The sequence below is a fragment of the Phalacrocorax aristotelis genome, unplaced genomic scaffold, assembly GCF_949628215.1.
Source record: "Phalacrocorax aristotelis unplaced genomic scaffold, bGulAri2.1 scaffold_56, whole genome shotgun sequence".
In the NCBI taxonomy this organism is placed as follows: domain Eukaryota; kingdom Metazoa; phylum Chordata; class Aves; order Suliformes; family Phalacrocoracidae; genus Phalacrocorax; species Phalacrocorax aristotelis.
This window is the reverse complement of record NW_027441356.1, coordinates 193,103-337,281: the sequence shown is the minus strand read 5'-3', so window position 1 is coordinate 337,281 and position 144,179 is coordinate 193,103. Positions and strand designations below refer to the sequence as shown.

The 144,179-nt window shown below is 55.4% G+C and overlaps 1 long non-coding RNA gene across 1 annotated transcript; it reads right to left on the bottom strand.

Moving 5' to 3' along the window:
• Window positions 1–43,230: 43,230 nt before the first annotated feature.
• On the bottom strand, window positions 43,231–104,995 carry LOC142051400 (uncharacterized). The gene is made up of 2 exons (XR_012658460.1): window positions 104,904–104,995; window positions 43,231–43,394 (listed from the first exon to the last, which is right to left on the bottom strand). It is a non-coding gene; the product is annotated as an uncharacterized LOC142051400 (long non-coding RNA).
• Window positions 104,996–144,179: the final 39,184 nt, after the last annotated feature.

Here is a 144,179-nt window from a genome sequence, read left to right as displayed (position 1 = left end):
CCAAAAATACACCGCGCCTACCGTACGCGGCACGGCCGCCCGGCGCTCGAGCGCCGGAAGACCGCGCCTCCCGCCACGCCCCGGCGAACCACGTGACAGGGCCGGCAGCCACTGCGCCAGGACTACACCTCCCGGCAAGCTCTGCGCCACAACACGGCCGCCCGGCAGCCGCGCGCCACAAGGACTACACCTCCCGGCATGCTCTGCGCCACAACACGGCCGCCCGGCAGCCTCGCGCCGCAAGGACTACACCTCCCGGCACGCTCTGCGCCACAACACGGCCGCACGGCCAGCCTCCAGGCGCACCACCACAGCTCCCGGCACGCCGCCAGCCCGCCCTCCCCGCTCTAGGACCCTGCGAGCCACCGTCCCGGCCGCCGATGCACCCGGAACCCCCACCAAGCCCTCACCACAGCCTCGCTCTCCCCACCGCCCGCTCCGACCCGGCGCTGCCCCGCCGCAGCCCTCCTCGGGGCTTGACCCGGGACGCAGCGCTCCACCACCCAGCCCCCGCTCACCTCCTCCCTCGCTACAGTCGCAGCCCGCTGACGCTCGGCCACAGCTCCGCTCCGCTCCGCCCTCGGCTCACACTGGCCCCCCGGAGCCGGGCACCACCCCTTTTCCAGGGAGGAGCCGGCACCGTCAGCCCCACCGCCCGCACCTGGGGCTCCTCCATCCAGACCCCGCCCACAGCTGAGGCGCAGCAGCAACGGGGGGCCCCCTCCCCTCACCCCCACAGTGCACCACCTCCTCCCCTGGGCTCCATCACAGCCCCTTGCCCCACGCAAAGGCAGCGCAAACGCAGCCCTGAGGGCAAACGAGAGGGCAGGTGTTTGTGCAGGCGCGCACGTAACAAGTCCCAGGAGCCATTCGTGGGTCAGGGTCCCCAACGCTCCCCCCCTGCCCCAAGGCCACCTCGGCCGCCGTTGCCACAGCCGCACGGAGCTGGTGTTGGCTGCGATAGTGCTCATTTTCGCCACAGTAGCTAGGAAGGGATACGTTTTGGATTTATGCTCAAAACACCATTAATAATGTAGAGATGTTTTGGTTCTTGCTGAGCACTGCTTCCACAGTCAGGGCCTCTGCTGGTTCTCTCAGTGCCCCACCAGCAGGTAGGCTGGGAGAGGACACAGCTGGGAAAGCTTTCCCAGCTAACTGTCAAATGGTATGGAATATCCCTTTGGTCATCATGCTCAGCACACGCAGCTGGGGGAAGAAGGGGGAGTCCTTGGGGGCTACGGCATTTCTCTCCCTAAGTAACCGTTACACATGACAGAGCCCTGCTTTCCCAGAAACAGGTCAACACCTGCCCGCCGAAAAGGAGGAGCGAATTAATTCCTTGCTTTGCTTCCACGCACAGCTTTTGCTTTACCTATTAAACCGTCTTGATCTCAACCCATGATTTTTCTCACTTTTACCCTTCCAGCTCTCTCCCCCAGCCCACTGAGGGTGGAGCGAGCAAGCAGCTCCCTGGTGCAGAGTTGCCAGCTGGGGCTAAGCCACGGCACGCGCTTGTCCCGGTTTGGCAGGGAACGGACCGTCCGTCGCCTGGCTCCTGGAGCGACGGGCTGCTGGGCAGGGGGGGAGGCCACCAAAGGTGAGGAGCAGGGCACGGGACAGTAGGAAGAGAGAAGAGAAGAGCGGCATCCGGCTGGACGGGGGCGGGGGGGGCGTGTGTGCGTGTAGTGAGAAGGCACGAGGCAGGGAACAGGACGGCCAGAGGAGGACAGGGAGCCTGACGGAGGTGGAGATAAAAGCAGCAGAGAGAGGGGAAGAGAGGCAGCAGAAAGAGGGAAGAGCAGGACACAGACCAACAAAGAAGGAAGAGGAGCAGGCTGGAGACGCACAAAGAACCTGGGGCAGGCAGCACGACAGCGAGGGAGGAAAGAAGAATAGGGGCAGGAAGCTGGACCGAGCGAGATGGAGAAAGACAAGATAAGCGACAAGAACAGGGCAGAAAGGGAAGAATGAAGCCACGGGGACAGGGAGCCGAGACAGCCAACGACGGAGGGAAGGGGCCAGGGAGGGAACACCACAAAACAAACCACGGGGCTACGTGGTACAGAGCACGAGAAGGCAGAGAATTAAGAATTAGGGACAGGGAGCCAGAAAAACAACAACAAAACAACACCCAAAACAAAGGGAGATGGGGAGCAAAAGGAATCGCAATGCGTACAGAAAGAAGAGAGAAACAACTCTAAAACAGGGTCACGGGGAAGCCAGAGACAGCAAGATGGAGAAAGGACAGAAGCTACAGGCTACAGGGCAGAGAGGGAAGAATTAATGAATAGACACAGAGAGCTGGGCAGAAAGAGGTGGAGAAAGGCTGACGATCACACGGCCAACAGGGAAGAGAGAAGAGAGGGAGGAATTTTAAAAACAGGGGCAAGAAGCCAGAGAGAGGGAGAGGGAGGCAACACTAAAATGGGGACAAGCCACAGGGCGGCGAGGAGGGAACCGATGAATAAGAACAGGAGACCAAAGAGAACACAACGTAGAATGGAAAAAAGGAACAGCGGCCTACAGGGAAGGAGGAATTAAAGATCAGGCACCGGGAGGCAGACAGAGACACATGAAGAAACAAGTGGGGGGAAAAAAAAAAAACCCACAACAACAGCAATGGGCTACAAAGACAGACAGAGAGGGAAGAAATAAAACATCGCAGCAAGGAGCTGGACAGAGAGAGATGAGGACAAACAAATAGCACGGGTCTACGTGACAGAGAACGTGGAATTAGAACACAGAGAGAGGGAGCCGGACAGAGAGAGAGGCCGAGAGAAAAACCTAGACGGGCTACAGCGGGCAGAGGCAGGGATTAAAACCTAGGGACAGGGAGCTGGACAGAGAGAGACGGAGATCACAGGGAACAGCGGCGGGTGCAGGAAGAACAGGAATTCATGAACAGGGAAAGGGAGCTGGACAGAGAAGAACTCAGAAAGGCAAGAACAGTAGCAGGGTACAGAGCAGAGCAGACGAATTAAAAAGCGCGGCGGGAGCGTTGAGGCAGACAGAGAGAGATTAAGAAAAAAGTCACGGGCTACGTGGCAAAGCAGGAGGAATTCAGAAATGGGGATGGCAACCAAGGGAGAGTGAGCTGGTGAAGGATCACGGGCATTCCAAGTGAGGGACGGGGAGCTGGGAAAAGCGAGGCAGAGAAAAACAGAATCACAGAGAGAATCAAACAAAGCCAAAAAAGAAAAAACTGAACAACAGGAACAGGTGTAACCAAAGCGATGAAATCAACCAACCAGAGACGGTGTTCCATTACGGGAACATGGAGCGTACGAATCGGTGTGTCTGTCGATCTGCATTTTAGTCACTAGGCGATCGTTAACGTCAACAGAACAACAGACAACGTGCTTCTGTCAGAAAAGGACGACAAAACGCGGTTTCGTGGAGCGGACTGAGAGAACTAGCCAAGACCGCCAAGATTAAGAGCCAAGAAGGCAAAAGGCAATTCTGGCAGGGGGAGATCGCGACCACCGACTCACGGACCACCACCGAGCCTGCGCAGCGATTTACATACGGAACGAGCAAGTTTGTACCGATCAGCAGACAGGACAATAATGAATACGTATGAATACCTAAAATTTTGATCTACAAATTGTACGGGAAAGGTGCGTGAGGTACGCACGCCAGGAGGAGCGATCCCCCGTGCGTCTGGCGCTGTGAATAAAGAATGCCTGCTCTTTAATACTAGATTTGTGTTGAATAGATATTTCTGATTTTACCGCGTTTTTCGGTAACAGTTTTGGCACCCCAGATGGGACCCTGCTTTTGAATCTCGACGGATCCGCGGGACCGTGGGACCTGCAGCCAGCCCCAAGGAATTCTCGGGGAGAGCTTCCGATCCCCAGGCCAGAGAATTCTGAGCAAGATCCCTTGGACTGAAGTAAACAAGGCATTCTTTTAAGAAGAAACTTAGGTAGAATAATACGTGGGGTTAGCTTCCCACATAGGATAGGATAGTGGGTTTGAGTCCCACGGGCCTGCCCGTAAGGCGCGGCAAAAGCCACGCAGGGTTGGGGCCAAGAGGTACCTCGGTTGGTAAGTCTCTGCTAGGCGAAAGCCTGTGGAGCGGGACCCGAGGGTAGGGGGGTCTTCAACAGGGGGTTGAAGTCTCCAGGGAGATCTAGCAGGGCGCTATAGATCCCAGTGGCGGATTTCCAGTGAGACCTCTAACGGGGGTTGGAGTCCCTCTGACTACTATTTGCGATAGCGCACAATCACAACTACTAGTTGACTGGGAGATGGGAGCATTTCTGAGTAAGAAACCTATCCCACAGAGAACACCTTTGGGATGTATTTTGAAGCACTGGAAAGACATCGGGGGTGATGACCTACTAACTCGGAAACCATTAATTGAATATTGCAATCATTGGTGGCCAACGTATCAATTGGAAGGTGGGCACAAATGGCCAGAACATGAGACATTGCAATATCGTACCATCTTGCAATTAATGTTGTTTTGTAAAAAGGGAAGGCAAATGGGAAGAAGTGGCATATGTTGATTTGCTCTTTACACTGTGGAATCATCCAGCGTGGCAGAAACAGCGTGAGATACGTCCACAGGATTCTACGGCAATGTTTTTGGAGAGAGGAAAATGTGGTGAGAACTTGAAGTGTTGCTCTACTTGTGATACTGGATACTTCACTTGATGGAACTGACAAGAAAATAGTATTGAATACAGCCAGAAGGCAGGTGCAGGGAGCACATGCTAACAGGAATTTACAGAGAACAATTAATAAGAATTTTCCATCTACAAATCCCGAGTGGGACCCTAATCAGCCAGGACCCAGGGGAATGTTGACTAGATGTCAGAGAGAGATTTTATTTGGAGTAAGACATGCAATGCCAAAAGCAATAAATGGGTCAAAATTTAGGAAGCGAGACAAGAATTAAAGGAGTCCCCTTCAGCCTTTATGGAAAGACTGAAGGTGACTGCCAGAAAATATACTCATTTGAACGCAGAAAAACCAGAAAAAGCAATTCAGTTGGTCTCTATATTCATAAGACAATCAGCCCCAGATAGTGGGGGGGGGGGGGGGAGAAGAAACCTTCAGAAGCTAGAAGAACCTGAATCCAGAGATCTGGGTAAAATGCTTGAAGTAGCTTGGCATGAAGGAGACCAGGGGAATCAAGCCTAGCTGAACACCTGGTTACACTGAAGCTAGGGAATGAAGAAATAGAATTTTTGGTAGATACGGGAGCCACTTCTTTGGTATTGAATACACGTAAAGAGAAATTTAATCATAAATCCGTAGGTGTTGTTAGTGCGACAGGGCAAAGAAAAATTAGCCCCTCTCAGAGCCATTAAAGTTTAAATTGGAGAAGCAATGGGCAACTCACCAATTTCTGTATATGCCTGAATGTCCACTGCCTCTGTTATGATGAGATCTATTAAGTAAATTAGATGCTCAAGTAACTTTTAAAGATGGAGAGATTAAATTACTAATACCAGAATCAAAAGCCACAGAGGCGAGAGCGTTTATGTTACAGGATTCCTCCAGGGAGGAACAGGTTCCCGAAGAAGTGGAAAACGTAGTAATTATCCTTTGGTTTGAGCGAGCGGAGCTCCGGAGCGATCTAAGTGGGCAGAGCCGGTAAAAGTAACCTTAAAGCCTGGAGCCAAGCCGGTAAGACAAAAACAATACCCTATTAAGCGAGAGGCTCAAGAAGGATTAGAGAAGTTAATTATAAAATTTTTCAGAATATGAGCTTTTAGTGGAATGTGAATCAGAATATAGTACTCCTGTGTCGCCAGTAAAGAAATCTAGAGGCAAAGAGTATTAGCTAGTTCACCATTTAAGGGCTATATATCAGGTGGCCCAAGACATACATCCGGTAGTAGCTAATCCATACACTTTACTGACCTCTTTTAAAGGAGGAGCATAAATGGTTTACTGTGCTAGATTTGAAGGATGCCTTCTTTTGCATACCTCCAGGCATAAAAAGTCAAAGCCTATTTGCTTTGGAATGGGAAAGCCCCACCACAGAATGAAAGACACAGCTAACATGGACCGTACTTACACAAGGATTTAAAATTAGTCCTACGATATTTGGGACTCAGCTGGCAAGAAAAAAATTAGAAATGTAGAAATGTATAGAAAAAACAGAACCCAGGGAGAGGCATATTGGTACAGAATGCAGGTGACATTCTGATAGTGGCAGAAAGTAAAGAATAATGTTTTGAAATTTTTAAATTTTCTGGGCCAAGGAAGATGCAGAGTTTCCAGAAACAAAACCCAAATAGGAGAAGCAGCAGCCATTTATTTAGGATTTGAAATATCTCAAAGACAATTAGAAAGTGAAAAGAAAAACTATTTGTCAAATTCCCAAACCTAGCGGCCCGAAGGAATTGAGAGCTTTTCTGAAAATAGTGAAATGGCGTCAGCTCTGGATTCTGAACTACAGACTCTATGTAAAACCATTATATGAGGCATTGAAAGAATCAAAGGATAAATATTTAACCCGGACGCCCAAATGCCAAGCGGCATTCAAAGAACTGAAAAGAGCCTCGATGATGGCCCCTGCATTAGGCCTACCTGATTTCGCTAAACCTTTTGAGTTGTTTGTCCACGAAAGACAACATTTAGCCCTTGGAGTGCTGACACAGCGACTGGGAACCTGGAAGAGACCTGTGGGCTACTTCTCCAAACAACTCGACCACGTGAGTAAAAGACGGCCTAGGTGTTTACGGGCAGTAGCAACAACAGCGCTGCCGATCCAGGAAGCCCCAAAGTTAACAATGGGACAGAAGATGACAGTATGTGTCCCGCACATAGCGGTGACTGTTTTAGGACAAAAGGGGGGTCGTTGGCTATCCCTTAGCAGAATGTTGAAATATCAAGTTGTTCTGTTAGAACAAGACGATGTGGAATCGAAGACTACTGCTATACTGAATCCTGCTACGTTTTTAACAACAGAAAACCTTACGGACAATTTCGAACACGATCGCTTGCTAACTATTGAACAAGTCTATTCCAGCAGACCAGACCTGAGACACAAACCTCTGGGAAAATCCTGATCTGGAGCTGTTTACAGATGGAAGAAGCTCTGGGCGAGAAGAGAAGCGAATGGCCGGATATGCTGTCGTTATCGCCGCCGAGGGAACGGAGTCAGGGGTGCTGCCTGCAAACACCTCAGCACAGAAAGCAGCATTGGTAGCATTGAAGCGAGCTCTGCGAATGGCAGAAGGACAAAGGATAAATATCTAGACTGATTCCAAACGTGCATTTGGTGTGATCCACGATCATGGAGCTATTGGGGAGGAGAAAGGACTGCCATCAGCCCAAAAATCATCAATACAGCATAAAGAAGACACTCTCCAACTTCCGGAAGATGTGCAGAAACCAAAAGAAGTGGCGGTAAAGCGTTGCAAAGCTCATCGATTCGGCCAGACGGCTGTAAACATAAGCAAACGATTGACAGATAAAGCTGCAAAGAGGACTGCAGAGCAAGGTATCCTTGCGCTAGTACCAGTAAAACAGATCAGAATTCCAAAGTTGAAACCGAGATATAATAAATTGGATGAGCAATTAGCAGAACAATTGGAAACATCACAAAACACAGAGAGGTGGTAGATAACACCAGAAAAACAAGTAATAATAACAACAACCCCACAAGTTATGACAGAACTTGAAAAGAAAAGCATGAGCAAACACATTGGGGTGTAGACGCTACGGTTTTGAGTTTAAAAACATCTGTAGCGTGTGTAGGCACGACAAGAATAGTTAAACCCATAGTAGCTAAGTGTCCAATCTGTCCTAGAAATAATCCCCTGAACCAAAGGAAACCACCTTTAGGAGTAACAAAACAAAAAATTCTCCCGGAAATTATTAGCAAATTAAGTTCTCTGAGTTACCCAGACAAAATAGATATAGCAGTATTTCTTAGTGCTGATTGACAAATTTTCTAGATGGCCAGAAGCTTTCTCGTGCTGCACCAACAAAGCTAGAGTAGTAGTTAAAACGTTGCTGAAAGAAATAATACCAAGATTTAGAGTGCCAACGGGAATGTCCTCTGATAGAGCACCACATTTTTTTGCAGAGGTAGTTCAACAAATTAATAAAATTTTGCGTAGAAAATGGGACCTGCATACACCCTGGAGACCACAATCAAGTGAAAACTTTGAGAAGATGAACCAAACGCCGAACTGACATAGTGGAATATTATTGATCTAGGATGGAAGTATTGAGAAAATTATTATTTCAGAACTTCCATACGGGGGAAATGTAACCAAAGCGATGAAATCAACCAACCAGAGACAGTGTTCCATTACGGGAACATGGAGCATACGAATCAGCGCATCCGTCGATCTGCATTTTAGTCCCTAGGCGATCGTTAATGCGAACAGAACAGACGATGTGCTTCTGTCAGAAAAGGATGACAAAACGCGGTTTCGTGGAGCGGACTGAGAAAACTAGCCAAGAAGGTAAAAAGGTAATTCCTTTACGCAGGGGGAGATCGCGACCACCGACTCACAGACCACCACCGACCCAAGTAATACCACCTACTCAGAAGAGAACAACGGAAGAGGACAACCGAGCCTGCGCAGCGATTTACATACGGAACGAGCAAGTTTGTACTGATCAGTAGACAGGGCAATAATGAATATGTATGAATACGTAAAATTTTGATCTACAAATTGTACGGGAAAGGTGCGTGAGGTACGCACGCCAGGAGGAGCGATCCCCCGTGCATCCGGCGCCGTGAATAAAGAATGCCTGCTCTTTAATACTAAATTGGCGTTGAGGAGTCGTTTCCGATTTTACCGCGTTTTTCGGTAACACAGGGAGTCAGACCGAGAGAGCCAGAGAAAGACAAAATACCGACAGGCTACAGGACAGAGCAGGAGGAATAAAAAAACGGAGCCAGAGCCAGGCAGAGAGAGGCGGAGATAGAAAAAGGAGCCACAGGCTACAGGACAGAGAGAGGGAGGACTGAAAAAGACGGGGAGGCAGGGAGCCACTCAGAGCGAGATGGAGAAAGAAGGTGCGGGGGGGGCCCAAAAGAAAAAATAAAATTTTGCAGCAGGTAAGGAAAGAGAGGGGGCCGGGGGAGAGACAGGGAGGGCCCAGGACGCACAAGAGAGGCAGCGGGGCCCCACTGGCCCAGGACTCACCGCGACTCTCGCTCTCAGCGCTGCTGGCACAATTTAGCCGTTCACATGCTTCTTTCCCCTTCTCTCCTCCCTGCCTCTTCTGCAGTTCCAGACTCTAGGCCGTCCTCCACCTGAAGAGAACACATGGGTGTCTTACAGCTCTTACCAGATGAGGCTTCCTCGGCACGTAGCCTAGCTCGCTCGTGCTGGAGCTGGGAGCAGGCGCACTGGGCAAGGGGGGCCAGGGGAGGCTGAGTGGGAGCTCTGGTGAGCTGGAGAGTCGGCCATCTTCTGCACCCTGGGCAGGGGGAAAAGGTCATCATCCTCCTCCTCCTTTCCCTCTTCCCTTCTATCAGCTCCCGAGTAACTCCTAGGGCTGCCCTCACCCACTCGCCTTTAGCATACCAGAAGCCTGCCTCGGCGGGTCGTTTGAAGCTTCCCATCCCACCAGCCCCAGTAGTGCAGGCACACAAGGAGACACCCCTGCACCCACCAAAGGCGCTCGCTCACCTCGCCGGCAGCCCTAGGCCTCACCCGACACAGGGAATCATGTCCGACACACCACCACGCTGCAGCAGGAGCGGAGGAGGCCTTTCCTTACCAGGAAGCAGCAACGAGCACGGCGGCATCACCTCGCAGGCACCGCAGCATCGCAGGGCTGTTACCTGCGGAGAGAGCAATGGGGATCACAGGGACGCCACCGCGCGTGCGCGGCTCCCGGGCTCAGTACCCAATTCTGGTCGCTGGGCAGCAGCATTATCTGAATTACTCTTCTCGATTAATACCATCCAGAAACCGTAACTTGGCTGCATCCACAGAGCTTCTATTCCTCTGCACCTTTCCCCCTCGCAGCCCCAGCAGCGCCGTTCATTGCCTCTGCACCAAACAGCAAAGCGTCTCGAGCATTTGTCCTTTCCTCTCGACCGCTTAAAAACATCTGGTGCTTGCTACTGTCCATGCCACTGCCCCCCCCATGCCCGAGGGAGGAGAAGCAGCACAGCAAACCTGGGGAACAAGGTTGGGTTCCCCACCCCCGCAGAATAAGCCCCAGGAACTGCTGGTAGGCATGTGGCATCAGGGTTGTGATAGGGTTTTGTTTTGGTTTTCTTTTTTTCCCCCGCCTTCTTTACATAATGTAATAATTGGGGTTGCTTTTCCAAACTACTGAGTTCTGTGGGGACTTTTTGTGCTTTTACCCTACAAAAAATGGTCATTTTCACTTTCGGTTTTGTGCATGAGAATGGTTGGTGGGTGCTTTTAGGTGGTTGTTCCTTCCCCACCACCACCCTTTTTTTCCTTTCCAGCTGCACAAATCCAGCTGGAGTTGGCTTTCCCAGAAGCCCCAAGTTGTTTTCTTTCCACCAGAATTCTTTCTGTTTTTTCACCCCCCATTGCAGACCCAGAGTAAGGGGTTTGAGGTATTTTTGTGCCCAGGCAGCAGCTCCCAGGCTGCATAAGCAGCCCCACAGGGGGAAGTCCCCGTTTGAGGGAATCGGCCCCAAATTGGGATGGGAAAGTGAAGAGAAGGAGAAAAAACCCTGAATAACCTGAAAAAGAACACCTACTCCAGCCCACCAAGCACCGGTCACCTTGCCTGACTCACCTCCAGGGCCCAGATCACGCTCGGCTCATCGCTTAGCACCCTCGGATCACAAAAAAAAAAAAAAGAGTAAAACCCATAATGGAGCCCTATAGCCATCAGTCACATCTTCCCTCCAGTACTACACAGACTCACCTTCTTACAGCGCTCCCCTGGGCCCTCCTCCGTTGCCCTGCACGACTCATCCATCTGCACCTGGAAAAACAGCGTTACTGAACAAGTCACCTGGAGGCACAGCAACAGCTTAACCATTCCACAGCTCCTGCGCCCACGTAGGAATACCGTCTAGAGCCCAACTACAGCCTGCCGTTAAAGGAAATGCATTAAATCAAACGTTAAGCCCTCGCACGTACAAGCCGGAACAGCAAAAACACGGCACGCTCGCGCACCCAGGGCGCAGCCCGACGGAGGTCCACGCGCACCTCGCCGGTTTGATGCAGAGCCACCCAGCATCCCTGCGAGCACAGCTGCAGGCGCAACAGCAGTTTCACCTACACCCATCTCGGCGCGCAGCGCTTCTGAAGCTTTAAGCTGAAAGCCCTACCTTGACGCTTGGCCACACTAGAAGCGAGCCGTAGCTAGAACTCCACAGAAACACAGCAACACAAATTGCGCACCCACAGCGGCGACAGCTTCGCAGCTATTTAGACCTGGAACAACAGAGAAAAGTAAAACAGCTTCATCACCCGCACAGGAAAAGCAGCAGACGGAGACAAAGGGTCAGCATTCATAGCCCTTACAGAACACAGGCGTTCTCTCTCCTTCCATTCCTAAACCCATCCCCACTTAGGTCTAAATATCGCAGCCCTGCTGTGGCAATAGCGAGAGCGGGGAACAAGAGCCCTGCCGCCGGCCGTTTGTGCAGCAGGACACAAAAACAGAGGGACATGTTTTGCCACACACAACCCTGAATCTCCTGAAAAGTTATGTTTACTAAAAATAGCCATTGGGAACATATTCCCAAAAACATTCGGCAATGAAACTTTTATGTGTTTGACACCCGCACATTTTTTGGGAACTTGCTATTTGCTTCCTGGTTTTGCTGGTCTTCCCTCAGAAATTCTACCTGCAGCCAAGTTATTCCCACCCGCCCGACCGGTTCAAGCATTCACCTTCCTGGTATTACCAGCACATTGACACAGGCGAGCAACTTAACTGCTCTTCTAAAACTATCCAAATGACAATTACAGCCCTGAAAGAGGAGTGGAAGAGAAGAAAAGGAGAGATCAGGCAGCAAAAGTGCTCTGCAGGCTGCTGCCGGCCAACACTGCACTCTTTTGTTAAAGCCACCCCGCCCCCCCAAACGCAACCAAAAAAACCCCATGACTGTGGAATGCGTTTTTTTTCTTTTCAGTAGTCCTTTTGGAGCTCATCCCTGTCTCAGCATCTTGTCTTGTCAGAGCATGAAGTGCAGATGATCTGTATCCCGATGACATTTGCATGGGATTAATACATTTTCAGAAATAGACCAGATGCGTGAGACTCCTGTCACCTTTGTGGTTTTAACAATCGTAACTCAATTTTATCGACTGACACACTTGTGAGAACTAATTAACTTTGAAACTTAGCCTCTCCTTGGGGAAAAAAACGTGTTAGACACCAAATGAAACCGATTCAGAGCTCCGAACCACGATGGAGCCGATAGAGCTGTTGTGACTTAGTTTGTATGATTAATTAATTGGTTAATAACTATCCTAAGCAGCACAGAAAGAAGAGCTGGACCCAAAGAGGGTGCGCTGCGCTGGATCCAAAAAGCACCCTTCCTCCAGAGACCCGCCTCAGGTGGCGAGTTCGCTCTGGTGCATGCCGGCCTCCCGAACTTCGGGGTCCGATGTGACCGGACCCCCACCTCCGGGGAGGGTCCTCGTACCCTGCCCAACCCCTGCTTTCCCCTGCAGCCCCCAATGCCCCCACCCCCCAGCCTGCACAAGCAGCCAAACCGGCTGCTGCTTTTGGCCCCCAAACCAGCTCACTTTGGGACCGGTTCTGAGCCAAAAAGCCCAGCTGCTGAGCCTGTTCTCAAGTCCCAAAAATGCAGCACTTGACCTCTGCTCCTCAGCCCAAAACCACACGACTTAGTCCCCTCGCTCAGGCCCTCAAAACGCACGACTCGATCTGTTTCAGGGCCCCGGCGTCAGCCACAGGAGCCTGCTCTCAAGGCCCAGGAACAGAAGAGCTGTGCTCTCCCCGTTCAGGGACCAAACCAGCTGAGCCTGGCTGCGTCCCGGCCCCCTCCGCAGTCCCCACGGGCAACGCTCAGGGGCGCGGAGAGCGCAGCCACCCCACAGCCCTGCACCCCCACGGCCCACGCGGGCACTGTCGGGGAGGCCTTGGGAACTGAACTGCGCGGGCCCGGCCCCGCACCCCGGCGGGGCAGCCCAGCGCCGGCCCGGCAGCGCTTTCTTCCTGCTCTCGCAGGCCGCGTTTCCCCGGCAGCGCCGGGCCCGCACCCCAACCCCACAGGGGGCCGGGCCCAGCCCGCCTCCAGCAAACCGCGGCGGCAGCAGCCAGGGTCCTTGCCTGCCTCGCGGGCAAGGGGGGACCCGCCCGGCACCACAGGAGCCCCCGCCGGGGTCGCCGCCGCCGCCCGACCCCGACGAGGAGCAGCCGAGAGCCGGGTGGGGCTGCCCCTACTTCCCCACGGCCGGGCACGGGCTCGGCCCCAAAACCCAACCACCGACCCACGAAATCGCTCGGCCCGGGGCCACTGCTGCCCGCAACCCCCCCCCGGGGACTCCGCGGACCGGGAGGCCCCACAGCCGAAACCCGCCGACCCACAGCGCGCCCGGCCACGCGGCTCCTCACCTGCCCCCCGGCGCGGCTCCGGCTGCCCCACGGCCCGGCACGGAGCCGAACCCGGCCACCGGACCATCCGCCGCCCCCCCAACGCTCCGGGATGGTTCTCGTCCCTTTTCGCTCTGACGCCTCGAGCCGAGCCGGCCCCGCTCCTCCGAGCTACCGGCGGTGCCCGCTCGGCTGCTCGGGGCCAGGCCCTGTTCTCGCCCAGCCGCGAGAAGCCGCCCCGGGGTCTCCTCGGTGCGTCCAGCCCCGTGCCGTGCCGGAGCGGGGAGAGCCGGGTACGAGCGCGGAGCCCTGGGGCAGGGGTTGCCCCAGTGCCGCCGACTGTGTGGGGGGGTGTCGTCCCCCCCCGCCCCACGCGGGGGGCGCACACACGGTACACCCGCGGGGCAGGGGCATCCCCGGGGAGCCGTGCAGCCGGGCTGCGCCGTAGGAGGGAAGGGTGATGTTGGTTTCCCATTTTCCCCGCAGCCTGATCCTCCCCCGTACTGAGTCGCCCCCCCCCCCGCCCACCCCTTCCCGCGCGTTACAGCCCGCGAAAAAGCTTTTAACCACCCGATCGACAACACTCCCTTTATCCCTCTTCCAGCAGCAGCAGCGAGAGATTAAGCCAACTGCAGCAGAGAGGAAGAAGGCAAGGAGAGCCTTTTCAAGCAAGGGCAGGACAAAAATGCACGGCGTGGACAGGCACAGGAGAGGCTGCATTATCTGGAAAGCACAACACCTCCCCAACGGCAGAAAATAAGGAACGAATCGTTTCCAAGGAGCTGCAGCAGACGAATCACCTTTTTCTTTATTGCTCTCCTGCCCTTTGTTATCCAAAGCGATAGGCTTCACCACCGGGCAGAAAATATCTGCCTAGATTTACACGGACAACCAGAAACAATCAAGCCACCCAGGAAAAAGTTCACAGCAGAGGTATAACACATCAGCAGCTAAAACATTTGTTACGCAGGCACAACTAGGCACTAAACAAAGGCTTTCCAACACTGGAGGTCTAGAACAGGTAGACATTAGCACAGAAGCACAAGGGGCTCTGTCACCCTGCACAAATCTCCCCGTGCCTACACACGCACACGTTCAGAAGTTATTTATCAGAAAACGCCCAACTGAGCCATTTGCCACAGTCACCAGACTCACGACGTGATAACACGACATGACACACGAGGTGGGCTCAGAGTTTTAAGGCAAAAATACCTCCCCCGCCCCCCACCCGAGATCTTTCAGGCTCCGGACCTGCCATCTCCCCGCACCAAACCTACCCGGCCAAAGGGTTTCAGGTGGCCCAAAACACAGTACACAGAAAATAGACGGGGAAAGCCCTACATTGTGCAAAAGCGAACGATGCCCGACCAGGGCTTCTCTGCGGGGCCCGGGCCCGCACGGAGCCGCACCCCCCCACCCCGGCGCGGGCCCGGGCCCGGCACGGAGCCGCCCCCCCCCACCCCGGCGCGGGCCCGGGCCCGGCACGGAGCCGCCCCCCCCCCCACCCCGGCGCGGGCCCGGGCCCGGCACGGAGCCGCCCCCCCCCCCACCCCGGCGCGGGCCCGGGCCCGGCACGGAGCCGCCCCCCCCGACCCCGGCCCGGGCCCGGCACGGAGCCGCCCCCCCCGACCCCGGCGCGGGCCCGGGCCCGGCACGGAGCCGCCCCCCCCCACCCCGGCCCGGGCCCGGGCCCGGCACGGAGCCGCCCCCCCCCACCCCGGCGCGGGCCCGGGCCCGGCACGGAGCCGCCCCCCCCCACCCCGGCGCGGGCCCGGGCCCGGCACGGAGCCGCCCCCCCCCCACCCCGGCGCGGGCCCCGGCCCGGCACGGAGCCGCCCCCCCCCCACCCCGGCGCGGGCCCCGGCCCGGCACGGAGCCGCCCCCCCCCACCCCGGCCCGGGCCCCGGCCCGGAGCCGCACCCCCCCCACCCCGGCCCGGGGTCGGGCCCGGCACGGAGCCGCACCCCCCCACCCCGGCCCGGGCCCCGGCCCGGCACGGAGCCGCCCCCCCCCACCCCGGCCCGGGCCCCGGCCCGGCACGGAGCCGCCCCCCCCCACCCCGGCCCGGGGTCGGGCCCGGCACGGAGCCGCCCCCCCCCCACCCCGGCCCGGGCCCGGGCCCGGCACGGAGCCGCCCCCCCCCCACCCCGGCGCGGGCCCGGGCCCGGCACGGAGCCGCCCCCCCCCCACCCCGGCGCGGGCCCGGGCCCGGCACGGAGCCGCCCCCCCCCCACCCCGGCGCGGGCCCGGGCCCGGCACGGAGCCGCTCCCCCCCCACCCCGGCGCGGGCCCCGGCCCGGCACGGAGCCGCCCCCCCCCACCCCGGCCCGGGCCCCGGCCCGGCACGGAGCCGCCCCCCCCCCACCCCGGCCCGGGCCCCGGCCCGGCACGGAGCCGCACCCCCCCCACCCCGGCCCGGGCCCGGGCCCGGGCCCGGCCCGGCGCCGCACCCCCCCACCCCGGCCCGGGCCCGGGCCCGGGCCCGGCACGGAGCCGCACCCCCCCACCCCGGCCCGGGCCCGGGCCCGGCACGGAGCCGCACCCCCCCACCCCGGCCCGGGCCCGGGCCCGGCACGGAGCCGCACCCCCCCACCCCGGCCCGGGCCCGGGCCCGGGCCCGGCACGGAGCCGCACCCCCCCACCCCGGCCCGGGCCCGGGCCCGGGCCCGGCACGGAGCCGCACCCCCCCACCCCGGCCCGGGCCCGGGCCCGGGCCCGGCACGGAGCCGCACCCCCCCACCCCGGCCCGGGGTCGGGCCCGGCACGGAGCCGCCCCCCCCCACCCCGGCCCGGGGTCGGGCCCGGCACGGAGCCGCCCCCCCCCCACCCCGGCCCGGGGTCGGGCCCGGCACGGAGCCGCCCCCCCCCCACCCCGGCCCGGGGTCGGGCCCGGCACGGAGCCGCCCCCCCCCACCCCGGCCCGGGGTCGGGCCCGGCACGGAGCCGCCCCCCCCCCACCCCGGCCCGGGGTCGGGCCCGGCACGGAGCCGCCCCCCCCCCACCCCGGCCCGGGGTCGGGCCCGGCACGGAGCCGCCCCCCCCCCACCCCGGCCCGGGGTCGGGCCCGGCACGGAGCCGCCCCCCCCCCACCCCGGCCCGGGGTCGGGCCCGGCACGGAGCCTCCACCGCTGCCCGAACTCACTCACCAGCGCTCTCCGGCCCCTGGCCACAGCCGCGCTGCTCTCCCAGGCGGCTGCCGCAGGCGAGGGTCGGGCGCTGCCAGGCCTCCAGGAGTCCTGAGGAGCTGGCGGCCACCGCAGGGGATGGCTGCCTGCGGTCGGACTGCCGCGGCGCTCCCCGCCCAGCTCCGAGCAGTCTCCGCCGGCCACGGGCTTCCCACGCCGGGCCGCAGAGGGGCCCCGGCACCGCAAAGAGACACCTCGCGGCGCAGCCGCCCCACGCACCGCTCCCACCTCCGCTCCGCCGCGCTGCGCCACCGGAAGCCGGAGCCCCGCGGGGCGGCCCTTAGAGGGCGGCCGGAAGGACCGGCCCCCACCGGCCCCTCCCCCGCGCCGCACCGTCCCCGCGCCCAGCCGTTGAGCGCCAGCGCCCCCTGCTGGCCGGGCCGCGCTCAGCTCGCGAGGGCGCCGTGGGCCGGGCGGGGGGGGGACGCGCCGGCTCGGGGCCAGCTCCTTTCGGGGCGAGCGAGCGAGCGGGAAACCCCTGCGGGCCCCGGTCACGGCCGGGCAGAGCCGCGCGCCCTCCGAGAGCTGCTCAACGGGGCTGCCCCTCGTGACACATACCGAGCCGTCCGCGACGGGAGCGGGCAGAGGAGGAAGGGGCCGGCGGCCGCGGGGCCCTGGCCGCAGGCACGGCGGGGGGTGGGGGGCTGGGGCCCGTGGGGCCGCCCTGCTGGGTCACTGCCCTGCGCCGCACCGCGCTGGGGGCTGGGGCCCGACCGGCGCCGGGGGACCGGGGGCAGCCACGAGCAGAGGGCCTGAGCTTAGCCACGGCCAGCAGAACACCCCGAAGCGTGAGACGCTGCAAGGCCAAGGTGGTCCTTGGCAATGGGGGCGCCTGGGCTCGGCCTCCGCCTTACCCGTCCTGGGTCTGCGTGGCGTTCCAGGGGAATGGTGTTTTCCTTGTGCGGAAGGTGGGCTGGCCGGTCGGCCGTGCCCCGGCCGTTACCGATCCTGCCAAAGGCGCTCGCACGCTCTGGCCCATTACTGCTGCGGTGCCGCGCTGTAGCAGAAAGAAGAGGTGTTGTGTTATCTCACAAAAAGCCTCCTATGGTCAGTTGAAGAAATAACCTCTTTCCGTGGCACTGACTCTTTTCGTACAGTCCATAGCCGGCTTTCGGCTTTTGTCTTTACAGCATTCAGTTTGCTTTCTGCCAAGCTTTCTACCTGCTGTGAAACATTTGGATGGTTTTTTCTTGTTGTTTTTTTTTTCCCCTACTTGCTCCACAACTCCCACACCAACCACCCAGCGCGGCTCGCCTTTCAGCCCCCAGACCGAGGAGCCTTGCCCTGGGACGGCCCTTACATGTCAGCAGAGTTGTTCCAGCTCTCACCCTGTCCCTACCCAGCTGAGGACGTCTGTGTCCGTGGGAGGCACCCAGAAACTCCCCCTGCTGCGTGGCAGTCCCCTGCCCCGTCAGAGAAAACTGCGGCAATATCGGCTAAGTTTAAAAGCGTCGGCAGGAGGTGCAGAATACGTAAATAAAGCGGCGGTTGGCTGCCGGGTATGGGTGCAATATAAATACATTTTGTTTATAGGCCTTCGTGCCTATTCAGCGTTGAACGGCACCGCAGCCCACCCAGCCCGGGGCTCGGAGAAGGGTCTCTCCAAGGGCACAACCTAAGGCAGCGCAGGAAGCCCAGCTGCCACGCTCCCAGTCGCTATGGGACGCTCGCTTACAGTTACACTAACGAGGGTACGGATGAGGCTGGAACTAGCAGAAATGCTGACTCTTCTGGCCTTTTATTTGTGGAAGGTACAGCGCGCGAGCCTCGGCGGCTCACAGGAGAAGCGTGCAGTGCTGCCTGACTCTCATTCTCAGCTCACGTACTACTGCCAAAGCTCCTGCCCTGTGCTGTGCCAGATGCCGGCTGGCGTGAGCGCCTGGGCTCCTGAGGGACCCCCTTGTCCTGAGAGCCAGAGGTACTCACTTCCCTTTGCATGAGGCCTGTAGGAGATATACCCTGCAATTTTAAAAATCTGTATCAAATGTGGCAGACTCAAAAGAGGGCATTTTTAAAAAGGCAGGTTTGTTTTCTTTGTTAACTTTACGATCTACAGCCTAGCAAAGAGCTCCCTTTCAGTGTCAGTCGCTTGGCTTTCTCCCCTACTGACGAGGTCCCAGCCTCCCGGTGAGATCTCGCTGGAGATATTCTGAGTTTCCCTCGAGTACGTGGCTGCCCTGGCCCGAGGCCAGCGAAGAAGCTGACTTTGCCCGTGCCTGAATCAGCAACACGTCCAGCAGGCGACTTGCAGAGCCCAGGGAACCCTCGTAAAGAGGTTTGGGGGTGGGGCGCGCCACATCTGCGGCATCGGCCGTGGGAAAGGACCGGCGCAGTAAAACAGGTGGGTGAAACCGCGGTCCGCGCCAATACGTGCTGCTGCCTGGGGCATCGCTTTGCTGCGGGTCAAGTCAGATGCTCTCTGTAAGAGCGAGTCAGGGTAAAGGCAGCAGCAGATTTCTTTTCTGCTCATTTTAACAAAGGCTGGACGGATCCCATAGAGGAAGGCACTACGCGTCTTGCTGGGTTTGTTTCCCCGCCTTCTCGTAAGCTGTCGCGGAAACTTGCACGAGGAAAGCCTGTGCAAGCTGATGATGACAGCCACACACGGTTGAAGAGGGAGCAGATGGTGAGAGCAGAGGTACGCGCTCAGGCTGTGCGCTGGAAGCTAATGCTAATGCTGCAAAATAAAGAGTGGATTTTCTTTTTTGGGTTTAGGTGAGCGCTAAACATGACATGTGCGTATGCGCGTGTGTCTCTCGCAGGTTTTTGTCATACACCCCACCCTCCCACCCCAAAAAAACAACCCACACATGCCACGCGTTAAACAGTGGTTTTCCATTGTACTTAGACGTGCTTACATAGGTGTGTTGGTTTGTTACTTTTTTTAATGCAGAAACAGCAATACGATAGATTTAATACAGCTAGCAGTTAGACGGGTGTAGCTTTAGAGCGTCGGCTGTTTACAAAGCAACTGCACACCTTCTTTAACTCACAGTTTAAACAAATGAACTTGCAGTGCATCACACGTGCTTTGTACAGTCACATTCCACACGGCAGGTCAGATGCTTCACCCTGCCTTGTCCTTGTTCCCCCGACTCCGACGGGACCGCCGAGGCCATCCTGAGGACAGCGCCGCTTTCTAGCAGCTGGGTTGCTTGCCTGGACGCCCCACAGACAAACAATCATTTCCCCACTGAACCTCTTCTCAAATATTTTCCTACCCCTGCAGGCCCCACGTCCTTTGGTTCATATTTCCTTTTTTCCGGGCTTTATGCACAGGACCGATGATTTCCAGAAATAGAAACAGAGGCTGATTCAGTCCAGGCTAAACATTCTCTGACCTAAACCAAACTGCCTTCGAAGAGATAGCTGTACTGTGGGCACCACCTCGGGAACAGAAGTTGCCCTGTCATAAAAAAAAAAAAAAAAAAAAGAAGGAAAACAAGGCATTTCAGGCTGAGGAGGCTGAACGGTGTGCTGGGGGCGGTGGGGAGTTGGAAAGAAACAGTTCAGACGATCAGAGCGAGCTTAGCGTTGCAAAGCGTGCCATTATTTTTAATTTGGCAGTCAGAAGAAAATAGATTCCGACACTGATTTCCTGTGTGCTGCGGGAGTTCTCGCCTCAGCATTCCTGTGCACCATTTTACTTTTGTGTCCCGTCTGCTTTGCTTTTGCGCTGTAGCTCTCCGGTTCTAGCTACGCTTCCCACCACCCCCGTTACTCTTTGACAAGCCCAGCTCTCACTGTGCTTCCCCTCCCGTATGCGCGTGCAGGGAAAAGCCCGCGCGTCTGCCACTACAGGACACGCTCTGGGAGGCAGGAGAGATGACGACGCTCCCTGACAGAGGACACAGCTGAGGGGCGGTCCGCCGGGGCTGGGGAGATGGCAGCACCTTCCCTCAGCTGCCCCATCCGAGCACGGGTGCAGGTGAGCACTGAGGAGAGACAAGCAGGCAGGAGCCGCAGAGCGAGAGAGAAAATAAAATTCACGGGTGGGTGCTACTTACGTCTCATTTTTAGCGCAAGGGATGAATTCTCAGCACATTCTTGGAGCTGCCCCTTTGGGACTCACGGAGAAGAGGGAGGTTGGCCACGCGGTGCAGCCCAGCTCTGCTTCCCCTAAATGGTTTTACTGTTCAGGTGTTGCCCTAATCTGGCCGGTACCCCTGCAAAGAGTTTGGGATTTCTGCTGCCTCTCCGGGCCAGCCGCAGACCCTGACTTCATCGCAGCGAATGACCCTGCACTCCTCAGAGCGGTTGCCGAGTCACATCCCGCTGCCTTCCCTGCAGAACTGGAGACCCTTTTTCAGCCCTTGCCCCCTCTTCTCTCAGCTCGTTGCCCATCCCTTTTTCAGGGCCAGCACCGATCCCGCCTCCAGCTCGCCCTGTCTCCACCTGCGAGCGCCCAACAGGAGCTAAATGTCTCCTCAAGGACGCACGGAAGAGACGCGCAGGCAACCCAGCACAGACCCCCTGCAAACATCTTCTTTCCATTTTCTTTCCTCTCCTGACACGAAGAGATGACTTAGGAAAAGCGTACTGCTCGCATTTCACCTGCACTGCTTCTACTTTCACTTTCGCTCTCCTTGGCAGTAATTAATAGCGGTGGTTGGGGAGGGCTGGGGCATTCCCCCAAAGCGGCTGCAGTTACATCCGGGCGGTTGTGGCACTCCATTAGCTTTGTCATTTTAAATCTAAATCTTCTGGAATTGTTAGTGCTCGTCAGGAATCACCCGCACCTGCAAATTTTCTTAATGCCTACGCTTGAACCCAGCCACTGTTTAACAGCTCACCTTTATTTCTGTTCATTTAAGAATCTAAAGCTTCGTTTACTGCTTGGGTTGGAAGCAGGAGCTGTCGCTGCCTCTGAACTTTCTAACAGCCCTGTTACAATTTCAGTATTACCCACTCCCAATTTAGCTTTCCAGTTCAATTTTCATTGTAGATTCTAAAACTGTCCTTATTTTGTTTCTGATCAGGAGTCATTAATGCCTGCAGTTGATGTAATAACGGCTGTATTTAGATTGAGCTATTAATGACTCGCAACTCTATTTATGGCATAAAAAAGGACTGCCTTTATTTTTTTTTTAATTACAGATTAGGAATAATGACTGCCTGGTTTGCTCAGTAATAGGTGCGATTAAATTTAGTCACGACTCCTCCCTAAATAAAATGTATTTATTTGCACTCTAACAATTTAACCTTCCCTTTACCGGCCAGGGGCACCGACAAGTGCCCGTGCGTACCTCCGCTCCCCCTGCGCCGGCTCCCCAGGGAACAGCCTCTTACCCTGACCAGAGCCTGCAGCGGCCCGTTGTCGTCCCAGCTCCTTGCCCTCGAGAAAGCGGCCGCCTGAAGCGGCAGCAGATCCGCTGCTGCCCAAAGGGGACGGAAATGGCGCGGGGTAAATGATAATATGAAATGATAAATGAATGAAATGATCTCACAAGGGGGAAGAAAACCAGCAAAGCAAAAAACAAACCCCAAACAGAACACCATACCACTAAACCGTCTCACCGCCCCCTCAGCGCCCGAAACAACATCCCGGGAGAAAAAAAGCAAAGCAGGCCACAAGGGACCTTTCTAGTACAGATGCTGCCAAAGAGTGCCAAGCTCTGGAATCCTTACCTCAGGCAACGCCTCCGCTTCTCTAAACGCCAGAGCACGCCTGCCCGGGGGGCTGAGACAGCCCCAAAGCTGCGACCGCCCGAGGGAACACGGGAGCACCGACGGCAGAGAAGCCCAGGGGCAGCAAGAGCTGCCCGAGCCCCGGCTGGGGCTCTTCGACCCCCGGGCCCCGCCCCCGCCCTTCCCACAGCGCCCCGCAAAAGGGGCGGGCCGAGCCCCCCCGAGGGATGAAGGCTCGCAGGGTGGCAGCAGAGAGCAAAGTGCACCGCACAGCACCAAAGTGGGTGGGTGGGGCCAGGTGGGTCGGACATCAGACGGCCCGCCTGCCCATCGCCGGGGGCAGGGCCCGTTGCTAAGAGCGTGGCGAGGGGTATCAGGACCGCCCTCAACGGGCTATCGCAAGGGGTCAACACCTGTCGCTAGGGGCTGTGCCTACACGGTTCCGGCCCCCACGGTGACGTCACCACGTAGCGTGCGGGGGGTCACTAAGTGGCGTGGAGAAGTGAGCGCGGCAAAATGTCGCTACAGCCCGTGCACGGCTGCTGGCTGCAGTACCGCAGTTTGGTCGCACGGTGGCAGCAGAGAGCTAAAAGGTCGCCACTGCGCATGCGCGGCTGCCCACCTGCGGTACGAGGGTTTGGGCGCTCGGTGGAAGTAGGGGGCAGAAAATAAAGCGCCACCGCGCATACGGAACTGCCTGGCTGCAGTACCGGCATCTGCTTGCACGGTGGCAGCAGCGACCAGAGGAAAACTTCAGCCTGGGGAACGGGCAGCTTCCCGTCTGCAGTACCCGGTTTTGATCGACCGGTGACTGCCGCGATCGGGTAAGGGGCGGGTGGAAATCTCTACCAGGGTAGCGCAGCTCCCGCCTGCAGTCCCGGGGTTCGGTCGCTTGGTGGAAGCAGCGAGCAGAATACAAAGGGTGTCCACTGCGCATGCGCGGCTGCCCACCTGCAGTACCGCGGTCTGGTCGCACGGTGGCAGCAGAGAGCAAAAGGGCGCCACTGCGCATGCGCAGCCGCCCACCTGCAGTACCGCGGTTTGGTCGCACGGTGGCACCAGAGAGCAAAAAGGCCCACTGCGCATGCGCGGCCCCCCACGCGCAGTACCCGGGTTTGATCGCACGGTGGCAGCAGAGAGCAAAAAGGCGCCACTGCGCATGCGCGGCTGCCCAACTGCAGTACCGCGGTCTGATCGCACGGTGGCAGCAGAGAGCAGAAAGAGGCGCCACAGCGCATGCGCGGCTGCCCACCTGCAGTACCCGGGTTTGATCGCACGGTGGCAGCAGAGAGCAGAAAGAGGCGCCACTGCGCATGCGCGGCTGCCCACCTGCAGTACCGCGGTTTGGTCGCACGGTGGCAGCAGAGAGCAGAAAGAGGCGCCACTGCGCATGCGCGGCTGCCCACCTGCAGTACCGCGGTTTGGTCGCACGGTGGCAGCAGAGAGCAAAAAGGCCCACCGCGCATGCGCGGCTGCCCACCTGCACTGCGAGCGTTTGGGCGGTCGGTGGAAGCAGGGGCAGAAAGTAAAGCGCCACTGTGCATACGGAACTGCCTGGCTGCAGTACCGGAATCTGCTTGCACGGTGGCAGCAGCGACCAGAGGAAAACTTCACCGTCGGGAACGGGCGGCTGCCCGTCTGCAGTGCCCGGTTTTGAGCGCTCGGTGACTGCCGCGAGCAGGGTAGCGCAGCTCCCCCCGTGCTGTTCCGCGGTTCGGTCGCTCGGTGGCAGCAGCGAGCACAAAAAGGCGCCAGTGCGCATGCGCGGCCGCCCACCTGCAGTACCGCGGTTTGGTCGCACGGTGGCAGCGGAGAGCACAAAAAGGCGCCACTGCGCATGCGCGGCCGCCCACCTGCACTGCGAGCGTTTGGGCGGTCGGTGGAAGCAGGGGCAGAAAGTAAAGCGCCACTGTGCATACGGAACTGCCTGGCTGCAGTACCGGAATCTGCTTGCACGGTGGCAGCAGCGACCAGCGAAAAAACTTCACCCTCGGGAACGGGCGGCTGCCCGTCTGCAGTACCCGGTTTTGAGCGCTCGGTGACTGCCGCGAGCAGGGTAGCGCAGCTGGCCCCCGCTGTTCCGCGGTTCGGTCGCTCGGTGGCAGCAGCGAGCAGTGACACATCGTCGCCACTGCGCATGCGTCTGTTCCGGGTGCGGTACTGCACTTTGGCCGCACGGTGTCAGCAGGGTCCACCATCGCCACTCCGCATGCGCGATTCCCGGCTGCCGTAGCACAGCACGGCGGCAGCGGCACGACGTCCGTGACTCTTCTCTGGGGCAAGACCCGCGCCGGCTCTGGGTCACGTTCGCCGGGATAACGGAACTGTTGCTGCGTGCGCAGAGCTCATGTTTCTCTGCACCTTCCCCACTCCCGCAGCCCCAGCAGTGTCAGTCGTTGCCTCCGCACCGCCCACCACCAAAGTGCCTCGAGCATTTTAGTCCTTCCGTCTCGACTGCTTTAAAAATCAGGTGGCCGTTACCGTCCTCCCTCCTGCCCCACTCACCCCCACCCCACGCCCTAGGGAGGAGAAGCAGCACAAACGACCTGGGGAGAAAGGTCCCCTTTCCCACCCCCCACCCCCCCGGAGTGAGCCCCATCAGTTGCTGTAGGCCTGCGGCATCAGGGCTGTGACAGGGAGAGCAGCAAGTCAACAGGTCCTAGAGGGTTAAAGAAGAAAATCAATCAGGGGAACACAGCTGCCCTTCCGAAGGCAGGCTGCCTGGGGTGAGGGGGGCAGCTGTGCGTCAGGGCACGGGGCAGCCAGGCAGACCAGGTGCCAGTGGCTGACCTGCAAAGGACTTGTGCGCTGCTGAGCCTTGGGCTTCGTTGGCTTGGCAGCGCCTCGCCTCGCCTCTGCACTGCCAGCACCCTGCTCTGCTCATCCTGCGTAAGCATAAGGCTTCAGCGAGCACAGAACAGGAGGCCAGGGAGAGGGAGGACGTCACCGGGGAAAAAAAGAGTCATGCGGGGGGGCCATGTCAGGGGAAAGCGTTTGGGAGGGCACAGACACACGCAGAGGGAGGGCGGGGGAGGAGGCGGACACCGCTGGACAGGGGCATGTCTGGGCAGACACGCCACGGGGAACATGCATGGGGATGACTGACACCAGGGGGTCCCCCCAGGATAATCCACAACGGGCAACTCACCTGGGCTAACCTGCAGCAGATGATCCGCTCCAGATAACTGACCCGCTCCGGCGAATCCATTCCAGATAAGCCCCAGCAATGCCCCTCAAACTGCCGGTGTTTCACCCCAAATTTTCCCCAGTTTAGGGTTTTCGGTGGGTTTATTTAGTTTTGGTGATTTCCGGTTGGATGGTTTGGCTTTTTTTGTTGTTGTTCGGGTTACTTTGGTTTTGTCCGTTTGGGGTTTTTTTTTTTTTGCTTTTCCATAAGGTAAAAGTTGGGATTGCTTTTCCAAACGGTTCACTTCCGGGTTTTTTTCACCCTTTCCACAACATTGAAATTGGCGATTTTTTGCTTTTGTGCATGAGAATGGTTAGCAGGGTTCCGCCCCCCCACCCCCGCTTTTTTTACCCCCCTCCTTTCCAACTGCACAAACCCAGCAGGAGTGGGCTTTCCCAAGAGCCCCGAATTGTTTTCTTTCCCCCAAACCTGTTTGGGGTTTTTCACCCCCCATTGCAGACCCAGACTCAGGGGCTTTGGAGTGTGTGTCTGCCCTGGCAGCAGCTCCCAGGCTGCCTACGCAGCCCCAGAGGGGAAAGTCCCCATTTGGGGGAATCGGCCCCAAATCGGGATGGGAGAAGGAGAACGGGGAAGGGGCAGCATTTGAAAGCGCTTTTGTGCCTTCAGTTGATTGGGGGGTGGGCTGTGTGTCTAATTTTTAAATCTTCTCTATAAACATCTCTATCAACGTGGTTTCTTTGCATTTTAAAACCTTACATAGCATAGACATTTGCACTATGTGTCTACTTACACATCCTTACGGAGTACATCTATATTTTATATATACTATCTGTTTTACATTTACATACAACATCTGTTTAGACTTAGCTATTATATTTACACTTACACCTATTTAGGCTATTTACACTTACACAGAATATCTCTTTACACATACCTGTTTAGACTTCCATATTAACACGTACATAAAACAGCTATTTAGGCTAGCTATCTGCTTACTTACCCTTTGACACTTCAATCTTTTTCGACTTCTCTATTTAGACATCTACTTACAGTTATACCTCGGCTTATTTCACTCTATATAACCTCTATTTAGATTACACATCTACTTAGACTATGTAACACACACTAAGCGTAGATGCTCGCTCTAGTCAGACTTTCTTCTGCTTTGAATTCCTTCATCTATCCTTTTCACTTTAAACTCCTTTATTTTTTGATCTAGATATATAGACGGTCGAGTTACTTTTGTGTTTTAAAACCCTGCATCTCGATGCAGAATTTTTGTATCCCGAAATCCGTTATATAATATAGGAGAGATAAGTTCTTATCTCAAAATCCCTTTATGCATCTATAAATTAATATTACACATGTCAATATATATAAGAGGTTTTTGTAATAGCCCCCCTGAATTTTCAGGCATTTTGGGGCTGTAACCCCCCTTTTTGGGGGGGAACCCCTACATGACGCCCCCACTCACCTGTTCCTCTGACGCATTATCAGCTCCCCCAGTGACACCGGGGCACCCCACATGACATCATCACACCCCCCCCAGGACTCCCCCAATTTTATTCACCCCCAAGAAGGGCACTAAACAAGGGAACCTGCTCCAACCTGCAGCTCATTACTTTAATAGTGCCATTTACAAAGGTACACGCACACCCCTCCCACACCCCCCAGAAAAGGGGGAGCTCTGCTAAAATCTAAAAGGTGGGGCAGCCCCCCAAACAGCTGCAGCCCCCCCAGCCCCTGTCCGCAGGCTGGCGGCTGCCCCACGGCAGAGCAGGAGCGTGCCAGAGGACGGTGTCACATCTCTCTCGGGCTCCGCTCGGACATGTTCCCGCACTGGGACGGGCTCCCCGGGGTGACAAACAGCCCCGGTCCCTGGGGGCCCCGACTCTCCCCACCGGGCAGCCCTCGCGGCCGCACCTGCGGGGCACCCGCTGGAGACAGAGCCAGGAGCCTCCAGGCCGAGGGATGGCCCCTTACCTTCACCACGCTTAACAACCGGCAGGCATCTCTTGAGCATCACGAGACACTTAGACGACATCTGAAAAACAGAAATCCCAAACTATATTTCAGCACGTTAATAAAATAGCACAGAAGAAAATGGAGGAGCTCAGTCAGCATAAGGGGTAGGAAGGAAATTGAGCCGCAGCAAGATTCCAGGCAAACGGGTCACGTCAAAACACAACACATCCTTTAAAAGCTAGAGTGATTGGAACGCTTGAAAACGGTATTAAGACTAACCGATACCATTTTGAACAGATCCTTCGCGTAACACTGAACGCTCTGGCTGGTGCTGGAAAACGTCTCATCCCTTCCTTACGGCACCGCTGCGGGGAGATAACCCCGTGAGGCTGCGGGGCAAAGTTGTACCGGAACCGGAACCTCCGCTTACAGACCCACCGCAGCAGCTACAGCCCTCGCCCTGCCGCCGCACGTCTTGCTGCCTGGCTCCACGAAGCCTGAAGTGAAGCGTGTCAAACTTGAAAGAGTAACGTAAAAAATTAAGAATAAACCTCAGTAATTCACTTTGTGCTGAGAAGGCGGGCGCGTGTTTACGCACATCCAATATGAGCGTCTAGGCTCTAAAAGCTTTCCATTTTCCTTCTGCGTTCATTCAACTCGCACAGCCGTTCACGCCCGCCATAAGATTATCTATCTCCAAAATACACAGCAGCAACGTGACTGGGGGGTTTTGGCGTGTTACGGAGTCGGGAGGGACGTCCGCCCGGCTGCCCCGCCCAAGAGATGCTGCTGAACTGCCAGGGAAACGCGCGTCGAAAGCGAGACTGAAATAAAGTACTTAAGAGCGCTCCCTCAAAATACCGGCAGGAAACACCCCCCCACAACATTCAGTCGCCCCTCATTAAATATTTACAACAAATACCTACCTGCTTAAGTACACCTAACAAATCGTACCCTACATCTGCTTGGCAGTTACAGCTGAAAGAGCGCAAGTCACGTCGTAAATCAGACGATGTTAGCTTTTTTTTAAACTTTCATTTATGACAGAAGAATCGGTGAGTGAAGAGATCCCCGATACAGTTTTACTTTTTTGGGGGGGGGGAAAAAAATAATACCACAACAAAAAACCACACAAATCAAATCCCCAGTGTTGCAATACACGGGGCTACCAAGAAGGACCGGCAGACCTGCTAATGCGTTCGGCTGTACCGAAGCATGCAGGCGAACCGCATTTTATGGTATCTCGACTGTTACAACTGAGAACCCAAGCACTACCAATGCCATCAACCTTTGGAGTATGTGCTGTGCTTGGATCTCCGCAAGGACCGTAGATTTTTTTGTCTTTAAAAAAAAGCAATACTTTGCAAGTCTTGTGCTGATGAGTTCTGCTGACAAAGACACTGTCTCTAAGATGCACTCTGATGGCAAGTTCATAGAATGCAACCTCACTGAATAAGAAATATCTCAATTTTTCAAAATCTCTTCCTAACAAAAGTCACACTGTGGGGCTTTCAGATGGGTCAGATTATGCATCCTTTCACAACAAGAAACACACCAGCTAACCAGGATATTCTTGCAGTGGCCAGGTGCCTCTTCATCATGTAAAAAAGGAAAAAACCCAGAGCCAGCAATAAGTATCACACAGGTCAACACAGATCTCTTCCAGAGCACCCCCCTCATCAAAACGAACATGCCCATCGGCTCACCTGCTCTGCACAGATTCCAGCATCACACCCCGCTTCCGTCATCGCTTGTGGCACCAAACGTATCAACACACAGTAAACTACCGTTACGCTCGTGAGAAATCACCGCCCCGTGACTTCCTCATTACTACCCAGCTCACTTCTAATGCTCATACGCCGTTCCAAAGACGGCCCACGTGTTACCTACAAAACTGAAGAGCTCGACGACGGACCACAGCATTCTCTGGTCTTAGATGCTGGCCGCTGCCCCACCTTCTCAGACCTCTCATAGGCGTGCGGCAGCAGCACTCCGAGCCTGCCAGCGGCACCTGCAAAAAGCCAAGCGAAAAGGCACCTCCTGAGATGCTGCCCGATGCCACAGCCTGCCCGCACCGATCCCCGTCTCGCACCCCTTTCCCTCGACAGCCTCCCACCCGGCCTACGTCACTTGCAGCTGAACACGGCACCTCGCCCGCCGTCCGTAACACCCAAACGACACGCGTTGCTTATAACTTCACCAGCAACACAACACCTCAGAAAAGAGCTGCTACTTCAGCCCACCAATCACCACTCGCCTTGCTCGACTTGCCTCCTTTGCTCATTGCTACGCTACTTCAAAACCAAAACAAAAGACAAACGCAAGGAGCAATGGAGTCATAGAGGCATCGGTCACATCTTCCCTCTATATACACCACGCACCGACTCACCCGCTTACATCGGTCCCCTCAGTTCCCCTCCGTCGCCCTGCACGACTCGTCCCTCGGCATCTCCAAAACCAATACGAAACAAGTCGCCTGGTTGCACAGCAGTACCTTAACTGTTCCTGAACACCGACTATAACCTGCCATTAAAAACAAACATATGACATCAAACATGAAGCCCTACGCACGTACAAGCTTGAACACCCTGCAGAGGTAATCTGCTCAGCTGAACTCTAGCTGCCTCTCCCAGATAGCCACGGTCACGGCCTCCGAGCCCACAAAACGTCACGGTGATTACGGTCCTTGCCTGCTGAGGAGGGCCACTCCATCCGAGATGACGGTACCACCTTTCCCCCAACAGCCTTAGCACAGCAACAGATGAACCCTAAGCTCTCATTGCTGTGCCACCTACCCGACTCTACACGGCCAGCAAGGCGGCTCCGAGCCAAACTCACAAAACGCACACACCAACGCTATGAGAAACACTACAAACTGCGCGCCTCCAAGACGAGAGAACGCTCTCGGCAAACACAGAGACAACTGGACGGAAGAGCTCGTCCAGCAACAAGACCTGCAGAACCCTGACAGGGATGCAAGGAGGCCCTAACGAGATCCAAAATGATTAGAAGAGCGTCAGGGCCCGTGACAAGAAGTTCCTCTCAAAACTGAGAGGGAGGAGGCACAAGAAGCCCAGCTACAAGACCTAAGAACGTAAGGATGCAGGGAAGAAATCACGCTCCCTGAAAACAGACAGCGACAGAGCAGAGCTGTTCACGCATCTGGGAACGACGCCGCAGACGACAACTGCCCAGAAACTCCTCAAACATCAGAGCGATCCATGCTTTAAACTGTAACGCAAAAAGAAGCACCCGATGGGCGCCGGCCCCACAATTAGAACCTTGCCAGCCCCTAGGGATAGCGCTGTGCTCCTGAGAGCAAAGAGAACAAAGTCACCAGCCCCATGCGCCCCCTCACTGCGACCCAGCTCGCCTGAAATGCTCCTCAAATAGCCTTCGGTCGCATCCTCCCTTTAATCCCGCACACGGACCCGCTGCCTTAGTGTGCTCTACTCAGCTCTGCTCCATCACCCTGCACAGCTCCATCTTCATCCTCTGCAAGAACAGCATGATAGAACAAGTCACCTGGACGCACAGCAACAGCTTAACCATTCCACAGGTCTTGCTTCCACGTAGGAATACCATCTAGAGCCCAACTACTGCATGCCATTAAAGGAAATACCTTCAATCAAATGTTAAGCCCCACGCACGTACAAGCTTGAACAGCTGAGAGGTGCCCTCTGCTCAGCTAGCACTCTAGCTGCCTCTCCCAGGCAGCTACGGTCATCCCCTCGGCACCCACAAAACACCCCGGAAATTACCATCCTCGCCCGCTGCCAACGGCCACTCGCTCCGACGAGGGTTGTACGGGCGTTGCCAAAACAGTCTATGCATATTAACATTAACCATATACTCTTATTGCTATTCTTTCCTCCGCTCTACCATTGCTACACCCCCAGGCGGAGCAGCTCTGACACAGGCATCGACGTGCACGGACCGACATCGCTCACAAATACTACAAGCGACGCGATCGAGGCACCTAAGAAAACTCTCACCGAGACGACGGACTTCCGGCCCAGAGATGCCACCGGGCGAGAAGATCTATACGGCAGCGAGGAAGAAGCTATAGCATCCGCAGAGAAGTCACGTACCATCATCACCTGCAATAAAACCATATACCCACAACTAGGACGACGTACGAGCGACAAGCCACTCTTAAAGACCTCAGAACGTTCAGGTGCAGGGAACAAGTCCCAGAAAAGGGCTCTGCGTATTCAGACTGCTCCTCAGCAGCAGTATCGAGGCCGCCTTAATCACTGCTGCAAAAAGATGACCTTCTATAAAGGTCTAATATTTCAGACACAAGACAAATCTATGCAGTAGACTTAAAATGCGAGAAAGGAAGCTCTCGGTTACCATTATGCCGATGAGCCAGGGCTTGCAAAACCCTCAATATTGCTACCTAGGTGCCTGCTCAGCACGGAGAACAACAGACACATCGAGACCCGAGTACAGTAAGGAACAAAGACAGACTACAAAATCCACACAACAGCACAAGCACAGGCAGGAACTCCCCTGCCTGGCAGATGCTTCTGTTTTGCAGAAAGGACACCACAACCTCTCTCGGCCCAAACGTGTCCGGTCTCTGAACGGTACCCTCCGCTGATTTTACAACCCCTGCCTGCCCCACCTGCGCTTCCCCCAACCGACCAGCCACCCGCACAAAGACCGCATCGGCCCCTCAGCTTCCCTTCCAAATCTGGGGGCTCAAAAGCCATCCTTTAAAAAGGCCACACAGGCTACGTAGGATGGGGCTGCGGTCACACGGATACTCTTCATCTCCAAACGTGCGGTGCCATCACTCAGCATCGCACCACTCAACGCCGGCCACTTCCGCAACAACAGCCTCCTCGGAAGCGCCGTGAACTTCCGCTCCCCCACGCTCTAATGAGGCTGGATGTCGTGGCCGCCGCCACCTACGGTGCCTAGAGAACCAGAGAGACAAGGCGACCCCTGCGCCTGGAAGCGGCCGCCCGCTCACAAACAATTCCACACCTCAAAAATAACAGCTGCTACGGCTCCCTGTTCATCGCTCACCTTGCCCAACGAGCTCGGGGCAGACATCCCGCTTTGCATATAGTTTTGTGAGTCCCTTCATTAACTAGTCACATAGGTGCTCACACTGCACGACCCCTCCGTTGTCACGTGCTGACCTACCTTCTCACGATGCTCTGTTCGCCCCCTCCCTTCCGTGTCCGGCTCCCTACCGCGCATCTGCACCAACAGCCACATTCCAGACTCATCCTTTCCCCTACCGTGCCAACACGGCTCCGCTCACCTCCCAATCCGTGCCTCCCGGGTCAGTGGCCACGTCAGGTGCCTGCTCGCATTCTCGGTCCGTCCCCGATGGCTGGGGAACCGTCACCTTCAATGCCGGGCCCACTTCTGGGGAAATACGGAGAGGCACACAGATGTTGGACACTGCTTTCCAAAAGCAAGAGCTCACCACGCAAAACAAACTAACAAATCCTTTTGACCGACTTGTTCGGCAACACAGAGACCCCAAAGGCAGAAATCCCAGACGAGTGACCTCACAGCCCGCCCCGTCACAGCACACGACGCCATCTGCTCGCCTTTGCCGTCACGCCTCGCTCGACTGTCCTGCTTAACCCTCGACCTGTTACTTAAACTGCAAGAAAAAGTCAAACCACGCAACACACAAAAATCACAGTTCGTGTCAGATGACTCAAGCACAGGCGGACACCGATAGGGCAAATGCCAAAAGCAATACGGGAAGCAAACAGGCGTGGCTGGTGTAGCGACACACTCTCCTTTTGTAGGTAACTCACTCCTGAGCGACTCCATGAACAGCCGCGTGGAGAACCTCTCGGCAGACAGCACGCTCGAGTGGCCATGCTGACACATACGGGGAAGGAGACTGGGCTACCGGAGGCTGCTTGCACACAGAACACGACCATTAGCTAACACTTAAACACCCCTTTCCCAACCATTCCCCGGTACCAAGACTTCAAAAACCCCTCCTCTCCTCCTGAACTGTCAGGGAAGGAACCTCACTCCTTCCCGACAGCTCCTGCCCTGTATTTGCACCCCTAAAGCCCCTCTGTCAGCCGCTCCTCGGGAGCCGCCCTTCCCACCTCTGCCCCGCGTTCTGCGAGCACCTCCCACCTTCCGGCTTCCCGCAGACTCCGTGCTCTCTACAGGCCCACAAAATAACAGAAGCCCTGATGCTTATAATCTACAAGGGACCTGCCGCAAGCTGCAAAGGTTCTCGGGACAACGTGGTACTCTGCGGGCGATCGGGAAAGGCGACGAGCAGTCCCGTACACCGACACACACTATGCGTTACGTCCCTGCTGCTTTCTGAAGGAAGGCTAGAGCTCCATATACAGATGTGTACAACACACTCACCCTAACCCCTACCGCAGCATCTCACCATCAGTCCTATTGAGAGATAACGTCAACAACTTGCACAACACAGGCAAAACTGGTGGAAAAAATATAAGGTTCTACCTTCAGTCAAGTCAAAATTCCTGGAAAACAAGACAAAACAAACAAAAAACCTACCACACACAAAAAAACCCAACAAACCACAAACAAAAAAACCCAGACAAAACCATAACACCCCCACAAAACCAAATAATCCAAAACACACTATTAGACCATCTTGCTACCCCTGAACACCCAACACAAACTTACTGACCCAAGGGAAAACAAAAGCTCGTACAAGTGTACTTCCTAATATATATCTGCTGCTCAACTTTGACTGCTCCTTAATCTCTTACCTCAACCAGAAACCTCCCCATCTCTGAATGTCAAAACACACCTACCCAAAGAGCTTAGACAGCTCAAAACCTGCAACCAACTCAAGGAACAGTACCAGAGAAGCCCAGGAGCAGAATGAGCCTCCCGAAAAAAGGCTGGGGCTCATCTACCCCAGCGGAATGGCAAAGCAGAACGAAATCTTTTAAGAACCCCTTCTCAAAAAATATCTCTGGTTATAAAGTAAATCATTTATTGTAAAGCCATCAACCATTCGGAGTCACCTCAACGCTCTCTCTCGCTCAGTCCCTTAACAGAACTAGATCAGTCTCAAAGGACAAAAAACACGAAAAGAAACGTGGAAATACACAAGCGTATCGGGAACCGTATGAAGCAGCTAAATTAACACCTCAGTAGCTGGGGCAAAACTAAATTGTAAAGGACAACAAAAAAACACCCCAGGAGACACATGGATTAAAACAGATGAAGGCTCTCTCTTCTCGCAGAAGCTCAAGAAGAGACCTGAGCCAACGGTACACAGCTCTGGGGTATCGGATACCGAAAAGAAACATACTCGAGACAGAAAACAGACTGCTGCGGAGCACAAAGGTGGCTTTGGCAAAGGTTCTGCCGGGACAAGAGTCACAGTTACAGGGAACGGACAGCGGCCGGCAGGGGAAACGCCGTCGGCGTGGAGGGGCCAGCGGGGTAAATGCCGCCCTCAGCTAACGCTGCGCTATCAAGCCTTAAGCGAAAACTGCAGAGTAGTTACAGGAGACGGGCATAAGATGGATGCTGAATATCACTTGATGGTCACAAAATCTCATGGGGATGGGCACCACGTAGCCTCACGGACACCCCTTAGACCCAAACGCTTAACGAAAGACGCTTCTTGCCAAAACACAAGCTCGACGAGGAAAAGCCAAAGCTGATGCGGGGGCAACTACTAAAATCTCAGTACGTGAGCAGGCATTACTTAAGATGGTGCGGTGGTTCTGCTGGGTCCGTCCAACCTGAGCAACGGGTTCTAACGCCTGTCCAGCAGCGTCCATGATCTCTCTCACGGCCTCCCACATCAGAAACCTCCCCTGCCCAGGACCGCGTTTTGCATGTTCCACCCCTCCCCATCCCCGCAATGAAAATCAAACACAACAAATAAGCAGTCTACTTCATCTTCTTGGCCTCCAAAAGAAGCTTCCTTCCTCTGCTGAGCGTCGACACCAACATCCTCGTGCCGTTCCTCAAAAGCAAGCTGGTCCTCGGGTGCCCGTACTGCCAAAAGAAGACAAAACGATTATGCTCTTATAACGAGCTCCATCATCCTCTCCTCCTTCAGGAAATCGAGTCCCGATTGCTACATACCAGAAGTTTGTGCAGTAGATGGCCGAGGCCAGCCCCGTAAATGAAGCACTCTGTGACCCTGCTTTCTCTTTTGGCCACAGCACCCGCCACTGGGGAGCCCCAAACCCCTTCGTGACTCCCTACAAAAACCAGATACAACTAGTTCAAAACATCTGGCAGGTGAGAGATGACCGACAAACACGTACAGCCCACCTTACCCTCAAACCAGCCAGAGAGCTGACTTCCTCCCCCACTGAACTCTCATCTTCGACAAATTCACCAAACAGAACAATGTTTACACTGAACAGAACAAAACCCTTACCCTCTGACACTCTGAAACGGGTTTGTGCACCCACAAAATATATATATTCATGCTACCGACCCACGTACCACACTTCCTCAGGGTCAGCCCCACAAAGACAGGAGAACGCCCAATGCTCTCTCCATGGATACCCCGATGCTCCGCTCCCTTCTTTGCTGCTCCTGTCACGGGAAAACGCTGGGAATAAAAAAAGGTTCAGAGAAGCAAAACAATAAACAATAGGGAGAGGGACCAGCGCAAAGGAATAGAGAGAGGAAGAGACGAACAGGAAGGACAGACAACCCCATCCTGAGCACAGCCTCTGGGAGAGGGAAAGAGGAAACAGCAACCGTTATTACCGCAGATCAACCCTGACCAAAGCCTCCTTCCACAGGGGCTTCTGGACACACCGCTCCTTCCCCGCGCTACTGCTACGGGCCCCTGCGCCGAGGGGGAATCCAGTGCAGGCAGAGAGAGGCAGAGAAAAGTAGCCACAGGCTACAGGACAGAGAGAGGGAGGACTGAAAAGACAGGGAGGCAGGGAGCAACTCAGAGCGAGATGGAGAAAGAAGGTGCGGGGGGGCGCAAAAAAAAAAAAAAACCAAACAAAAAAAAATTTTGCAGCAGGTAAGGAAAGAGACGGGGCCGGGGGAGAGACAGGGAGGGCCCAGGACGCACAAGAGAGGCAACGGGGCCCCACTGGCCCAGGACTCACCGTGACTCTCGCTCTCAGCGCTGCTGGCACAATTTAGCCGTTCACATGCTTCTTTCCCCTCCTCTCCTCCCTGCCTCTTCTGCAGCTCCAGACTCTAGGCCGACCTCCACCTAAAGAGGATACGTGGGTGTCTTACAGCTCTTACCAGATGAGGCTTCCTCGGCACGTAGCCTAGCTCGCTCGTGCCCTACACGCCCGTACCCAACTCCGGGTTACGCGTACGGACCCTGCGGTGCACGTTGGTGGCCTGGCCCGCGGCGGACTATGAAGGGGGATCCTTCCTCCCTCACCTGCATGGACAGGCTCTCTCTTGCCTGCAGCAGGAAGGCAGCTGGCAGCCAGAGCGCCTTCAGTTTCTTCTGCTTTACCTTTCGTTGGCGTCTCCAGCTTCAGCCGAGGCAGCTCCTGTCCACAGCCGGGAAGGGCTCTGTGTGTCCCTTTTCGCCCCGGCGCCGCGAGGATGGCAAAGCCGGGCAGAGAGAAGCCACGCAAGCCTGAGACGGCCGCAGTCGACGGCGTCCCCGGGGGAAGGACAGACAACCACGTCCTCAGCACGGTCTCTGGGAGAGGGAAAGAAGAAACAGCGACCGTCATTACCGTCCATCGACCCTGACCAAAGCCTCTCCTTGCGCAGGGGCTTCCGGACACACCGCCCCTTCCCCGCGCTACTGCTAAGGGCCCCTGCGCCGAGGGGGAATCCAGTGCGCTTGAGGGCCGGCTCGCTGCCTTCACGACAGGGCCTGGGGGCGGCCAAGGGCTACGTGGCACGCTTCAGGGGAGGTGCCGGGGCTGGGGGCAGGCGCACGGGGCAAGGGGAGGCTGAGCGGGAGGCTGAGCGGGAGCTCCGGCGAGCCGGGGAGGCGGCCATCATCTGCGCCCTGGGCACGGGGAAAAGGTCCTCCTCCTTTCCCTCTTCCCTTCTGTCAGCTCCCGGGGAACTCACCGCTTCTCGGGGAGCGGCCGCACCTGCAAGCCCCCAGAAATCAACACGAATCCAACCCCAAAAATACACCGCGCCTACCGTACGCGGCACGGCCGCCCGGCACCCGAGCGCCGGAAGACCGCGCCTCCTGCCACGCCCCGGCGAACCACGTGACAGGGCCGGCAGCCACTGCGCCAGGACTACACCTCCCGGCATGCTCTGCGGCACAACACGGCCGCCCGGCAGCCGCGCGCCGCAAGGACTACACCTCCCGGCATGCTCTGCGCCACAACACGGCCGCCCGGCAGCCGCGCGCCGCAAGGACTACACCTCCCGGCATGCTCTGCGCCACAACACGGCCGCACGGCCAGCCTCCAGGCGCACCACCACAGCTCCCGGCACGCCGCCAGCCCGCCCTCCCCGCTCTCGGACCCTGCGGGCCACCGTCCCGGCCGCCGATGCACCCGGAAGCCCCACCGAGCCCTCAGCACAGCCTCGCTCTCCCCACCGCCCGCTCCGACCCGGCGCTGCCCCGCCGCAGCCCTCCTCGGGGCTTGACCCGGGACGCAGCGCTCCACCACCCAGCCCCCGCTCACCTCCTCCCTCGCTACAGTCGCAGCCCGCTGACGCTCGGCCACAGCTCCGCTCCGCCCTCGGCTCACACTGGCCCCCCGGAGCCGGGCACCACCCCTTTTCCAGGGAGGAGCCGGCACCGTCAGCCCCACCGCCCGCACCTGGGGCTCCTCCATCCAGACCCCACCATCAGCTGAGGCGCAGCAGCAACGGGGGGCCCCCTCCCCTCACCCCCACAGTGCACCACCTCCTCCCCTGGGCTCCATCACAGCCCCTTGCCCCACGCAAAGGCAGTGCAAACGCAGCCCTGAGGGCAAAGGAGAGGGCAGGTGTTTGTGCAGGCGCGCACGTAACAAGTCCCAGGAGCCATTCGTGGGTCAGGGTCCCCAACGCTCCCCCCCTGCCCCAAGGCCACCTCGGCCGCCGTTGCCGCAGCCGCACGGAGCTGGTGTTGGCTGCGATAGTGCTCATTTTCTCCACAGTAGCTAGGAAGGGATACGTTTTGGATTTATGCTCAAAACACCGTTAATAATGTAGAGATGTTTTGGTTCTTGCTGAGCACTGCTTCCACAGTCAGGGCCTCTTCTGGTTCTCTCAGTGCCCCACCAGCAGGTAGGCTGGGAGAGGACACAGCTGGGAAAGCTTTCCCAGCTAACTGACCAAAGGGATATTCCATACCATTTGACATCATGCTCAGCACACGCAGCTGGGGGAAGAAGGGGGAGTCCTTGGGGGGCGGGGGAAAGGGAGGGCGGGGGCTACGGCATTTCTCTCCCTAAGTAACCGTTACACATGACAGAGCCCTGCTTTCCCAGAGGTGGCTCAACACCTGCCCGCCGAAAAGGAGGAGCGAATTAATTCCTTGCTTTGCTTCCACGCACAGCTTTTGCTTTACCTATTAAACAGCCTTGATCTCAACCCATGATTTTTCTCACTCTTACCCTTCCAGCTCTCTCCCCCAGCCCACTGAGGGTGGAGTGAGCAAGCAGCTCCCTGGTGCAGAATAGCCAGCTGGGGCTAAGCCACGGCACGCGCTTGTCCCGGTTTGGCAGGGAACGGACCGTCCGTCGCCTGGCTCCTGGGGCGACGGGCTGCTGGGCAGAGGGGGAGGCCACCAAAGGTGAGGAGCAGGGCACGGGACAGTAGGAAGAGAGAAGAGAAGAGCGGCATCCGGCTGGACGGGGCGGGGGGGACGTGTGTGCGTGTAGTGAGAAGGCACGAGGCAGGGAACAGGACGGCCAGAGAAGGACAGGGAGCCTGACGGAGGTGGAGATAAAAGCAGCAGAGAGAGGGGAAGAGAGGCAGCAGAAAGAGGGAAGAGCAGGACACAGACCAACAAAGAAGGAAGAGGAGCAGGCTGGAGACGCACAAAGAACCTGGGGCAGGCAGCACGACAGCGAGGGAGGAAAGAAGAATAGGGGCAGGAAGCTGGACCGAGCGCGATGGAGAAAGACAAGATAAGCGACAAGAACAGGGCAGAAAGGGAAGAATGAAGCCACGGGGACAGGGAGCCGAGACAGCCAACGACGGAGGGAAGGGGCCGGGGAGGGAACACCACAAAACAAACCACGGGGCTACGTGGTACAGAGCACGAGAAGGCAGAGAATTAAGAATTAGGGACAGGGAGCCAGAAAAACAACAACAAAACAACACCCAAAACAAAGGGAGATGGGGAGCAAAAGGAATCGCAATGCGTACAGAAAGAAGAGAGAAACAATTCTAAAAGAGGGTCACGGGGAAGCCAGAGACAGCAAGATGGAGAAAGGACAAAAGCTACAGGCTACAGGGCAGAGAGGGAAGAATTAATGGATAGACACAGAGAGCTGGGCAGAAAGAGGTGGAGAAAGGCTGACGATCACACGGCCAACAGGGAAGAGAGAAGAGAGGGAGGAATTTTAAAAACAGGGGCAAGAAGCCAGAGAGAGGGAGAGAGAGGCAACACTAAAATGGGGACAAGCCACAGGGCGGCGAGGAGGGAACCGATGAATAAGAACACGAGACCAAAGAGAACACAACGTAGAATGGAAAAAAGGAACAGCGGCCCAACAGGGAAGGAGGAATTAAAGATCAGGCACTGGGAGGCAGACAGAGACAAACGAAGAAACAAGTGGGAAAAAAAAAACAAAAACCAAAAACACAACAACAGCAATGGGCTACAAAGACAGAGAGAGAGGGAAGAAAGAAAACATAGCAGCAAGGAGCTGGACAGAGAGAGATGAGGACAAACAAATAGCACGGGTCTACGTGACAGAGAACGTGGAATTAGAACACAGAGAGAGGGAGCCGGACAGAGAGAGAGGCCGAGAGAAACATCTAGACGGGCTACAGCGGGCAGAGGCAGGAATTAAAACCTAGGGACAGGGAGCTGGACAGAGAGAGACGGAGATCACAGGGAACAGCGGCGGGTGCAGGAAGAACACGAATTCATGAACAGGGAAAGGGAGCTGGACAGAGAAGAACTCAGAAAGGCAAGAACAGTAGCAGGGTACAGAGCAGACGAATTAAAAAGCGCGGCGGGAGCGTTGAGGCAGACAGAGAGATTAAGAAAAAAGCCACGGGCTACGTGGCAAAGCAGGAGGAATTCAGAAACGGGGATGGCAACCAAGGGAGAGTGAGCTGCTGAAGGATAACGGGCATTCAAAGTGAGGGACGGGGAGCTGGGAAAAGCGAGGCAGAGAAAAACAGAATCACAGAGAGAATCAAACAAAGCCAAAAAAGAAGAAACTGAACAACAGGAACAGGTGTAACCAAAGCGATGAAATCAACCAACCAGAGACGGTGTTCCATTACGGGAACATGGAGCGTACGAATCGGCGTATCCGTCGATCTGCATTTTAGTCCCTAGGCGATCGTTAATGTCAACAGAACAACAGACAACGTGCTTCTGTCAGAAAAGGATGACAAAACGCAGTTTCATGGAGCGGACTGAGAAAACTAGCCAAGAAGGCAAAAGGTAATTCCGGCAGGGGGAGATCACGACCACCGACTCACAGACCACCACCGACCCAAGTAATACCACCTACTCAGAAGAGAACAACGGAAGAGGACAACCGAGCCTGCGCAGCGATTTACATACGGAACGAGCAAGTTTGTACCGATCAGCAGACAGGGCAATAATGAATATATATGAATACCTAAAATTTTGATCTACAAATTGTACGGGAAAGGTGTGTGAGGTACGCACGCCAGGAGGAGCGATCCCCCGTGCATCCGGCGCCGTGAATAAAGAATGCCTGCTCTTTAATACTAAATTGGCGTTGAGGAGTCGTTTCCGATTTTACCGCGTTTTTCGGTAACACAGGGAGTCAGACCAAGAGGGCCAGAGAAAGACAAAATACCGACAGGCTACAGGACAGAGCAGGAGGAATAAAAAAACGGAGCCAGAGCCAGGCAGAGAGAGGCGGAGATAGAAAAAGGAGCCACAGGCTACAGGACAGAGAAAGGGAGGACTGAAAAAGACGGGGAGGCAGGGAGCCACTCAGAGCGAGATGGAGAAAGAAGGTGCGGGGGGGGCCCAAAAGAAAAAATAAAATTTTGCAGCAGGTAAGGAAAGAGAGGGGGCCGGGGGAGAGACAGGGAGGGCCCAGGACGCACAAGAGAGGCAACGGGGCCCCACTGGCCCAGGACTCACCGCGACTCTCGCTCTCAGCGCTGCTGGCACAATTTAGCCGTTCAGATGCTTCTTTCCCCTTCTCTCCTCCCTGCCTCTTCTGCAGCTCCAGACTCTAGGCCGTCCTCCACCTGAAGAGAACACATGGGTGTCTTACAGCTCTTACGAGATGAGGCTTCCTCGGCACGTAGCCTAGCTCGCTCGTGCTGGAGCTGGGAGCAGGCGCACTGGGCAAGGGGGGCCAGGGGAGGCTGAGGGGGAGCTCTGGTGAGCTGGAGAGTCGGCCATCTTCTGCACCCTGGGCAGGGGGAAAAGGTCATCATCCTCCTCCTCCTCTCCCTCTTCCCTTCTATCAGCTCCCGAGTAACTCCTAGGGCTGCCCTCACCCACTCGCCTTTAGCATACCAGAAGCCTGCCTCGGCGGGTCGTTTGAAGCTTCCCATCCCACCAGCCCCAGTAGTGCAGGCACGCAAGGAGACACCCCTGCACCCACCAAAGGCGCTCGCTCACCTCGCCGGCAGCCCTAGGCCTCACCCGACACAGGGAATCGTGTCCGACACACCACCACGCTGCAGCAGGAGCGGAGGAGGCCTTTCCTTACCAGGAAGCAGCAACGAGCACGGCGGCATCACCTCGCAGGCACCGCAGCATCGCAGGGCTGTTACCTGCGGAGAGAGCCATGGGGATCACAGGGACGCCACCGCGCGTGCGCGGCTCCCGGGCTCAGTACCCAATTCTGGTCGCTGGGCAGCAGCATTATCTGAATTACTCTTCTCGATTAATACCATCCAGAAACCGTAACTTGGCTGCATCCACAGAGCTTCTATTCCTCTGCACCTTTCCCCCTCGCAGCCCCAGCAGCACCATTCATTGCCTCTGCACCAAACAGCAAAGCGTCTCGAGCATTTGTCCTTTCCTCTCGACCGCTTAAAAACGTCTGGTGCTTGCTACTGTCCATGCCACTGCCCCCCGCATGCCCGAGGGAGGAGAAGCAGCACAGCAAACCTGGGGAACAAGGTTGGGTTCCCCACCCCCGCAGAATAAGCCCCAGGAACTGCTGGTAGGCATGTGGCATCAGGGTTGTGATAGGGTTTTGTTTTGGTTTTCTTTTTTTCCCCGCCTTCTTTACATAATGTAATAATTGGGGTTGCTTTTCCAAACTACTGAGTTCTGTGGGGACTTTTTGTGCTTTTACCCTACAAAAAATGGTCATTTTCACTTTCGGTTTTGTGCATGAGAATGGTTGGTGGGTGCTTTTAGGTGGTTGTTCCTTCCCCACCACCACCCTTTTTTTCCTTTCCAGCTGCACAAATCCAGCTGGAGTTGGCTTTCCCAGAAGCCCCAAGTTGTTTTCTTTCCACCAGAATTCTTTCTGTTTTTTCACCCCCCATTGCAGACCCAGAGTAAGGGGTTTGAGGTATTTTTGTGCCCAGGCAGCAGCTCCCAGGCTGCATAAGCAGCCCCACAGGGGGAAGTCCCCGTTTGAGGGAATCGGCCCCAAATTGGGATGGGAAAGTGAAGAGAAGGAGAAAAAACCCTGAATAACCTGAAAAAGAACACCTACTCCAGCCCACCAAGCACCGGTCACCTTGCCTGACTCACCTCCAGGGCCCAGATCACGCTCGGCTCATCGCTTAGCACCCTCGGATCACAAAAAAAAAAAAAAAAAAGAGTAAAACCCATAATGGAGCCCTATAGCCATCAGTCACATCTTCCCTCCAGTACTACACAGACTCACCTTCTTACAGCGCTCCCCTGGGCCCTCCTCCATTGCCCTGCACGACTCATCCATCTGCACCTGGAAAAACAGCGTTACTGAACAAGTCACCTGGAGGCACAGCAACAGCTTAACCATTCCACAGCTCCTGCGCCCACGTAGGAATACCGTCTAGAGCCCAACTACAGCCTGCCGTTAAAGGAAATGCATTAAATCAAACGTTAAGCCCTCGCACATGCAAGCCGGAACAGCAAAAACACCGCACGCTCGCGCACCCAGGGCGCAGCCCGACGGAGGTCCACGCGCACCTCGCCGGTTTGATGCAGAGCCACCCAGCATCCCTGCGAGCACAGCTGCAGGCGCAACAGCAGTTTCACCTACACCCATCTCGGCGCGCAGCGCTTCTGAAGCTTTAAGCTGAAAGCCCTACCTTGACGCTTGGCCACACTAGAAGCGAGCCGTAGCTAGAACTCCACAGAAACACAGCAACACAAATTGCGCACCCACAGCGGCGACAGCTTCGCAGCTATTTAGACCTGGAACAACAGAGAAAAGTAAAACAGCTTCATCACCCGCACAGGAAAAGCGGCAGACGGAGACAAAGGGTCAGCATTCATAGCCCTTACAGAACACAGGCGTTCTCTCTCCTTCCATTCCTAAACCCATCTCTTAGGTCTAAATATCGCAGCCCTGCTGTGGCAATAGCGAGAGCAGGGAACAAGAGCCCTGCCGCCGGCCGTTTGTGCGGCAGGACACAAAAACAGAGGGACATGTTTTGCCACGCACAACCCTGAATCTCCTGAAAATTTATGTTTACTAAAAATAGCCATTGGGAACATATTCCCAAAAACATTCGGCAATAAAACTTTTGTGTTTGACACCCGCACATTTTTTGGGAACTTGCTATTTGCTTCCTGGTTTTGCTGGTCTTCCCTCAGAAGTTCTACCTGCAGCCAAGTTATTCATTCCTACCCGCCCGACCGGTTCAAGCATTCACCTTCCTGGTATTACCAGCACATTGACACAGGCGAGCAACTTAACTGCTCTTCTAAAACTATCCAAATGACAATTACAGCCCTGAAAGAGGAGTGGAAGAGAAGAAAAGGAGAGATCAGGCAGCAAAAGTGCTCTGCAGGCTGCTGCCGGCCAACACTGCACTCTTTTGTTAAAGCCACCCCGCCCCCCCAAACGCAAACAAAAAAACCCCATGACTGTGGAATGCGTTTTTTTTCTTTTCAGCAGTCCTTTTGGAGCTCATCCCTGTCTCAGCATCTTGTCTTGTCAGAGCATGAAGTGCAGATGATCTGTATCCCGATGACATTTGCATGGGATGAATACATTTTCAGAAATAGACCAGATCCGTGAGACTCCTGTCACCTTTGTGGTTTTAACAATCGTAACTCAATTTTATTGACTGACACACTTATGAGAAAACTAATTAACTTTGAAACTTAGCCTCTCCTCGGGGAAAAAACATGTCAGACACCAAGTGAAACCGATTCAGAGCTCCGAACCATGATGGAGCCGACAGAGCTGTTGTGACTTAGTTTGTATGATTAATTAATTGGTTAATAACTATTCTAAGCAGCGCAGAAAGAAGAGCTGGACCCAAAGAGGGTGCGCTGCGCTGGATCCAAAAAGCACCCTTCCTCCAGAGACCCGCCTCAGGTGGCGAGTTCGCTCTGGTGCATGCCGGCCTCCCGAACTTCGGGGTCCGATGTGACCGGACCCCCACCTCCGGGGAGGGTCCTCGTACCCTGCCCAACCCCTGCTTTCCCCTGCAGCCCCCAATGCCCCCACCCCCCAGCCTGCACAAGCAGCCAAACCGGCTGCTGCTTTTGGCCCCCAAACCAGCTCACTTTGGGACCGGTTCTGAGCCAAAAAGCCCAGCTGCTGAGCCTGTTCTCAAGTCCCAAAAATGCAGCACTTGACCTCTGCTCCTCAGCCCAAAACCACACGACTTAGTCCCCTCGCTCAGGCCCTCAAAACGCACGACTCGATCTGTTTCAGGGCCCTGGCGTCAGCCACAGGAGCCTGCTCTCAAGGCCCAGGAACAGAAGAGCTGTGCTCTCCCCGTTCAGGGACCAAACCAGCTGAGCCTGGCTGCGTCCCGGCCCCCTCCGCAGTCCCCACGGGCAACGCTCAGGGCCGCGGAGAGCGCAGCCACCCCGCAGCCCTGCACCCCCACGGCCCACGCGCGCACTGTCGGGGAGGCCTTGGGAACTGAACTGCGCGGGCCCGGCCCCGCACCCCGGCGGGGCAGCCCAGCGCCAGCCCGGCAGCGCTTTCTTCCTGCTCTCGCAGGCCGCGTTTCCCCGGCAGCGCCGGGCCCGCACCCCAACCCCACAGGGGGCCGGGCCCAGCCCGCCTCCAGCAAACCGCGGCGGCAGCAGCCAGGGTCCTTGCCTGCCTCGCGGGCAAGGGGGGACCCGCCCGGCACCACAGGAGCCCCCGCCGGGGTCGCCGCCGCCGCCCGACCCCGACGAGGAGCAGCCGAGAGCCGGGTGGGGCTGCCCCTACTTCCCCACGGCCGGGCACGGGCTCGGCCCCAAAACACAACCACCGACCCACGAAAGCGCTCGGCCCGGGGCCACTGCTGCCCGCAACCCCCCCCCGGGGACTCCGCGGACCGGGAGACCCCACAGCCGAAACCCGCCGACCCACAGCGCGCCCGGCCACGCGGCTCCTCACCTGCCCCCCGGCGCGGCTCCGGCTGCCCCACGGCCCGGCACGGAGCCGAACCCGGCCACCGGACCATCCGCCGCCCCCCCAACGCTCCGGGACGGTTCTCGTCCCTTTTCGCTCTGACGCCTCGAGCCGAGCCGGCCCCGCTCCTCCGAGCTACCGGCGGTGCCCGCTCGGCTGCTCGGGGCCAGGCCCTGTTCTCGCCCAGCCGCGAGAAGCCGCCCCGGGGTCTCCTCGGTGCGTCCAGCCCCGTGCCGTGCCGGAGCGGGGAGAGCCGGGTACGAGCGCGGAGCCCTGGGGCAGGGGTTGCCCCAGTGCCGCCGACTGTGTGGGGGGGTGTCGTCCCCCCCCGCCCCACGCGGGGGGCGCACACACGGTACACCCGCGGGGCAGGGGCATCCCCGGGGAGCCGTGCAGCCGGGCTGCGCCGTAGGAGGGAAGGGTGATGTTGGTTTCCCATTTTCCCCGCAGCCTGATCCTCCCCCTCCCCCGTACTGAGTCGCCCCCCCCCCGCCCACCCCTTCCCGCGCGTTACAGCCCGCGAAAAAGCTTTTAACAACCCGATCAACAACACTCCCTTTATCCCTCTTCCAGCAGCAGCAGCGAGAGATTAAGCCAACTGCAGCACAGAGGAAGAAGGCAAGGAGAGCCTTTTCAAGCAAGGGCAGGACAAAAATGCACGGCGTGGACAGGCACAGGAGAGGCTGCATTATCTGGAAAGCACAACACCTCCCCAACGGCAGAAAATAAGGAACGAATCGTTTCCAAGGAGCTGCAGCAGACGAATCACCTTTTTCTTTATTGCTCTCCTGCCCTTTGTTATCCAAAGCGATAGACTTCACCACCGGGCAGAAAATATCTGCCTAGATTTACACGGACAACCAGAAACAATCAAGCCACCCAGGAAAAAGTTCACAGCAGAGGTATAACACATCAGCAGCTAAAACATTTGTTACGCAGGCACAACTAGGCACTAAACAAAGGCTTTCCAACACTGGAGGTCTAGAACAGGTAGACATTAGCACAGAAGCACAAAGGGCTCTGTCACCCTGCACAAATCTCCCCGTGCCTACACACGCACACGTTCAGAAGTTATTTATCAGAAAACGCCCAACTGAGCCATTTGCCACAGTCACCAGACTCACGACGTGATAACACGACATGACACACGAGGTGGGCTCAGAGTTTTAAGGCAAAAATACCTCCCCCGCCCCCCACCCGAGATCTTTCAGGCTCCAGACCTGCCATCTCCCCGCACCAAACCTACCCGGCCAAAGGGTTTCAGGTGGCCCAAAACACAGTACACAGAAAATCGACGGGGAAAGCCCTACATTGTGCAAAAGCGAACGATGCCCGACCAGGGCTTCTCTGCGGGGCCCGGGCCCGGCACGGAGCCGCCCCCCCCCACCGCGGGGTCGGGCCCGGGCCCGGGCCCGGCAGGGAGCCGCCGCCCCCCCCACCCCGGCCCGGGGCCGGGCCCGGCAGGGAGCCGCCGCCCCCCCCACCCCGGCCCGGGGCCGGGCCCGGCAGGGAGCCGCCGCCCCCCCCACCCCGGCCCGGGGCCGGGCCCGGCAGGGAGCCGCCGCCCCCCCCACCCCGGCCCGGGGCCGGGCCCGGCAGGGAGCCGCCGCCCCCCCCACCCCGGCCCGGGGCCGGGCCCGGCAGGGAGCCGCCGCCCCCCCCCACCCCGGCCCGGGGCCGGGCCCGGCAGGGAGCCGCCGCCCCCCCCACCCCGGCCCGGGGCCGGGCCCGGCAGGGAGCCGCCGCCCCCCCCACCCCGGCCCGGGGCCGGGCCCGGCAGGGAGCCGCCGCCCCCCCCACCCCGGCCCGGGGCCGGGCCCGGCAGGGAGCCGCCGCCCCCCCCACCCGGGCCCGGGCCCGGCAGGGAGCCGCCCCCCCCCCCCACCCCGGCCCGGGCCCGGGCCCGGCACGGAGCCGCCCCCCCCCCCCCACCCCGGCCCGGGCCCGGGCCCGGCACGGAGCCGCCCCCCACCCCGGCCCAGGCCCGGCACGGAGCCGCCCCCCCCCCCCACCCCGGCCCGGAGCGGCCCGGGCCCGGCACGGAGCCGCCCCCCCCCCCCACCCCGGCCCGGAGCGGCCCGGGCCCGGCACGGAGCCGCCCCCCCCCCCCCACCCCGGCCCGGAGCGGCCCGGGCCCGGCACGGAGCCGCCCCCCCCCCCCCACCCCGGCCCGGAGCGGCCCGGGCCCGGCACGGAGCCGCCCCCCCCCCCCACCCCGGCCCGGAGCGGCCCGGGCCCGGCACGGAGCCGCCCCCCCCCCCCCCACCCCGGCCCGGAGCGGCCCGGGCCCGGCCCGGAGCCGCCCCCCCCCCCCCCCACCCCGGCCCGGAGCGGCCCGGGCCCGGCCCGGAGCCGCCCCCCCCCCCCCCACCCCGGCCCGGAGCGGCCCGGGGTCGGGACCGGCCCGGAGCCGCCCCCCCCCACCCCGGCCCGGAGCGGCCCGGGGTCGGGACCGGCCCGGAGCCGCCCCCCCCCACCCCGGCCCGGGGTCGGGACCGGCCCGGAGCCGCCCCCCCCCACCCCGGCCCGGGGTCGGGACCGGCCCGGAGCCGCCCCCCCCCACCCCGGCCCGGAGCGGCCCGGGGTCGGGACCGGCACGGAGCCGCCCCCCCCCACCCCGGCCCGGAGCGGCCCGGGGTCGGGCCCGGCACGGAGCCGCCCCCCCCACCCCGGCCCGGGCCCGGGGTCGGGCCCGGCACGGAGCCGCCCCCCTCCACCCCGGCCCGGGGTCGGGCCCGGCACGGAGCCGCCCCCCCCCCACCCCGGCCCGGGCCCGGGGTCGGGCCCGGCACGGAGCCTCCACCGCTGCCCGAACTCACTCACCAGCGCTCTCCGGCCCCTGGCCACGGCCGCGCTGCTCTCCCAGGCGGCTGCCGCAGGCGAGGGTCGGGCGCTGCCAGGCCTCCAGGAGTCCTGAGGAGCTGGCGGCCACCGCAGGGGATGGCTGCCTGCGGTCGGACTGCCGCGGTGCTCCCCGCCCAGCTCCGAGCAGTCTCCGCCGGCCACGGGCTTCCCACGCCGGGCCGCAGAGGGGCCCCGGCACCGCAAAGAGACACCTCGCGGCGCAGCCGCCCCACGCACCGCTCCCACCTCCGCTCCGCCGCGCTGCGCCACCGGAAGCCGGAGCCCCGCGGGGCGGCCCTTAGAGGGCGGCCGGAAGGACCGGCCCCCACCGGCCCCTCCCCCGCGCCGGACCGCCCCCGCGCCCAGCCGTTGAGCGCCAGCGCCCCCTGCTGGCCGGGCCGCGCTCAGCTCGCGAGGGCGCCGTGGGCCGGGCGGGGGGGGACGCGCCGGCTCGGGGCCAGCTCCTTTCGGGGCGAGCGAGCGAGCGGGAAACCCCTGCGGGCCCCGGTCACGGCCGGGCAGAGCCGCGCGCCCTCCGAGAGCTGCTCAACGGGGCTGCCCCTCGTGACACATACCGAGCCGTCCGCGACGGGAGCGGGCAGAGGAGGAAGGGGCCGGCGGCCGCGGGGCCCTGGCCGCAGGCACGGCGGGGGGTGGGGGGCTGGGGCCCGTGGGGCCGCCCTGCTGGGTCACTGCCCTGCGCCGCACCGCGCTGGGGGCTGGGGCCCGACCGGCGCCGGGGGACCGGGGGCAGCCACGAGCAGAGGGCCTGAGCTTAGCCACGGCCAGCAGAACACCCCGAAGCGTGAGACGCTGCAAGGCCAAGGTGGTCCTTGGCAATGGGGGCGCCTGGGCTCGGCCTCCGCCTTACCCGTCCTGGGTCTGCGTGGCGTTCCAGGGGAATGGTGTTTTCCTTGTGCGGAAGGTGGGCTGGCCGGTCGGCCGTGCCCCGGCCGTTACCGATCCTGCCAAAGGCGCTCGCACGCTCTGGCCCATTACTGCTGCGGTGCCGCGCCGTAGCAGAAAGAAGAGGTGTTGTGTTATCTCACAAAAAGCCTCCTATGGTCAGTTGAAGAAATAACCTCCTTCCGTGGCACTGACTCTTTTCGTACAGTCCATAGCCGGCTTTCGGCTTTTGTCTTTACAGCATTCAGTTTGCTTTCTGCCAAGCTTTCTACCTGCTGTGAAACATTTAGATGGTTTTTTCTTGTTGTTTTTTTTTTCCCCTACTTGCTCCACAACTCCCACACCAACCACCCAGCGCGGCTCGCCTTTCAGCCCCCAGACCGAGGAGCCTTGCCCTGGGACGGCCCTTACATGTCAGCAGAGTTGTTCCAGCTCTCACCCTGTCCCTACCCAGCTGAGGACGTCTGTGTCCGTGGGAGGCACCCAGAAACTCCCCCTGCTGCGTGGCAGTCCCCTGCCCCGTCAGAGAAAACTGCGGCAATATCGGCTAAGTTTAAAAGCGTCGGCAGGAGGTGCAGAATACGTAAATAAAGCGGCGGTTGGCTGCCGGGTATGGGTGCAATATAAATACATTTTGTTTATAGGCCTTCGTGCCTATTCAGCGTTGAACGGCACCGCAGCCCACCCAGCCCGGGGCTCGGAGAAGGGTCTCTCCAAGGGCACAACCTAAGGCAGCGCAGGAAGCCCAGCTGCCACGCTCCCAGTCGCTACGGGACGCTCGCTTACAGTTACACTAACGAGGGTACGGATGAGGCTGGAACTAGCAGAAATGCTGACTCTTCTGGCCTTTTATTTGTGGAAGGTACAGCGCGCGAGCCTCGGCGGCTCACAGGAGAAGCGTGCAGTGCTGCCTGACTCTCATTCTCAGCTCACGTACTACTGCCAAAGCTCCTGCCCTGTGCTGTGCCAGATGCCGGCTGGCGTGAGCGCCTGGGCTCCTGAGGGACCCCCTTGTCCTGAGAGCCAGAGGTACTCACTCCCCTTTGCATGAGGCCTGTAGGAGATATACCCTGCAATTTTAAAAATCTGTATCAAACGTGGCAGACTCAAAAGAGGGCATTTTTAAAAAGGCAGGTTTGTTTTCTTTGTTAACTTTACGATCTACAGCCTAGCAAAGAGCTCCCTTTCAGTGTCAGTCGCTTGGCTTTCTCCCCTACTGACGAGGTCCCAGCCTCCCGGTGAGATCTCGCTGGAGATATTCTCAGTTTCCCTCGAGTACGTGGCTGCCCTGGCCCGAGGCCAGCGAAGAAGCTGACTTTGCCCGTGCCTGAATCAGCAACACGTCCAGCAGGCGACTTGCAGAGCCCAGGGAACCCTCGTAAAGAGGTTTGGGGGTGGGGCGCGCCACATCTGCGGCATCGGCCGTGGGAAAGGACCGGCGCAGTAAAACAGGTGGGTGAAACCACGGTCCGCGCCAATACGTGCTGCTGCCTGGGGCATCGCTTTGCTGCGGGTCAAGTCAGATGCTCTCTGTAAGAGCGAGTCAGGGTAAAGGCAGCAGCAGATTTCTTTTCTGCTCATTTTAACAAAGGCTGGACGGAGCCCATAGAGGAAGGCACTACGCGTCTTGCTGGGTTTGTTTCCCTGCCTTCTCGTAAGCTGTCGCGGAAACTTGCACGAGGAAAGCCTGTGCAAGCTGATGATGACAGCCACACACGGTTGAAGAGGGAGCAGATGGTGAGAGCAGAGGTACGCGCTCAGGCTGTGCGCTGGAAGCTAATGCTAATGCTGCAAAATAAAGAGTGGATTTTCTTTTTTGGGTTTAGGTGAGCGCTAAACATGACATGTGCGTATGCGCGTGTGTCTCTCGCAGGTTTTTGTCATACACCCCACCCTCCCACCCCAAAAAAACAACCCACACATGCCACGCGTTAAACAGTGGTTTTCCATTGTACTTAGACGTGCTTACATAGGTGTGTTGGTTTGTTACTTTTTTAATGCAGAAACAGCAATACGATAGATTTAATACAGCTAGCAGTTAGACGGGTGTAGCTTTAGAGCGTCGGCTGTTTACAAAGCAACTGCACACCTTCTTTAACTCACAGTTTAAACAAATGAACTTGCAGTGCATCACACGTGCTTTGTACAGTCACGTTCCACACGGCAGGTCAGATGCTTCACCCTGCCTTGTCCTTGTTCCCCCGACTCCGACGGGACCGCCGAGGCCATCCTGGGGACAGCGCCGCTTTCTAGCAGCTGGGTTGCTTGCCTGGACGCCCCACAGACAAACAATCATTTCCCCACTGAACCTCTTCTCAAATATTTTCCTACCCCTGCAGGCCCCACGTCCTTTGGTTCATATTTCCTTTTTTCCGGGCTTTATGCACAGGACCGATGATTTCCAGAAATAGAAACAGAGGCTGATTCAGCCCAGGCTAAACATTCTCTGACCTAAACCAAACTGCCTTCGAAGAGATAGCTGTACTGTGGGCACCACCTCGGGAACAGAAGTTGCCCTGTCATAAAAAAAAAAAAAAAAAAAAGAAGGAAAACAAGGCATTTCAGGCTGAGGAGGCTGAACGGTGTGCTGGGGGCGGTGGGGAGTTGGAAAGAAACAGTTCAGACGATCAGAGCGAGCTTAGCGTTGCAAAGCGTGCCATTATTTTTAATTTGGCAGTCAGAAGAAAATAGATTCCGACACTGATTTCCTGTGTGCTGCGGGAGTTCTCGCCTCAGCATTCCTGTGCACCATTTTACTTTTGTGTCCCGTCTGCTTTGCTTTTGCGCTGTAGCTCTCCGGTTCTAGCTACGCTTCCCACCACCCCCGTTACTCTTTGACAAGCCCAGCTCTCACTGTGCTTCCCTTCCCTTCCCTTCCCGTATGCGCGTGCAGGGAAAAGCCCGCGCGTCTGCCACTACAGGACACGCTCTGGGAGGCAGGAGAGATGACGACGCTCCCTGACAGAGGACACAGCTGAGGGGCGGTCCGCCGGGGCTGGGGAGATGGCAGCACCTTCCCTCAGCTGCCCCATCCGAGCACGGGTGCAGGTGAGCACTGAGGAGAGACAAGCAGGCAGGAGCCGCAGAGCGAGAGAGAAAATAAAATTCACGGGTGGGTGCTACTTACGTCTCATTTTTAGCGCAAGGGATGAATTCTCAGCACATTCTTGGAGCTGCCCCTTTGGGACTCATGGAGAAGAGGGAGGTTGGCCACGCGGTGCAGCCCAGCTCTGCTTCCCCTAAATGGTTTTACTGTTCAGGTGTTGCCCTAATCTGGCCGGTACCCCTGCAAAGAGTTTGGGATTTCTGCTGCCTCTCCGGGCCAGCCGCAGACCCTGACTTCATCGCAGCGAATGACCCTGCACTCCTCAGAGCGGTTGCCGAGTCACATCCCGCTGCCTTCCCTGCAGAACTGGAGATCCTTTTTCAGCCCTTGCCCCCTCTTCTCTCAGCTCGTTGCCCATCCCTTTTTCAGGGCCAGCACCGATCCCGCCTCCAGCTCGCCCTGTCTCCACCTGCGAGCGCCCAACAGGAGCTAAATGTCTCCTCAAGGACGCACGGAAGAGACGCGCAGGCAACCCAGCACAGACCCCCTGCAAACATCTTCTTTCCATTTTCTTTCCTCTCCTGACACGAAGAGATGACTTAGGAAAAGCGTACTGCTCGCATTTCACCTGCACTGCTTCTACTTTCACTTTCGCTCTCCTTGGCAGTAATTAATAGCGGTGGTTGGGGAGGGCTGGGGCATTCCCCCAAAGCGGCTGCAGTTACATCCGGGCGGTTGTGGCACTCCATTAGCTTTGTCATTTTAAATCTAAATCTTCTGGAATTGTTAGTTCTCGTCAGGAATCACCCGCACCTGCAAATTTTCTTAATGCCTACGCTTGAACCCAGCCACTGTTTAACAGCTCACCTTTATTTCTGTTCATTTAAGAATCTAAAGCTTCGTTTACTGCTTGGGTTGGAAGCAGGAGCTGTCGCTGCCTCTGAACTTTCTAACAGCCCTGTTACAATTTCAGTATTACCCACTCCCAATTTAGCTTTCCAGTTCAATTTTCATTGTAGATTCTAAAACTGTCCTTATTTTGTTTCTGATCAGGAGTCATTAATGCCTGCAGTTGATGTAATAACGGCTGTATTTAGATTGAGCTATTAATGACTCGCAACTCTATTTATGGCATAAAAAAGGACTGCCTTTATTTTTTTTTTAATTACAGATTAGGAATAATGACTGCCTGGTTTGCTCAGTAATAGGTGCGATTAAATTTAGTCACGACTCCTCCCTAAATAAAATGTATTTATTTGCACTCTAACAATTTAACCTTCCCTTTACCGGCCAGGGGCACCGACAAGTGCCCGTGCGTACCTCCGCTCCCCCTGCGCCGGCTCCCCAGGGAACAGCCTCTTACCCTGACCAGAGCCTGCAGCGGCCCGTTGTCGTCCCAGCTCCTTGCCCTCGAGAAAGCGGCCGCCTGAAGCGGCAGCAGATCCGCTGCTGCCCAAAGGGGACGGAAATGGCGCGGGGTAAATGATAATATGAAATGATAAATGAATGAAATGATCTCACAAGGGGGAAGAAAACCAGCAAAGCAAAAAACAAACCCCAAACAGAACACCATACCACTAAACCGTCTCACCGCCCCCTCAGCGCCCGAAACAACATCCCGGGAGAAAAAAAGCAAAGCAGGCCACAAGGGACCTTTCTAGTACAGATGCTGCCAAAGAGTGCCAAGCTCTGGAATCCTTACCTCAGGCAACGCCTCCGCTTCTCTAAACGCCAGAGCACGCCTGCCCGGGGGGCTGAGACAGCCCCAAAGCTGCGACCGCCCGAGGGAACACGGGAGCACCGACGGCAGAGAAGCCCAGGGGCAGCAAGAGCTGCCCGAGCCCCGGCTGGGGCTCTTCGACCCCCGGGCCCCGCCCCCGCCCTTCCCACAGCGCCCCGCAAAAGGGGCGGGCCGAGCCCCCCCGAGGGATGAAGGCTCGCAGGGTGGCAGCAGAGAGCAAAGTGCACCGCACAGCACCAAAGTGGGTGGGTGGGGCCAGGTGGGTCGGACATCAGACGGCCCGCCTGCCCATCGCCGGGGGCAGGGCCCGTTGCTAAGAGCGTGGCGAGGGGTATCAGGACCGCCCTCAACGGGCTATCGCAAGGGGTCAACACCTGTCGCTAGGGGCTGTGCCTACACGGTTCCGGCCCCCACGGTGACGTCACCACGTAGCGTGCGGGGGGTCACTAAGTGGCGTGGAGAAGTGAGCGCGGCAAAATGTCGCTACAGCCCGTGCACGGCTGCTGGCTGCAGTACCGCAGTTTGGTCGCACGGTGGCAGCAGAGAGCTAAAAGGTCGCCACTGCGCATGCGCGGCTGCCCACCTGCGGTACGAGGGTTTGGGCGCTCGGTGGAAGTAGGGGGCAGAAAATAAAGCGCCACCGCGCATACGGAACTGCCTGGCTGCAGTACCGGCATCTGCTTGCACGGTGGCAGCAGCGACCAGAGGAAAACTTCAGCCTGGGGAACGGGCAGCTTCCCGTCTGCAGTACCCGGTTTTGATCGACCGGTGACTGCCGCGATCGGGTAAGGGGCGGGTGGAAATCTCTACCAGGGTAGCGCAGCTCCCGCCTGCAGTCCCGGGGTTCGGTCGCTTGGTGGAAGCAGCGAGCAGAATACAAAGGGTGGCCACTGCGCATGCGCGGCTGCCCACCTGCAGTACCGCGGTCTGATCGCACGATGGCAGCAGAGAGCAGAAAGGCGCCACTGCGCATGCGCGGCTGCCCACCTGCAGTACCGCGGTCTGATCGCACGGTGGCAGCAGAGAGCAGAAAAGGCGCCACTGCGCATGCGCGGCTGCCCACCTGCAGTACCGCGGTTTGGTCGCTCGGTGGCAGCAGAGAGCAAAAAGGCCCACTGCGCATGCGCGGCTGCCCATCTGTAGTACAGCGGTCTGATCGCACGGTGGCAGCAGAGAGCAGAAAGAGACGCCACTGCGCATGCGCGCCTGTCCACCTGCAGTACTGCTGTTTGATCGCACGGTGGCAGCAGAGAGCATGAAGAGACGCCATTGCGCATGCGCGGCTACCCACCTGCAGTACCGCGGTTTGGTCGCACGGTGGCACCAGAGAGCAAAAAGGCCCACTGCGCATGCGCGGCCCCCCACGCGCAGTACCCGGGTTTGATCGCACGGTGGCAGCAGAGCAAAAAGGCGCCACTGCGCATGCGCGGCTGCTCACCTGCAGTACCGCGGTCTGATCGCACGGTGGCAGCAGCGACCAGCAGAAAAGGCGCCACAGCGCATGCGCGGCTGCCCACCTGCAGTACCCGGGTTTGATCGCACGGTGGCAGCAGAGAGCAGAAAAGGCGACACTGCGCATGCTCGGCGCCCCAGCTGCAGTACCGCGGTCTGATCGCACGGTGGCAGCAGCGAGCAGGAAGAGACGCCATTGCGCATGCGCGGCTGCCCACCTGCAGTACCCCGGTCTGGTCGCACGGTGGTAGCAGAGAGCACAAAGGCGCCACTGCGCATGCGCGGCCGCCCACATGCAGTACCGCGGTTTGATCGCAAGGTGGCAGCAGCGAGCACAAAAAGGCGCTACTGCGCATGCGCGCCTGCCCACCTGCAGTACCGCGGTCTGATCGCACGGTGGCAGCAGAGAGAAGAAAAGGCGCCACTGCGCATGCGCGCCTGCCCACCTGCAGTACCGCGGTTTGGTCGCTCGGTGGCAGCAGAGAGCAAAAAGGCGCCACTGCGCATGCGCGGCTGCTCACCTGCAGTACCGCGGTCTGATCGCACGGTGGCAGCAGAGAGCAGAAAGAGGCGCCACTGCGCATGCGCGGCTGCCCACCTGCAGTACCGCGGTTTGGTCGCACGGTGGCAGCGGAGAGCACAAAAAGGCGCCACTGCGCATGCGCGGCTACCCACCTGCACTGCGAGCGTTTGGGCGGTCGGCGGAAGCAGGGGCAGAAAGTAAAGCGCCACTGTGCATACGGAACTGCCTGGCTGCAGTACCGGAATCTGCTTGCACGGTGGCAGCAGCGACCAGAGGAAAACTTCACCGTCGGGAACGGGCGGCTGCCCGTCTGCAGTGCCCGGTTTTGAGCGCTCGGTGACTGCCGCGAGCAGGGTAGCGCAGCTCCCCCCGTGCTGTTCCGCGGTTCGGTCGCTCGGTGGCAGCAGCGAGCACAAAAAGGCGCCAGTGCGCATGCGCGGCCGCCCACCTGCAGTACCGCGGTTTGGTCGCACGGTGGCAGCGGAGAGCACAAAAAGGCGCCACTGCGCATGCGCGGCCGCCCACCTGCACTGCGAGCGTTTGGGCGGTCGGTGGAAGCAGGGGCAGAAAGTAAAGCGCCACTGTGCATACGGAACTGCCTGGCTGCAGTACCGGAATCTGCTTGCACGGTGGCAGCAGCGACCAGCGAAAAAACTTCACCCTCGGGAACGGGCGGCTGCCCGTCTGCAGTACCCGGTTTTGAGCGCTCGGTGACTGCCGCGAGCAGGGTAGCGCAGCTGGCCCCCGCTGTTCCGCGGTTCGGTCGCTCGGTGGCAGCAGCGAGCAGTGACACATCGTCGCCACTGCGCATGCGTCTGTTCCGGGTGCGGTACCGCACTTTGGCCGCACGGTGTCAGCAGGGTCCACCATCGCCACTCCGCATGCGCGATTCCCGGCTGCCGTAGCACAGCACGGCGGCAGCGGCACGACGTCCGTGACTCTTCTCTGGGGCAAGACCCGCGCCGGCTCTGGGTCACGTTCGCCGGGATAACGGAACTGTTACTGCGTGCGCAGAGCTCATGTTTCTCTGCACCTTCCCCACTCCCGCAGCCCCAGCAGTGTCAGTCGTTGCCTCCGCACCGCCCACCACCAAAGTGCCTCGAGCATTTTAGTCCTTCCGTCTCGACTGCTTTAAAAATCAGGTGGCCGTTACCGTCCTCCCTCCTGCCCCACTCACCCCCACCCCACGCCCTAGGGAGGAGAAGCAGCACAAACGACCTGGGGAGAAAGGTCCCCTTTCCCACCCCCCACCCCCCCGGAGTGAGCCCCATCAGTTGCTGTAGGCCTGCGGCATCAGGGCTGTGACAGGGAGAGCAGCAAGTCAACAGGTCCTAGAGGGTTAAAGAAGAAAATCAATCAGGGGAACACAGCTGCCCTTCCAAAGGCAGGCTGCCTGGGGTGAGGGGGGCAGCTGTGCGTCAGGGCACGGGGCAGCCAGGCAGACCAGGTGCCAGTGGCTGACCTGCAAAGGACTTGTGCGCTGCTGAGCCTTGGGCTTCGTTGGCTTGGCAGCGCCTCGCCTCGCCTCTGCACTGCCAGCACCCTGCTCTGCTCATCCTGCGTAAGCATAAGGCTTCAGCGAGCACAGAACAGGAGGCCAGGGAGAGGGAGGACGTCACCGGGGAAAAAAAGAGTCATGCGGGGGGGCCATGTCAGGGGAAAGCGTTTGGGAGGGCACAGACACACGCAGAGGGAGGGCGGGGGAGGAGGCGGACACCGCTGGACAGGGGCATGTCTGGGCAGACACGCCACGGGGAACATGCATGGGGATGACTGACACCAGGGGGTCCCCCCAGGATAATCCACAACGGGCAACTCACCTGGGCTAACCTGCAGCAGATGATCCGCTCCAGATAACTGACCCGCTCCGGCGAATCCATTCCAGATAAGCCCCAGCAATGCCCCTCAAACTGCCGGTGTTTCACCCCAAATTTTCCCCAGTTTAGGGTTTTCGGTGGGTTTATTTAGTTTTGGTGATTTCCGGTTGGATGGTTTGGCTTTTTTTGTTGTTGTTCGGGTTACTTTGGTTTTGTCCGTTTGGGGTTTTTTTTTTTTTTGCTTTTCCATAAGGTAAAAGTTGGGATTGCTTTTCCAAACGGTTCACTTCCGGGTTTTTTTCACCCTTTCCACAACATTGAAATTGGCGATTTTTTGCTTTTGTGCATGAGAATGGTTAGCAGGGTTCCGCCCCCCCACCCCCGCTTTTTTTACCCCCCTCCTTTCCAACTGCACAAACCCAGCAGGAGTGGGCTTTCCCAAGAGCCCCGAATTGTTTTCTTTCCCCCAAACCTGTTTGGGGTTTTTCACCCCCCATTGCAGACCCAGACTCAGGGGCTTTGGAGTGTGTGTCTGCCCTGGCAGCAGCTCCCAGGCTGCCTACGCAGCCCCAGAGGGGAAAGTCCCCATTTGGGGGAATCGGCCCCAAATCGGGATGGGAGAAGGAGAACGGGGAAGGGGCAGCATTTGAAAGCGCTTTTGTGCCTTCAGTTGATTGGGGGGTGGGCTGTGTGTCTAATTTTTAAATCTTCTCTATAAACATCTCTATCAACGTGCATTTTAAAACCTTACATAGCATAGACATTTGCACTATGTGTCTACTTACACATCCTTACGGAGTACATCTATATTTTATATATACTATCTGTTTTACATTTACATACAACATCTGTTTAGACTTAGCTATTATATTTACACTTACACCTATTTAGGCTATTTACACTTACACAGAATATCTCTTTACACATACCTGTTTAGACTTCCATATTAACACGTACATAAAACAGCTATTTAGGCTAGCTATCTGCTTACTTACCCTTTGACACTTCAATCTTTTTCGACTTCTCTATTTAGACATCTACTTACAGTTATACCTCGGCTTATTTCACTCTATATAACCTCTATTTAGATTACACATCTACTTAGACTATGTAACACACACTAAGCGTAGATGCTCGCTCTAGTCAGACTTTCTTCTGCTTTGAATTCCTTCATCTATCCTTTTCACTTTAAACTCCTTTATTTTTTGATCTAGATATATAGACGGTCGAGTTACTTTTGTGTTTTAAAACCCTGCATCTCGATGCAGAATTTTTGTATCCCGAAATCCGTTATATAATATAGGAGAGATAAGTTCTTATCTCAAAATCCCTTTATGCATCTATAAATTAATATTACACATGTCAATATATATAAGAGGTTTTTGTAATAGCCCCCCTGAATTTTCAGGCATTTTGGGGCTGTAACCCCCCTTTTTGGGGGGGAACCCCTACATGACGCCCCCACTCACCTGTTCCTCTGACGCATTATCAGCTCCCCCAGTGACACCGGGGCACCCCACATGACATCATCACACCCCCCCCAGGACTCCCCCAATTTTATTCACCCCCAAGAAGGGCACTAAACAAGGGAACCTGCTCCAACCTGCAGCTCATTACTTTAATAGTGCCATTTACAAAGGTACACGCACACCCCTCCCACACCCCCCAGAAAAGGGGGAGCTCTGCTAAAATCTAAAAGGTGGGGCAGCCCCCCAAACAGCTGCAGCCCCCCCAGCCCCTGTCCGCAGGCTGGCGGCTGCCCCACGGCAGAGCAGGAGCGTGCCAGAGGACGGTGTCACATCTCTCTCGGGCTCCGCTCGGACATGTTCCCGCACTGGGACGGGCTCCCCGGGGTGACAAACAGCCCCGGTCCCTGGGGGCCCCGACTCTCCCCACCGGGCAGCCCTCGCGGCCGCACCTGCGGGGCACCCGCTGGAGACAGAGCCAGGAGCCTCCAGGCCGAGGGATGGCCCCTTACCTTCACCACGCTTAACAACCGGCAGGCATCTCTTGAGCATCACGAGACACTTAGACGACATCTGAAAAACAGAAATCCCAAACTATATTTCAGCACGTTAATAAAATAGCACAGAAGAAAATGGAGGAGCTCAGTCAGCATAAGGGGTAGGAAGGAAATTGAGCCGCAGCAAGATTCCAGGCAAACGGGTCACGTCAAAACACAACACATCCTTTAAAAGCTAGAGTGATTGGAACGCTTGAAAACGGTATTAAGACTAACCGATACCATTTTGAACAGATCCTTCGCGTAACACTGAACGCTCTGGCTGGTGCTGGAAAACGTCTCATCCCTTCCTTACGGCACCGCTGCGGGGAGATAACCCCGTGAGGCTGCGGGGCAAAGTTGTACCGGAACCGGAACCTCCGCTTACAGACCCACCGCAGCAGCTACAGCCCTCGCCCTGCCGCCGCACGTCTTGCTGCCTGGCTCCACGAAGCCTGAAGTGAAGCGTGTCAAACTTGAAAGAGTAACGTAAAAAATTAAGAATAAACCTCAGTAATTCACTTTGTGCTGAGAAGGCGGGCGCGTGTTTACGCACATCCAATATGAGCGTCTAGGCTCTAAAAGCTTTCCATTTTCCTTCTGCGTTCATTCAACTCGCACAGCCGTTCACGCCCGCCATAAGATTATCTATCTCCAAAATACACAGCAGCAACGTGACTGGGGGGTTTTGGCGTGTTACGGAGTCGGGAGGGACGTCCGCCCGGCTGCCCCGCCCAAGAGATGCTGCTGAACTGCCAGGGAAACGCGCGTCGAAAGCGAGACTGAAATAAAGTACTTAAGAGCGCTCCCTCAAAATACCGGCAGGAAACACCCCCCCACAACATTCAGTCGCCCCTCATTAAATATTTACAACAAATACCTACCTGCTTAAGTACACCTAACAAATCGTACCCTACATCTGCTTGGCAGTTACAGCTGAAAGAGCGCAAGTCACGTCGTAAATCAGACGATGTTAGCTTTTTTTTAAACTTTCATTTATGACAGAAGAATCGGTGAGTGAAGAGATCCCCGATACAGTTTTACTTTTTTGGGGGGGGGGAAAAAAATAATACCACAACAAAAAACCACACAAATCAAATCCCCAGTGTTGCAATACACGGGGCTACCAAGAAGGACCGGCAGACCTGCTAATGCGTTCGGCTGTACCGAAGCGTGCAGGCGAACCGCATTTTATGGTATCTCGACTGTTACAACTGAGAACCCAAGCACTACCAATGCCATCAACCTTTGGAGTATGTGCTGTGCTTGGATCTCCGCAAGGACCGTAGATTTTTTTGTCTTTAAAAAAAAGCAATACTTTGCAAGTCTTGTGCTGATGAGTTCTGCTGACAAAGACACTGTCTCTAAGATGCACTCTGATGGCAAGTTCATAGAATGCAACCTCACTGAATAAGAAATATCTCAATTTTTCAAAATCTCTTCCTAACAAAAGTCACACTGTGGGGCTTTCAGATGGGTCAGATTATGCATCCTTTCACAACAAGAAACACACCAGCTAACCAGGATATTCTTGCAGTGGCCAGGTGCCTCTTCATCATGTAAAAAAGGAAAAAACCCAGAGCCAGCAATAAGTATCACACAGGTCAACACAGATCTCTTCCAGAGCACCCCCCTCATCAAAACGAACATGCCCATCGGCTCACCTGCTCTGCACAGATTCCAGCATCACACCCCGCTTCCGTCATCGCTTGTGGCACCAAACGTATCAACACACAGTAAACTACCGTTACGCTCGTGAGAAATCACCGCCCCGTGACTTCCTCATTACTACCCAGCTCACTTCTAATGCTCATACGCCGTTCCAAAGACGGCCCACGTGTTACCTACAAAACTGAAGAGCTCGACGACGGACCACAGCATTCTCTGGTCTTAGATGCTGGCCGCTGCCCCACCTTCTCAGACCTCTCATAGGCGTGCGGCAGCAGCACTCCGAGCCTGCCAGCGGCACCTGCAAAAAGCCAAGCGAAAAGGCACCTCCTGAGATGCTGCCCGATGCCACAGCCTGCCCGCACCGATCCCCGTCTCGCACCCCTTTCCCTCGACAGCCTCCCACCCGGCCTACGTCACTTGCAGCTGAACACGGCACCTCGCCCGCCGTCCGTAACACCCAAACGACACGCGTTGCTTATAACTTCACCAGCAACACAACACCTCAGAAAAGAGCTGCTACTTCAGCCCACCAATCACCACTCGCCTTGCTCGACTTGCCTCCTTTGCTCATTGCTACGCTACTTCAAAACCAAAACAAAAGACAAACGCAAGGAGCAATGGAGTCATAGAGGCATCGGTCACATCTTCCCTCTATATACACCACGCACCGACTCACCCGCTTACATCGGTCCCCTCAGTTCCCCTCCGTCGCCCTGCACGACTCGTCCCTCGGCATCTCCAAAACCAATACGAAACAAGTCGCCTGGTTGCACAGCAGTACCTTAACTGTTCCTGAACACCGACTATAACCTGCCATTAAAAACAAACATATGACATCAAACATGAAGCCCTACGCACGTACAAGCTTGAACACCCTGCAGAGGTAATCTGCTCAGCTGAACTCTAGCTGCCTCTCCCAGATAGCCACGGTCACGGCCTCCGAGCCCACAAAACGTCACGGTGATTACGGTCCTTGCCTGCTGAGGAGGGCCACTCCATCCGAGATGACGGTACCACCTTTCCCCCAACAGCCTTAGCACAGCAACAGATGAACCCTAAGCTCTCATTGCTGTGCCACCTACCCGACTCTACACGGCCAGCAAGGCGGCTCCGAGCCAAACTCACAAAACGCACACACCAACGCTATGAGAAACACTACAAACTGCGCGCCTCCAAGACGAGAGAACGCTCTCGGCAAACACAGAGACAACTGGACGGAAGAGCTCGTCCAGCAACAAGACCTGCAGAACCCTGACAGGGATGCAAGGAGGCCCTAACGAGATCCAAAATGATTAGAAGAGCGTCAGGGCCCGTGACAAGAAGTTCCTCTCAAAACTGAGAGGGAGGAGGCACAAGAAGCCCAGCTACAAGACCTAAGAACGTAAGGATGCAGGGAAGAAATCACGCTCCCTGAAAACAGACAGCGACAGAGCAGAGCTGTTCACGCATCTGGGAACGACGCCGCAGACGACAACTGCCCAGAAACTCCTCAAACATCAGAGCGATCCACGCTTTAAACTGTAACGCAAAAAGAAGCACCCGATGGGCGCCGGCCCCACAATTAGAACCTTGCCAGCCCCTAGGGATAGCGCTGTGCTCCTGAGAGCAAAGAGAACAAAGTCACCAGCCCCATGCGCCCCCTCACTGCGACCCAGCTCGCCTGAAATGCTCCTCAAATAGCCTTCGGTCGCATCCTCCCTTTAATCCCGCACACGGACCCGCTGCCTTAGTGTGCTCTACTCAGCTCTGCTCCATCACCCTGCACAGCTCCATCTTCATCCTCTGCAAGAACAGCATGATAGAACAAGTCACCTGGACGCACAGCAACAGCTTAACCATTCCACAGGTCTTGCTTCCACGTAGGAATACCATCTAGAGCCCAACTACTGCATGCCATTAAAGGAAATACCTTCAATCAAATGTTAAGCCCCACGCACGTACAAGCTTGAACAGCTGAGAGGTGCCCTCTGCTCAGCTAGCACTCTAGCTGCCTCTCCCAGGCAGCTACGGTCATCCCCTCGGCACCCACAAAACACCCCGGAAATTACCATCCTCGCCCGCTGCCAACGGCCACTCGCTCCGACGAGGGTTGTACGGGCGTTGCCAAAACAGTCTATGCATATTAACATTAACCATATACTCTTATTGCTATTCTTTCCTCCGCTCTACCATTGCTACACCCCCAGGCGGAGCAGCTCTGACACAGGCATCGACGTGCACGGACCGACACCGCTCACAAATACTACAAGCGACGCGATCGAGGCACCTAAGAAAACTCTCACCGAGACGACGGACTTCCGGCCCAGAGATGCCACCGGGCGAGAAGATCTATACGGCAGCGAGGAAGAAGCTATAGCATCCGCAGAGAAGTCACGTACCATCATCACCTGCAATAAAACCATATACCCACAACTAGGACGACGTACGAGCGACAAGCCACTCTTAAAGACCTCAGAACGTTCAGGTGCAGGGAACAAGTCCCAGAAAAGGGCTCTGCGTATTCAGACTGCTCCTCAGCAGCAGTATCGAGGCCGCCTTAATCACCGCTGCAAAAAGATGACCTTCTATAAAGGTCTAATATTTCAGACACAAGACAAATCTATGCAGTAGACTTAAAATGCGAGAAAGGAAGCTCTCGGTTACCATTATGCCGATGAGCCAGGGCTTGCAAAACCCTCAATATTGCTACCTAGGTGCCTGCTCAGCACGGAGAACAACAGACACATCGAGACCCGAGTACAGTAAGGAACAAAGACAGACTACAAAATCCACACAACAGCACAAGCACAGGCAGGAACTCCCCTGCCTGGCAGATGCTTCTGTTTTGCAGAAAGGACACCACAACCTCTCTCGGCCCAAACGTGTCCGGTCTCTGAACGGTACCCTCCGCTGATTTTACAACCCCTGCCCGCCCCACCTGCGCTTCCCGCAACCGACCGGCCACCCGCACAAAGACCGCATCGGCCCCTCAGCTTCCCTTCCAAATCTGGGGGCTCAAAAGCCATCCTTTAAAAAGGCCACACAGGCTACGTAGGATGGGGCTGCGGTCACACGGATACTCTTCATCTCCAAACGTGAGGTGCCATCACTCAGCATCGCACCACTCAACGCCGGCCACTTCCGCAACAACAGCCTCCTCGGAAGCGCCGTGAACTTCCGCTCCCCCACGCTCTAATGAGGCTGGATGTCGTGGCCGCCGCCACCTACGGTGCCTAGAGAACCAGAGAGACAAGGCGACCCCTGCGCCTGGAAGCGGCCGCCCGCTCACAAACAATTCCACACCTCAAAAATAACAGCTGCTACGGCTCCCTGTTCATCGCTCACCTTGCCCAACGAGCTCGGGGCAGACATCCCGCTTTGCATATAGTTTTGTGAGTCCCTTCATTAACTAGTCACATAGGTGCTCACACTGCACGACCCCTCCGTTGTCACGTGCTGACCTACCTTCTCACGATGCTCTGTTCGCCCCCTCCCTTCCGTGTCCGGCTCCCTGCCATGCATCTCCACCAACAGCCACATTCCAGACTCATCCTTTCCCCTACCGTGCCAACACGGCTCCGCTCACCTCCCAATCCGTGCCTCCCGGGTCAGTGGCCACGTCAGGTGCCTGCTCGCATTCTCGGTCCGTCCCCGATGGCTGGGGAACCGTCACCTTCAATGCCGGGCCCACTTCTGGGGAAATACGGAGAGGCACACAGATGTTGGACACTGCTTTCCAAAAGCAAGAGCTCACCACGCAAAACAAACTAACAAATCCTTTTGACCGACTTGTTCGGCAACACAGAGACCCCAAAGGCAGAAATCCCAGACGAGTGACCTCACAGCCCGCCCCGTCACAGCACACGACGCCATCTGCTCGCCTTTGCCGTCACGCCTCGCTCGACTGTCCTGCTTAACCCTCGACCTGTTACTTAAACTGCAAGAAAAAGTCAAACCACGCAACACACAAAAATCACAGTTCGTGTCAGATGACTCAAGCACAGGCGGACACCGATAGGGCAAATGCCAAAAGCAATACGGGAAGCAAACAGGCATGGCTGGTGTAGCGACACACTCTCCTTTTGTAGGTAACTCACTCCTGAGCGACTCCATGAACAGCCGCGTGGAGAACCTCTCGGCAGACAGCACGCTCGAGTGGCCATGCTGACACATACGGGGAAGGAGACTGGGCTACCGGAGGCTGCTTGCACACAGAACACGACCATTAGCTAACACTTAAACACCCCTTTCCCAACCATTCCCCGGTACCAAGACTTCAAAAACCCCTCCTCTCCTCCTGAACTGTCAGGGAAGGAACCTCACTCCTTCCCGACAGCTCCTGCCCTGTATTTGCACCCCTAAAGCCCCTCTGTCAGCCGCTCCTCGGGAGCCGCCCTTCCCACCTCTGCCCCGCGTTCTGCGAGCACCTCCCACCTTCCGGCTTCCCGCAGACTCCGTGCTCTCTACAGGCCCACAAAATAACAGAAGCCCTGATGCTTATAATCTACAAGGGACCTGCCGCAAGCTGCAAAGGTTCTCGGGACAACGTGGTACTCTGCGGGCGATCGGGAAAGGCGACGAGCAGTCCCGTACACCGACACACACTATGCGTTACGTCCCTGCTGCTTTCTGAAGGAAGGCTAGAGCTCCATATACAGATGTGTACAACACACTCACCCTAACCCCTACCGCAGCATCTCACCATCAGTCCTATTGAGAGATAACGTCAACAACTTGCACAACACAGGCAAAACTGGTGGAAAAAATATAAGGTTCTACCTTCAGTCAAGTCAAAATTCCTGGAAAACAAGACAAAACAAACAAAAAACCTACCACACACAAAAAAACCCAACAAACCACAAACAAAAAAACCCAGACAAAACCATAACACCCCCACAAAACCAAATAATCCAAAACACACTATTAGACCATCTTGCTACCCCTGAACACCCAACACAAACTTACTGACCCAAGGGAAAACAAAAGCTCGTACAAGTGTACTTCCTAATATATATCTGCTGCTCAACTTTGACTGCTCCTTAATCTCTTACCTCAACCAGAAACCTCCCCATCTCTGAATGTCAAAACACACCTACCCAAAGAGCTTAGACAGCTCAAAACCTGCAACCAACTCAAGGAACAGTACCAGAGAAGCCCAGGAGCAGAATGAGCCTCCCGAAAAAAGGCTGGGGCTCATCTACCCCAGCGGAATGGCAAAGCAGAACGAAATCTTTTAAGAACCCCTTCTCAAAAAATATCTCTGGTTATAAAGTAAATCATTTATTGTAAAGCCATCAACCATTCGGAGTCACCTCAACGCTCTCTCTCGCTCAGTCCCTTAACAGAACTAGATCAGTCTCAAAGGACAAAAAACACGAAAAGAAACGTGGAAATACACAAGCGTATCGGGAACCGTATGAAGCAGCTAAATTAACACCTCAGTAGCTGGGGCAAAACTAAATTGTAAAGGACAACAAAAAAACACCCCAGGAGACACATGGATTAAAACAGATGAAGGCTCTCTCTTCTCGCAGAAGCTCAAGAAGAGACCTGAGCCAACGGTACACAGCTCTGGGGTATCGGATACCGAAAAGAAACATACTCGAGACAGAAAACAGACTGCTGCGGAGCACAAAGGTGGCTTTGGCAAAGGTTCTGCCGGGACAAGAGTCACAGTTACAGGGAACGGACAGCGGCCGGCAGGGGAAACGCCGTCGGCGTGGAGGGGCCAGCGGGGTAAATGCCGCCCTCAGCTAACGCTGCGCTATCAAGCCTTAAGCGAAAACTGCAGAGTAGTTACAGGAGACGGGCATAAGATGGATGCTGAATATCACTTGATGGTCACAAAATCTCATGGGGATGGGCACCACGTAGCCTCACGGACACCCCTTAGACCCAAACGCTTAACGAAAGACGCTTCTTGCCAAAACACAAGCTCGACGAGGAAAAGCCAAAGCTGATGCGGGGGCAACTACTAAAATCTCAGTACGTGAGCAGGCATTACTTAAGATGGTGCGGTGGTTCTGCTGGGTCCGTCCAACCTGAGCAACGGGTTCTAACGCCTGTCCAGCAGCGTCCATGATCTCTCTCACGGCCTCCCACATCAGAAACCTCCCCTGCCCAGGACCGCGTTTTGCATGTTCCACCCCTCCCCATCCCCGCAATGAAAATCAAACACAACAAATAAGCAGTCTACTTCATCTTCTTGGCCTCCAAAAGAAGCTTCCTTCCTCTGCTGAGCGTCGACACCAACATCCTCGTGCCGTTCCTCAAAAGCAAGCTGGTCCTCGGGTGCCCGTACTGCCAAAAGAAGACAAAACGATTATGCTCTTATAACGAGCTCCATCATCCTCTCCTCCTTCAGGAAATCGAGTCCCGATTGCTACATACCAGAAGTTTGTGCAGTAGATGGCCGAGGCCAGCCCCGTAAATGAAGCACTCTGTGACCCTGCTTTCTCTTTTGGCCACAGCACCCGCCACTGGGGAGCCCCAAACCCCTTCGTGACTCCCTACAAAAACCAGATACAACTAGTTCAAAACATCTGGCAGGTGAGAGATGACCGACAAACACGTACAGCCCACCTTACCCTCAAACCAGCCAGAGAGCTGACTTCCTCCCCCACTGAACTCTCATCTTCGACAAATTCACCAAACAGAACAATGTTTACACTGAACAGAACAAAACCCTTACCCTCTGACACTCTGAAACGGGTTTGTGCACCCACAAAATATATATATTCATGCTACCGACCCACGTACCACACTTCCTCAGGGTCAGCCCCACAAAGACAGGAGAACGCCCAATGCTCTCTCCATGGATACCCCGATGCTCCGCTCCCTTCTTTGCTGCTCCTGTCACGGGAAAACGCTGGGAATAAAAAAAGGTTCAGAGAAGCAAAACAATAAACAATAGGGAGAGGGACCAGCGCAAAGGAATAGAGAGAGGAAGAGACGAACAGGAAGGACAGACAACCCCATCCTGAGCACAGCCTCTGGGAGAGGGAAAGAGGAAACAGCAACCGTTATTACCGCAGATCAACCCTGACCAAAGCCTCCTTCCACAGGGGCTTCTGGACACACCGCTCCTTCCCCGCGCTACTGCTACGGGCCCCTGCGCCGAGGGGGAATCCAGTGCAGGCAGAGAGAGGCAGAGAAAAGTAGCCACAGGCTACAGGACAGAGAGAGGGAGGACTGAAAAGACAGGGAGGCAGGGAGCAACTCAGAGCGAGATGGAGAAAGAAGGTGCGGGGGGGCGCAAAAAAAAAAAAAAACCAAACAAAAAAAAATTTTGCAGCAGGTAAGGAAAGAGACGGGGCCGGGGGAGAGACAGGGAGGGCCCAGGACGCACAAGAGAGGCAACGGGGCCCCACTGGCCCAGGACTCACCGCGACTCTCGCTCTCAGCGCTGCTGGCACAATTTAGCCGTTCACATGCTTCTTTCCCCTCCTCTCCTCCCTGCCTCTTCTGCAGCTCCAGACTCTAGGCCGACCTCCACCTAAAGAGGATACGTGGGTGTCTTACAGCTCTTACCAGATGAGGCTTCCTCGGCACGTAGCCTAGCTCGCTCGTGCCCTACACGCCCGTACCCAACTCCGGGTTACGCGTACGGACCCTGCGGTGCACGTTGGTGGCCTGGCCCGCTGCGGACTATGAAGGGGGATCCTTCCTCCCTCACCTGCAGGGACAGGCTCTCTCTTGCCTGCAGCAGGAAGGCAGCTGGCAGCCAGAGCGCCTTCAGTTTCTTCTGCTTTACCTTTCGTTGGCGTCTCCAGCTTCAGCCGAGGCAGCTCCTGTCCACAGCCGGGAAGGGCTCTGTGTGTCCCTTTTCGCCCCGGCGCCGCGAGGATGGCAAAGCCGGGCAGAGAGAAGCCACGCAAGCCTGAGACGGCCGCAGTCGACGGCGTCCCCGGGGGAAGGACAGACAACCACGTCCTCAGCACGGTCTCTGGGAGAGGGAAAGAAGAAACAGCGACCGTCATTACCGTCCATCGACCCTGACCAAAGCCTCTCCTTGCGCAGGGGCTTCCGGACACACCGCCCCTTCCCCGCGCTACTGCTAAGGGCCCCTGCGCCGAGGGGGAATCCAGTGCGCTTGAGGGCCGGCTCGCTGCCTTCACGACAGGGCCTGGGGGCGGCCAAGGGCTACGTGGCACGCTTCAGGGGAGGTGCCGGGGCTGGGGGCAGGCGCACGGGGCAAGGGGAGGCTGAGCGGGAGGCTGAGCGGGAGCTCCGGCGAGCCGGGGAGGCGGCCATCATCTGCGCCCTGGGCACGGGGAAAAGGTCCTCCTCCTTTCCCTCTTCCCTTCTGTCAGCTCCCGGGGAACTCACCGCTTCTCGGGGAGCGGCCGCACCTGCAAGCCCCCAGAAATCAACACGAATCCAACCCCAAAAATACACCGCGCCTACCGTACGCGGCACGGCCGCCCGGCACCCGAGCGCCGGAAGACCGCGCCTCCTGCCACGCCCCGGCGAACCACGTGACAGGGCCGGCAGCCACTGCGCCAGGACTACACCTCCCGGCATGCTCTGCGGCACAACACGGCCGCCCGGCAGCCGCGCGCCGCAAGGACTACACCTCCCGGCATGCTCTGCGCCACAACACGGCCGCCCGGCAGCCGCGCGCCGCAAGGACTACACCTCCCGGCATGCTCTGCGCCACAACACGGCCGCACGGCCAGCCTCCAGGCGCACCACCACAGCTCCCGGCACGCCGCCAGCCCGCCCTCCCCGCTCTCGGACCCTGCGGGCCACCGTCCCGGCCGCCGATGCACCCGGAAGCCCCACCGAGCCCTCAGCACAGCCTCGCTCTCCCCACCGCCCGCTCCGACCCGGCGCTGCCCCGCCGCAGCCCTCCTCGGGGCTTGACCCGGGACGCAGCGCTCCACCACCCAGCCCCCGCTCACCTCCTCCCTCGCTACAGTCGCAGCCCGCTGACACTCGGCCACAGCTCCGCTCCGCCCTCGGCTCACACTGGCCCCCCGGAGCCGGGCACCACCCCTTTTCCAGGGAGGAGCCGGCACCGTCAGCCCCACCGCCCGCACCTGGGGCTCCTCCATCCAGACCCCACCATCAGCTGAGGCGCAGCAGCAACGGGGGGCCCCCTCCCCTCACCCCCACAGTGCACCACCTCCTCCCCTGGGCTCCATCACAGCCCCTTGCCCCACGCAAAGGCAGCGCAAACACAGCCCTGAGGGCAAAGGAGAGGGCAGGTGTTTGTGCAGGCGCGCACGTAACAAGTCCCAGGAGCCATTCGTGGGTCAGGGTCCCCAACGCTCCCCCCCTGCCCCAAGGCCACCTCGGCCGCCGTTGCCGCAGCCGCACGGAGCTGGTGTTGGCTGCGATAGTGCTCATTTTCTCCACAGTAGCTAGGAAGGGATACGTTTTGGATTTATGCTCAAAACACCGTTAATAATGTAGAGATGTTTTGGTTCTTGCTGAGCACTGCTTCCACAGTCAGGGCCTCTTCTGGTTCTCTCAGTGCCCCACCAGCAGGTAGGCTGGGAGAGGACACAGCTGGGAAAGCTTTCCCAGCTAACTGACCAAAGGGATATTCCATACCATTTGACATCATGCTCAGCACACGCAGCTGGGGAAGAAGGGGGAGTCCTTGGGGGGCGGGGGAAAGGGAGGGCGGGGGCTATGGCATTTCTCTCCCTAAGTAACCGTTACACATGACAGAGCCCTGCTTTCCCAGAGGTGGCTCAACACCTGCCCGCCGAAAAGGAGGAGCGAATTAATTCCTTGCTTTGCTTCCACGCACAGCTTTTGCTTTACCTATTAAACAGCCTTGATCTCAACCCATGATTTTTCTCACTCTTACCCTTCCAGCTCTCTCCCCCAGCCCACTGAGGGTGGAGTGAGCAAGCAGCTCCCTGGTGCAGAATAGCCAGCTGGGGCTAAGCCACGGCACGCGCTTGTCCCGGTTTGGCAGGGAACGGACCGTCCGTCGCCTGGCTCCTGGGGCGACGGGCTGCTGGGCAGAGGGGGAGGCCACCAAAGGTGAGGAGCAGGGCACGGGACAGTAGGAAGAGAGAAGAGAAGAGCGGCATCCGGCTGGACGGGGCGGGGGGGACGTGTGTGCGTGTAGTGAGAAGGCACGAGGCAGGGAACAGGACGGCCAGAGAAGGACAGGGAGCCTGACGGAGGTGGAGATAAAAGCAGCAGAGAGAGGGGAAGAGAGGCAGCAGAAAGAGGGAAGAGCAGGACACAGACCAACAAAGAAGGAAGAGGAGCAGGCTGGAGACGCACAAAGAACCTGGGGCAGGCAGCACGACAGCGAGGGAGGAAAGAAGAATAGGGGCAGGAAGCTGGACCGAGCGCGATGGAGAAAGACAAGATAAGCGACAAGAACAGGGCAGAAAGGGAAGAATGAAGCCACGGGGACAGGGAGCCGAGACAGCCAACGACAGAGGGAAGGGGCCGGGGAGGGAACACCACAAAACAAACCACGGGGCTACGTGGTACAGAGCACGAGAAGGCAGAGAATTAAGAATTAGGGACAGGGAGCCAGAAAAACAACAACAAAACAACACCCAAAACAAAGGGAGATGGGGAGCAAAAGGAATCGCAATGCGTACAGAAAGAAGAGAGAAACAATTCTAAAAGAGGGTCACGGGGAAGCCAGAGACAGCAAGATGGAGAAAGGACAAAAGCTACAGGCTACAGGGCAGAGAGGGAAGAATTAATGGATAGACACAGAGAGCTGGGCAGAAAGAGGTGGAGAAAGGCTGACGATCACACGGCCAACAGGGAAGAGAGAAGAGAGGGAGGAATTTTAAAAACAGGGGCAAGAAGCCAGAGAGAGGGAGAGAGAGGCAACACTAAAATGGGGACAAGCCACAGGGCGGCGAGGAGGGAACCGATGAATAAGAACAGGAGACCAAAGAGAACACAACGTAGAATGGAAAAAAGGAACAGCGGCCCAACAGGGAAGGAGGAATTAAAGATCAGGCACTGGGAGGCAGACAGAGACAAACGAAGAAACAAGTGGGGAAAAAAAAAAAAAACCAAAAACACAACAACAGCAACGGGCTACAAAGACAGAGAGAGGGAAGAAAGAAAACATAGCAGCAAGGAGCTGGACAGAGAGAGATGAGGACAAACAAATAGCACGGGTCTACGTGACAGAGAACGTGGAATTAGAACACAGAGAGAGGGAGCCGGACAGAGAGAGAGGCCGAGAGAAACATCTAGACAGGCTACAGCGGGCAGAGGCAGGAATTAAAACCTAGGGACAGGGAGCTGGACAGAGAGAGACGGAGATCACAGGGAACAGCGGCGGGTGCAGGAAGAACACGAATTCATGAACAGGGAAAGGGAGCTGGACAGAGAAGAACTCAGAAAGGCAAGAACAGTAGCAGGGTACAGAGCAGACGAATTAAAAAGCGCGGCGGGAGCGTTGAGGCAGACAGAGAGATTAAGAAAAAAGCCACGGGCTACGTGGCAAAGCAGGAGGAATTCAGAAATGGGGATGGCAACCAAGGGAGAGTGAGCTGCTGAAGGATAACGGGCATTCCAAGTGAGGGACGGGGAGCTGGGAAAAGCGAGGCAGAGAAAAACAGAATCACAGAGAGAATCAAACAAAGCCAAAAAAGAAGAAACTGAACAACAGGAACAGGTGTAACCAAAGCGATGAAATCAACCAACCAGAGACGGTGTTCCATTACGGGAACATGGAGCGTACGAATCGGTGTGTCTGTCGATCTGCATTTTAGTCCCTAGGCGATCGTTAACGTCAACAGAACAACAGACAACGTGCTTCTGTCAGAAAAGGATGACAAAACGCGCTTTCGTGGAGCGGACTGAGCAAACTAGCCAAGACCGCCAAGATTAAGAGCCAAGAAGGCAAAAGGCAATTCTGGCAGGGGGAGATCGCGACCACCGACTCACGGACCACCACCGAGCCTGCGCAGCGATTTACATACGGAACGAGCAAGTTTGTACCGATCAGTAGACAGGGCAATAATGACTATGTATGAATACCTAAAATTTTGATCTACAAATTGTACGGGAAAGGTGCGTGAGGTACGCACGCCAGGAGGAGCGATCCCCCGTGCGTCTGGCGCTGTGAATAAAGAATGCCTGCTCTTTAATACTAGATTTGTGTTGAATAGATATTTCTGATTTTACCGCGTTTTTCGGTAACAGTTTTGGCACCCCAGATGGGACCCTGCTTTTGAATCTCGACAGATCCGCGGGACCGTGGGACCTGCAGCCAGCCCCAAGGAATTCTCGGGGAGAGCTTCCGATCCCCAGGCCAGAGAATTCTGAGCAAGATCCCTTGGACTGAAGTAAACAAGGCATTCTTTTAAGAAGAAACTTAGGTAGAATAATACGTGGGGTTAGCTTCCCACATAGGATAGGATAGTGGGTTTGAGTCCCACGGGCCTGCCCGTAAGGCGCGGCAAAAGCCACGCAGGGTTGGGGCCAAGAGGTACCTCGGTTGGTAAGTCTCTGCTAGGCGAAAGCCTGTGGAGCGGGACCCGAGGGTAGGGGGGTCTTCAACAGGGGGTTGAAGTCTCCAGGGATATCTAGCAGGGCGCTACAGATCCCAGTGGCGGATTTCCAGTGAGACCTCTAACGGGGGTTGGAGTCCCTCTGACTACTATTTGCGATAGCGCACAATCACAACTACTAGTTGACTGGGAGATGGGAGCATTTCTGAGTAAGAAACCTATCCCACAGAGAACACCTTTGGGATGTATTTTGAAGCACTGGAAAGACATCGGGGGTGATGACCTACTAACTCGGAAACCATTAATTGAATATTGCAATCATTGGTGGCCAACGTATCAATTGGAAGGGGGGCACAAATGGCCAGAACATGAGACACTGCAATATCGTACCATCTTGCAATTAATGTTGTTTTGTAAAAAGGGAAGGCAAATGGGAAGAAGTGGCATATGTTGATTTGTTCTTTACACTGTGGAATCATCCAGCGTGGCAGAAACAGCGTGAGATACGTCCACAGGATTCTACGGCAATGTTTTTGGAGAGAGGAAAATGTGGTGAGAACTTGAAGTGTTGCTCTACTTGTGATACTGGATACTTCACTTGATGGAACTGACAAGAAAATAGTATTGAATACAGCCAGAAGGCAGGTGCAGGGAGCACATGCTAACGGGAATTTACAGAGAACAATGAATAAGAATTTTCCATCTACAAATCCCGAGTGGGACCCTAATCAGTCAGGACCCAGGGGAATGTTGACTAGATGTCAGAGAGAGATTTTATTTGGAGTAAGACATGCAATGCCAAAAGCAATAAATGGGTCAAAATTTATGAAGCGAGACAAGAATTAAAGGAGTCCCCTTCAGCCTTTATGGAAAGACTGAAGGTGACTGCCAGAAAATATACTCATTTGAACGCAGAAAAACCAGAAAAAGCAATTCAGTTGGTCTCTATATTCATAAGACAATCAGCCCCAGATAGTGGGGGGGGGAGAAGAAACCTTCAGAAGCTAGAAGAACCCAAATCCAGAGATCTGGGTAAAATGCTTGAAGTAGCTTGGCATGAAGGAGACCAGGGGAATCAACCCTAGCTGAACACCTGGTTACACTGAAGCTAGGGAATGAAGAAATAGAATTTTTGGTAGATACGGGAGCCACTTCTTTGGTATTGAATACACGTAAAGAGAAATTTAATCATAAATCCGTAGGTGTTGTTAGTGCGACAGGGCAAAGAAAAATTAGCCCCTCTCAGAGCCATTAAAGTTTAAATTGGAGAAGCAATGGGCAACTCACCAATTTCTGTATATGCCTGAATGTCCACTGCCTCTGTTATGATGAGATCTATTAAGTAAATTAGATGCTCAAGTAACTTTTAAAGATGGAGAGATTAAATTACTAATACCAGAATCAAAAGCCACAGAGGCGAGAGCGTTTATGTTACAGGATTCCTCCAGGGAGGAACAGGTTCCCGAAGAAGTGGAAAACGTAGTAATTATCCTTTGGTTTGAGCGAGCGGAGCTCCGGAGCGATCTAAGTGGGCAGAGCCGGTAAAAGTAACCTTAAAGCCTGGAGCCAAGCCGGTAAGACAAAAACAATACCCTATTAAGCGAGAGGCTCAAGAAGGATTAGAGAAGTTAATTATAAAATTTTTCAGAATATGAGCTTTTAGTGGAATGTGAATCAGAATATAGTACTCCTGTGTCGCCAGTAAAGAAATCTAGAGGCAAAGAGTATTAGCTAGTTCACCATTTAAGGGCTATATATCAGGTGGCCCAAGACATACATCCGGTAGTAGCTAATCCATACACTTTACTGACCTCTTTTAAAGGAGGAGCATAAATGGTTTACTGTGCTAGATTTGAAGGATGCCTTCTTTTGCATACCTCCAGGCATAAAAAGTCAAAGCCTATTTGCTTTGGAATGGGAAAGCCCCACCACAGAATGAAAGACACAGCTAACATGGACCGTACTTACACAAGGATTTAAAATTAGTCCTACGATATTTGGGACTCAGCTGGCAAGAAAAAAATTAGAAATGTAGAAATGTATAGAAAAAACAGAACCCAGGGAGAGGCATATTGTTACAGAATGCAGGTGACATTCTGATAGTGGCAGAAAGTAAAGAATAATGTTTTGAAATTTTTAAATTTTCTGGGCCAAGGAAGATGCAGAGTTTCCAGAAACAAAACCCAAATAGGAGAAGCAGCAGCCATTTATTTAGGATTTGAAATATCTCAAAGACAATTAGAAAGTGAAAAGAAAAACTATTTGTCAAATTCCCAAACCTAGCGGCCCGAAGGAATTGAGAGCTTTTCTGAAAATAGTGAAATGGCGTCAGCTCTGGATTCTGAACTACAGACTCTATGTAAAACCATTATATGAGGCATTGAAAGAATCAAAGGATAAATATTTAACCCGGACGCCCGAATGCCAAGCGGCATTCAAAGAACTGAAAAGAGCCTCGATGATGGCCCCTGCATTAGGCCTACCTGATTTCGCTAAACCTTTTGAGTTGTTTGTCCACGAAAGACAACATTTAGCCCTTGGAGTGCTGACACAGCGACTGGGAACCTGGAAGAGACCTGTGGGCTACTTCTCCAAACAACTCGACCACGTGAGTAAAAGACGGCCTAGGTGTTTACGGGCAGTAGCAACAACAGCGCTGCCGATCCAGGAAGCCCCAAAGTTAACAATGGGACAGAAGATGACAGTATGTGTCCCGCACATAGCGGTGACTGTTTTAGGACAAAAGGGGGGTCGTTGGCTATCCCTTAGCAGAATGTTGAAATATCAAGTTGTTCTGTTAGAACAAGACGATGTGGAATCGAAGACTACTGCTATACTGAATCCTGCTACGTTTTTAACAACAGAAAACCTTACGGACAATTTCGAACACGATCGCTTGCTAACTATTGAACAAGTCTATTCCAGCAGACCAGACCTGAGACACAAACCTCTGGGAAAATCCTGATCTGGAGTTGTTTACAGATGGAAGAAGCTCTGGGCGAGAAGAGAAGCGAATGGCCGGATATGCTGTCGTTATCGCCGCCGAGGGAACGGAGTCAGGGGTGCTGCCTGCAAACACCTCAGCACAGAAAGCAGCATTGGTAGCATTGAAGCGAGCTCTGCGAATGGCAGAAGGACAAAGGATAAATATCTAGACTGATTCCAAACGTGCATTTGGTGTGATCCACGATCATGGAGCTATTGGGAAGGAGAAAGGACTGCCATCAGCCCAAAAATCATCGATACAGCATAAAGACGACAATCTCCAACTTCCGGAAGATGTGCAGAAACCAAAAGAAGTGGCGGTAAAGCGTTGCAAAGCTCATCAATTCGGCCAGACGGCTGTAAACATAAGCAAACGACTGACCGATAAAGCTGCAAAGAGGACTGCAGAGCAAGGTATCCTTGCACTAGTACCAGTAAAACAGATCAGAATTCCAAAGTTGAAACCGAGATATAATAAATTGGATGAGCAATTAGCAGAACAATTGGAAACATCACAAAACACAGAGAGGTGGTAGATAACACCAGAAAAACAAGTAATAATAATAACAACCCCACAAGTTATGACAGAACTTGAAAAGAAAAGCATGAGCAAACACATTGGGGTGTAGATGCTACGGTTTTGAGTTTAAAAACATCTGTAGCGTGTGTAGGCATGACAAGAATAGTTAAACCCATAGTAGCTAAGTGTCCAATCTGTCCTAGAAATAATCCCCTGAACCAAAGGAAACCACCTTTAGGAGTAACAAAACAAAAAATTCTCCCGGAAATTATTAGCAAATTAAGTTCTCTGAGTTACCCAGACAAAATAGATATAGCAGTATTTGTTAGTGCTGATTGACAAATTTTCTAGATGGCCAGAAGCTTTCTCGTGCTGCACCAACAAAGCTAGAGTAGTAGTTAAAACGTTGCTGAAAGAAATAATACCAAGATTTAGAGTGCCAATGGGAATGTCCTCTGATAGAGCACCACATTTTTTTGCAGAGGTAGTTCAACAAATTAATAAAATTTTGCGTAGAAAATGGGACCTGCATACACCCTGGAGACCACAATCAAGTGAAAACTTTGAGAAGATGAACCAAACACCAAACTGACATAGTGGAATATTATTGATCTAGGATGGAAGTATTGAGAAAATTATTATTTCAGAACTTCCATACGGGGGAAATGTAACCAAAGCGATGAAATCAACCAACCAGAGACAGTGTTCCATTACGGGAACATGGAGCGTACGAATCAGCGCATCCGTCGATCTGCATTTTAGTCCCTAGGCGATCGTTAATGCGAACAGAACAGACAATGTGCTTCTGTCAGAAAAGGATGACAAAACGCGGTTTCGTGGAGCGGACTGAGAAAACTAGCCAAGAAGGTAAAAAGGTAATTCCTTTACGCAGGGGGAGATCGCGACCACCGACTCACAGACAACCACCGACCCAAGTAATACCACCTACTCAGAAGAGAACAACGGAAGAGGACAACCGAGCCTGCGCAGCGATTTACATACGGAACGAGCAAGTTTGTACCGATCAGTAGACAGGGCAATAATGAATATGTATGAATACCTAAAATTTTGATCTACAAATTGTACGGGAAAGGTGTGTGAGGTACGCACGCCAGGAGGAGCGATCCCCCGTGCATCCGGCGCCGTGAATAAAGAATGCCTGCTCTTTAATACTAAATTGGCGTTGAGGAGTCGTTTCCGATTTTACCGCGTTTTTCGGTAACACAGGGAGTCAGACCAAGAGGGCCAGAGAAAGACAAAATACCGACAGGCTACAGGACAGAGCAGGAGGAATAAAAAAACGGAGCCAGAGCCAGGCAGAGAGAGGCGGAGATAGAAAAAGGAGCCACAGGCTACAGGACAGAGAGAGGGAGGACTGAAAAAGACGGGGAGGCAGGGAGCCACTCAGAGCGAGACGGAGAAAGAAGGTGCGGGGGGGGCCCAAAAGAAAAAATAAAATTTTGCAGCAGGTAAGGAAAGAGAGGGGGCCGGGGGAGAGACAGGGAGGGCCCAGGACGCACAAGAGAGGCAACGGGGCCCCACTGGCCCAGGACTCACCGCGACTCTCGCTCTCAGCGCTGCTGGCACAATTTAGCCGTTCACATGCTTCTTTCCCCTCCTCTCCTCCCTGCCTCTTCTGCAGCTCCAGACTCTAGGCCGACCTCCACCTAAAGAGGATACGTGGGTGTCTCACCGCTCTTACGAGATGAGGCTTCCTCGGCACGTAGCCTAGCTCGCTCGTGCCCTACACGCCCGTACCCAACTCCGGGTTACGCGTACGGACCCTGCGGTGCACGTTGGTGGCCTGGCCCGCTGCGGACTATGAAGGGGGATCCTTCCTCCCTCACCTGCAGGGACAGGCTCTCTCTTGCCTGCAGCAGGAAGGCAGCTGGCAGCCAGAGCGCCTTCAGTTTCTTCTGCTTTACCTTTCGTTGGCGTCTCCAGCTTCAGCCGAGGCAGCTCCTGTCCACAGCCGGGAAGGGCTCTGTGTGTCCCTTTTCGCCCCGGCGCCGCGAGGATGGCAAAGCCGGGCAGAGAGAAGCCACGCAAGCCTGAGACGGCCGCAGTCGACGGCGTCCCCGGGGGAAGGACAGACAACCACGTCCTCAGCACGGTCTCTGGGAGAGGGAAAGAAGAAACAGCGACCGTCATTACCGTCCATCGACCCTGACCAAAGCCTCTCCTTGCGCAGGGGCTTCCGGACACACCGCCCCTTCCCCGCGCTACTGCTAAGGGCCCCTGCGCCGAGGGGGAATCCAGTGCGCTTGAGGGCCGGCTCGCTGCCTTCACGACAGGGCCTGGGGGCGGCCAAGGGCTACGTGGCACGCTTCAGGGGAGGTGCCGGGGCTGGGGGCAGGCGCACGGGGCAAGGGGGGGCCAGGGGAGGCTGAGCGGGAGGCTGAGCGGGAGCTCCGGCGAGCCGGGGAGGCGGCCATCATCTGCGCCCTGGGCACGGGGAAAAGGTCCTCCTCCTTTCCCTCTTCCCTTCTGTCAGCTCCCGGGGAACTCACCGCTTCTCGGGGAGCGGCCGCACCTGCAAGCCCCCAGAAATCAACACGAATCCAACCCCAAAAATACACCGCGCCTACCGTACGCGGCACAGCCGCCCGGCACCCGAGCGCCGGAAGACCGCGCCTCCCGCCACGCCCCGGCGAACCACGTGACAGGGCCGGCAGCCACTGCGCCAGGACTACACCTCCCGGCATGCTCTGCGGCACAACACGGCCGCCCGGCAGCCGCGCGCCGCAAGGACTACACCTCCCGGCATGCTCTGCGCCACAACACGGCCGCACGGCAGCCGCGCGCCGCAAGGACTACACCTCCCGGCATGCTCTGCGCCACAACACGGCCGCACGGCCAGCCTCCAGGCGCACCACCACAGCTCCCGGCACGCCGCCAGCCCGCCCTCCCCGCTCTCGGACCCTGCGGGCCACCGTCCCGGCCGCCGATGCACCCGGAAGCCCCACCGAGCCCTCAGCACAGCCTCGCTCTCCCCACCGCCCGCTCCGACCCGGCGCTGCCCCGCCGCAGCCCTCCTCGGGGCTTGACCCGGGACGCAGCGCTCCACCACCCAGCCCCCGCTCACCTCCTCCCTCGCTACAGTCGCAGCCCGCTGACACTCGGCCACAGCTCCGCTCCGCCCTCGGCTCACACTGGCCCCCCGGAGCCGGGCACCACCCCTTTTCCAGGGAGGAGCCGGCACCGTCAGCCCCACCGCCCGCACCTGGGGCTCCTCCATCCAGACCCCGCCATCAGCTGAGGCGCAGCAGCAACGGGGGGCCCCCTCCCCTCACCCCCACAGTGCACCACCTCCTCCCCTGGGCTCCATCACAGCCCCTTGCCCCACGCAAAGGCAGTGCAAACGCAGCCCTGAGGGCAAAGGAGAGGGCAGGTGTTTGTGCAGGCGCGCACGTAACAAGTCCCAGGAGCCATTCGTGGGTCAGGGTCCCCAACGCTCCCCCCCTGCCCCAAGGCCACCTCGGCCGCCGTTGCCGCAGCCGCACGGAGCTGGTGTTGGCTGCGATAGTGCTCATTTTCTCCACAGTAGCTAGGAAGGGATACGTTTTGGATTTATGCTCAAAACACCGTTAATAATGTAGAGATGTTTTGGTTCTTGCTGAGCACTGCTTCCACAGTCAGGGCCTCTTCTGGTTCTCTCAGTGCCCCACCAGCAGGTAGGCTGGGAGAGGACACAGCTGGGAAAGCTTTCCCAGCTAACTGACCAAAGGGATATTCCATACCATTTGACATCATGCTCAGCACACGCAGCTGGGGGAAGAAGGGGGAGTCCTTGGGGGGGGGGGGGGAGGGAGGGCAGGGGCTACAGCATTTCTCTCCCTAAGTAACCGTTACACATGACAGAGCCCTGCTTTCCCAGAGGTGGCTCAACACCTGCCCGCCGAAAAGGAGGAGCGAATTAATTCCTTGCTTTGCTTCCACGCACAGCTTTTGCTTTACCTATTAAACAGCCTTGATCTCAACCCATGATTTTTCTCACTCTTACCCTTCCAGCTCTCTCCCCCAGCCCACTGAGGGTGGAGTGAGCAAGCAGCTCCCTGGTGCAGAATAGCCAGCTGGGGCTAAGCCACGGCACGCGCTTGTCCCGGTTTGGCAGGGAACGGACCGTCCGTCGCCTGGCTCCTGGGGCGACGGGCTGCTGGGCAGAGGGGGAGGCCACCAAAGGTGAGGAGCAGGGCACGGGACAGTAGGAAGAGAGAAGAGAAGAGCGGCATCCGGCTGGACGGGGCGGGGGGGACGTGTGTGCGTGTAGTGAGAAGGCACGAGGCAGGGAACAGGACGGCCAGAGAAGGACAGGGAGCCTGACGGAGGTGGAGATAAAAGCAGCAGAGAGAGGGGAAGAGAGGCAGCAGAAAGAGGGAAGAGCAGGACACAGACCAACAAAGAAGGAAGAGGAGCAGGCTGGAGACGCACAAAGAACCTGGGGCAGGCAGCACGACAGCGAGGGAGGAAAGAAGAATAGGGGCAGGAAGCTGGACCGAGCGCGATGGAGAAAGACAAGATAAGCGACAAGAACAGGGCAGAAAGGGAAGAATGAAGCCACGGGGACAGGGAGCCGAGACAGCCAACGACAGAGGGAAGGGGCCGGGGAGGGAACACCACAAAACAAACCACGGGGCTACGTGGTACAGAGCACGAGAAGGCAGAGAATTAAGAATTAGGGACAGGGAGCCAGAAAAACAACAACAAAACAACACCCAAAACAAAGGGAGATGGGGAGCAAAAGGAATCGCAATGCGTACAGAAAGAAGAGAGAAACAATTCTAAAAGAGGGTCACGGGGAAGCCAGAGACAGCAAGATGGAGAAAGGACAAAAGCTACAGGCTACAGGGCAGAGAGGGAAGAATTAATGGATAGACACAGAGAGCTGGGCAGAAAGAGGTGGAGAAAGGCTGACGATCACACGGCCAACAGGGAAGAGAGAAGAGAGGGAGGAATTTTAAAAACAGGGGCAAGAAGCCAGAGAGAGGGAGAGAGAGGCAACACTAAAATGGGGACAAGCCACAGGGCGGCGAGGAGGGAACCGATGAATAAGAACAGGAGACCAAAGAGAACACAACGTAGAATGGAAAAAAGGAACAGCGGCCCAACAGGGAAGGAGGAATTAAAGATCAGGCACTGGGAGGCAGACAGAGACAAACGAAGAAACAAGTGGGGAAAAAAAAAAAAAACCAAAAACACAACAACAGCAACGGGCTACAAAGACAGAGAGAGGGAAGAAAGAAAACATAGCAGCAAGGAGCTGGACAGAGAGAGATGAGGACAAACAAATAGCACGGGTCTACGTGACAGAGAACGTGGAATTAGAACACAGAGAGAGGGAGCCGGACAGAGAGAGAGGCCGAGAGAAACATCTAGACAGGCTACAGCGGGCAGAGGCAGGAATTAAAACCTAGGGACAGGGAGCTGGACAGAGAGAGACGGAGATCACAGGGAACAGCGGCGGGTGCAGGAAGAACACGAATTCATGAACAGGGAAAGGGAGCTGGACAGAGAAGAACTCAGAAAGGCAAGAACAGTAGCAGGGTACAGAGCAGACGAATTAAAAAGCGCGGCGGGAGCGTTGAGGCAGACAGAGAGATTAAGAAAAAAGCCACGGGCTACGTGGCAAAGCAGGAGGAATTCAGAAATGGGGATGGCAACCAAGGGAGAGTGAGCTGCTGAAGGATAACGGGCATTCCAAGTGAGGGACGGGGAGCTGGGAAAAGCGAGGCAGAGAAAAACAGAATCACAGAGAGAATCAAACAAAGCCAAAAAAGAAGAAACTGAACAACAGGAACAGGTGTAACCAAAGCGATGAAATCAACCAACCAGAGACGGTGTTCCATTACGGGAACATGGAGCGTACGAATCGGTGTGTCTGTCGATCTGCATTTTAGTCCCTAGGCGATCGTTAACGTCAACAGAACAACAGACAACGTGCTTCTGTCAGAAAAGGATGACAAAACGCGCTTTCGTGGAGCGGACTGAGCAAACTAGCCAAGACCGCCAAGATTAAGAGCCAAGAAGGCAAAAGGCAATTCTGGCAGGGGGAGATCGCGACCACCGACTCACGGACCACCACCGAGCCTGCGCAGCGATTTACATACGGAACGAGCAAGTTTGTACCGATCAGTAGACAGGGCAATAATGACTATGTATGAATACCTAAAATTTTGATCTACAAATTGTACGGGAAAGGTGCGTGAGGTACGCACGCCAGGAGGAGCGATCCCCCGTGCGTCTGGCGCTGTGAATAAAGAATGCCTGCTCTTTAATACTAGATTTGTGTTGAATAGATATTTCTGATTTTACCGCGTTTTTCGGTAACAGTTTTGGCACCCCAGATGGGACCCTGCTTTTGAATCTCGACAGATCCGCGGGACCGTGGGACCTGCAGCCAGCCCCAAGGAATTCTCGGGGAGAGCTTCCGATCCCCAGGCCAGAGAATTCTGAGCAAGATCCCTTGGACTGAAGTAAACAAGGCATTCTTTTAAGAAGAAACTTAGGTAGAATAATACGTGGGGTTAGCTTCCCACATAGGATAGGATAGTGGGTTTGAGTCCCACGGGCCTGCCCGTAAGGCGCGGCAAAAGCCACGCAGGGTTGGGGCCAAGAGGTACCTCGGTTGGTAAGTCTCTGCTAGGCGAAAGCCTGTGGAGCGGGACCCGAGGGTAGGGGGGTCTTCAACAGGGGGTTGAAGTCTCCAGGGATATCTAGCAGGGCGCTACAGATCCCAGTGGCGGATTTCCAGTGAGACCTCTAACGGGGGTTGGAGTCCCTCTGACTACTATTTGCGATAGCGCACAATCACAACTACTAGTTGACTGGGAGATGGGAGCATTTCTGAGTAAGAAACCTATCCCACAGAGAACACCTTTGGGATGTATTTTGAAGCACTGGAAAGACATCGGGGGCGGTGACCTACTAACTCGGAAACCATTAATTGAATATTGCAATCATTGGTGGCCAACGTATCAATTGGAAGGGGGGCACAAATGGCCAGAACATGAGACATTGCAATATCGTACCATCTTGCAATTAATGTTGTTTTGTAAAAAGGGAAGGCAAATGGGAAGAAGTGGCATATGTTGATTTGTTCTTTACACTGTGGAATCATCCAGCGTGGCAGAAACAGCGTGAGATACGTCCACAGGATTCTACGGCAATGTTTTTGGAGAGAGGAAAATGTGGTGAGAACTTGAAGTGTTGCTCTACTTGTGATACTGGATACTTCACTTGATGGAACTGACAAGAAAATAGTATTGAATACAGCCAGAAGGCAGGTGCAGGGAGCACATGCTAACAGGAATTTACAGAGAACAATTAATAAGAATTTTCCATCTACAAATCCCGAGTGGGACCCTAATCAGCCAGGACCCAGGGGAATGTTGACTAGATGTCAGAGAGAGATTTTATTTGGAGTAAGACATGCAATGCCAAAAGCAATAAATGGGTCAAAATTTATGAAGCGAGACAAGAATTAAAGGAGTCCCCTTCAGCCTTTATGGAAAGACTGAAGGTGACTGCCAGAAAATATACTCATTTGAACGCAGAAAAACCAGAAAAAGCAATTCAGTTGGTCTCTATATTCATAAGACAATCAGCCCCAGATAGTGGGGGGGGGAGAAGAAACCTTCAGAAGCTAGAAGAACCCAAATCCAGAGATCTGGGTAAAATGCTTGAAGTAGCTTGGCATGAAGGAGACCAGGGGAATCAACCCTAGCTGAACACCTGGTTACACTGAAGCTAGGGAATGAAGAAATAGAATTTTTGGTAGATACGGGAGCCACTTCTTTGGTATTGAATACACGTAAAGAGAAATTTAATCATAAATCCGTAGGTGTTGTTAGTGCGACAGGGCAAAGAAAAATTAGCCCCTCTCAGAGCCATTAAAGTTTAAATTGGAGAAGCAATGGGCAACTCACCAATTTCTGTATATGCCTGAATGTCCACTGCCTCTGTTATGATGAGATCTATTAAGTAAATTAGATGCTCAAGTAACTTTTAAAGATGGAGAGATTAAATTACTAATACCAGAATCAAAAGCCACAGAGGCGAGAGCGTTTATGTTACAGGATTCCTCCAGGGAGGAACGGGTTCCCGAGGAAGTGGAAAACGTAGTAATTATCCTTTGGTTTGAGCGAGCGGAGCTCCGGAGCGATCTAAGTGGGCAGAGCCGGTAAAAGTAACCTTAAAGCCTGGAGCCAAGCCGGTAAGACAAAAACAATACCCTATTAAGCGAGAGGCTCAAGAAGGATTAGAGAAGTTAATTATAAAATTTTTCAGAATATGAGCTTTTAGTGGAATGTGAATCAGAATATAGTACTCCTGTGTCGCCAGTAAAGAAATCTAGAGGCAAAGAGTATTAGCTAGTTCACCATTTAAGGGCTATATATCAGGTGGCCCAAGACATACATCCGGTAGTAGCTAATCCATACACTTTACTGACCTCTTTTAAAGGAGGAGCATAAATGGTTTACTGTGCTAGATTTGAAGGATGCCTTCTTTTGCATACCTCCAGGCATAAAAAGTCAAAGCCTATTTGCTTTGGAATGGGAAAGCCCCACCACAGAATGAAAGACACAGCTAACATGGACCGTACTTACACAAGGATTTAAAATTAGTCCTACGATATTTGGGACTCAGCTGGCAAGAAAAAAATTAGAAATGTAGAAATGTATAGAAAAAACAGAACCCAGGGAGAGGCATATTGTTACAGAATGCAGGTGACATTCTGATAGTGGCAGAAAGTAAAGAATAATGTTTTGAAATTTTTAAATTTTCTGGGCCAAGGAAGATGCAGAGTTTCCAGAAACAAAACCCAAATAGGAGAAGCAGCAGCCATTTATTTAGGATTTGAAATATCTCAAAGACAATTAGAAAGTGAAAAGAAAGAAACTATTTGTCAAATTCCCAAACCTAGCGGCCCGAAGGAATTGAGAGCTTTTCTGAAAATAGTGAAATGGCGTCAGCTCTGGATTCTGAACTACAGACTCTATGTAAAACCATTATATGAGGCATTGAAAGAATCAAAGGATAAATATTTAACCCGGACGCCCGAATGCCAAGCGGCATTCAAAGAACTGAAAAGAGCCTCGATGATGGCCCCTGCATTAGGCCTACCTGATTTCGCTAAACCTTTTGAGTTGTTTGTCCACGAAAGACAACATTTAGCCCTTGGAGTGCTGACACAGCGACTGGGAACCTGGAAGAGACCTGTGGGCTACTTCTCCAAACAACTCGACCACGTGAGTAAAAGACGGCCTAGGTGTTTACGGGCAGTAGCAACAACAGCGCTGCCGATCCAGGAAGCCCCAAAGTTAACAATGGGACAGAAGATGACAGTATATGTCCTGCACATAGCGGTGACTGTTTTAGGACAAAAGGGGGGTCGTTGGCTATCCCTTAGCAGAATGTTGAAATATCAAGTTGTTCTGTTAGAACAAGACGATGTGGAATCGAAGACTACTGCTATACTGAATCCTGCTACGTTTTTAACAACAGAAAACCTTACGGACAATTTCGAACACGATCGCTTGTTAACTATTGAACAAGTCTATTCCAGCAGACCAGACCTGAGACACAAACCTCTGGGAAAATCCTGATCTGGAGTTGTTTACAGATGGAAGAAGCTCTGGGCGAGAAGAGAAGCGAATGGCCGGATATGCTGTCGTTATCGCCGCCGAGGGAACGGAGTCAGGGGTGCTGCCTGCAAACACCTCAGCACAGAAAGCAGCATTGGTAGCATTGAAGCGAGCTCTGCGAATGGCAGAAGGACAAAGGATAAATATCTAGACTGATTCCAAACGTGCATTTGGTGTGATCCACGATCATGGAGCTATTGGGAAGGAGAAAGGACTGCCATCAGCCCAAAAATCATCGATACAGCATAAAGACGACAATCTCCAACTTCCGGAAGACGTGCAGAAACCAAAAGAAGTGGCGGTAAAGCGTTGCAAAGCTCATCAATTTGGCCAGACGGCTGTAAACATAAGCAAACGATTGACAGATAAAGCTGCAAAGAGGACTGCAGAGCAAGGTATCCTTGCACTAGTACCAGTAAAACAGATCAGAATTCCAAAGTTGAAACCGAGATATAATAAATTGGATGAGCAATTAGCAGAACAATTGGAAACATCACAAAACACAGAGAGGTGGTAGATAACACCAGAAAAACAAGTAATAATAATAACAACCCCACAAGTTATGACAGAACTTGAAAAGAAAACCATGAGCAAACACATTGGGGTGTAGATGCTACGGTTTTGAGTTTAAAAACATCTGTAGCGTGTGTAGGCATGACAAGAATAGTTAAACCCATAGTAGCTAAGTGTCCAATCTGTCCTAGAAATAATCCCCTGAACCAAAGGAAACCACCTTTAGGAGTAACAAAACAAAAAATTCTCCCGGAAATTATTAGCAAATTAAGTTCTCTGAGTTACCCAGACAAAATAGATATAGCAGTATTTGTTAGTGCTGATTGACAAATTTTCTAGATGGCCAGAAGCTTTCTCGTGCTGCACCAACAAAGCTAGAGTAGTAGTTAAAACGTTGCTGAAAGAAATAATACCAAGATTTAGAGTGCCAATGGGAATGTCCTCTGATAGAGCACCACATTTTTTTGCAGAGGTAGTTCAACAAATTAATAAAATTTTGCGTAGAAAATGGGACCTGCATACACCCTGGAGACCACAATCAAGTGAAAACTTTGAGAAGATGAACCAAACACCAAACTGACATAGTGGAATATTATTGATCTAGGATGGAAGTATTGAGAAAATTATTATTTCAGAACTTCCATACGGGGGAAATGTAACCAAAGCGATGAAATCAACCAACCAGAGACAGTGTTCCATTACGGGAACATGGAGCGTACGAATCAGCGCATCCGTCGATCTGCATTTTAGTCCCTAGGCGATCGTTAATGCGAACAGAACAGACAATGTGCTTCTGTCAGAAAAGGATGACAAAACGCGGTTTCGTGGAGCGGACTGAGAAAACTAGCCAAGAAGGTAAAAAGGTAATTCCTTTACGCAGGGGGAGATCGCGACCACCGACTCACAGACCACCACCGACCCAAGTAATACCACCTACTCAGAAGAGAACAACGGAAGAGGACAACCGAGCCTGCGCAGCGATTTACATACGGAACGAGCAAGTTTGTACCGATCAGTAGACAGGGCAATAATGAATATGTATGAATACCTAAAATTTTGATCTACAAATTGTACGGGAAAGGTGTGTGAGGTACGCACGCCAGGAGGAGCGATCCCCCGTGCATCCGGCGCCGTGAATAAAGAATGCCTGCTCTTTAATACTAAATTGGCGTTGAGGAGTCGTTTCCGATTTTACCGCGTTTTTCGGTAACACAGGGAGTCAGATCAAGAGGGCCAGAGAAAGACAAAATACCGACAGGCTACAGGACAGAGCAGGAGGAATAAAAAAACGGAGCCAGAGCCAGGCAGAGAGAGGCGGAGATAGAAAAAGGAGCCACAGGCTACAGGACAGAGAGAGGGAGGACTGAAAAAGACGGGGAGGCAGGGAGCCACTCAGAGCGAGATGGAGAAAGAAGGTGCGGGGGGGGCCCAAAAGAAAAAATAAAATTTTGCAGCAGGTAAGGAAAGAGAGGGGGCCGGGGGAGAGACAGGGAGGGCCCAGGACGCACAAGAGAGGCAACGGGGCCCCACTGGCCCAGGACTCACCGCGACTCTCGCTCTCAGCGCTGCTGGCACAATTTAGCCGTTCACATGCTTCTTTCCCCTCCTCTCCTCCCTGCCTCTTCTGCAGCTCCAGACTCTAGGCCGACCTCCACCTAAAGAGGATACGTGGGTGTCTCACCGCTCTTACGAGATGAGGCTTCCTCGGCACGTAGCCTAGCTCGCTCGTGCCCTACACGCCCGTACCCAACTCCGGGTTACGCGTACGGACCCTGCGGTGCACGTTGGTGGCCTGGCCCGCTGCGGACTATGAAGGGGGATCCTTCCTCCCTCACCTGCAGGAACAGGCTCTCTCTTGCCTGCAGCAGGAAGGCAGCTGGCAGCCAGAGCGCCTTCAGTTTCTTCTGCTTTACCTTTCGTTGGCGTCTCCAGCTTCAGCCGAGGCAGCTCCTGTCCACAGCCGGGAAGGGCTCTGTGTGTCCCTTTTCGCCCCGGCGCCGCGAGGATGGCAAAGCCGGGCAGAGAGAAGCCACGCAAGCCTGAGACGGCCGCAGTCGACGGCGTCCCCGGGGGAAGGACAGACAACCACGTCCTCAGCACGGTCTCTGGGAGAGGGAAAGAAGAAACAGCGACCGTCATTACCGTCCATCGACCCTGACCAAAGCCTCTCCTTGCGCAGGGGCTTCCGGACACAGCGCCCCTTCCCCGCGCTACTGCTAAGGGCCCCTGCGCCGAGGGGGAATCCAGTGCGCTTGAGGGCCGGCTCGCTGCCTTCACGACAGGGCCTGGGGGCGGCCAAGGGCTACGTGGCACGCTTCAGGGGAGGTGCCGGGGCTGGGGGCAGGCGCACGGGGCAAGGGGAGGCTGAGCGGGAGGCTGAGCGGGAGCTCCGGCGAGCCGGGGAGGCGGCCATCATCTGCGCCCTGGGCACGGGGAAAAGGTCCTCCTCCTTTCCCTCTTCCCTTCTGTCAGCTCCCGGGGAACTCACCGCTTCTCGGGGAGCGGCCGCACCTGGAAGCCCCCAGAAATCAACATGAATCCAACCCCAAAAATACACCGCGCCTACCGTACGCGGCACGGCCGCCCGGCACCCGAGCGCCGGAAGACCGCGCCTCCTGCCACGCCCCGGCGAACCACGTGACAGGGCCGGCAGCCACTGCGCCAGGACTACACCTCCCGGCATGCTCTGCGCCACAACACGGCCGCCCGGCAGCCGCGCGCCGCAAGGACTACAGCTCCCGGCATGCTCTGCGCCACAACACGGCCGCCCGGCAGCCGCGCGCCGCAAGGACTACACCTCCCGGCATGCTCTGCGCCACAACACGGCCGCACGGCCAGCCTCCAGGCGCACCACCACAGCTCCCGGCACGCCGCCAGCCCGCCCTCCCCGCTCTCGGACCCTGCGGGCCACCCGGAAGCCCCACCGAGCCCTCAGCACAGCCTCGCTCTCCCCACCGCCCGCTCCGACCCGGCGCTGCCCCGCCGCAGCCCTCCTCGGGGCTTGACCCGGGACGCAGCGCTCCACCACCCAGCCCCCGCTCACCTCCTCCCTCGCTACAGTCGCAGCCCGCTGACACTCGGCCACAGCTCCGCTCCGCCCTCGGCTCACACTGGCCCCCCGGAGCCGGGCACCACCCCTTTTCCAGGGAGGAGCCGGCACCGTCAGCCCCACCGCCCGCACCTGGGGCTCCTCCATCCAGACCCCACCATCAGCTGAGGCGCAGCAGCAACGGGGGGCCCCCTCCCCTCACCCCCACAGTGCACCACCTCCTCCCCTGGGCTCCATCACAGCCCCTTGCCCCACGCAAAGGCAGCGCAAACGCAGCCCTGAGGGCAAAGGAGAGGGCAGGTGTTTGTGCAGGCGCGCACGTAACAAGTCCCAGGAGCCATTCGTGGGTCAGGGTCCCCAACGCTCCCCCCCTGCCCCAAGGCCACCTCGGCCGCCGTTGCCGCAGCCGCACGGAGCTGGTGTTGGCTGCGATAGTGCTCATTTTCTCCACAGTAGCTAGGAAGGGATACGTTTTGGATTTATGCTCAAAACACCGTTAATAATGTAGAGATGTTTTGGTTCTTGCTGAGCACTGCTTCCACAGTCAGGGCCTCTTCTGGTTCTCTCAGTGCCCCACCAGCAGGTAGGCTGGGAGAGGACACAGCTGGGAAAGCTTTCCCAGCTAACTGACCAAAGGGATATTCCATACCATTTGACATCATGCTCAGCACACGCAGCTGGGGGAAGAAGGGGGAGTCCTTGGGGGGCGGGGGAAAGGGAGGGCGGGGGCTACGGCATTTCTCTCCCTAAGTAACCGTTACACATGACAGAGCCCTGCTTTCCCAGAGGTGGCTCAACACCTGCCCGCCGAAAAGGAGGAGCGAATTAATTCCTTGCTTTGCTTCCACGCACAGCTTTTGCTTTACCTATTAAACAGCCTTGATCTCAACCCATGATTTTTCTCACTCTTACCCTTCCAGCTCTCTCCCCCAGCCCACTGAGGGTGGAGTGAGCAAGCAGCTCCCTGGTGCAGAATAGCCAGCTGGGGCTAAGCCACGGCACGCGCTTGTCCCGGTTTGGCAGGGAACGGACCGTCCGTCGCCTGGCTCCTGGGGCGACGGGCTGCTGGGCAGAGGGGGAGGCCACCAAAGGTGAGGAGCAGGGCACGGGACAGTAGGAAGAGAGAAGAGAAGAGCGGCATCCGGCTGGACGGGGCGGGGGGGACGTGTGTGCGTGTAGTGAGAAGGCACGAGGCAGGGAACAGGACGGCCAGAGAAGGACAGGGAGCCTGACGGAGGTGGAGATAAAAGCAGCAGAGAGAGGGGAAGAGAGGCAGCAGAAAGAGGGAAGAGCAGGACACAGACCAACAAAGAAGGAAGAGGAGCAGGCTGGAGACGCACAAAGAACCTGGGGCAGGCAGCACGACAGCGAGGGAGGAAAGAAGAATAGGGGCAGGAAGCTGGACCGAGCGCGATGGAGAAAGACAAGATAAGCGACAAGAACAGGGCAGAAAGGGAAGAATGAAGCCACGGGGACAGGGAGCCGAGACAGCCAACGACGGAGGGAAGGGGCCGGGGAGGGAACACCACAAAACAAACCACGGGGCTACGTGGTACAGAGCACGAGAAGGCAGAGAATTAAGAATTAGGGACAGGGAGCCAGAAAAACAACAACAAAACAACACCCAAAACAAAGGGAGATGGGGAGCAAAAGGAATCGCAATGCGTACAGAAAGAAGAGAGAAACAATTCTAAAAGAGGGTCACGGGGAAGCCAGAGACAGCAAGATGGAGAAAGGACAAAAGCTACAGGCTACAGGGCAGAGAGGGAAGAATTAATGGATAGACACAGAGAGCTGGGCAGAAAGAGGTGGAGAAAGGCTGACGATCACACGGCCAACAGGGAAGAGAGAAGAGAGGGAGGAATTTTAAAAACAGGGGCAAGAAGCCAGAGAGAGGGAGAGAGAGGCAACACTAAAATGGGGACAAGCCACAGGGCGGCGAGGAGGGAACCGATGAATAAGAACAGGAGACCAAAGAGAACACAACGTAGAATGGAAAAAAGGAACAGCGGCCCAACAGGGAAGGAGGAATTAAAGATCAGGCACTGGGAGGCAGACAGAGACAAACGAAGAAACAAGTGGGGAAAAAAAAAAAAAACCAAAAACACAACAACAGCAACGGGCTACAAAGACAGAGAGAGAGGGAAGAAATAAAACATAGCAGCAAGGAGCTGGACAGAGAGAGATGAGGACAAACAAATAGCACGGGTCTACGTGACAGAGAACGTGGAATTAGAACACAGAGAGAGGGAGCCGGACAGAGAGAGAGGCCGAGAGAAAAATCTAGACAGGCTACAGCGGGCAGAGGCAGGAATTAAAACCTAGGGACAGGGAGCTGGACAGAGAGAGACGGAGATCACAGGGAACAGCGGCGGGTGCAGGAAGAACACGAATTCATGAACAGGGAAAGGGAGCTGGACAGAGAAGAACTCAGAAAGGCAAGAACAGTAGCAGGGTACAGAGCAGACGAATTAAAAAGCGCGGCGGGAGCGTTGAGGCAGACAGAGAGATTAAGAAAAAAGCCACGGGCTACGTGGCAAAGCAGGAGGAATTCAGAAACGGGGATGGCAACCAAGGGAGAGTGAGCTGCTGAAGGATAACGGGCATTCAAAGTGAGGGACGGGGAGCTGGGAAAAGCGAGGCAGAGAAAAACAGAATCACAGAGAGAATCAAACAAAGCCAAAAAAGAAGAAACTGAACAACAGGAACAGGTGTAACCAAAGCGATGAAATCAACCAACCAGAGACGGTGTTCCATTACGGGAACATGGAGCGTACGAATCGGTGTGTCTGTCGATCTGCATTTTAGTCCCTAGGCGATCGTTAACGTCAACAGAACAACAGACAACGTGCTTCTGTCAGAAAAGGATGACAAAACGCGCTTTCGTGGAGCGGACTGAGCAAACTAGCCAAGACCGCCAAGATTAAGAGCCAAGAAGGCAAAAGGCAATTCTGGCAGGGGGAGATCGCGACCACCGACTCACGGACCACCACCGAGCCTGCGCAGCGATTTACATACGGAACGAGCAAGTTTGTACCGATCAGTAGACAGGGCAATAATGACTATGTATGAATACCTAAAATTTTGATCTACAAATTGTACGGGAAAGGTGCGTGAGGTACGCACGCCAGGAGGAGCGATCCCCCGTGCGTCTGGCGCTGTGAATAAAGAATGCCTGCTCTTTAATACTAGATTTGTGTTGAATAGATATTTCTGATTTTACCGCGTTTTTCGGTAACAGTTTTGGCACCCCAGATGGGACCCTGCTTTTGAATCTCGACGGATCCGCGGGACCGTGGGACCTGCAGCCAGCCCCAAGGAATTCTCGGGGAGAGCTTCCGATCCCCAGGCCAGAGAATTCTGAGCAAGATCCCTTGGACTGAAGTAAACAAGGCATTCTTTTAAGAAGAAACTTAGGTAGAATAATACGTGGGGTTAGCTTCCCACATAGGATAGGATAGCGGGTTTGAGTCCCACGGGCCTGCCCGTAAGGCGCGGCAAAAGCCACGCAGGGTTGGGGCCAAGAGGTACCTCGGTTGGTAAGTCTCTGCTAGGCGAAAGCCTGTGGAGCGGGACCCGAGGGTAGGGGGGTCTTCAACAGGGGGTTGAAGTCTCCAGGGATATCTAGCAGGGCGCTACAGATCCCAGTGGCGGATTTCCAGTGAGACCTCTAACGGGGGTTGGAGTCCCTCTGACTACTATTTGCGATAGCGCACAATCACAACTACTAGTTGACTGGGAGATGGGAGCATTTCTGAGTAAGAAACCTATCCCACAGAGAACACCTTTGGGATGTATTTTGAAGCACTGGAAAGACATCGGGGGCGGTGACCTACTAACTCGGAAACCATTAATTGAATATTGCAATCATTGGTGGCCAACGTATCAATTGGAAGGGGGGCACAAATGGCCAGAACATGAGACATTGCAATATCGTACCATCTTGCAATTAATGTTGTTTTGTAAAAAGGGAAGGCAAATGGGAAGAAGTGGCATATGTTGATTTGTTCTTTACACTGTGGAATCATCCAGCGTGGCAGAAACAGCGTGAGATACGTCCACAGGATTCTACGGCAATGTTTTTGGAGAGAGGAAAATGTGGTGAGAACTTGAAGTGTTGCTCTACTTGTGATACTGGATACTTCACTTGATGGAACTGACAAGAAAATAGTATTGAATACAGCCAGAAGGCAGGTGCAGGGAGCACATGCTAACAGGAATTTACAGAGAACAATTAATAAGAATTTTCCATCTACAAATCCCGAGTGGGACCCTAATCAGCCAGGACCCAGGGGAATGTTGACTAGATGTCAGAGAGAGATTTTATTTGGAGTAAGACATGCAATGCCAAAAGCAATAAATGGGTCAAAATTTATGAAGCGAGACAAGAATTAAAGGAGTCCCCTTCAGCCTTTATGGAAAGACTGAAGGTGACTGCCAGAAAATATACTCATTTGAACGCAGAAAAACCAGAAAAAGCAATTCAGTTGGTCTCTATATTCATAAGACAATCAGCCCCAGATAGTGGGGGGGGGAGAAGAAACCTTCAGAAGCTAGAAGAACCCAAATCCAGAGATCTGGGTAAAATGCTTGAAGTAGCTTGGCATGAAGGAGACCAGGGGAATCAACCCTAGCTGAACACCTGGTTACACTGAAGCTAGGGAATGAAGAAATAGAATTTTTGGTAGATACGGGAGCCACTTCTTTGGTATTGAATACACGTAAAGAGAAATTTAATCATAAATCCGTAGGTGTTGTTAGTGCGACAGGGCAAAGAAAAATTAGCCCCTCTCAGAGCCATTAAAGTTTAAATTGGAGAAGCAATGGGCAACTCACCAATTTCTGTATATGCCTGAATGTCCACTGCCTCTGTTATGATGAGATCTATTAAGTAAATTAGATGCTCAAGTAACTTTTAAAGATGGAGAGATTAAATTACTAATACCAGAATCAAAAGCCACAGAGGCGAGAGCGTTTATGTTACAGGATTCCTCCAGGGAGGAACAGGTTCCCGAAGAAGTGGAAAACGTAGTAATTATCCTTTGGTTTGAGCGAGCGGAGCTCCGGAGCGATCTAAGTGGGCAGAGCCGGTAAAAGTAACCTTAAAGCCTGGAGCCAAGCCGGTAAGACAAAAACAATACCCTATTAAGCGAGAGGCTCAAGAAGGATTAGAGAAGTTAATTATAAAATTTTTCAGAATATGAGCTTTTAGTGGAATGTGAATCAGAATATAGTACTCCTGTGTCGCCAGTAAAGAAATCTAGAGGCAAAGAGTATTAGCTAGTTCACCATTTAAGGGCTATATATCAGGTGGCCCAAGACATACATCCGGTAGTAGCTAATCCATACACTTTACTGACCTCTTTTAAAGGAGGAGCATAAATGGTTTACTGTGCTAGATTTGAAGGATGCCTTCTTTTGCATACCTCCAGGCATAAAAAGTCAAAGCCTATTTGCTTTGGAATGGGAAAGCCCCACCACAGAATGAAAGACACAGCTAACATGGACCGTACTTACACAAGGATTTAAAATTAGTCCTACGATATTTGGGACTCAGCTGGCAAGAAAAAAATTAGAAATGTAGAAATGTATAGAAAAAACAGAACCCAGGGAGAGGCATATTGTTACAGAATGCAGGTGACATTCTGATAGTGGCAGAAAGTAAAGAATAATGTTTTGAAATTTTTAAATTTTCTGGGCCAAGGAAGATGCAGAGTTTCCAGAAACAAAACCCAAATAGGAGAAGCAGCAGCCATTTATTTAGGATTTGAAATATCTCAAAGACAATTAGAAAGTGAAAAGAAAGAAACTATTTGTCAAATTCCCAAACCTAGCGGCCCGAAGGAATTGAGAGCTTTTCTGAAAATAGTGAAATGGCGTCAGCTCTGGATTCTGAACTACAGACTCTATGTAAAACCATTATATGAGGCATTGAAAGAATCAAAGGATAAATATTTAACCCGGACGCCCGAATGCCAAGCGGCATTCAAAGAACTGAAAAGAGCCTCGATGATGGCCCCTGCATTAGGCCTACCTGATTTCGCTAAACCTTTTGAGTTGTTTGTCCACGAAAGACAACATTTAGCCCTTGGAGTGCTGACACAGCGACTGGGAACCTGGAAGAGACCTGTGGGCTACTTCTCCAAACAACTCGACCACGTGAGTAAAAGACGGCCTAGGTGTTTACGGGCAGTAGCAACAACAGCGCTGCCGATCCAGGAAGCCCCAAAGTTAACAATGGGACAGAAGATGACAGTATGTGTCCCGCACATAGCGGTGACTGTTTTAGGACAAAAGGGGGGTCGTTGGCTATCCCTTAGCAGAATGTTGAAATATCAAGTTGTTCTGTTAGAACAAGACGATGTGGAATCGAAGACTACTGCTATACTGAATCCTGCTACGTTTTTAACAACAGAAAACCTTACGGACAATTTCGAACACGATCGCTTGCTAACTATTGAACAAGTCTATTCCAGCAGACCAGACCTGAGACACAAACCTCTGGGAAAATCCTGATCTGGAGTTGTTTACAGATGGAAGAAGCTCTGGGCGAGAAGAGAAGCGAATGGCCGGATATGCTGTCGTTATCGCCGCCGAGGGAACGGAGTCAGGGGTGCTGCCTGCAAACACCTCAGCACAGAAAGCAGCATTGGTAGCATTGAAGCGAGCTCTGCGAATGGCAGAAGGACAAAGGATAAATATCTAGACTGATTCCAAACGTGCATTTGGTGTGATCCACGATCATGGAGCTATTGGGAAGGAGAAAGGACTGCCATCAGCCCAAAAATCATCGATACAGCATAAAGACGACAATCTCCAACTTCCGGAAGACGTGCAGAAACCAAAAGAAGTGGCGGTAAAGCGTTGCAAAGCTCATCAATTTGGCCAGACGGCTGTAAACATAAGCAAACGATTGACAGATAAAGCTGCAAAGAGGACTGCAGAGCAAGGTATCCTTGCACTAGTACCAGTAAAACAGATCAGAATTCCAAAGTTGAAACCGAGATATAATAAATTGGATGAGCAATTAGCAGAACAATTGGAAACATCACAAAACACAGAGAGGTGGTAGATAACACCAGAAAAACAAGTAATAATAATAACAACCCCACAAGTTATGACAGAACTTGAAAAGAAAACCATGAGCAAACACATTGGGGTGTAGATGCTACGGTTTTGAGTTTAAAAACATCTGTAGCGTGTGTAGGCATGACAAGAATAGTTAAACCCATAGTAGCTAAGTGTCCAATCTGTCCTAGAAATAATCCCCTGAACCAAAGGAAACCACCTTTAGGAGTAACAAAACAAAAAATTCTCCCGGAAATTATTAGCAAATTAAGTTCTCTGAGTTACCCAGACAAAATAGATATAGCAGTATTTGTTAGTGCTGATTGACAAATTTTCTAGATGGCCAGAAGCTTTCTCGTGCTGCACCAACAAAGCTAGAGTAGTAGTTAAAACGTTGCTGAAAGAAATAATACCAAGATTTAGAGTGCCAATGGGAATGTCCTCTGATAGAGCACCACATTTTTTTGCAGAGGTAGTTCAACAAATTAATAAAATTTTGCGTAGAAAATGGGACCTGCATACACCCTGGAGACCACAATCAAGTGAAAACTTTGAGAAGATGAACCAAACACCAAACTGACATAGTGGAATATTATTGATCTAGGATGGAAGTATTGAGAAAATTATTATTTCAGAACTTCCATACGGGGGAAATGTAACCAAAGCGATGAAATCAACCAACCAGAGACAGTGTTCCATTACGGGAACATGGAGCGTACGAATCAGCGCATCCGTCGATCTGCATTTTAGTCCCTAGGCGATCGTTAATGCGAACAGAACAGACAATGTGCTTCTGTCAGAAAAGGATGACAAAACGCGGTTTCGTGGAGCGGACTGAGAAAACTAGCCAAGAAGGTAAAAAGGTAATTCCTTTACGCAGGGGGAGATCGCGACCACCGACTCACAGACCACCACCGACCCAAGTAATACCACCTACTCAGAAGAGAACAACGGAAGAGGACAACCGAGCCTGCGCAGCGATTTACATACGGAACGAGCAAGTTTGTACCGATCAGTAGACAGGGCAATAATGAATATGTATGAATACCTAAAATTTTGATCTACAAATTGTACGGGAAAGGTGTGTGAGGTACGCACGCCAGGAGGAGCGATCCCCCGTGCATCTGGCGCCGTGAATAAAGAATGCCTGCTCTTTAATACTAAATTGGCGTTGAGGAGTCGTTTCCGATTTTACCGCGTTTTTCGGTAACACAGGGAGTCAGATCAAGAGGGCCAGAGAAAGACAAAATACCGACAGGCTACAGGACAGAGCAGGAGGAATAAAAAAACGGAGCCAGAGCCAGGCAGAGAGAGGCGGAGATAGAAAAAGGAGCCACAGGCTACAGGACAGAGAGAGGGAGGACTGAAAAAGACGGGGAGGCAGGGAGCCACTCAGAGCGAGATGGAGAAAGAAGGTGCGGGGGGGGCCCAAAAGAAAAAATAAAATTTTGCAGCAGGTAAGGAAAGAGAGGGGGCCGGGGGAGAGACAGGGAGGGCCCAGGACGCACAAGAGAGGCAACGGGGCCCCACTGGCCCAGGACTCACCGCGACTCTCGCTCTCAGCGCTGCTGGCACAATTTAGCCGTTCACATGCTTCTTTCCCCTCCTCTCCTCCCTGCCTCTTCTGCAGCTCCAGACTCTAGGCCGACCTCCACCTAAAGAGGATACGTGGGTGTCTCACCGCTCTTACGAGATGAGGCTTCCTCGGCACGTAGCCTAGCTCGCTCGTGCCCTACACGCCCGTACCCAACTCCGGGTTACGCGTACGGACCCTGCGGTGCACGTTGGTGGCCTGGCCCGCTGCGGACTATGAAGGGGGATCCTTCCTCCCTCACCTGCATGGACAGGCTCTCTCTTGCCTGCAGCAGGAAGGCAGCTGGCAGCCAGAGCGCCTTCAGTTTCTTCTGCTTTACCTTTCGTTGGCGTCTCCAGCTTCAGCCGAGGCAGCTCCTGTCCACAGCCGGGAAGGGCTCTGTGTGTCCCTTTTCGCCCCGGCGCCGCGAGGATGGCAAAGCCGGGCAGAGAGAAGCCACGCAAGCCTGAGACGGCCGCAGTCGACGGCGTCCCCGGGGGAAGGACAGACAACCACGTCCTCAGCACGGTCTCTGGGAGAGGGAAAGAAGAAACAGCGACCGTCATTACCGTCCATCGACCCTGACCAAAGCCTCTCCTTGCGCAGGGGCTTCCGGACACAGCGCCCCTTCCCCGCGCTACTGCTAAGGGCCCCTGCGCCGAGGGGGAATCCAGTGCGCTTGAGGGCCGGCTCGCTGCCTTCACGACAGGGCCTGGGGGCGGCCAAGGGCTACGTGGCACGCTTCAGGGGAGGTGCCGGGGCTGGGGGCAGGCGCACGGGGCAAGGGGGGGCCAGGGGAGGCTGAGCGGGAGCTCCGGCGAGCCGGGGAGGCGGCCATCATCTGCGCCCTGGGCAGGGGGAAAAGGTCCTCCTCCTTTCCCTCTTCCCTTCTGTCAGCTCCCGGGGAACTCACCGCTTCTCGGGGAGCGGCCGCACCTGGAAGCCCCCAGAAATCAACACGAATCCAACCCCAAAAATACACCGCGCCTACCGTACGCGGCACGGCCGCCCGGCACCCGAGCGCCGGAAGACCGCGCCTCCTGCCACGCCCCGGCGAACCACGTGACAGGGCCGGCAGCCACTGCGCCAGGACTACACCTCCCGGCATGCTCTGCGCCACAACACGGCCGCCCGGCAGCCGCGCGCCGCAAGGACTACAGCTCCCGGCATGCTCTGCGCCACAACACGGCCGCCCGGCAGCCGCGCGCCGCAAGGACTACACCTCCCGGCATGCTCTGCGCCACAACACGGCCGCACGGCCAGCCTCCAGGCGCACCACCACAGCTCCCGGCACGCCGCCAGCCCGCCCTCCCCGCTCTCGGACCCTGCGGGCCACCGTCCCGGCCGCCGATGCACCCGGAAGCCCCACCGAGCCCTCAGCACAGCCTCGCTCTCCCCACCGCCCGCTCCGACCCGGCGCTGCCCCGCCGCAGCCCTCCTCGGGGCTTGACCCGGGACGCAGCGCTCCACCACCCAGCCCCCGCTCACCTCCTCCCTCGCTACAGTCGCAGCCCGCTGACGCTCGGCCACAGCTCCGCTCCGCCCTCGGCTCACACTGGCCCCCCGGAGCCGGGCACCACCCCTTTTCCAGGGAGGAGCCGGCACCGTCAGCCCCACCGCCCGCACCTGGGGCTCCTCCATCCAGACCCCACCATCAGCTGAGGCGCAGCAGCAACGGGGGGCCCCCTCCCCTCACCCCCACAGTGCACCACCTCCTCCCCTGGGCTCCATCACAGCCCCTTGCCCCACGCAAAGGCAGCGCAAACACAGCCCTGAGGGCAAACGAGAGGGCAGGTGTTTGTGCAGGCGCGCACGTAACAAGTCCCAGGAGCCATTCGTGGGTCAGGGTCCCCAACGCTCCCCCCCTGCCCCAAGGCCACCTCGGCCGCCGTTGCCGCAGCCGCACGGAGCTGGTGTTGGCTGCGATAGTGCTCATTTTCTCCACAGTAGCTAGGAAGGGATACGTTTTGGATTTATGCTCAAAACACCGTTAATAATGTAGAGATGTTTTGGTTCTTGCTGAGCACTGCTTCCACAGTCAGGGCCTCTTCTGGTTCTCTCAGTGCCCCACCAGCAGGTAGGCTGGGAGAGGACACAGCTGGGAAAGCTTTCCCAGCTAACTGACCAAAGGGATATTCCATACCATTTGACATCATGCTCAGCACACGCAGCTGGGGGAAGAAGGGGGAGTCCTTGGGGGGGGGGGGGAGGGAGGGCAGGGGCTACGGCATTTCTCTCCCTAAGTAACCGTTACACATGACAGAGCCCTGCTTTCCCAGAGGTGGCTCAACACCTGCCCGCCGAAAAGGAGGAGCGAATTAATTCCTTGCTTTGCTTCCACGCACAGCTTTTGCTTTACCTATTAAACAGCCTTGATCTCAACCCATGATTTTTCTCACTCTTACCCTTCCAGCTCTCTCCCCCAGCCCACTGAGGGTGGAGTGAGCAAGCAGCTCCCTGGTGCAGAATAGCCAGCTGGGGCTAAGCCACGGCACGCGCTTGTCCCGGTTTGGCAGGGAACGGACCGTCCGTCGCCTGGCTCCTGGGGCGACGGGCTGCTGGGCAGAGGGGGAGGCCACCAAAGGTGAGGAGCAGGGCACGGGACAGTAGGAAGAGAGAAGAGAAGAGCGGCATCCGGCTGGACGGGGCGGGGGGGACGTGTGTGCGTGTAGTGAGAAGGCACGAGGCAGGGAACAGGACGGCCAGAGAAGGACAGGGAGCCTGACGGAGGTGGAGATAAAAGCAGCAGAGAGAGGGGAAGAGAGGCAGCAGAAAGAGGGAAGAGCAGGACACAGACCAACAAAGAAGGAAGAGGAGCAGGCTGGAGACGCACAAAGAACCTGGGGCAGGCAGCACGACAGCGAGGGAGGAAAGAAGAATAGGGGCAGGAAGCTGGACCGAGCGCGATGGAGAAAGACAAGATAAGCGACAAGAACAGGGCAGAAAGGGAAGAATGAAGCCACGGGGACAGGGAGCCGAGACAGCCAACGACGGAGGGAAGGGGCCGGGGAGGGAACACCACAAAACAAACCACGGGGCTACGTGGTACAGAGCACGAGAAGGCAGAGAATTAAGAATTAGGGACAGGGAGCCAGAAAAACAACAACAAAACAACACCCAAAACAAAGGGAGATGGGGAGCAAAAGGAATCGCAATGCGTACAGAAAGAAGAGAGAAACAATTCTAAAAGAGGGTCACGGGGAAGCCAGAGACAGCAAGATGGAGAAAGGACAAAAGCTACAGGCTACAGGGCAGAGAGGGAAGAATTAATGGATAGACACAGAGAGCTGGGCAGAAAGAGGTGGAGAAAGGCTGACGATCACACGGCCAACAGGGAAGAGAGAAGAGAGGGAGGAATTTTAAAAACAGGGGTAAGAAGCCAGAGAGAGGGAGAGAGAGGCAACACTAAAATGGGGACAAGCCACAGGGCGGCGAGGAGGGAACCGATGAATAAGAACAGGAGACCAAAGAGAACACAACGTAGAATGGAAAAAAGGAACAGCGGCCCAACAGGGAAGGAGGAATTAAAGATCAGGCACTGGGAGGCAGACAGAGACAAACGAAGAAACAAGTGGGAAAAAAAAAACAAAAACCAAAAACACAACAACAGCAATGGGCTACAAAGACAGAGAGAGAGGGAAGAAATAAAACATAGCAGCAAGGAGCTGGACAGAGAGAGATGAGGACAAACAAATAGCACGGGTCTACGTGACAGAGAACGTGGAATTAGAACACAGAGAGAGGGAGCCGGACAGAGAGAGAGGCCGAGAGAAAAATCTAGACGGGCTACAGCGGGCAGAGGCAGGAATTAAAACCTAGGGACAGGGAGCTGGACAGAGAGAGACGGAGATCACAGGGAACAGCGGCGGGTGCAGGAAGAACACGAATTCATGAACAGGGAAAGGGAGCTGGACAGAGAAGAACTCAGAAAGGCAAGAACAGTAGCAGGGTACAGAGCAGACGAATTAAAAAGCGCGGCGGGAGCGTTGAGGCAGACAGAGAGATTAAGAAAAAAGCCACGGGCTACGTGGCAAAGCAGGAGGAATTCAGAAACGGGGATGGCAACCAAGGGAGAGTGAGCTGCTGAAGGATAACGGGCATTCAAAGTGAGGGACGGGGAGCTGGGAAAAGCGAGGCAGAGAAAAACAGAATCACAGAGAGAATCAAACAAAGCCAAAAAAGAAGAAACTGAACAACAGGAACAGGTGTAACCAAAGCGATGAAATCAACCAACCAGAGACGGTGTTCCATTACGGGAACATGGAGCGTACGAATCGGCGTATCCGTCGATCTGCATTTTAGTCCCTAGGCGATCGTTAATGTCAACAGAACAACAGACAACGTGCTTCTGTCAGAAAAGGATGACAAAACGCAGTTTCGTGGAGCGGACTGACAAAACTAGCCAAGAAGGTAAAAAGGTAATTCCGGCAGGGGGAGATCACGACCACCGACTCACAGACCACCACCGACCCAAGTAATACCACCTACTCAGAAGAGAACAACGGAAGAGGACAACCGAGCCTGCGCAGCGATTTACATACGGAACGAGCAAGTTTGTACCGATCAGCAGACAGGGCAATAATGAATATATATGAATACGTAAAATTTTGATCTACAAATTGTACGGGAAAGGTACGTGAGGTACGCACGCCAGGAGGAGCGATCCCCCGTGCATCCGGCGCCGTGAATAAAGAATGCCTGCTCTTTAATACTAAATTGGCGTTGAGGAGTCGTTTCCGATTTTACCGCGTTTTTCGGTAACACAGGGAGTCAGACCAAGAGGGCCAGAGAAAGACAAAATACCGACAGGCTACAGGACAGAGCAGGAGGAATAAAAAAACGGAGCCAGAGCCAGGCAGAGAGAGGCGGAGATAGAAAAAGGAGCCACAGGCTACAGGACAGAGAAAGGGAGGACTGAAAAAGACGGGGAGGCAGGGAGCCACTCAGAGCGAGACGGAGAAAGAAGGTGCGGGGGGGGCCCAAAAGAAAAAATAAAATTTTGCAGCAGGTAAGGAAAGAGAGGGGGCCGGGGGAGAGACAGGGAGGGCCCAGGACGCACAAGAGAGGCAACGGGGCCCCACTGGCCCAGGACTCACCGCGACTCTCGCTCTCAGCGCTGCTGGCACAATTTAGCCGTTCAGATGCTTCTTTCCCCTTCTCTCCTCCCTGCCTCTTCTGCAGCTCCAGACTCTAGGCCGTCCTCCACCTGAAGAGAACACATGGGTGTCTTACAGCTCTTACGAGATGAGGCTTCCTCGGCACGTAGCCTAGCTCGCTCGTGCTGGAGCTGGGAGCAGGCGCACTGGGCAAGGGGGGCCAGGGGAGGCTGAGGGGGAGCTCTGGTGAGCTGGAGAGTCGGCCATCTTCTGCACCCTGGGCAGGGGGAAAAGGTCATCATCCTCCTCCTCCTTTCCCTCTTCCCTTCTATCAGCTCCCGAGTAACTCCTAGGGCTGCCCTCACCCACTCGCCTTTAGCATACCAGAAGCCTGCCTCGGCGGGTCGTTTGAAGCTTCCCATCCCACCAGCCCCAGTAGTGCAGGCACGCAAGGAGACACCCCTGCACCCACCAAAGGCGCTCGCTCACCTCGCCGGCAGCCCTAGGCCTCACCCGACACAGGGAATCGTGTCCGACACACCACCACGCTGCAGCAGGAGCGGAGGAGGCCTTTCCTTACCAGGAAGCAGCAACGAGCACGGCGGCATCACCTCGCAGGCACCGCAGCATCGCAGGGCTGTTACCTGCGGAGAGAGCAATGGGGATCACAGGGACGCCACCGCGCGTGCGCGGCTCCCGGGCTCAGTACCCAATTCTGGTCGCTGGGCAGCAGCATTATCTGAATTACTCTTCTCGATTAATACCATCCAGAAACCGTAACTTGGCTGCATCCACAGAGCTTCTATTCCTCTGCACCTTTCCCCCTCGCAGCCCCAGCAGCACCATTCATTGCCTCTGCACCAAACAGCAAAGCGTCTCGAGCATTTGTCCTTTCCTCTCGACCGCTTAAAAACGTCTGGTGCTTGCTACTGTCCATGCCACTGCCCCCCGCATGCCCGAGGGAGGAGAAGCAGCACAGCAAACCTGGGGAACAAGGTTGGGTTCCCCACCCCCGCAGAATAAGCCCCAGGAACTGCTGGTAGGCATGTGGCATCAGGGTTGTGATAGGGTTTTGTTTTGGTTTTCTTTTTTTCCCCGCCTTCTTTACATAATGTAATAATTGGGGTTGCTTTTCCAAACTACTGAGTTCTGTGGGGACTTTTTGTGCTTTTACCCTACAAAAAATGGTCATTTTCACTTTCGGTTTTGTGCATGAGAATGGTTGGTGGGTGCTTTTAGGTGGTTGTTCCTTCCCCACCACCACCCTTTTTTTCCTTTCCAGCTGCACAAATCCAGCTGGAGTTGGCTTTCCCAGAAGCCCCAAGTTGTTTTCTTTCCACCAGAATTCTTTCTGTTTTTTCACCCCCCATTGCAGACCCAGAGTAAGGGGTTTGAGGTATTTTTGTGCCCAGGCAGCAGCTCCCAGGCTGCATAAGCAGCCCCACAGGGGGAAGTCCCCGTTTGAGGGAATCGGCCCCAAATTGGGATGGGAAAGTGAAGAGAAGGAGAAAAAACCCTGAATAACCTGAAAAAGAACACCTACTCCAGCCCACCAAGCACCGGTCACCTTGCCTGACTCACCTCCAGGGCCCAGATCACGCTCGGCTCATCGCTTAGCACCCTCGGATCACAAAAAAAAAAAAAGAGTAAAACCCATAATGGAGCCCTATAGCCATCAGTCACATCTTCCCTCCAGTACTACACAGACTCACCTTCTTACAGCGCTCCCCTGGGCCCTCCTCCGTTGCCCTGCACGACTCATCCATCTGCACCTGGAAAAACAGCGTTACTGAACAAGTCACCTGGAGGCACAGCAACAGCTTAACCATTCCACAGCTCTTGTGCCCACGTAGGAATACCGTCTAGAGCCCAACTACAGCCTGCCGTTAAAGGAAATGCATTAAATCAAACGTTAAGCCCTCGCACATGCAAGCCGGAACAGCAAAAACACCGCACGCTCGCGCACCCAGGGCGCAGCCCGACGGAGGTCCACGCGCACCTCGCCGGTTTGATGCGGAGCCACCCAGCATCCCTGCGAGCACAGCTGCAGGCGCAACAGCAGTTTCACCTACACCCATCTCGGCGCGCAGCGCTTCTGAAGCTTTAAGCTGAAAGCCCTACCTTGACGCTTGGCCACACTAGAAGCGAGCCGTAGCTAGAACTCCACAGAAACACAGCAACACAAATTGCGCACCCACAGCGGCGACAGCTTCGCAGCTATTTAGACCTGGAACAACAGAGAAAAGTAAAACAGCTTCATCACCCGCACAGGAAAAGCGGCAGACGGAGACAAAGGGTCAGCATTCATAGCCCTTACAGAACACAGGCGTTCTCTCTCCTTCCATTCCTAAACCCATCTCTTAGGTCTAAATATCGCAGCCCTGCTGTGGCAATAGCGAGAGCAGGGAACAAGAGCCCTGCCGCCGGCCGTTTGTGCGGCAGGACACAAAAACAGAGGGACATGTTTTGCCACGCACAACCCTGAATCTCCTGAAAATTTATGTTTACTAAAAATAGCCATTGGGAACATATTCCCAAAAACATTCGGCAATAAAACTTTTGTGTTTGACACCCGCACATTTTTTGGGAACTTGCTATTTGCTTCCTGGTTTTGCTGGTCTTCCCTCAGAAGTTCTACCTGCAGCCAAGTTATTCATTCCTACCCGCCCGACCGGTTCAAGCATTCACCTTCCTGGTATTACCAGCACATTGACACAGGCGAGCAACTTAACTGCTCTTCTAAAACTATCCAAATGACAATTACAGCCCTGAAAGAGGAGTGGAAGAGAAGAAAAGGAGAGATCAGGCAGCAAAAGTGCTCTGCAGGCTGCTGCCGGCCAACACTGCACTCTTTTGTTAAAGCCACCCCGCCCCCCCAAACGCAAACAAAAAAACCCCATGACTGTGGAATGCGTTTTTTTTCTTTTCAGCAGTCCTTTTGGAGCTCATCCCTGTCTCAGCATCTTGTCTTGTCAGAGCATGAAGTGCAGATGATCTGTATCCCGATGACATTTGCATGGGATGAATACATTTTCAGAAATAGACCCGATCCGTGAGACTCCTGTCACCTTTGTGGTTTTAACAATCGTAACTCAATTTTATTGACTGACACACTTATGAGAAAACTAATTAACTTTGAAACTTAGCCTCTCCTCGGGGAAAAAACATGTTAGACACCAAGTGAAACCGATTCAGAGCTCCGAACCATGATGGAGCCGACAGAGCTGTTGTGACTTAGTTTGTATGATTAATTAATTGGTTAATAACTATTCTAAGCAGCGCAGAAAGAAGAGCTGGACCCAAAGAGGGTGCGCTGCGCTGGATCCAAAAAGCACCCTTCCTCCAGAGACCCGCCTCAGGTGGCGAGTTCGCTCTGGTGCATGCCGGCCTCCCGAACTTCGGGGTCCGATGTGACCGGACCCCCACCTCCGGGGAGGGTCCTCGTACCCTGCCCAACCCCTGCTTTCCCCTGCAGCCCCCAATGCCCCCACCCCCCAGCCTGCACAAGCAGCCAAACCGGCTGCTGCTTTTGGCCCCCAAACCAGCTCACTTTGGGACCGGTTCTGAGCCAAAAAGCCCAGCTGCTGAGCCTGTTCTCAAGTCCCAAAAATGCAGCACTTGACCTCTGCTCCTCAGCCCAAAACCACACGACTTAGTCCCCTCGCTCAGGCCCTCAAAACGCACGACTCGATCTGTTTCAGGGCCCCGGCATCAGCCACAGGAGCCTGCTCTCAAGGCCCAGGAACAGAAGAGCTGTGCTCTCCCCGTTCAGGGACCAAACCAGCTGAGCCTGGCTGCGTCCCGGCCCCCTCCGCAGTCCCCACGGGCAACGCTCAGGGGCGCGGAGAGCGCAGCCACCCCGCAGCCCTGCACCCCCACGGCCCACGCGCGCACTGTCGGGGAGGCCTTGGGAACTGAACTGCGCGGGCCCGGCCCCGCACCCCGGCGGGGCAGCCCAGCGCCAGCCCGGCAGCGCTTTCTTCCTGCTCTCGCAGGCCGCGTTTCCCCGGCAGCGCCGGGCCCGCACCCCAACCCCACAGGGGGCCGGGCCCAGCCCGCCTCCAGCAAACCGCGGCGGCAGCAGCCAGGGTCCTTGCCTGCCTCGCGGGCAAGGGGGGACCCGCCCGGCACCACAGGAGCCCCCGCCGGGGTCGCCGCCGCCGCCCGACCCCGACGAGGAGCAGCCGAGAGCCGGGTGGGGCTGCCCCTACTTCCCCACGGCCGGGCACGGGCTCGGCCCCAAAACACAACCACCGACCCACGAAAGCGCTCGGCCCGGGGCCACTGCTGCCCGCAACCCCCCCCCGGGGACTCCGCGGACCGGGAGACCCCACAGCCGAAACCCGCCGACCCACAGCGCGCCCGGCCACGCGGCTCCTCACCTGCCCCCCGGCGCGGCTCCGGCTGCCCCACGGCCCGGCACGGAGCCGAACCCGGCCACCGGACCATCCGCCGCCCCCCCAACGCTCCGGGACGGTTCTCGTCCCTTTTCGCTCTGACGCCTCGAGCCGAGCCGGCCCCGCTCCTCCGAGCTACCGGCGGTGCCCGCTCGGCTGCTCGGGGCCAGGCCCTGTTCTCGCCCAGCCGCGAGAAGCCGCCCCGGGGTCTCCTCGGTGCGTCCAGCCCCGTGCCGTGCCGGAGCGGGGAGAGCCGGGTACGAGCGCGGAGCCCTGGGGCAGGGGTTGCCCCAGTGCCGCCGACTGTGTGGGGGGGTGTCGTCCCCCCCCGCCCCACGCGGGGGGCGCACACACGGTACACCCGCGGGGCAGGGGCATCCCCGGGGAGCCGTGCAGCCGGGCTGCGCCGTAGGAGGGAAGGGTGATGTTGGTTTCCCATTTTCCCCGCAGCCTGATCCTCCCCCTCCCCCGTACTGAGTCGCCCCCCCCCCCCGCCACCCCTTCCCGCGCGTTACAGCCCGCGAAAAAGCTTTTAACAACCCGATCAACAACACTCCCTTTATCCCTCTTCCAGCAGCAGCAGCGAGAGATTAAGCCAACTGCAGCACAGAGGAAGAAGGCAAGGAGAGCCTTTTCAAGCAAGGGCAGGACAAAAATGCACGGCGTGGACAGGCACAGGAGAGGCTGCATTATCTGGAAAGCACAACACCTCCCCAACGGCAGAAAATAAGGAACGAATCGTTTCCAAGGAGCTGCAGCAGACGAATCACCTTTTTCTTTATTGCTCTCCTGCCCTTTGTTATCCAAAGCGATAGACTTCACCACCGGGCAGAAAATATCTGCCTAGATTTACACGGACAACCAGAAACAATCAAGCCACCCAGGAAAAAGTTCACAGCAGAGGTATAACACATCAGCAGCTAAAACATTTGTTACGCAGGCACAACTAGGCACTAAACAAAGGCTTTCCAACACTGGAGGTCTAGAACAGGTAGACATTAGCACAGAAGCACAAAGGGCTCTGTCACCCTGCACAAATCTCCCCGTGCCTACACACGCACACGTTCAGAAGTTATTTATCAGAAAACGCCCAACTGAGCCATTTGCCACAGTCACCAGACTCACGACGTGATAACACGACATGACACACGAGGTGGGCTCAGAGTTTTAAGGCAAAAATACCTCCCCCGCCCCCCACCCGAGATCTTTCAGGCTCCAGACCTGCCATCTCCCCGCACCAAACCTACCCGGCCAAAGGGTTTCAGGTGGCCCAAAACACAGTACACAGAATATCGACGGGGAAAGCCCTACATTGTGCAAAAGCGAACGATGCCCGACCAGGGCTTCTCTGCGGGGCCCGGGCCCGGCACGGAGCCGCCCCCCCCCACCGCGGGGTCGGGCCCGGGCCCGGCAGGGAGCCGCCCCCCCCCCCCACCCCGGCCCGGAGCGGCCCGGGCCCGGCACGGAGCCGCCCCCCCCCCCCACCCCGGCCCGGAGCGGCCCGGGCCCGGCACGGAGCCGCCCCCCCCCCCCACCCCGGCCCGGAGCGGCCCGGGCCCGGCCCGGAGCCGCCCCCCCCCCCCACCCCGGCCCGGAGCGGCCCGGGCCCGGGCCCGGCACGGAGCCGCCCCCCCCCACCCCGGCCCGGGCCCGGGGTCGGGCCCGGGCCCGGCACGGAGCCGCCCCCCCCCCACCCCGGCCCGGGCCCGGGCCCGGGCCCGGCACGGAGCCGCCCCCCCCCCCACCCCGGCCCGGGCCCGGGGTCGGGCCCGGCACGGAGCCGCCCCCCCCCCACCCCGGCCCGGGCCCGGGGTCGGGCCCGGCACGGAGCCGCCCCCCCCCCACCCCGGCCCGGGCCCGGGGTCGGGCCCGGCACGGAGCCGCCCCCCCCCCACCCCGGCCCGGGCCCGGGGTCGGGCCCGGCACGGAGCCGCCCCCCCCCACCCCGGCCCGGGCCCGGGGTCGGGCCCGGCACGGAGCCTCCACCGCTGCCCGAACTCACTCACCAGCGCTCTCCGGCCCCTGGCCACGGCCGCGCTGCTCTCCCAGGCGGCTGCCGCAGGCGAGGGTCGGGCGCTGCCAGGCCTCCAGGAGTCCTGAGGAGCTGGCGGCCACCGCAGGGGATGGCTGCCTGCGGTCGGACTGCCGCGGTGCTCCCCGCCCAGCTCCGAGCAGTCTCCGCCGGCCACGGGCTTCCCACGCCGGGCCGCAGAGGGGCCCCGGCACCGCAAAGAGACACCTCGCGGCGCAGCCGCCCCACGCACCGCTCCCACCTCCGCTCCGCCGCGCTGCGCCACCGGAAGCCGGAGCCCCGCGGGGCGGCCCTTAGAGGGCGGCCGGAAGGACCGGACCCCACCGGCCCCTCCCCCGCGCCGGACCGCCCCCGCGCCCAGCCGTTGAGCGCCAGCGCCCCCTGCTGGCCGGGCCGCGCTCAGCTCGCGAGGGCGCCGTGGGCCGGGCGGGGGGGGGACGCGCCGGCTCGGGGCCAGCTCCTTTCGGGGCGAGCGAGCGAGCGGGAAACCCCTGCGGGCCCCGGTCACGGCCGGGCAGAGCCGCGCGCCCTCCGAGAGCTGCTGAACGGGGCTGCCGCTCGTGACACATACCGAGCCGTCCGCGACGGGAGCGGGCAGAGGAGGAAGGGGCCGGCGGCCGCGGGGCCCTGGCCGCAGGCACGGCGGGGGGTGGGGGGCTGGGGCCCGTGGGGCCGCCCTGCTGGGTCACTGCCCTGCGCCGCACCGCGCTGGGGGCTGGGGCCCGACCGGCGCCGGGGGACCGGGGGCAGCCACGAGCAGAGGGCCTGAGCTTAGCCACGGCCAGCAGAACACCCTGAAGCGTGAGACGCTGCAAGGCCAAGGTGGTCCTTGGCAATGGGGGCGCCTGGGCTCGGCCTCCGCCTTACCCGTCCTGGGTCTGCGTGGCGTTCCAGGGGAATGGTGTTTTCCTTGTGCGGAAGGTGGGCTGGCCGGTCGGCCGTGCCCCGGCCGTTACCGATCCTGCCAAAGGCGCTCGCACGCTCTGGCCCATTACTGCTGCGGTGCCGCGCTGTAGCAGAAAGAAGAGGTGTTGTGTTATCTCACAAAAAGCCTCCTATGGTCAGTTGAAGAAATAACCTCCTTCCGTGGCACTGACTCTTTTTGGACAGTCCATAGCCGGCTTTCGGCTTTTGTCTTTACAGCATTCAGTTTGCTTTCTGCCAAGCTTTCTACCTGCTGTGAAACATTTGGATGGTTTTTTCTTGTTGTTTTTTTTTTCCCCTACTTGCTCCACAACTCCCACACCAACCACCCAGCGCGGCTCGCCTTTCAGCCCCCAGACCGAGGAGCCTTGCCCTGGGACGGCCCTTACATGTCAGCAGAGTTGTTCCAGCTCTCACCCTGTCCCTACCCAGCTGAGGACGTCTGTGTCCGTGGGAGGCACCCAGAAACTCCCCCTGCTGCGTGGCAGTCCCCTGCCCCGTCAGAGAAAACTGCGGCAATATCGGATAAGTTTAAAAGCGTCGGCAGGAGGTGCAGAATACATAAATAAAGCGGCGGTTGGCTGCCGGGTATGGGTGCAATATAAATACATTTTGTTTATAGGCCTTCGTGCCTATTCAGCGTTGAACGGCACCGCAGCCCACCCAGCCCGGGGCTCGGAGAAGGGTCTCTCCAAGGGCACAACCTAAGGCAGCGCAGGAAGCCCAGCTGCCACGCTCCCAGTCGCTACGGGACGCTCGCTTACAGTTACACTAACGAGGGTACGGATGAGGCTGGAACTAGCAGAAATGCTGACTCTTCTGGCCTTTTATTTGTGGAAGGTACAGCGCGCGAGCCTCGGCGGCTCACAGGAGAAGCGTGCAGTGCTGCCTGACTCTCATTCTCAGCTCACGTACTACTGCCAAAGCTCCTGCCCTGTGCTGTGCCAGATGCCGGCTGGCGTGAGCGCCTGGGCTCCTGAGGGACCCCCTTGTCCTGAGAGCCAGAGGTACTCACTTCCCTTTGCATGAGGCCTGTAGGAGATATACCCTGCAATTTTAAAAATCTGTATCAAACGTGGCAGACTCAAAAGAGGGCATTTTTAAAAAGGCAGGTTTGTTTTCTTTGTTAACTTTACGATCTACAGCCTAGCAAAGAGCTCCCTTTCAGTGTCAGTCGCTTGGCTTTCTCCCCTACTGACGAGGTCCCAGCCTCCCGGTGAGATCTCGCTGGAGATATTCTCAGTTTCCCTCGAGTACGTGGCTGCCCTGGCCCGAGGCCAGCGAAGAAGCTGACTTTGCCCGTGCCTGAATCAGCAACACGGCCAGCAGGCGACTTGCAGAGCCCAGGGAACCCTCGTAAAGAGGTTTGGGGGTGGGGCGCGCCACATCTGCGGCATCGGCCGTGGGAAAGGACCGGCGCAGTAAAACAGGTGGGTGAAACCGCGGTCCGCGCCAATACGTGCTGCTGCCTGGGGCATCGCTTTGCTGCGGGTCAAGTCAGATGCTCTCTGTAAGAGCGAGTCAGGGTAAAGGCAGCAGCAGATTTCTTTTCTGCTCATTTTAACAAAGGCTGGACGGAGCCCATAGAGGAAGGCACTACGCGTCTTGCTGGGTTTGTTTCCCCGCCTTCTCGTAAGCTGTCGCGGAAACTTGCACGAGGAAAGCCTGTGCAAGCTGATGATGACAGCCACACACGGTTGAAGAGGGAGCAGATGGTGAGAGCAGAGGTACGCGCTCAGGCTGTGCGCTGGAAGCTAATGCTAATGCTGCAAAATAAAGAGTGGATTTTCTTTTTTGGGTTTAGGTGAGCGCTAAACATGACATGTGCGTATGCGCGTGTGTCTCTCGCAGGTTTTTGTCATACACCCCACCCTCCCACCCCAAAAAAACAACCCACACATGCCACGCGTTAAACAGTGGTTTTCCATTGTACTTAGACGTGCTTACATAGGTGTGTTGGTTTGTTACTTTTTTTAATGCAGAAACAGCAATACGATAGATTTAATACAGCTAGCAGTTAGACGGGTGTAGCTTTAGAGCGTCGGCTGTTTACAAAGCAACTGCACACCTTCTTTAACTCACAGTTTAAACAAATGAACTTGCAGTGCATCACACGTGCTTTGTACAGTCACGTTCCACACGGCAGGTCAGATGCTTCACCCTGCCTTGTCCTTGTTCCCCCGACTCCGACGGGACCGCCGAGGCCATCCTGGGGACAGCGCCGCTTTCTAGCAGCTGGGTTGCTTGCCTGGACGCCCCACAGACAAACAATCATTTCCCCACTGAACCTCTTCTCAAATATTTTCCTACCCCTGCAGGCCCCACGTCCTTTGGTTCATATTTCCTTTTTTCCGGGCTTTATGCACAGGACCGATGATTTCCAGAAATAGAAACAGAGGCTGATTCAGTCCAGGCTAAACATTCTCTGACCTAAACCAAACTGCCTTCGAAGAGATAGCTGTACTGTGGGCACCACCTCGGGAACAGAAGTTGCCCTGTCATAAAAAAAAAAAAAAAAAAAAGAAGGAAAACAAGGCATTTCAGGCTGAGGAGGCTGAACGGTGTGCTGGGGGCGGTGGGGAGTTGGAAAGAAACAGTTCAGACGATCAGAGCGAGCTTAGCGTTGCAAAGCGTGCCATTATTTTTAATTTGGCAGTCAGAAGAAAATAGATTCCGACACTGATTTCCTGTGTGCTGCGGGAGTTCTCGCCTCAGCATTCCTGTGCACCATTTTACTTTTGTGTCCCGTCTGCTTTGCTTTTGCGCTGTAGCTCTCCGGTTCTAGCTACGCTTCCCACCACCCCCGTTACTCTTTGACAAGCCCAGCTCTCACTGTGCTTCCCTTCCCGTATGCGCGTGCAGGGAAAAGCCCGCGCGTCTGCCACTACAGGACACGCTCTGGGAGGCAGGAGAGATGACGACGCTCCCTGACAGAGGACACAGCTGAGGGGCGGTCCGCCGGGGCTGGGGAGATGGCAGCACCTTCCCTCAGCTGCCCCATCCGAGCACGGGTGCAGGTGAGCACTGAGGAGAGACAAGCAGGCAGGAGCCGCAGAGCGAGAGAGAAAATAAAATTCACGGGTGGGTGCTACTTACGTCTCATTTTTAGCGCAAGGGATGAATTCTCAGCACATTCTTGGAGCTGCCCCTTTGGGACTCATGGAGAAGAGGGAGGTTGGCCACGCGGTGCAGCCCAGCTCTGCTTCCTCTAAATGGTTTTACTGTTCAGGTGTTGCCCTAATCTGGCCGGTACCCCTGCAAAGAGTTTGGGATTTCTGCTGCCTCTCCGGGCCAGCCGCAGACCCTGACTTCATCGCAGCGAATGACCCTGCGCTCGTCAGAGCGGTTGCCGAGTCACATCCCGCTGCCTTCCCTGCAGAACCGGTGACCCTTTTTCAGCCCTTGCCCCCTCTTCTCTCCGCTCGTTGCCCATCCCTTTTTCAGGGCCAGCACCGATCCCGCCTCCAGCTCGCCCTGTCTCCACCTGCGAGCGCCCAACAGGAGCTAAATGTCTCCTCAAGGACGCACGGAAGAGACGCGCAGGCAACCCAGCACAGACCCCCTGCAAACATCTTCTTTCCATTTTCTTTCCTCTCCTGACACGAAGAGATGACTTAGGAAAAGCGTACTGCTCGCATTTCACCTGCACTGCTTCTACTTTCACTTTCGCTCTCCTTGGCAGTAATTAATAGCGGTGGTTGGGGAGGGCTGGGGCATTCCCCCAAAGCGGCTGCAGTTACATCCGGGCGGTTGTGGCACTCCATTAGCTTTGTCATTTTAAATCTAAATCTTCTGGAATTGTTAGTGCTCGTCAGGAATCACCCGCACCTGCAAATTTTCTTAATGCCTACGCTTGAACCCAGCCACTGTTTAACAGCTCACCTTTATTTCTGTTCATTTAAGAATCTAAAGCTTCGTTTACTGCTTGGGTTGGAAGCAGGAGCTGTCGCTGCCTCTGAACTTTCTAACAGCCCTGTTACAATTTCAGTATTACCCACTCCCAATTTAGCTTTCCAGTTCAATTTTCATTGTAGATTCTAAAACTGTCCTTATTTTGTTTCTGATCAGGAGTCATTAATGCCTGCAGTTGATGTAATAACGGCTGTATTTAGATTGAGCTATTAATGACTTGCAACTCTATTTATGGCATAAAAAAGGACTGCCTTTATTTTTTTTTTAATTACAGATTAGGAATAATGACTGCCTGGTTTGCTCAGTAATAGGTGCGATTAAATTTAGTCACGACTCCTCCCTAAATAAAATGTATTTATTTGCACTCTAACAATTTAACCTTCCCTTTACCGGCCAGGGGCACCGACAAGTGCCCGTGCGTACCTCCGCTCCCCCTGCGCCGGCTCCCCAGGGAACAGCCTCTTACCCTGACCAGAGCCTGCAGCGGCCCGTTGTCGTCCCAGCTCCTCGCCCTCGAGAAAGCGGCCGCCTGAAGCGGCGGCAGCTCCGCTGCTGCCCAGAGGGGACGGAAATGGCGCGGGGTAAAGCTCTCCGGGCCGCCTGCGTCCCGCGCGGAGGCGGTGACCTCAGCAGCCTGTACGCTGTTGGGGCCGAGCCAACAACCTGAGGAGGAGTCGCAGGGCGTAGCTGTTTCTGCAACAACCACGCTTTCCCGCCTGGCTGGACAAGAAAGCGGGGCCTGCGGGGGCCTGGAGAGGCAGCATCGCTGCAGGTTGTGCCACGGCTGTTGAGAGGCCAAGGCAACACCTGAAACAGTGAACGGCACAACTAGTGAAAACCCCCAAGGTTCCGGGTTCAGTAAAGACAGGAATTGCAGCAGCACAATAAAATGATCTCACGAGGGGAAAAAAAACAGCAAAGCAAAAACCAAACCCCAAACAGAACACCATACCACTAACCCGTCTCACCGCCCCCTCAGCGCCCAAAACAGCATCCTGGGAGAAAAAAAGCAAAGCAGGCCACAAGGGACCTTTCTAGTACAGATGCCGCCAAAGAGTGCCAAGCTCTGGAATCCTTACCTCAGGCAACGCCTCCGCTTCTCTAAACGCCAGAGCACGCCTGCCCGGGGGGCTGAGACAGCCCCAAAGCTGCGACCGCCCGAGGGAACACGGGAGCACCGACGCCAGAGAAGCCCAGGGCCAGAGCCGGGGCTCTTCCACCCCCGGGCCCCGCCCCCGCCCTTCCCACAGCGCCCCGCGAAAGGGGCGGGCCGAGCCCCCCGGGGGGTGAAGGCCCCGGGAGCCGTACGAGAGCCGCCTGGAGTTCCCGGCACGGGAGGGAGGGGGGAGAGAAAACACCCAAACCGAGCCCCCCGAGCGGAGCAAACACAGGCTCGGGCTGTTGCCGGGGGGCGGGGCCTGTCGCTAAGGGGAGAGAGCCGGCACCGCCCCCCGGGCCGTTGCCGGGGGGTGGGGCCTGTCGCTAAGGGGAGAGAGCCGGCACCGCCCCCCGGGCCGTTGCCGGGGGGTGGGGCCTGTCACTAAGGGGGTGTGTCCAAAGGGACGCTGGCAATGCCCCTGGAGCCATCACCAAGGGCAGGGCCTGTTGCTATGGAGGGTGGGGCCAGGCAGCACCAGCAACACCCCCAGGCTGTCACCAGGGGGTGGGACCTGTTGCTAACTGGGGATGCTGGGGAGCACACGAGCACGGCCCCACCCCACCAGGCCCTCGCCAGGGGGCGGGGCCTGTCGCAAAGGTGGGTGGGGCCAGAGGGGTCAGATATCAGCCCGCGCGTGTAGACCAGTGCGTCCCAGTAATGACCAACATGCCACACAGTATGGATCCCAGTACATCCCAGCTCCCTCCCAGCGACGCCCAGTACATCCCAGTTCCCTCCCAGTACATCCCAGTTCCCTACCAGTGCAGCCCAGTACATCCCAGATCCCTCCCAGTCCGTCCCAGTACATCCCAGTTCCCTCACAGTACATCCCAGTTCCCTCACAGTTCACACACAGTTCACTCCCAGTTCCATTCCAGTACATCCCAGTACATGCCAGTTGCCTCCCAGTTTCCTCTAAGTACATCCCACTACTTCAAAGTTCCCTCCCAGTACATCCCAGTTCCCTCACAGTACATCCCAGTACTTCACAGTTCACTCCCACTACATCCCAGTACGTCCCAGTTCCCCCTTGGTACATAACACTTCCCTCCCAATACATCCCAGTTCCCTCCCATTACATCCCGATTCCCTCCCAGTACATCCCAGTTCCCTGCCAGTATGTCCCAGTACATCCCAGTTCCCTCACAGTACATCCCAGTTCCCTCCCAGTACATCCCAGTACATCCCAGTTCCCTCCCAGTACATACCAGTTCCCTCCCAGTACATCCCAGTACATCCTGGTACATCCCAGTTCCCACCCAGTACATCCTACTACATACCAGTTCCCTCCCCATTCCATCCCAGTTCTATCCCAATTCCATCCCAGTACATCCCAGTACTTCACAGTTCCCTCCCAGCACATCCCAGTACGTCCCAGTTCCCCTCAGTACATAACACTTCCCTCCCCGTACATAACAGTACATCCCAGTGTCCTCACACTACGTCCCAGTTCCCTCCTAGTACATCCCAGTTCCCTACCAGTACATCCCAGTTCCCTCCCAGTTCCTTCCCAGTACATAACAGTTACCTCCCAGTACATCCCAGTACATCCCAGTAGATCCTGGTACATCCCAAATCCCTGCCAGTTCCACCCGGTACAACCCAGTACAAGCCTGTACATCCTAGTTCCTCCACGGTACATCCCAGGGCATCCCCGCACATTGTAGTGCCTCCCAGTACATCCCAGTTCCCTCCCAGTACTGGGAGGGACCTGGGATGTACTGGGAGGGACCTGGGATGTACTGGGAGGGACCTGGGATGTACTGGGATGTAATGGGACGGAACTGGGATGTATTGGGAGGCACTGGGAAAGAAGTGGTAGTGAACCGGGAGGGAATTGGGATGTACGGGGATGAACTGGTAGGGAACTGGGATGTACTGGCATGGAACGGGGATGTATTGGGATGTACAGGAACGGAACTGGAATGTACTGCGATGTACTGGGATGTACTGGGAGCAAATTGGAATTTACTGGGATGTACTGGGAGGAAACTGGGATATAGTGGATGGAAACTGGAATATACTGGGAGGCACTGGGAGGGAAGTGGGTGTCAACTGGGACATTCCAGTTTGCTCCCAGTACATCCCAGTTCCCTACCAGTGCAGCCCAGTACATCCCATTTCCCTGCCAGTCCGTCCCAGTTCCCTCCCAGTCCGTCCCAGTTCCCTCCCAGTCCGTCCCAGTTCCCTCACAGTTCACACACAGTTCACTCCCAGTTCCATTCCAGTACATCCCAGTACATGCCAGTTGCCTCCCAGTTTCCTCTAAGTACATCCCAGTACTTCAAAGTTCCATCCCAGTACATCCCAGTTCCCTCCCACTCCGTCCCAGTACATCCCAGTTCCCTCCCAGTACATCCTACTACATACCAGTTCCCTCCCAGTTCACTCCCAGTACACAACAGTTACCTCCCAGTACGTCCCAGTTCCCTCCCAGTACATCCCAGTTCCGTCCCAGTTCCCTACCAGTGCGTCCTAGTTCCCTCCCAGTACGTCCCAGTTCCCTCTTAGTCCATTCCAGTTCCCTCCAGTATATCCCAGTACATCCCAGTTCCCTCCAGTACATCTCAGTTCCCTCACAGTTCACACACAGTTCACTCCCAGTTCCATTCCAGTACATCCCAGTACATGCCAGTTCCCTCCCAGTACATCCCAGTTCCCTCACAGTTCACACACAGTTCACTCCCAGTTCCATTCCAGTACATCCCAGTACATGCCAGTTCCCTCCCAGTACATCACACTACATCCCAGTTCCCTCCCAGCTCCTGCTAAGTACACCCCAGTACTTCACAGTTCCCTCCCAGCACATCCCAGTACGTCCCAGTTCCCCTCAGTACATAACACTTCCCTCCCAGTTCCCTCCCAGTACATCCCAGTTCCCTCCCAGTCCGTCCCAATCCCCTCCCAGTACATCCCAGTTCTCTGCCAGTATGTCCCAGTACATCCCAGTTCCTTCCCAGTAAATCCCAGTTCCCTCCCAGTTCCCTCCCACTACATCCCAGTTCCCTCTAAGTACATACCAGTTCCCTCCCAGTACATCCCAGTACATCCTGGTACATCCCAGTTCCCACCCAGTACATCCTACTACATACCAGTTCACTCCCAGTACATCGCAGTTCCATCCCAGTACATCCCAGTTCCCTCCCAGTTCCTTCCCAGTACATAACAGTTACCTCCCAGTACATCCCAGTACATCCCAGTACATCCCAAATCCCTGCCAGTTCCACCCGGTACAACCCAGTACAAGCCTGTACATCCTAGTTCCTCCACAGTACATCCCAGGGCATCCCCGCACATTGTAGTGCCTCCCAGTACATCCCAGTTCCCTCCCAGTACTGGGAGGGACCTGGGATGTACTGGGAGGGAACTGGGATGTACTGGGAGGGAACTGGGATGTGCTGGGATGTAATGGGACGGAACTGGGATGTATTGGGAGGCACTGGGAAAGAAGTGGTAGTGAACCGGGAGGGAATTGGGATGTACGGGGATGAACTGGTAGGGAACTGGGATGTACTGGCATGGAACTGGGATGTATTGGGATGTACAGGAACGGAACTGGAATGTACTGCGATGTACTGGGAGCGAACTGGGATTTACTGGGATGTACTGGGAGGAAACTGGGATATACTGGGAGGAAACTGGGAGGGAAGTGGGTGTCAACTGGGACATTCCAGTTTCCTCCCAGTACATCCCAGTTCCCTACCAGTGCATCCCAGTCCGTCCCAGTTCCCTCCCAGTCCGTCCCAGTTCCCTCCCAGTCCGTCCCAGTTCCCTCCCAGTTCCCTCCCAGTAAATCCTACTACATACCAGTTCCCTGCCAGTTCACTCCCAGTACACAACAGTTACCTCCCAGTACGTCCCAGTTCCCTCCTAGTACGTCCCAGTACATCCCAGTTCCGTCCCAGTTCCCTACCAGTGCATCCTAGTTCCCTCCCAGTACGTCCCAGTTCCCTCTTAGTCCATTCCAGTTCCCTCCAGTATATCCCACTACATCCCAGTTCCCTCCAGTACATCTCGGTTCTCTCCCATTTCCCTCCCAGTACATCCCAGTTCCCTCACAGTTCACACACAGTTCACTCCCAGTTCACACACAGTTCACTCCCAGTTCCATTCCAGTACATCCCAGTACATGCCAGTTCCCTCCCAGTTGCTGCTAAGTACATCCCAGGACTTCACAGTTCCCTCCCAGTACATCCCAGTACTTCACAGTTCCCTCCCAGTACATCCCAGTACGTCCCAGTTCCCCTCAGTACATAACAATTCCCTCCCAGTACATACCAGTACATCCCAGTGTCCTCACAGTACGTCCCAGTTCCCTCCCAGTACATAACAGTTCCCTCCCAGTCCGTCCCAATCCCCTCCCAGTACGTCCCAGTTCCCTGCCACTATGTCCCAGTACATCCCAGTTCCCTCCCAGTAAATCCCAGTTCCCTCCCAGTAAATCCCAGTTCCCTCCCAGTTCCCTCCCACTACATCCCAGTTCCCTCCCAGTACATCCCAGTTCCCACCCAGTACATCCTACTACATACCAGTTCCCTCCCAGTTCACTCCCAGTACATCCCAGTACTTCACAGTTCCCTCCCAGTACATCCCAGTACATCCCAGTTCCCCTCAGTACATAACACTTCCCTCCCAGTACATAACAGTACATCCCAGTGTCCTCATAGTACGTCCCAGTTCCCTCCCAGTATATCCCAGTTCCCTACCAGTTCCTTCCCAGTACATAACAGTTACCTCCCAGTACATCCCAGTACATCCCAGTAGATCCTGGTACATCCCAAATCCCTGCCAGTTCCACCCGGTACAACCCAGTACAAGCCTGTACATCCTAGTTCCTCCACAGTACATCCCAGGGCATCCCCGCACATTGTAGTGCCTCCCAGTACATCCCAGGTCCCTCCCAGTACTGGGAGGGACCTGGGATGTACTGGGAGGGAACTGGGACGTACTGGGAGGGAACTGGGATGGAACTGGGATGTATTGGGAGGCACTGGGAAAGAAGTGGTAGTGAACCGGGAGGGAATTGGGATGTACTGGGATGAACTGGTAGGAAACTGGGATGTACTGGCATGGAACGGGGATGTATTGGGATGTACAGGAACAGAACTGGAATGTACAGCGATGTATTGGCATGTACTGGCAGCGAGCTGGGATTTACTGGGATGTACTGGGAGGAAACTGGGATATACTGGGAGGCACTGGGAGGGAAGTGGGTGTCAACTGGGACATTCCAGTTTCCTCCCAGTACATCCCAGTTCCCTACCAGTGCAGCCCAGTACATCCCAGATCCCTCCCAGTCTGTCCCAGTACATCCCAGTTCCCTCACAGTACATCCCAGTTCACACACAGTTCACACACAGTTCACTCCCAGTTCCATTCCAGTACAGCCCAGTACATGCCACTTTCCTCCCAGTAAATCCCAGTTCCCTCCCACTACATCCAAGTTCCCTCCCACTTCCCTCTAAGTACATCCCAGTACTTCACAGTTCACTCCCAGTACATCCCAGTTCCCCCTCGGTACATAACAGTTCCCTCCCAGTACACCCCAGTACATCCCAGTTCCCTCCCAGTATGTCCCACTACATCCCAGTTCCCTCCCAGTCCATCCCAGTTCCCTCCCAGTAAATCCCAATTCCCAACACTTTCCACCCAGTACATCCCAGTTCCCTCCCAGTACATACCAGTTCCCTCCCAGTACATCCTGGTACATCCCAGTTCCCACCCAGTACATCCTACTACATACCAGTTCCCTCCCAGTTCACTCCCAGCACATCCCCATACTTCACAGTTCCATCCCAGTACATCCCAGTACGTCCCAGTTCCCCTCAGTACATAACACTTCCCTCCCAGTACATACCAGTACATCCCAGTGTCCTCACACTACGTCCCAGTTCCCTCACAGTACATCCCAGTTCCCTACCAGTACATCCCAGTTCCCTCCCAGTTCCTTCCCAGTACACAACAGTTACCTCCCAGTACATCCCAGTACATCCCAGTACATCCTGGTACATCCCAAATCCCTGCCAGTTCCACCCGGTACAACCCAGTACAAGCCTGTACATCCTAGTTCCTCCACGGTACATCCCAGGGCATCCCCGCACATTGTAGTGCCTCCCAGTACATCCCAGGTCCCTCCCAGTACTGGGAGGGAACTGGGATGTACTGGGATGTAATGGGAGGCACTGGGAAAGAAGTGGTAGCGAACCGGGAGGGAATTGGGATGTACGGGGATGAACTGGTAGGAAACTGGGATGTACTGGCATGGAACGGGGATGTATTGGGATGTACAGGAACGGAACTGGAATGTACTGCGATGTACTGGGATGTACTGGGAGCAAACTGGGATTTACTGGGATGTACTGGGAGGAAACTGGGATATACTGGGAGGCACTGGGAGGGAAGTGGGTGTCAACTGGGACATTCCAGTTTCCTCCCAGTACATCCCAGTTCCCTACCAGTGCAGCCCAGTACATCCCAGATCCCTCCCAGTACATCCCAGTTCCCTCCCAGTCTGTCCCAGTACATCCCAGTACATCCCAGTTCCCTCACAGTACATCCCAGTTCCCTCACAGTTCACACACAGTTCACTCCCAGTTCCATTCCAGTAAAGCCCAGTACATGCCACATTCCTCCAAGTAAATCCCAGTTCCCTCCCACTACATCCAAGTTCCCTCCCACTTCCCTCTAAGTACATCCTAGTACTTCACAGTTCACTCCCAGTACATCCCAGTTCCCCCTCGGTACATAACAATTCCCTCCCAGTACACCCCAGTACATCCCAGTTCCCTCCCAGTATGTCCCACTACATCCCAGTTCCCTCCCAGTCCATCCCAGTTCCCTCCCAGTAAATCCCAATTCCCAACACTTTCCACCCAGTACATACCAGTTCCCTCCCAGTACAACCCAGTTCCCTCTAAGTACATCCTAGTACTTCACAGTTCCCTCCCAGTTCACTCCCAGTACACAACAGTTACCTCCCAGTACATCCCAGTACATCCCAGTACATCCTGGTACATCCCAAATCCCTGCCAGTTCCACCCGGTACAACCCAGTACAAGCCTGTACATCCTAGTTCCTCCACGGTACATCCCAGGGCATCCCCGCACATTGTAGTGCCTCCCAGTACATCCCAGCTCCCTCCCAGTACTGGGAGGGACCTGGGATGTACTGGAAGGGAACTGGGATGTACTGGGAGGGACCTGGGATGTACTGGGATGTAATGGGACGGAACTGGGATGTAATGGGGCGGAACTGGGAAAGAAGTGGTAGTGAACCGGGAGGGAACTGGGATGTACGGGGATGAACTGGTAGGGAACTGGGATGTACTGGCATGGAACGGGGATGTATTGGGATGTACAGGAACGGAACTGGAATGTACTGCGATGTACTGGGATGTACTGGGAGCAAACTGGGATTTACTGGGATGTACTGGGAGGAAACTGGGATATACTGGGAGGCACTGGGAGGGAAGTGGGTGTCAACTGGGACATTCCAGTTTCCTCCCAGTACATCCCAGTTCCCTACCAGTGCAGCCCAGTACATCCCAGATCCCTCCCAGTACATCCCAGTTCCCTCCCAGTCCGTCCCAGTACATCCCAGTACATCCCAGTTCCCTCACAGTACATCCCAGTTCCCTCACAGTTCACACACAGTTCACTCCCAGTTCCATTCCAGTACATCCCAGTACATGCCACTTTCCTCCAAGTAAATCCCAGTTCCCTCCCACTACATCCAAGTTCCCTCCCACTTCCCTGTAAGTACATCCCAGTACTTCACAGTTCACTCCCAGTACATCCCAGTTCCCCCTCGGTACATCCCAGTTCCCTCCCAGTATGTCCCACTACATCCCAGTTCCCTCCCAGTCCATCCCAGTTCCCTCCCAGTAAATCCCAATTCCCAACACTTTCCACCCAGCACATCCCAGTTCCCTCCCAGTACATACCAGTTCCCTCCCAGTACATCCCAGTACTTCACAGTTCCCTCCCAGTTCCCTCCCAGTTCCCTCCCAGTACATCCCAGTTCCCTCTAAGTACATCCCAATACTTCATAGTTCCCTCCCAGCACGTCCCAGTACGTCCCAGTTCCCCTCAGTACATAACACTTCCCTCCCCGTACATAACAGTACATCCCAGTGTCCTCACACTACGTCCCAGTTCCCTCCTAGTACATCCCAGTTCCCTACCAGTACATCCCAGTTCCCTCCCAGTTCCTTCCCAGTACATAACAGTTACCTCCCAGTACATCCCAGTACATCCCAGTAGATCCTGGTACATCCCAAATCCCTGCCAGTTCCACCCGGTACAACCCAGTACAAGCCTGTACATCCTAGTTCCTCCACGGTACATCCCAGGGCATCCCCGCACATTGTAGTGCCTCCCAGTACATCCCAGTTCCCTCCCAGTACTGGGAGGGACCTGGGATGTACTGGGAGGGACCTGGGATGTACTGGGAGGGACCTGGGATGTACTGGGATGTAATGGGACGGAACTGGGATGTATTGGGAGGCACTGGGAAAGAAGTGGTAGTGAACCGGGAGGGAATTGGGATGTACGGGGATGAACTGGTAGGGAACTGGGATGTACTGGCATGGAACGGGGATGTATTGGGATGTACAGGAACGGAACTGGAATGTACTGCGATGTACTGGGATGTACTGGGAGCAAATTGGAATTTACTGGGATGTACTGGGAGGAAACTGGGATATAGTGGATGGAAACTGGAATATACTGGGAGGCACTGGGAGGGAAGTGGGTGTCAACTGGGACATTCCAGTTTGCTCCCAGTACATCCCAGTTCCCTACCAGTGCAGCCCAGTACATCCCATTTCCCTGCCAGTCCGTCCCAGTTCCCTCCCAGTCCGTCCCAGTTCCCTCCCAGTCCGTCCCAGTTCCCTCACAGTTCACACACAGTTCACTCCCAGTTCCATTCCAGTACATCCCAGTACATGCCAGTTGCCTCCCAGTTTCCTCTAAGTACATCCCAGTACTTCAAAGTTCCATCCCAGTACATCCCAGTTCCCTCCCACTCCGTCCCAGTACATCCCAGTTCCCTCCCAGTACATCCTACTACATACCAGTTCCCTCCCAGTTCACTCCCAGTACACAACAGTTACCTCCCAGTACGTCCCAGTTCCCTCCCAGTACATCCCAGTTCCGTCCCAGTTCCCTACCAGTGCGTCCTAGTTCCCTCCCAGTACGTCCCAGTTCCCTCTTAGTCCATTCCAGTTCCCTCCAGTATATCCCAGTACATCCCAGTTCCCTCCAGTACATCTCAGTTCCCTCACAGTTCACACACAGTTCACTCCCAGTTCCATTCCAGTACATCCCAGTACATGCCAGTTCCCTCCCAGTACATCCCAGTTCCCTCACAGTTCACACACAGTTCACTCCCAGTTCCATTCCAGTACATCCCAGTACATGCCAGTTCCCTCCCAGTACATCACACTACATCCCAGTTCCCTCCCAGCTCCTGCTAAGTACACCCCAGTACTTCACAGTTCCCTCCCAGCACATCCCAGTACGTCCCAGTTCCCCTCAGTACATAACACTTCCCTCCCAGTTCCCTCCCAGTACATCCCAGTTCCCTCCCAGTCCGTCCCAATCCCCTCCCAGTACATCCCAGTTCTCTGCCAGTATGTCCCAGTACATCCCAGTTCCTTCCCAGTAAATCCCAGTTCCCTCCCAGTTCCCTCCCACTACATCCCAGTTCCCTCTAAGTACATACCAGTTCCCTCCCAGTACATCCCAGTACATCCTGGTACATCCCAGTTCCCACCCAGTACATCCTACTACATACCAGTTCACTCCCAGTACATCGCAGTTCCATCCCAGTACATCCCAGTTCCCTCCCAGTTCCTTCCCAGTACATAACAGTTACCTCCCAGTACATCCCAGTACATCCCAGTACATCCCAAATCCCTGCCAGTTCCACCCGGTACAACCCAGTACAAGCCTGTACATCCTAGTTCCTCCACAGTACATCCCAGGGCATCCCCGCACATTGTAGTGCCTCCCAGTACATCCCAGTTCCCTCCCAGTACTGGGAGGGACCTGGGATGTACTGGGAGGGAACTGGGATGTACTGGGAGGGAACTGGGATGTGCTGGGATGTAATGGGACGGAACTGGGATGTATTGGGAGGCACTGGGAAAGAAGTGGTAGTGAACCGGGAGGGAATTGGGATGTACGGGGATGAACTGGTAGGGAACTGGGATGTACTGGCATGGAACTGGGATGTATTGGGATGTACAGGAACGGAACTGGAATGTACTGCGATGTACTGGGAGCGAACTGGGATTTACTGGGATGTACTGGGAGGAAACTGGGATATACTGGGAGGAAACTGGGAGGGAAGTGGGTGTCAACTGGGACATTCCAGTTTCCTCCCAGTACATCCCAGTTCCCTACCAGTGCATCCCAGTCCGTCCCAGTTCCCTCCCAGTCCGTCCCAGTTCCCTCCCAGTCCGTCCCAGTTCCCTCCCAGTTCCCTCCCAGTAAATCCTACTACATACCAGTTCCCTGCCAGTTCACTCCCAGTACACAACAGTTACCTCCCAGTACGTCCCAGTTCCCTCCTAGTACGTCCCAGTACATCCCAGTTCCGTCCCAGTTCCCTACCAGTGCATCCTAGTTCCCTCCCAGTACGTCCCAGTTCCCTCTTAGTCCATTCCAGTTCCCTCCAGTATATCCCACTACATCCCAGTTCCCTCCAGTACATCTCGGTTCTCTCCCATTTCCCTCCCAGTACATCCCAGTTCCCTCACAGTTCACACACAGTTCACTCCCAGTTCACACACAGTTCACTCCCAGTTCCATTCCAGTACATCCCAGTACATGCCAGTTCCCTCCCAGTTGCTGCTAAGTACATCCCAGGACTTCACAGTTCCCTCCCAGTACATCCCAGTACTTCACAGTTCCCTCCCAGTACATCCCAGTACGTCCCAGTTCCCCTCAGTACATAACAATTCCCTCCCAGTACATACCAGTACATCCCAGTGTCCTCACAGTACGTCCCAGTTCCCTCCCAGTACATAACAGTTCCCTCCCAGTCCGTCCCAATCCCCTCCCAGTACGTCCCAGTTCCCTGCCACTATGTCCCAGTACATCCCAGTTCCCTCCCAGTAAATCCCAGTTCCCTCCCAGTAAATCCCAGTTCCCTCCCAGTTCCCTCCCACTACATCCCAGTTCCCTCCCAGTACATCCCAGTTCCCACCCAGTACATCCTACTACATACCAGTTCCCTCCCAGTTCACTCCCAGTACATCCCAGTACTTCACAGTTCCCTCCCAGTACATCCCAGTTCCCCTCAGTACATAACACTTCCCTCCCAGTACATAACAGTACATCCCAGTGTCCTCATAGTACGTCCCAGTTCCCTCCCAGTATATCCCAGTTCCCTACCAGTTCCTTCCCAGTACATAACAGTTACCTCCCAGTACATCCCAGTACATCCCAGTAGATCCTGGTACATCCCAAATCCCTGCCAGTTCCACCCGGTACAACCCAGTACAAGCCTGTACATCCTAGTTCCTCCACAGTACATCCCAGGGCATCCCCGCACATTGTAGTGCCTCCCAGTACATCCCAGTTCCCTCCCAGTACTAGGAGGGACCTGGGATGTACTGGGAGGGAACTGGGACGTACTGGGAGGGAACTGGGATGGAACTGGGATGTATTGGGAGGCACTGGGAAAGAAGTGGTAGTGAACCGGGAGGGAATTGGGATGTACTGGGATGAACTGGTAGGAAACTGGGATGTACTGGCATGGAACGGGGATGTATTGGGATGTACAGGAACAGAACTGGAATGTACAGCGATGTATTGGCATGTACTGGCAGCGAGCTGGGATTTACTGGGATGTACTGGGAGGAAACTGGGATATACTGGGAGGCACTGGGAGGGAAGTGGGTGTCAACTGGGACATTCCAGTTTCCTCCCAGTACATCCCAGTTCCCTACCAGTGCAGCCCAGTACATCCCAGATCCCTCCCAGTACATCCCAGATCCCTCCCAGTACATCCCAGATCCCTCCCAGTCTGTCCCAGTACATCCCAGTTCCCTCACAGTACATCCCAGTTCACACACAGTTCACACACAGTTCACTCCCAGTTCCATTCCAGTACAGCCCAGTACATGCCACTTTCCTCCCAGTAAATCCCAGTTCCCTCCCACTACATCCAAGTTCCCTCCCACTTCCCTCTAAGTACATCCCAGTACTTCACAGTTCACTCCCAGTACATCCCAGTTCCCCCTCGGTACATAACAGTTCCCTCCCAGTACACCCCAGTACATCCCAGTTCCCTCCCAGTATGTCCCACTACATCCCAGTTCCCTCCCAGTCCATCCCAGTTCCCTCCCAGTAAATCCCAATTCCCAACACTTTCCACCCAGTACATCCCAGTTCCCTCCCAGTACATACCAGTTCCCTCCCAGTACATCCTGGTACATCCCAGTTCCCACCCAGTACATCCTACTACATACCAGTTCCCTCCCAGTTCACTCCCAGCACATCCCCATACTTCACAGTTCCATCCCAGTACATCCCAGTACGTCCCAGTTCCCCTCAGTACATAACACTTCCCTCCCAGTACATACCAGTACATCCCAGTGTCCTCACACTACGTCCCAGTTCCCTCACAGTACATCCCAGTTCCCTACCAGTACATCCCAGTTCCCTCCCAGTTCCTTCCCAGTACACAACAGTTACCTCCCAGTACATCCCAGTACATCCCAGTACATCCTGGTACATCCCAAATCCCTGCCAGTTCCACCCGGTACAACCCAGTACAAGCCTGTACATCCTAGTTCCTCCACGGTACATCCCAGGGCATCCCCGCACATTGTAGTGCCTCCCAGTACATCCCAGGTCCCTCCCAGTACTGGGAGGGAACTGGGATGTACTGGGATGTAATGGGAGGCACTGGGAAAGAAGTGGTAGCGAACCGGGAGGGAATTGGGATGTACGGGGATGAACTGGTAGGAAACTGGGATGTACTGGCATGGAACGGGGATGTATTGGGATGTACAGGAACGGAACTGGAATGTACTGCGATGTACTGGGATGTACTGGGAGCAAACTGGGATTTACTGGGATGTACTGGGAGGAAACTGGGATATACTGGGAGGCACTGGGAGGGAAGTGGGTGTCAACTGGGACATTCCAGTTTCCTCCCAGTACATCCCAGTTCCCTACCAGTGCAGCCCAGTACATCCCAGATCCCTCCCAGTACATCCCAGTTCCCTCCCAGTCTGTCCCAGTACATCCCAGTACATCCCAGTTCCCTCACAGTACATCCCAGTTCCCTCACAGTTCACACACAGTTCACTCCCAGTTCCATTCCAGTAAAGCCCAGTACATGCCACATTCCTCCAAGTAAATCCCAGTTCCCTCCCACTACATCCAAGTTCCCTCCCACTTCCCTCTAAGTACATCCCAGTACTTCACAGTTCACTCCCAGTACATCCCAGTTCCCCCTCGGTACATAACAATTCCCTCCCAGTACACCCCAGTACATCCCAGTTCCCTCCCAGTATGTCCCACTACATCCCAGTTCCCTCCCAGTCCATCCCAGTTCCCTCCCAGTAAATCCCAATTCCCAACACTTTCCACCCAGTACATACCAGTTCCCTCCCAGTACAACCCAGTTCCCTCTAAGTACATCCTAGTACTTCACAGTTCCCTCCCAGTTCACTCCCAGTACACAACAGTTACCTCCCAGTACATCCCAGTACATCCCAGTACATCCTGGTACATCCCAAATCCCTGCCAGTTCCACCCGGTACAACCCAGTACAAGCCTGTACATCCTAGTTCCTCCACGGTACATCCCAGGGCATCCCCGCACATTGTAGTGCCTCCCAGTACATCCCAGCTCCCTCCCAGTACTGGGAGGGACCTGGGATGTACTGGAAGGGAACTGGGATGTACTGGGAGGGACCTGGGATGTACTGGGATGTAATGGGACGGAACTGGGATGTAATGGGGCGGAACTGGGAAAGAAGTGGTAGTGAACCGGGAGGGAACTGGGATGTACGGGGATGAACTGGTAGGGAACTGGGATGTACTGGCATGGAACGGGGATGTATTGGGATGTACAGGAACGGAACTGGAATGTACTGCGATGTACTGGGATGTACTGGGAGCAAACTGGGATTTACTGGGATGTACTGGGAGGAAACTGGGATATACTGGGAGGCACTGGGAGGGAAGTGGGTGTCAACTGGGACATTCCAGTTTCCTCCCAGTACATCCCAGTTCCCTACCAGTGCAGCCCAGTACATCCCAGATCCCTCCCAGTACATCCCAGTTCCCTCCCAGTCCGTCCCAGTACATCCCAGTACATCCCAGTTCCCTCACAGTACATCCCAGTTCCCTCACAGTTCACACACAGTTCACTCCCAGTTCCATTCCAGTACATCCCAGTACATGCCACTTTCCTCCAAGTAAATCCCAGTTCCCTCCCACTACATCCAAGTTCCCTCCCACTTCCCTGTAAGTACATCCCAGTACTTCACAGTTCACTCCCAGTACATCCCAGTTCCCCCTCGGTACATCCCAGTTCCCTCCCAGTATGTCCCACTACATCCCAGTTCCCTCCCAGTCCATCCCAGTTCCCTCCCAGTAAATCCCAATTCCCAACACTTTCCACCCAGCACATCCCAGTTCCCTCCCAGTACATACCAGTTCCCTCCCAGTACATCCCAGTACTTCACAGTTCCCTCCCAGTTCCCTCCCAGTTCCCTCCCAGTACATCCCAGTTCCCTCTAAGTACATCCCAATACTTCATAGTTCCCTCCCAGCACGTCCCAGTACGTCCCAGTTCCCCTCAGTACATAACACTTCCCTCCCAGTACATACCAGTACATCCCAGTGTCCTCACAGTACATCCCAGTTCCCTCCCAGTACATCCCAGTTCTCTCCCAGTTCACTCCCAGTACACAACAGTTACCTCCCAGTACATCCCAGTACATCCCAGTACATCCTGGTACATCCTGGTACATCCCAAATCCCTGCCAGTTCCACCCGGTACAACCCAGTACAAGCCTGTACATCCTAGTTCCTCCACGGTACATCCCAGGGCATCCCCGCACATTGTAGTGCCTCCCAGTACATCCCAGCTCCCTCCCAGTACTGGGAGGGACCTGGGACGTACTGGGAGGGAACTGGGATGTACTGGGATGTAATGGGACGGAACTGGGATGTATTGGGAGGCACTGGGAAAGAAGTGGTAGTGAACCGGGAGGGAATTGGGATGCACGGGGATGAACTGGTAGGAAACTGGGATGTACTGGCATGGAACGGGGATGTATTGGGATGTACAGGAACAGAACTGGAATGTACTGCGATGTACTGGGAGCAAACTGGGATTTACTGGGATGTACTGGGAGGAAACTGGGATGTACTGGGAGGAAACTGGGATGTACTGGGAGGAAACTGGGATATACTGGGAGGAAACTGGGATATACTGGGAGGAAACTGGGAGGGAAGTGGGTGTCAACTGGGACATTCCAGTTTCCTCCCAGTACATCCCAGTTCCCTACCAGTGCAGCCCAGATCCCTCCCAGATCCCTCCCAGTACGTCCCAGTTCCCTCACAGTACATCCCAGTTCCCTGCCAGTATGTCCCAGTACATCCCAGTTCCCTCCCAGTACATCCCAGTTCCCTCCCAGTTCCCTCCCACTACATCCCAGTACATCCCAGTTCCCTCCCAGTACGTCCCAGTTCCCCTCAGTACATAACACTTCCCTCCCAGTACATACCAGTACATCCCAGTGTCCTCACAGTACGTCCCAGTTCCCTCCCAGTACATCCCAGTTCCCTACCAGTACATCCCAGTTCTCTCCCAGTTCACTCCCAGTACACAACAGTTACCTCCCAGTACATCCCAGTACATCCCAGTACATCCTGGTACATCCCAAATCCCTGCCAGTTCCACCCGGTACAACCCAGTACAAGCCTGTACATCCTAGTTCCTCCACAGTACATCCCAGGGCATCCCCGCACATTGTAGTGCCTCCCAGTACATCCCAGGTCCCTCCCAGTACTGGGAGGGAACTGGGATGTACTGGGAGGGACCTGGGATGTACTGGGAGGGACCTGGGATGTACTGGGAGGGACCTGGGATGTACTGGGAGGGACCTGGGATGTACTGGGAGGGACCTGGGATGTACTGGGAGGGACCTGGGATGTACTGGGAGGGACCTGGGATGTACTGGGAGGGACCTGGGATGTACTGGGAGGGACCTGGGATGTACTGGGAGGGACCTGGGATGTACTGGGAGGGACCTGGGATGTACTGGGAGGGACCTGGGATGTACTGGGAGGGACCTGGGATGTACTGGGAGGGACCTGGGATGTACTGGGAGGGACCTGGGATGTACTGGGATGTAATGGGACGTAACTGGGAAAGAAGTGGTAGTGAACCGGGAGGGAATTGGGATGTACGGGGATGAACTGGTAGGGAACTGGGATGTACTGGCATGGAACGGGGATGTATTGGGATGTACAGGCACGGAACTGGAATGTACTGCGATGTACTGGGATGTACTGGGAGCAAACTGGGATTTACTGGGATGTACTGGGAGGAAACTGGGATATACTGGGAGGCACTGGGAGGGAAGTGGGTGTCAACTGGGACATTCCAGATTCCTCCCAGTACATCCCAGTTCCCTACCAGTGCATCCCAGTACATCCCAGATCCCTCCCAGTCTGTCCCAGTACATCCCAGTTCCCTCACAGTTCACACACAGTTCACTCCCAGTTCCATTCCAGTACAGCCCAGTACATGCCACTTTCCTCCAAGTAAATCCCAGTTCTCTCCCACTACATCCAAGTTCCCTCCCACTTCCCTCTAAGTACATCCCAGTACTTCACAGTTCACTCCCAGTACATCCCAGTTCCCCCTCGGTACATAACAGTCCCCTCCCAGTACACCCCAGTACATCCCAGTTCCCTCCCAGTATGTCCCACTACATCCCAGTTCCCTCCCAGTCGATCCCAGTTCCCTCCCAGTAAATCCCAATTCCCAACACTTTCCACCCAGTACATCCCAGTTCCCTCCCAGTACATCCCAGTTCCCTCTAAGTACATCCCAGTACTTCACAGTTCCCTCCCAGCACATCCCAGTACGTCCCAGTTCCCCTCAGTACATAACACTTCCCTCCCAGTACATCCCAGTACATCCCAGTAGATCCTGGTACATCCCAAATCCCTGCTAGTTCCACCCGGTACAACCCAGTACAAGCCTGTACATCCTAGTTCCTCCACACTACATCCCAGGACATCCCAGGACATTGTAGAGCCTCCCAGTACATCCCAGTTCCCTCCCAGTACATCCCATTACATTCCAGTGCCTTCCCAGTACATCCCAGTACTTCACAGTTCCCTCCCAGTACATCCCAGTTCCCTCTAAGTACATCCCAGTACTTCACAGTTCCCTCCCAGCACATCGCAGTTGCCTCTAAGTACATCCCAGTACTTCACAGTTCCCTCCCAGTACATCCCAGTACGTCCCAGTTCCCCTCAGTACATAACACTTCCCTCCCAGTACATACCAGTACATCCCAGTACATACCAGTTCCTTCCCAGTACATAACAGTTACCTCCCAGTACATCCCAGTAGATCCTGGTACATCCCAAATTCCTGCCAGTTCCACCCAGTACAACCCAGTACAAGCCTGTACATCCTAGTTCCTCCACACTACATCCCAGGACATCCCCGGACATTGTAGAGCCTCCCAGTACGTCCCAGTTCCCTCCCAGTACAACCCAGTAGATCCTGGTACGTCCCCGTTCCCCGCACTGTACGTCCCCATTCCTCGCACTGTACTGGGAGGACAACCGAGCCTGCGCAGTGACTGACATAGGGAACGAGCAAGTTTGTACCAATCAGCAGACAGGACAATAATGACTATGTATGAGTATGTGAAATTTTCATCTATAAATTGTACGGGAAAGCTATGTGAGGTACGCACGCGAGGAGGAGCGATCCCCCGTGCGTCCGGCGCCGCGAATAAAGAATGCCTGCTCTTTAATACTAAATTGGTGTTGAGGAGTCGTTTCCGATTTTAACGCGTTTTTCGGTAACACAGGGAGTCAGATCAAGAGAGCCAGAGAACAACAAAACACCGACAGGCTACAGGACAGAGCAGAAGGAATAAAAAAAAAAAAAAACGGAGCCAGAGCCAGGCAGAGAGAGGCGGAGAAAGAAAAAGGAGCCACAGGCTACAGGACAGAGAGAGGGAGGACTGAAAAGATGGGGAGGCAGGGAGACACTCAGAGCGAGATGGAGAAAGAAGGTGCGGGGGGGGGGGGGGGGCGCAAAAAAAAAAGTAAATTTTGCAGCAGGTAAGGAAAGAGAGGGGGCCGGGGGAGAGACAGGGAGGGCCCAGGACGCACAAGAGAGGCAACGGGGCCCCAGTGGCCCAGGACTCACCGCGACTCTCGCTCTCAGCGCTGCTGGCACAATTTAGCCGTTCACATGCTTCTTTCCCCTCCTCTCCTCCCTGCCTCTTCTGCAGCTCCAGACTCTAGGCCGTCCTCCACCTGAAGAGAATACGTGGGTGTCTTACAGCTCTTACCAGATGAGGCTTCCTAGGCACGTAGCCTAGCTCGCTCGTGCACTACACGCCCGTACCCAACTCCGGGTTACGCGTACAGACCCTACGGTGCACGTTGGTGGCCTGGCCCGCTGCGGGCTATGAAGGGGGATCCTTCCTCCCCCACCTGCATGGACAGGCTCTCTCTTGCCTGCGGCAGGAAGGCAGCTGGCAGCCAGAGCACCTTCAGTTTCTTCTTCTTTACCTTTCGTTGGCGTCTCCAGCTTCAGCCGAGGCAGCTCCTGTCCGCAGCCGGGAAGGGCTTTGTCTATCCCTTTTCGGCCCTGCGCTGTGAGGACGGCGAGGACGGGCAGAGAGAAGCCACGCGAGCCTGAGACGGCCGCAGGCAACGGCATCCCCGGGGGAAGGACAGACAACCACGTCCTCAGCACGGTCTCTGGGAGAGGGAAAGAAGAAACAGCGACCGTCATTACCGTCGATCGACCCTGGCCAAAGCCTCTCCTTCCGCAGGGGCTTCTGGACACACCGCTCCCTCCCCACGCTACTGCTAAGGGCCCCTGCGCCAAGGGGGAATCCAGTGCGCTTGAGGGACGGCTTGCTGCCTTCACGACAGGGCCTGGGGGCGGCCTAAGGCTATGCAGCACGCTTATGGGGAGGTGCCGGAGCTGGGGGCAGGCGCACGGGGCAAGGGGGGCCAGGGGAGGCTGAGCGGGACCTCCGGTGGGCCGGGGACGCGGCCATCATCTGCGCCCTGGGCACGGGGAAAAGGTCATCGTCCTCCTCCTTTCCCTCTTCCCTTCTGTCAGCTCCCGGGGAACTCACCGCTTCTCGGGAAGCGGCCGCACCCGCAAGCCCCCAGTAATCAACACGAAGCCAACCCCAAAAATACACCTCGCGTACCGTACGCGCCACGGCCGCCCGGCACCCGAGCGCCGGAAGACCGCGCCTCCCGCCATGCCCGGCGAACCACGTGACAGGGCCGGCAGCCACTGCGCCAGGAATACAGCTCCCGGCATGCTCTGCGGCACAACCCGGCCGCCCGGCAGCCGCAAGGACTACAGCTCCCGGCATGCTCTGCGGCACAACCCGGCCGCCCGGCGGCCGGTTTGATGCGGAGCCACCCAGCATCCCTGCGAGCACAGCTGCAGGCGCAACAGCAGTTACGCAGCCACAACTAGGCACTAAACAAAGGCTTTCCAACACTGGAGGTCTAGAACAGGTAGACATTAGCACAGAAGCACAAGGGGCTCCGTCACACTGCACAAATCTCCCCGTGCCTACACACGCACACGTTCAGAAGTTAGTTATCAGAAAACGCCCGACTCAGCCATTTGCCACAGTCACGAGACTCACGACATGATAACACGACATGACACACGAGGTGGGCTCAGAGTTTTAAGGCAAGAAATACCTCCCACGCCCCCCACCCGAGATCTTTCAGGGTCCACACCTGCCATCGCCCCGCACCAAACCTACCCGGCCAAAGGCTTTCAGGTGGCCCGAAACACTATACACAGAAAATAACCAGGGACAGACCTGCATTGTTCGGAAGCGAACGATGCCCGACCGGGGCTCCTCTGCGGGGCACGGAGCCCCCCGGCCCCGCCCGGAGACACACACCCGCCCCCCGCTGCCCGAACTCACCCACCAGCGCTCTCCGGCCCCCGGACACGGCCGCGCTGCTCTCTCAGGCGGCTGCCGCAGGCGAGGCTCGGGCACCGCCAGGCCTCCAGGCGTCCCGAGGGGCTGCCGGCCACCGCAGGGGATGGCTGCCGGCGGCCGGACCGCCGCGGCGCTCCCCGCCCAGCTCCGAGCAGGCTCCGCCGGCCGCGGGCTTCCCACGCCGGGCCGCAGAGGGGCCCCGGCACCGCACAGGGACGCCTCGCGACCCGGCCGCCACACGCACCGCTCCCGCCCCCCGCTCCGACGCGCCGCGCACGCGCCACCGGAAGCCCGAGCCCCGCGGGGCGGCCCTTAAAGGGCGGCCGGAAGGAACGGCCCCCACCGGCCCCGCCACCGCGCCCAGCCGGTGAGCGCCAGCGCCCCCTGCTGGCCGGGCCGCGCTCAGCTCGCGAGGGCGCCGAGGGCCGGGCGGGGCGGGACGCGCCGGCTCGGGGCCAGCGCCTTCTCGGAGCGAGCGGGAAACCCCTGCGGGCCCCGGTCACGGCCGGGCACAGCCGCGCGCCCTCCGAGAGCTGCTGAACGGGGCTGCCGCTCGTGACACATACCGAGCCGTCTGCGACGGGAGCGGGCAGAGGAGGAAGGGGCCGGCGGCCGCGGCGCCCTGGCCCCAGGCGGGGGGGGGGGGCTGGGGCCTGGGGGGCCGCCCCCCTACTCACAGGTCCCTCACAGGTCCCTCACAGGTCATCCCATGGACGGAACCGGGACCTACTGTGAGGCACTGGGAAAGAAGTGGGAGGAAGCCGGGACAGACCAATATAGCCCAGTATGGACTAGACCAATATAGCCCAGTATGGACTGGAGGGAACTGCGAGGGAACCGCGAGAGAACCCCACAGAACAAACCATGGGGCACGAGAAGGCAGAGAATTAAGAATTAGGGACAGGGAGCCAGAAAAAAAAAAAGAAAAAAACCGAAGGGAGACAGAGAGCAAAAGGAATCGCAATGCGTACGGAGAGAAGAGAGAAACAATTCTAGCATAGGGTCACGGGGAGCCAGGGACAGCAAGATGGAGAAAGGACAGAAGCTACAGGCTACAGGGCAGAGAGGGAAGAATTAATGAATAGACACAGAGAGATGGGCAGAAAGACATGGAGAAAGGCTAAAGATCACACGGCCTACAGGGAAGAGAGAAGAGAGGGAGGAATTTTAAAAACAGGGGCAAGAAGCCAGAGAGAGGGAGAGAGAAGCAACAATAAAATGGGGACAAGCCACAGGGCAGCGAGGAGGGAATCAATGAATAAGAACACGAGACCAAAGAGAACACAATGTAGAATGGAAAAAAGGAACAGCGGCCTACAGGGAAGGAGGAATTAAAGATCAGGGACTGGGAGGCAGACAGAGACACATGAAGAAACAAGTGGAAAAAAAAAAAAAAAAACCAACAGCAATGGGCTACAAAGACAGAGAGGGAGGAAATGAGGAAATAAAACATCGCAGCAAGGAGCTGGACAGAGAGAGATGAGGACAAACAAATAGCACGGGTCCACGTGACAGAGAACGTGGAATTAGAACACAGAGAGAGGGAGCCGGACAGAGAGAGAGGCCGAGAGAAACATCTAGACAGGCTACAGCGGGCAGAGGCAGGAATTAAAACCTAGGGACAGGGAGCTGGACAGAGAGAGATGGAGGTCACAGGGAACAGCGGTGGCTGCAGGAAGAACAGGAATTCATGAATAGGGAAAGGGAGCTGGACAGAGAAGAACTCAGAAAGGCAAGAACAGTAGCAGGGTACAGAGCAGAGACGACGAATTAAAAAGCACGGGGGGAGCGTTGAGGCAGACAGAGAGAGATTAAGAAAAAACTCACGGGCTACGTGGCAAAGCAGGAGGAATTCAGAAACGAGGATGGGAACCAAGGGAGAGTGTGCTGGTGAAGGATAACGGGCATTAAAAGTGAGGGACGGGGAGCTGGGAAAAGCGAGGCAGAGAAAAACAGAATCACAGAGAGAATCACACAAAGCCAAAAAAGAAGAAACTGAACAACAGGAACAGGTGTAACCAAAGCGATGAAATCAACCAACCAGAGACGGTGTTCCATTACGGGAACATGGAGCGTACCAATCAGCGCACCTGTCGATCTGCATTTTAGTGCCTAGGCGATCGTTAATGTCAGCAGAACAACAGACAACGTGCTTCTGTCAGAAAAGGATGAAAAAACGCGGTTTCGCTTAGCGGACTGAGAAAACTAGCCAAGACTGCCAAGAGTAAGAGCCGAGAAGCTAAAAGGTAATTCCGGCAGGGGGAGATCGCGACCACCGACTCACAGACCACCACCGACCCAAGTAACACCACCTACTCAGAAGAGAACAACGGAAGAGGACAACCGAGCCTGCGCAGTGATTGACATACGGAACGAGCAAGTTTGTACCCATCGCTAGACAAGACAATAATGACTATGTATGAGTATGTAAAATTTTCATCTACAAATTGTACAGGAAAGGTGCGTGAGGTACGCACGCCAGGAGGAGCGATCCCCCGTGCATCCGGCGCCGTGAATATAGAATGCCTGCTCTTTAATACTAAATTGGTGTTGAGGAGTCGTTTCCGATTTTAACGCGTTTTTCGGTAACAGTTTTGGCACCCCAGGTGGGAACCTGCTTTTGAATCTCGACGGATCCGTGGGATCGTGGGACCTGCAGCCGGCCCCGAGGAATTCTCCGGGAGAGCTTCCGATCCCCGGGCCAGAGAATTCTGAGCAAGATCCCCTGGATTGAGGTAAACAAGGCATTCTTTGAAGAAGAAACTTAGGTAGAATAATACGTGGGGTTAGTTTCCCACATAGGATAGGATAGCGGGTTTGAGTCCCACAGGCCTGCCCGTAAGGCGCGGCGAAAGCCACGCAGGGTCGGGGCCAAGAGGTGCCTCGGTTGGTAAGTCTCTGCTAGGCGAAAGCCTGTGGAGCGGGACCCGAGGGTAGGGGAGTCTTCAACAGGGGGTTGAAGTCTCCAGGGATATCTAGCAGGGGGCTACAGATCCCAGTGGCAGATTTCCAGTGAGACCTCTAACGGGGGTTGGAGTCCCTCTGACTACTATTTGCGATAGCGCACAATCACAACTACTAGTTGACTGGGAGACGGGAGCATTACTGAGTAGGAAACCTATCCCACAGAGAACACCTTTGCGATGTATTTTGAAGCACTGGAAAGACGTCGGGGGCGGTGACCCACTAACTCGGAAACCATTAATTGAATATTGCAATCATTGGTGGCCAACGTATCAATTGGAAGGTGGGCACAAATGGCCAGAACATGAGACATTGCAATATCGTACCATCTTGCAATTAATGTTGTTTTGTAAAAAGGGAAGGCAAACGGGAAGAAGTGGCATATGTTGATTTGTTCTTTACACCGTGGAATCATCCCGAGCAGCAGAAACAGCGTGAGGTATGTCCACAAGATTCTACGGCAATGTTTCTGAAAAGAGGAAAACGTGGTGAGAACTTGAAAGAGTGTTGCTCTACTTGTGATACTGGATACTTCGCTTGATGAAACTGACAAGAAAATAGTACTGAATACAGCCAGAAGGCAGGTGCAGGGAGCACGTGCTAACGGGAATTTACAGAGAACAATGAATAAGAATTTTCCATCTACAAATCCCGAGTGGGACCCTAATCAGCCAGGACCCAGGGGAATGTTGACTAGATGTCAGAGAGAGATTTTATTTGGAGTAAGACAAGCAATGCCAAAAGCAATAAATTGGTCAAAATTTATGAAGTGAGACAAGAATTAAGTGAGTCCCCTTCAGCCTTTATGGAAAGACTGAAGGTGACCACCAGAAAATATACTCATTTGAACCCAGAAAAACCAGAAAAAGCAATTCAGCTGGTCTCTATATTCATAAGACAATCAGCCCCAGATGGGGGCGGGGGGAGAGAAAACAACCTTCAGAAACTAGAACAACCTGAATCCAGAGATCTGGGTTAAATGCTTGAAGTAGCTTGGCATGAAGGAGACCAGGGGAATCAACCCTAGCTGAACACCTGGTTACACTGAAGCTACGGAATGAAGAAATAGAATTTTTGGTAGATACGGGAGCCACTTATTTGGTATTGAATACACGTGAAGAGAAATTTGATCATAAATCAGTAGATGTTGCTAGCGCAACAGGGCAAAGAAAAATTAGCCCCTCTCAGAGCCATTAAAGTTTAAATTGGAGAAGCAATGGGCAACTCACCAGTTTCTGCATATGCCTGAATGTCCACTGCCTCTGTTATGACGAGATCTATTAGGTCAATTAGATGCTCAAGTAACTTTTAAAGATGGAGAGATTAAATCACTAATACCAGAATCAAAAGCCACAGAGGCGAGAGCGTTTATGTTACAGGATTCCTCCAGGGAGGAACGGGTTCCCGAGGAAGTGGAAAACGTAGTAATTCCTTTGGTTTGAGCGAGCGGAGCTCCGGAGCGATCTAAGTGGGCAGAGCCGGTAAAAGTAACCTTAAAGCTTGGAGCCAAGCCCGTAAGACAAAAACAATACCCTATTAAGCGAGAGGCTCGAAAAGGATTACAGAAGTTAATTATAAAATTTTTCAGAATATGAGCTTTTAGTGGAATGTGAATCAGAATATAGTACTCCTGTGTCGCCAGTACAGAAATCTAGAGGCAAAGAGTATTAGCTAGTTCACGATTTAAGGGCTATAAATCAGGTGGTCCAAGATATACATCCGGTAGTAGCTAATCCATACACTTTACTGACCTCTTTTAAAGGAGGAGCATAAATGGTTTACTGTACTAGATTTGAAGGACGCCTTCTTTTGCATACCTCCAGGCATAAAAAGTCAAAGCCTATTTGCTTTGGAATGGGAAAGCCCCACCACAGAATGAAAGACACAGCTACCATGGACCGTACTTCCACAAGGATTTAAAAATAGTCCTACGATACTTGAGACTCAGCTGGCAAAAAAAAATTAGAGATATAGAAAAAACAGAACCCAGGGAGAGGCATCTTGTTACAGAATGCGGATGACATTCTGATAGCGGCACAAAGTAAAGAAAAATGTTTTGAAATTTTTAAATTTTCTGGGCCAAGGAAGATGCGGAGTTTCCAGAAACAAAACCCAAATAGGAAAAGAAGCAGCCATTTATTTAGGATTTGAAATATCTCAAAGACAAAGACAATTAGAAAGTGAAAAGAAAGAAACTATTTGTCAAATTCCCGAACCTAGCAGCCCGAAGGAACTGAGAGCTTTTCTGAAAACAATGAAATAGCATCAGCTCTGGATTCTGAACTATAGACTGTATGTAAAACCATTATTTGAGGCATTGAAAGACTCAAAAGGATAAATATTTAACCTGGACGCCCGCATGCCAAACGGCATTCAAAGAACTGAAAAGAGCCTCGATGATGGCCCCTGCATTAGGCCTACCTGATTTCGCTAAACCTTTTGAGTTGTTTGTCCACGAAAGACAACATTTAGCCCTTGGAGTGCTGACACAGCGACTGGGAACCTGGAAGAGACCTGTGGGCTACTTCTCCAAACAACTCGACCACGCGAGTAAAAGATGGCCTAGGTGTTTACGGGCAGCAGCAACAACAGCGCTGCCGATCCGGGAAGCCCCAAAGTTAACAATGGGACAGAAGATGACAGTATATGTCCCGCACATAGCGGTGACTGTTTTAGAACAAAAGGGGGGTCGTTGGCTATCCCTTAGCAGAATGTTGAAATATCAAGTTGTTCTGTTAGAACAAGACGATGTGGAATCGAAGACTACTGCTATACTGAATCCTGGTATGTTTTTAACAACAGAAAACCTTACGGACAATTTAGAACACGATCGCTTGCTAACTATTGAACAAGTCTATTCCAGCAGACCAGACCTGAGACACAAACCTCTGGGAAAATCCTGATCTGGAGTTGTTTACAGATGGAAGAAGCTCTGGGCGAGAAGAGAAGCGAATGGCCGGATATGCTGTCGTTATCGCCGCCGAGGGAACGGAGTCAGGGGTGCTGCCTGCAAACACCTCAGCACAGAAAGCAGTATTGGTAGCATTGAAGCGAGCTCTGCGAATGGCAGAAGGACAAAGGATAAATATCTAGACTGATTCCAAACGTGCATTTGGTGTGATCCACGATCATGGAGCTATTGGGAAGGAGAAAGGACTGCCATCAGCCCAAGAATCATCAATACAGCATAAAGAAGAAATTCTCCAACTTCCGGAAGACGTGCAGAAACCAAAAGAAGTGGCGGTAAAGCGTTGCAAAGCTCATCAATTTGGCCAGACGGCTGTAAACATAAGCAAACGACTGACCGATAAAGCTGCAAAGAGGACTGCAGAGCAAGGTATCCTTGCACTAGTACCAGTAAAACAGATCAGAATTCCAAAGTTGAAACCGAGATATAATAAACTGGATGAGCAATTAGCAGAACAATTGGAAGCATCACAAAACACAGAGAGATGGTAGGTAACACCAGAAAAACAAGTAATAACAACAACCACCCCACAAGTTATGACAGAACTTGCAAAAGAAAACCATGAGCAAACACATTAGGGTGTAGGCGCTACGGTTTTGAGTTTAAAAACATCTGTAGCGTGTGTAGGCATGACAAGAATAGTTAAACCCATAGTAGCTAAGTGTCCAATCTGTCCTAGAAATAATCCCCTGAACCAAAGGAA